General features: G+C 46.1%; 1 protein-coding gene across 8 annotated transcripts; it reads left to right on the plus strand.

Annotated features, from left to right (window-relative positions):
• The first annotated feature begins 9771 nt into the window (after positions 1-9771).
• VOPP1 (VOPP1 WW domain binding protein) lies at positions 9772-112926 on the plus strand. 8 transcript variants are annotated; one of them, XR_010113522.1, is made up of 6 exons: positions 9772-10608; positions 26692-26751; positions 62260-62318; positions 86385-86462; positions 90844-90981; positions 91197-91310. XR_010113522.1 is itself a non-coding variant. In XM_063608910.1 (6 exons), the coding sequence occupies exons 1-6, from the start codon at positions 10555-10557 to the stop codon at positions 110675-110677; spliced, it is 579 nt and encodes a 192-aa protein (XP_063464980.1). In that variant the 5' UTR covers positions 10346-10554; the 3' UTR covers positions 110678-112926. The 8 variants fall into 8 exon arrangements, 5 of the variants coding, with proteins under 5 accessions (XP_055149084.1, XP_063464980.1, XP_055149081.1 ...); XR_010113521.1 differs by having other exon boundaries at positions 90844-90965; positions 91080-91310; XM_063608910.1 differs by lacking the exons at positions 90844-90981; positions 91197-91310 and adding exons at positions 91662-91798; positions 110487-112926 and having other exon boundaries at positions 10346-10608.
• Positions 112927-130880: the final 17954 nt, after the last annotated feature.

The following is a 130880-nucleotide window of genomic DNA, read 5'->3' on the forward strand; positions in this document are numbered from 1 at the left end:
TCCGCCATTGCTGAGGCTTGAGTAGGTAAATAAAGCATCCGGGAAGCTCAAACGGGGTGGAGCACACCGCAGCTCAAGGAGGCCTGCCTGCCTCTGTAGACTCCACCTCTGGGGGCAGGGCATAGCTGAACAAAAGGCAGCAGAAACTTCTGCAGACTTAAACGTCCCTGTCTGACAGCTTTGAAGAGAGTAGTGGTTCTCCCAGCATGGAGTTTGAGATCTGAGAACGGACAGACTGCCTCCTCATATGGGTCCCTGACCCCCGAGTAGCCTAACTGGGAGACACCTCCCAGTAGCGGCCGACTGACACCTCATACAGCCAGGTGTCCCTCAGAGACGAAGCTTCCAGAGGAAGGATCAGGCAGCAACATTTGCCGTTCTGCAATATTTACTGTTCTGCAGCCTCCGTTGGTGATACCCAGGCAAACAAGGCCTGGAATGGAACTCTAGCAAACTCCAACAGACCTGCAGCTGAGGGTCCTGACTGTTAGAAGGAAAACTAACAAACAGAAAGGACATCCACACCAAAACCCCATCTGTACGTCACCATCACCAAAGACCAAAGGTAGATAAAACCACAAAGATGGGGAGAAACCAGAGCAGAAAAGCTGAAATTCTAAAAATCAGAGCGCCTCTCCTCCTCCAAAGGAACGCAGCTCCTTGCCAGCAACGGACAAAGCTGGACGGAGAATGACTTAGACGAGTTGAGAGAAGAAGGCTTCAGGTGATCAGTAATAACAAACTTCTCCAAGCTAAAGGAGGATGTTCGGACCCATCGCAAAGAAGCTCAAAACCTTGAAAAAAGATTAGACAAATGGTTAATTAGAATAAACAGTGTAGAGAAGTCCTTAAATGACCTGACGGAGCTGAAAACCATGGCACGAGAACTATGTGACACATGCACAAGCTTCAGTAGCTGATTTGATCAAGTGGAAGAAAGGGTATCAGTGATTGAAGATCAAATGAATGAAATGAGAAGAGAAGTTTAGAGAAGAAAGAGTAAAAAGAAATGAATAAAGCCTCCAAGAAAAATGGGACTATGTGAAAAGACCAAATTTATGTCTGATTGGGTGTACCTGAAAGTGACGGGGAGAATGGAACCAAGTTGGAGAACACTCTGCAGGATATTATCCAGGAGAATTTCCCCAACCTAGCGAGGCAGGCCAACCTTCAAATTCAGGAAATACAGAGAACACCACAAAGATACTCCTCGAGAGGAGCAACTCCAAGACACATAAGTCAGATTCACCAAAGTTGAAATGAAGGAAAAAATATTAAGGGCAGCCAGAGAGAAAGGTCAGGTTACCCACAAAGGAAAGCCCATCAGACTAACAGAGGATCTCTCTGCAGAAACCCTCTAAGCCAGAAGAGAGTGGGGGCCGATATTCAACATTCTTAAAGAAAAGAATTTTCAACCCAGAATTTCATATCCAGCCAAACTAAGTTTCATAAGTGAAGGAGAAATAAAATCCTTTACAGACAAACAAATGCTGAGAGATTTTGTCACTACGAGGCCTGCCTTACAAGAGCTCCTGAAGGAAGCACTAAACATAGAAAGGAACAACCAGTACCAGCCCCTGCAAAAACATGCCAAATTGTAAAGACCATCAATGCTAGGAAGAAACTGCATCAACTAATGAGCAAAATAACCAGCTAACATCATAATGACAGGATCTAATTCACACATAACAATATTAACCTTAAATGTAAATGGGCTAAATGCTCCAATTAAAAGATGCAGACTGGCAAATTGGATGAAGAGTCAAGACCCATCCGTGTGCTATATTCAGGAGACCCATCTCACGTGCAGAGACACACATAGGCTCAAAATAAAGGGATGGAGGAAGATCTACCAAGCAAATGGAAAACAAAAAAAAGCAGGGGTTGCAATACTAGTCTCTGATGAAACAGACTTTAAACCAACAAAGATCTAAAGAGACAAAGAAGGCCATTACATAATGGTAAAGGGATCAATTCAACAAGAAGAGCTAACTATCCTAAATATATATGCACCCAATACAGGAGCACCCAGATTTATAAAGCAAGTCCTTAGAGACTACAAAGAGACTTAGACTCCCACACAATAATAATGGGAGACTTTAACACCCCACTGTCACCATTAGACAGATAACAAGACAGAAAGTTAACAAGGATATCCAGGAATTGAACTCAGCTCTGCACCAACCAGACCTAATAGACATCTACAGAACTCTCCACCCCAAATCAACAGAATATACATTCTTCTCAGCACCACATCACACTTATTCCAAAATTGACCACATAATTGGGAGTAAAGCACTCCTCAGCAAATGTAAAAGAACAGAAATTATAACAAACTGTCTCTCAGACCACAGTACAATCAAACTAGAACTCAGGATTAAGAAACTCACTCAAAACCGCTCAGCTACATGGAAACTGAACAACCTGCTCCTGAGTGACTACTGGGTACTGGGTACATAACGAAATGAACGCAGAAATAAAGATGTTATTTGAAACCAATGAGAAAAAAGAAACAACATACCAGAATCTCTGGGACACATTTAAACAGTGTGTAGAAGGAAATCTATAGCACTAACTGCCCACAAAAGAAAGCAGGAAAGATCTAAAATTGACACCCTAACATCACAATTAAAAGAAGAGAGAAGCAAGAGGAAACACATTCAAAAGCTAGCAGAAGGCAAGAAATAACTAAGATCAGAGCAGAACTGAAGGAGATAGAGACACAAAAAACCCTTCAAAAAATCAATGAATCCAACAGCTGGTTTTTTGAAAAGATCAACAAAATTGATAGACCACTAGCAAGACTAATAAAGAAGAAAAGAGAGAAGAATCAAATACATGAATCAAATACATGCAATAAAAAATGATAAAGGCGATATCATCACCGATCCCACAGAAATACAAACTACCATCAGAGAATACTATAAACACCTCTATGCAAATAAACTAGAAAATCTAGAAGAAATGGATACATTCCTGGACACATACACCCTCCCAAGACTATACCCAAGAAGAAGTTGAATCCCTGAATAGACCAATAACGGATTCTGAAATTGAGGCAATAATTAATAGCCTACCAACCGAAAAAAGTCCAGGACGAGATGGATTCACAGCCAAATTCTACCAGAGGTATAAAGAGTTGCTGGTACCATTCCTTCTGAAACTATTCAAATCAACAGAAAAAGAGGGAATCCTCCCTAATTCATTTTATGAGGCCAGCATCATACTGATACCAAAGCCTGGCAGAGACACAACAGAAAAAGAGAATTTTAGACCAATATCCCTGATGAACATTGATGCAAAAATCCTCAATAAAATACTGGCAAACCGAATCCAGCAGCACATCAAAAAGCTTATCCACCACAGTCAATTTGGCTTCATCCCTGGGATGCAAGCCTGATTCAACATACACAAATCAAGAAACATAATCCATCATATAAACAGAACCAAAGACAAAAACCACATGATTATCTCAATAGATGCAGAAAAGGCCTTTGACAAAATTCAACAGCCCTTCATGCTAAAAACTCTCAATAAACTAGGTATTGATGGGATGTATCTCAAAATAATAAGCTCTATTTATGACAAACCCACAGCCAGTGTCATACTGAATGGGCAAAAACTGGAAGCATTCCCTTTGAAAACTGGCACAAGACAGGGATGCCCTCTCTCACCACTCCTATTCAACATAGTATTGGAAGTTCTGGCCAGGGCAATCAGGCAAGAGAAAGAAATAAAGGGTATTCAATTAGGAAAAGAAGAAGTCAAATTGTCCTTGTTTTCAGATGACATGACTGTATATTTAGAAAACCCCACTGTCTCAGCCCAAAATCTCCTTAAGCTGATAAGCAACTTCAGCAAAGTCTCAGGATAAAAAATCAATGTGCAAAAATCACAAGCATTCCTATACACCAATAACAGACAGAGAGACAAATCATGAGTGAACTCCCATTCACAATTGCTTCAGAGAATAAAATACCTAGGAATCCAATTTACAAGGGATGTGAAGGACCTCTTCAAGGAGAACTACAAACCACTGCTCAATGAAATAAAACAGGACACAAACAAATGGAAGAACATTCTATGCTCATGGATAGGAAGAATCAATATCGTGAAAATGGCCATACTACCCAAGGTAATTTATAGGTTCAATGCCATCCCCATCAAGCTACCAACGACTCTTTTCATAGAATTGGAAAAAACTACTTTAAAGTTCATATGGAACCAAAAAAGAGCCCACATTGCCAAGACAACCCTAAGCCAAAAGAACAAAGCTGGAGGCATCATGCTACCTGACTTCAAATTATACTACAAGGCTCCAGTAATCAAAACAGCTTGATACTAGTGCCAAAACAGAGATATAGACCAATGGAATAGAACAGAGCCCTCGGAAATAATACCACACATCTACAACTATCTGATCTTTGACAAACCTGACAAAAACAAGAAATGGGGAAAGGATTCGCATTTAATAAATGGCTAGCCATATGTAGAAAGCTGAAACTGGATCCCTTCCTTACACCTTATACAAAAATTAATTCAAGATGGATTAAAGACTTAAACGTAAGACCTAAAACCATAAAAACCCTAGAAGAAAACCTAAGCAATACCATTCAGGCCATAGGCATGGGCAAGGACTTCATGACTAAAACACCAAAAGCAATGACAACAAAAGCCGAAATTGACAAATGGGATCTAATTAAACTAAAGAGCTTCTGCACAGCCAAAGAAACTACCATCAGAGTGAACAGGCAACCTACAGAATGGGAGAGAATTTTTACAATCTACCCATCTGACAAAGGGCTAATATCCAGAATCTACAAAGGACTTAAACAAATTTACAAGAAAAAATCAAACAACCCCATCAAAAAGTGGGCAAAGGATATGAGCAGACACTTCTCAAAAGAAGACATTTATGCAGCCAAGAGACACAAGAAAAAATGCTCATCATCACTGGCCATCAGAGAAATGCAAATCAGAACCACAATGAGATACCATCTCACACCAGTTAGAATGGCCATCATTAAAAAGTCAGGAAACAACAGGTGCTGGAGAGAATGCGGAGAAATAGGAATGCTTTTACACTGTTGGTGGGACTGTAAACTAGTTAAACCATTGTAGAAGACAGTGTGGCAATTCCTCAAGGATCTAGAACTAGAAAAACCATTTCACTCAGCCATCCCATTACTGGGCATATACCCAAAGGATTATAAATCATGCTGCTATAAAGACACATGCACACATATGTTTCTTGCAGCACTATTCACAATAGCAAAGACTTGGAACCAAACCAAATGTCCATCAATGACAGACTGGATTAAGAAAATGTGGCACATATACACCATGGAATACTATGCAGCCATTAAAAAGGATGAGTTCACGTCCTTTGTAGGGACATGGATGAAGCTGGAAACCATCATTCTTAGCAAACTATCGCAAGGACAGAAAACCAAATGTTCTCACTCATAGGTGGAAATTGAACAATGAGAACACTTGGACACAGGAAGGGGAACATCACACACCGGGGCCTGTCGTGGGGTGGGGGGAGTGGGGAGGGATAGCATTAGGAGATATACCTAATGTAAATGACGATTTAACGGGCGCAGCACACCAACATGGCACATGTATACATATATAACAAACCTGCACATTGTGCATATGTACCCTAGAACTTAAAGTATAATAATAATAAATAAAACAAAAACAAAAACTGAAGTCAAATTAAATTTAAATGAGTTTAATTGAGCAATGAACAATTTGTGAATCAGGCGGCCTTCTGACGCAGGGTAGGCCCAGAGACTCCAGCGCAGCCACATGGTGGAAGATTTATGGATAGAAAAAGGAAAGTGATCTACAGAAAACAGAAGTGAGGTACAGAAACTGCTGGATTGGCTGCAACTCAGCGTTTGCCTTATTTGAACACAGTTTGAACACTTGGCTACATTTGATTGGCCAAAACTTGTTGATTGGCACAAGTGTAGGCTATCATTTGTTTCCACCTCCACTTGTTATAGTTCACCATGAACAGAAAAATCTTTCGGTTGAACTTAAACATGTAGGAACTTTAGGCTAAACTTGATTTAACACAACAAGTCACCTCATCCCTTGCCTGGAATCTAAATGGAGAAATAGCCACTTAAACAACTATGATATAGAGTGCTGAATCCAGACACTAGGGAGTCTAAGTGTAAATCAGAAATAAAATTCTAAGACTCCAACTAACTGAATGGATCCCTCCTCTCAGCCAAGGGAATCCCAAAGGAAACCTAAAAAACTAGTTCAGGCAATGATGGGACAGCAGGTGGGACAAGCCTCATCTTAACCCAGACACGACTTTCTGTTATTTCCAGGTCTTTAGATAATAATTTAACTTTTTCAACCAATTGCCAAACAGAAAATCTTTGAAAATATCTATGTCCTGGAAGGCCCCCTAATCCCCAGTTCAAGTTTTCCTGCCTTTCCAGACCAAACCAATGTACACCTTACATGTATTGATTGATGTCTGCCTGTAACTTCTGTCCTCCTAAAATGTATAAAATCAAGTTGCAACCCGACTACCTTAGGCACATGTTCTCAGGACCTCTTGAGACTGTGACTTGGGCTTTGGCCACTCATATTTACCTCAGAATAAATCTCTTCAAATATTTTACAAAAGTTGACTCTTTTCTGTTGGCACAAGGACCACACTGACACAAGAATAAAACAGGGTGATCACAGGAGAATAAAAAATTCCAGGGAGCAGTTTCACATGACTAGAGGCTATGTTAAGACCCTGAAAAACGAAGGTGTTGACCAAGCTGGCTAAGACTGACTAGATCCAACATAGCACTGGGTTTGACCCAGGTTTCACCTAGGACTTCATTATACACTCATTAACATACTAAATCACACACTCACCAGTGCCATAACAGTTCCAAGAACACCCATATTTGGTGTACAAATGGGTTGCATCACAGTTCCAAGAACTCTCCACCTTTTCCCAGAAATTTTCATGAATATTCCACCTCTTGATTAAAGAAACCCATAAAGGTAGTAGCCCCAAACTCCATTTGCACAACTCTCTCTTGAGTATGCCAGCAATTGCTTTCTTGAGTGCTTTTTGCTTTGCCATAAATCATACTTTCACTATTTTTGACTCATCCTTGAATTCCTTCTTGCGATGGTGTCAAGAGCCTGGACACCGGCTGAAGTCAAGATTCCCCTGGCATTTGGGGGACCTCCCCTAGCCCACTGGTATCAACATCACATCCATCTCCTCACTGCTTTTCCAGCCTCTGCCCTTCCCTCCACCCTTCCCAACCCTGCCCTAGTCTGTTTTCTACACAGCACTAGGGCTGATGCTTTGAAGGCTTAAGCCAGATTACGTGACTTTTCAGCTCAAATTCCTCAAATGACAGCCCATTTCTTTCAGAACTAAATCCAAGATCCTTATAATGGGCTACAAATCTGAGCATCTATTTCTTCTTTGAATTCAGGTTCTACCCCTGATAAGGGAGCATAGAGCTCCAGCCTCACCGATCCTGTCAGGAAATTCCTCAGGCCCGTTTTTCCTGCCTCAAAGCTTTGATTAATAGTCTTGCTTTGCCCCCTTTCCTACCTTTGGGTCTCTGCTCCTGGCAATTTGCCATAGCGGCCTGGCCTGGCCCTCCTATTTTTTTTTTTTTTTTTTTTTTTTGAGATGGAGTTTAGCTCTTGTTGCCCAGGCTGGAGTGCAATGGTGGGATCTCGGCTCACCAAACCCTCTGCCTCCCAGGTTCAAACGATTCTCCTGCCTCAGCCTCCCGAGTAGCTGGAATTACAGGCATGCACTACCATGCCCGGCTAATTTTGTATTTTCAGTAGAGACAGGGTTTCTCCATGTTGGTCAGGCTGGTCTCGAACTCCCGACCTCAGGTGATCTGCCCACCTCGGCTTCCCAAAGTACTGGGATTACAGGCATGAGCCACTGCATCTGGCCGACCCTTGTATTTTTAATTACACTCAGTCTTACCTTCCAAATGCTTCACTTAATTTGTTTTTCTTTCTGGCACTTATATACATACTTATTTATTTATTTATTCTATTCTCTGTTACCCCTCACTAGATTGAAATCTGCATGACAGCAGCCACTCTGCCTTTTATGCCACTGCTTTGTCTATTTTATTCAGGGCTGTATCCGAAATGTCCAGAATAGAGCCTGACCCAAAACAGATGTACATAAATATTTATTGGATAAATAAAATACATGTTCATCATTCATGTAGACTCCACAGTTTTGCAGGGAAGCTACAGGTCAAGCCCAGTCTCTCTCTTATTTGTTTCCTTTGCCAACACACATGCCCCAGGCTCTGGGTCCTTACTCCTCAGGGGCAGCTGAGTAGACCAGGACATGTCCAGTCCTGCCCCAAACAACTCATCAAGAACTTTCTTCTAACCCCAAGTCACACTCTAACCACTGTTCTAGTGAATGCAGCTTTATCTTGTAACTTTTTCAGTGGTATCTGATGCCCTTATAATTTGTGCTCAAGGAAACAGCCTGGCTGGTTAGCCTACACCCCATCCTCCAACCATGCCAAGCAACTACCACATCATTCAGGACCAAACAGAGAGCACACAGGAGAGGTATCAGACTGAGGTGAAAGCAGAGTCACAGTTCTAATTTTATACTTGGAAAAAAATTTGCACAAATTACAGGAAGTCGAGCTCAGCAAAACAATCTTCTAGGCAGAGATAGAGATGCAGGAGGGAGGTTATGTCAGACACTAGTAGGTTGCTCACAATGCAACAGAACCACAATTTGCACACGAATACATCGTGGACACATGTCAAAGTTCCATTTTAACCCATTAATGATGGAAACAGTGGGATGACAAAGGTGCTTCAAAGGCGAATGCAGGCAACTGACCTACACACACAGTCAAAAGCGGGGAGAAAAGAGAAAGGAAATGCTGGGAATGAAGTGGCTCAATCAGATAGGAAGCTGGTTATGATTCTCACCTTAAGCAGGGGTCATTTGTCTTATACACACACACACGTTTTAATGGAGACAGGGTCTTTCTATGTTGCCCAGGCTGGGGTTGGCAAACTCCTGGGCTCAAGTAATTCTCACACCTCAGCTTCCCAGACTGCTGGGATGATAGGCATGAGCCACCCTGCCTGGCCCATTTGCATTTTTACAGGACGAGATCACTTCTATCCCCACTGGAAAAACATTTGTCTTGCTAACACACAACAACCTTTCAGCTTAGTTTTCTACAAGTTAACTTTTCCATTAGAAAGAGTTGTAAAATGTCCTCATTGTAAATAGTAAATCAAAATTACTAGAGTTCAATGGCGTTTGGCAGTCTTATCAGACAGGTGCCTTAGCATGACTGAAGGCCATAGGCATTGTTTCTGTCTTACTTGCAAGTTCTGGCTCTGACAGGTATAGTCAGGTGGTGCATGCTCTATGTTAATCAAATGAGGCTTTGAAAGCTGGGAAAGAGTAGGGGACTTGCCTCGGGTGACATCTGTTTGTGTGACCCCCTCCTTCCACTTCCTGTGCTGCGCAGTTCATGTCCTTTATGCCCCTCTGTGATGCACCCACCTCCTGGTCTCCGCACTCAGCATTCTGCATCAGGTGGTTTAAGTGACTCTCCCTCCCTCTAGGCTATGGGAGCAGTTTTCTTGTCCTCCTCTCGGCCTCCAACTCAGGATCTGGTACATCTTACAAGTTTAATAGTGTTTGTTGAATAACCTCATGAAGAAGGTGGGATCTGAGCTGTGTTGTGAAAAAATAGTGTCTGCGAGGACATGGAGGTGGGGTCAGCGGAGGCGAGGACAGCGCGAGCTCTGCAGTTTTCTGCTGCGGGAGGGTGGCCTGCAAGGCGGGGCGGTTGCGGTCAAGTTCAAGTAGGGTCAGCGCAGGAGGACACTGGCATAAAAAATAGCCACATCCAAGGGAGCAGTGAGGTGTGGGGACCATCTATTTCGGTGGGCCTTCCCACTCCCAGGCCGGCCTTCCCAACACGCGTGGGTGTGGGGGCACTGCCCCAGCTGCGCGCAGGAACAGCGGGGAGAGCCAGGAGCGCAGCGGCTTCGGGATGCCACACTGAGCAGTGGGTTCGTCTGCGGCCACCTCTCAGGGAACAAGCTTCGCCCCGCGGAGACTCTGCTTCTTTTAAAAGCCTTCCTGGGTGTAGTCAAGGGCGACAGGACGACCTCCCTCGGGAAGGGAGAGCCTGGCATTCCCCCTCCCATTTGTCAGGCGGTGCAGCGCCTCCTCCCGCCCGGGGCGCGCGCACCTCAGCGTCGCGGGCCTTGCGCCCAGCAGCCGCGCCCCAGGCCAGGCCTAGGGTTCCGGGAGCCCGCGGGCGCGCGCCCGGCCGGGCGTGTCGGGAGCGAGCGGCGGCCGGGGGCGGAGCGCGGCGAGGGCTGCGCGGCGCGCCCCGGCTCCCGCCCGCTCCCAGCCGGCCCCCCAGCCCTCGCCGGGACGGCTCCCGGCTCCAGTCTGCCAGCCCGCCCCGCGCCGGGGCCGAGTCAAGAACCGCGCCTGCGACCCGGCGTCCGGGCGCGCTGGAGAGGACGCGAGGAGCCATGAGGCGCCAGCCTGCGAAGGTGGCGGCGCTGCTGCTCTGGCTGCTCTTGGAGGTAGGGGCCGGGGACCGGGCGCTGCCGGAGGCGCGGCGCCCACCATGCTGGCGGCTGGGGGCGAGCAGTTCCGAGGCGCCCCGGAGGACCTTGCCTGAGAGCGCAGACGGTGGAGCGACGGGGAGCCACAGCCCTGCGCGCCTCCCGGAGCTGGGAAGTGCGGGACCCTGGTGACGCGGAGGCTCCCGCCCCGGTCCGCGCCTTCCGTCGTTTCTTCGGTTTTCGCACCCCGCCCCCACCCTGCGGGTGAGCGCGTTTCCCGCGCCGGCCGCCTCCGTTAGCTCGGGGTGACCTTTGTGCACCGTCCGCCCCCTCTCGCCGCCGCGGAGGGCCGAGGATCGGATGGACCCCGGGATGGGCGGCGGTGGTCCTCGGGCGCGGCGCAGGCGCGGAGAGCCCGGGGCGCCGGGCAGTTCGGGGTTAGGAAAGGATGGGTGCCGAGCCGGGGTGAGGGGAGCGTGCGGAGGGGACTGTGGGGAAGTGTCGCGGGAGTGCTGGGAGTTGTGGAGGTGAGCAGCGGGAAGAGGCGTTCCCGCGTGTGAAAATGAAGTGCAGCCTTTAGGTGCGGGGAGGAAATTCCGCGGAGAGCCTGGCTGGGTCGGGGTGCGGAGCCGAAGCCGGCGGGGAACTTGTTGAGCGGCTCCCGGGTGCGAGCGCCCGTGACCGCAGCCCTGGCGGGGACCGCGGCTGCTCCTGGCTGTGAAATTGCATCCTCGGATGGGGCCACCTACTTCTCACTAAAGCAGGTTCCTTAAAATGCGAACTAAAGGAATTCTGGGGTGTCCAGTCTGAATCAGGGCTTGTTCAACTTTCTCCTTAGCTTCATTATTCTGAAGGAAATTTGCATTAAATTAATAAAGTCAAAGTAAATAGGTAATGAGTCCCATGCCTCTGTTTTAGGAAGTTGTGAAACTGTCTTCCTTAATAGAGATTGGTGCTGGAAATTACTAGTTTGTCTTCGCCCTTTATTGAACAGTAATTATTACAAAATGTTGGAGGAAAAGTGTTTTCCTGAAAGGAAGGCTGGTGGACAAATTTCTCCTTGCTCCAGGCTCCGCCATAGCCGAGACTTCCTGTTTCTGTTCAGAAATATCCCCCTAGCTTGGTATTTAATGTGTTTGTGGAGTGCCTCTGCTTGCATTCTTTCCATTTATTCAGAATTTTAGAACCTTAGGAATCACATTCTCTGAGTGACTCACCATAGAGAACAAAGAAGTGAATCAGAGACCACTAATTGCATGAAAACAGATGTGTGTGTACCTTAATGTGTGTACCTATACTTGCAATCTTTTTTATTTTTGTTTATTTCTTCAGTTTTGAGATGGAGTCGCATTCTGTGGCCCAGGCTTGAGTGCTATGGCGCGATCTTGGCTCACTGCAACCTCTGCCTCCTGGGTTCAAGCTATTCTCCTGCTTCAGCCTCCCCCAGTAGGAGGGACTACAGGCGCCCACCACCATGCCCGGCTAATTTTTGTATTTTTAGTAGAGACGGGGTTTCGTCATGTTGGTCAGGCTGGTCTCGAACTCCTCACCTCAGGTGATCCGCCCGCCTCGGCCTCCCAAAGTGCTAGGATTACAGGGTGAGCCACCGCGCCTGGCCCTGCAATCTTTTTTTTTTTTTTTTTTTTGAGACGGAGTCTCGTTCTGTCGCCCAGGCTGGACTGCAGTGGCGCAATCTCGGCTCACTGCAAGCTCCGCCTCCCGGGTTCCCGCCATTCTCCTGCCTCAGCCTCTCCGAGTAGCTGGGACTACAGGCGCCCGCCACCACGCCCGGCTAATTTTTTGTATTTTTACTAGAGACGGGGTTTCACCGTGGTCTCGATCTCCTGACCTCGTGATCCACCCACCTCGGCCTCCCAAAGTGCTGGGATTACAAGCGTGAGCCACCGCGCCCGGCCCTGCAATCTTTTTTAATCGGCACTTGATGAAATTATTTAGGGTTTCTTTCATTCTAGTTTGTGCCACCCATGTCTCCCAAGCCTTCTGTCTGAGTGGTTCTGTGCCCTATATGTAGCCTAGGCGGCCTCAATGACTCCATTCTTTCCAAAATAGCTGTTTCGTTGCACAGGAATGTATCCTCTTAATAGGAGTTCAGATCATGTCTGCAAAGTTGAAACTACCTTAAAGGCAGAAGTGTGATATAAAACTGAAACCTAAATGCCTAAGATGATACTTTCACAGTCAAATATTAGATGATTGTTTCAGAGGGGACAGTGTGATGTCACCCACTTTGACATGATGATTATGCTAAGTACCACCACTTTGTGCTGGAGAGGCGTCTCTCTGAGGAGTTAAGGAGATTTCTTCATCATTTATCCATGCAATTTTATGTATGAGATTTATATTTGAGATTTTTTTCATCTCCGTTGGGGTGCTCTGATAAATACCTGTGATGCTTCTGAAGTCCTGAATCACATACATGGATGTGCAGTCGCAGGTGTGGAGCACGTGCCGTGGCAAATGGCTCTCTTCAGGTTGAGTGCATAAAAGCAACCCAAGGAGCTATTTGGTGGCTTCTGGCTTCTGACTGCCGGCTGCAACCTGGGACATTTGTCTTTGTTTCTTTGTTCTGCCTGAGCTGGTTTCAGTGTATAAATTTGCCACGTGGTTGATCATGAACCACCTGAAATTAAGGGGTGGCCTTGTTCCCACCCCCAGCACCCTGGCCCTATCCAGCACCATCCAGAATCTCACGTGCACAGGGGTTTCTGTGTTAGTGAGAGGTCCTTGAGTAGGAAGGGCATTCCAAAGACTGTTTTGAGAAGGGCTTTCCTCCCCTGCCTCACCATCCCTTTATAGAAATTTACTTACCTGTTAGACATAGAACTGCATATTTATGTTTGCTTAGCAAACATTCATAGAGTGCCCCAGGGTAACTGCCAGGCACTGTTCTATAAATGTTACATGTTATCTCATTAATCCTGCTAGCAATTACTTTTATATTCATTTTTGTTTCAAATAGGAAGTGAACACTTAACACTGCTGTTAAGTGTGAGGGCTTAAGATGCTAACCCGGGCAGGCTGGTTCCAGTGTGTACCCCGCCTCGATGCTCTGCTTCCTCTGTCGTCTGCGCACACAGGAACATGTTAGGAATTTGCATGCTCTACATCCCGGGGGCAGTGGTGGCCCTGGAAAGTGTATTCCCCTTGGAAACTCAGTCACCCTTCCTTAGAAAGACCATGTGATTTAGCCTACAAACGGTGACATTTTGAAGAGTGAAATCGGATGTTGTTAAGAGCTGTGCCTGGACAGTGGGCATCACCAGGACTCTCCTGAGAAACCCTGGTTGTGTTGCCCTCGTGAAGCCCAGGTAGGGCTTCAGGGAGGAACCAGCAGCAGCTGACAGCACCATCCCTCTCCTAGGGAGGCTTCTTGGAAGCTCATTACTGGACTGACCTTTCTTTTCTATCAACTCAGAGTTTCCTGTGAATTACATGCACAGCCAGTGAGGGCCCTGATTTTATCTCCCTCTCCCCTGTTGCTCTGTGCCAGCTGGTTATGATCCAGGGACCCAGGCCACGAATGTGGCAGATTCTCAAGGGTGGCTAAGAGTAGGGAACCTCAGAGGCCTTTTTGGTTCATAAAATGCTAAGGTTCTATGCTTCTGTTCCGCCAGCTGGCTGAAGTGAGGTCCTGCAAACAATCCTTACAGGAAGAGTGAAAGTACTAAGCTGTCTCCTAGTAGCCCTGCTGAAGTTATTCCCAGTGGCCTTCACACAGTAACTCCTTAGAAACTAAAAGGAAAAAAAAAGGTTTTAAAACTGACTACACTTCAGTTGAATCCCGAGAGTAATGAGGCCCTGAGCATATGCACCTCACCGGGGCTTTTTGTTGTGTGCATTGTTTTCTAGATACTGTCACTGCATTCTCTTTCTAGAGGTTTGGTTGTTGACACTTTTGAAATCTACTTAGTATTTGTTTGAAGGGCTCTGTTCTTATTGAAGTGAGCCCAGAAATGTATAGTATGCTATTTAGTGTAAAATTCACCAATACCAGTGCCTCTACTTCCAAGGAGATAGACTGATTTTAGTTAAGGGACTGCTCTCATCTTTCTGATCTTTCCCAGGAACCAAGAGCTGGAAACGCTTAAGCCACGTTGCCTTGTGCTTCAATGCTGTTGGGCAAAAGAACAGTTCTTCTTGGACTAGAAAAAGGAACGGTTGTCAGGCCGGGCGTGGTGGCTCATGCCTGTAATCCCAGCACTTTGGGAGGCCGAGGCGGGCGGATCACGAGGTCAGGAGATCGAGACCATCTGGCTAACACGGTGAAACCCCGTCTCTACTAAAAATACGAAAAATTAGCCGGGCGTGGTGGCGGGCGCCTGTAGTCCCAGCTACTCGGGAGGCTGAGGCAGGAGAATGGCATGAACCCGGGAGGCAGAGCTTGCGGTGAGCCCAGATTGCGCCACTGCACTCCAGCCTGGGCGACAGAGTGAGACTCCATCTCAAAAAAAAAAAAAAAAGGAACAAAAGGAACAGTTGTCTCATAGAGAGAGTTGCAAAGTGGACATTATCTTTGAACTAGGGAAAAATAATAAGATTACTGAGTGTTTTTCTGAAGTTCTGTGTATTTTGATGCCTGGGAGTCTGGAAATTAGAACCGAGTTATGTTTAAGAGTGTTTTTTGTCTCTTGCCAAATGTCTTTTGTGCCCTGGAATTCCAACAAATGTGGCAGTCCCTGGCTGCCAGTTTCCTGAAATAAACCTTTCAGCCCACCCACTCTTAGAATTTTTAGAAACCAAGCAACATGCAATTTGAATGAAAAAGAATCCTGCAGGCAGTTTGCTGTCTCTGGAAACTCCACAGGAGGCCAGGTGGTCATGGGTGAGAAGTGGCAGCAATAAATGAACCGGCTGGCAAGAGCTCTGCTCTGAAGTGGGGAAAGCCTGGGTCCAGGTGTCTGAGGAGGCCTGTGGGCATTGGGCCCAGACCTGGGGCTTTCCTTGGTTTTTGCTTTCTCTTACTTTGGGCACAGCTATAAAGGCTAACGGGGGGTAAATGACTTAGAAATACATGGCAAGGATAGGATTAGGCTAGTGCTCACTTGATTAGCTCTGCAGGGCAAGGACATTTCCTCGAACTCACTCTATCATGTCCTCTTGATGAAGCTTCTCAGATGTCACCTTCTCAGTGAGGTCTGTCTTGACCACCCTATTTAAAATCTCTTCTCAGTTCTTTCCCTAGTCTACCTTACTCTGACCAATATCCTTCTTTTCCCATAGCTATCTTTAAAATATGACAGAATTTACTTTCTACCATGTAAGCAATTTAGGGGCAAAGGTTTTGCTCCGATTTATTGATTGACATATCCTTGGTTGCTGGAACCATGCCTGGCATAGAGCAGGGACTCGATGGAGACTTGAATGAGTAAAGCGGTCAGTGGTAAGAGCCCTGTGGGCAGGAGCTGAGTAGATCAGCAGTGGGAAAAGAAGAGGCAGTTGGTCAGGGGCTGGAGGGCAGCAGAGCACCTCTAGTGATGGAAACCCACTGTGTCTTAAGACAAAGTATCAATTTTTGGGGCAACTTCAGTTGTTAAAGTTTTCTGTGATATTGAGGGGAAATGACAGTATTTTCAGCCTGGTCCTAGGTCTGCACTCATGGGCTTTTCAGAAATATCACAATGACAGGCCCTCAGTCTTCTAACACAACTGTGTGGTCCCATTTTGTGTGTGTGTTCTCACCTTCTGTTGTTTCAAAACATGGTTTTAAATCATCTCACCGTCCTTATAGCTGCAGTTTGAAAATTTTGGACTGGATAGTGACGAGGATGTTCTCAATATCTGAAAATGATTGGTCCTAGAAAAAGGCCACTTAGCCATTAATCCATGTGAATCAGGGATCAACATTTCCTAGTCAAAGTGGAAAAAAAGTTTGGTTGGGACTTTATTTTGAAAAAACAAATATCAAATTGTAAACATAAAAGTAATTTCATCCTGAGTACTCATTTTATTTTATTTTGAATCTATTTATTTATTTAGAGACATGGTCTCTCTCTGTCGCCCAGGCTGGAGTGCAGTGGCACGATCTCGGCTCACTGCAACCTCTGCCTTTTGGGTTCAAGTGATTCTCCTGCCTCAACCTCCTGAGTAGCTGGGATTACAGGTACACGCCACCACAGCCCAGCTAATTTTTGTATTTTTTTTTCTTTAGTAGAGACGGGGTTTCATCATATTGGTCGGGCTCTGAGTACTCATTTTAGAATGATGAGTCCATTTTGGGGGGACAGTGTAATTTTCCTGACAAAATTCTATAATGCACATAGGACAGTCTTCACTTGATGTTGGACTTCAGTGACATGATCATAGTGAAAGTTTTTTCCCTAGAATTAGTTGCACTAGTCTGGAAACTCCCACCACCCCCACCTCCAGCTTCTCTTTGTCGTTTTTATTCATCTCATTCTCCTTTGGCCACCTTTTGGTTCATATTAAATGGCTTGACTGCCAGATCTTTTGTCACTTTCATTGGCTTCATGAGCTGCTGCACCTTTGTGAGGTCTGCAGGGCCTGTTTGCTGTCTGTGTGTGGTATTTGGGTTGCACTCTCCTGTGATCTTGGGATCAGAGATTGGTTTTGGAGCTGCCAGTGTTAAGTGGGCTGGGGTGAATCCAGTGTTTCTTGTGGTTTGTCCTGAAACCTTTGGTTCCTCTCCAGATCCTCCCCATTGGTACTTATTGAACAATAGGAAGCTCTGTTCTGTGGGTGTGGTCTGACTGGCAGCATCAAAACCTTTGGCCCTTGTCATTAAGCAGATAAAATTATACTAGTGCGTCCTCCCACCTCCACCCCTGCAGCCAGGAGATTCACCCTGAGTTTGCAGTGAGACCGAAATCTTTTTAACATGTGCTGCTGCTAACCCACCACACCTCACAATAGTTGTAGAGCTGTTTATTATTTTTTAAAAACCTAAATTGAGGACTTTAGATTGTTTCCAATTTCACAGTAATCATTCATCTCATCTACTTAAGCCTGTCAACATCTGTCTGAACACTATTTTTTAAAATCCAGTGTCCCGTATTGTTTTGTACCCTGGACCAATTTGATTATACTCCTGTTGGTTTTATCCAACTGATTAACAAACATGTTGAATAGAGCAGAGTCAAATACAGAGATTCTGGGCGGAGATGGATGACTGAGATTTTGACTTGGAGAGTAAGGATATCCTTAATTTTAAAAAGTCAGAGTTTAATTTTAAATGCTGGTTTTGAAGTGTTTGATGATCTGTCCTTGGTGAAAAGAGATCCAACAAATGAGAGTCTAGAATGCGGGAGCAGGGTGTCTAAATGCGAAGGTGATCTGCATTCAGATACTGTGGAGCAGTAGAGAAGAGGCCTTGCAGAAGGCCATCAGATTCGATAATTGGCAAACAGTGACCTTCCCTTGTCAGGGTTAAAGAATAGAATGGTCAATGAAGACAGGGAGGCAGTGACTAATACATATATATATAAAATTTCAGGAAGTACAGCTATATACTTCAAAACTGTCAACAAGAGAACAATGTCCTCAGACCAGAACAAAGAGATATTATCCTGTAAATCAGGTTTGAAATTGATCAATTGCTTGCTTCAAGCATAGGGCATATCTGGTGGTCGTTAGGAGTCACGTTTGGATGGTGCCATGACTGTGTATTACAGAATCTCAACTCTATCTGAGTTGCCTGGGAGTCTTTGAGTAAACCTAAGCTCCTACTGACATTCACCTGTAAAGAGAAATCCCTCAGTGTTGCTGGAGGCCCTTTGGAAGATTCCCTACTTGGTCTGGAACTTGTGGCCCAGGGTGGATTGACAGAGTATTTATATTGTCAGTCATTCCCAAGCAAGTTTCCTGTGCCCAGGTGGCTGCACACCTGCGGACAGGAGGGAGGGTTTCCTTATCCTGTCGATTAAAAAGTGGGCTTGCTTGTTATTATCTGTGACTAGATTAAGAAGAAACTTTGTCATAAGCATCCATAACAAGGGAAAGCAAGATTGTGATTATGATCATAGTTGGCTCTTAATTTCTGCCCTAGGTAAGATAAAAAAAGGGTCCATAGCCATCTCTTTTGCTAGGATGGTTGAGCAGCTACTCAGGTGACAGCTTGACTTTTAATACTGGGAGGAAAGATGAGTGAAACTCTTTAGTTCTTTAGTTGGCCTCATTCTCTTGGTGTTTTGTGATCTGAGTGTCATCAAGGGCCAAAACATGGCATTATGGAGAGGGTGGGGACAGATCCTAAACCGTTATGGGGAGTGGGGAGGAGAGAGAGAGAGAGCGCGAGCGAACGAGAGAGAGAGGGAGAGAGAGAGAGAGAGAAAGAGTGTGTTGATGAGATTATTGTTGAAGAAGGTACTAGTTCCTAGTTCCTCCTCCTTCCCTTTAGTTGGAGAGCAAAGAAGCCAGGCCTGCGGTGAGTGAAGCTGTGAAGCCAGGTTCCTATAGCCTAAGGGCAACTGTGTAAAACAACATGGGGTTCCCTTAGATTAAATCTCTGCAACCTCTGTTCTTCTCTGCTGCCCTGAAGATAAATTCCAAACACTGTTTTTCCACCTTAGAATTTCTTCAGGAATTCTCCTTTCTTTCCTTTTTATTTCTTTCCTCCCAAATTGAGCAGCTTTCTCTAGCTCAAAGGTTGTCAAAATTTTGGCTCTTATACTCTTTTAGGGAATTTTCAAAAACTATATACCCTCTCACATAATTTTAAGTGGAACATACAGGTTAAGCGACCCTAATCTGAAAATCCAAAATCCTGAGTGTTGCAAAATCTGGAACTTTTTGAGTGCCAATGTGATGTTACAGGTGGAAAATTTCACACCTGACCTTGTGTGACAGATCACAGCCAAAACATTGTTTCATGCACACAATTATTAAAAATATTGTATAAAATTACCTTCAGGCTATATGTGTAAGATATATATGAACATAAATGAATTTCATCTTTAGGCTTGGGTCCCATCCCCAAGATACTTCACTGTGTATATGCAAATGTTCCAAAATCCAAAGAGATGCAAAATCCCAAACACTTCTGGTCCCAGGCATCTCAGGTAAGGGATACTAAACCTGTGTGATCTTGTTTATCATAGATTTTAAATGGTTACAATAGATTTAATTTCTCATGTATTGTAAACATTGTTAAAAATTAAACTATAATGTCACTTTTAATGTATTCAGTGGAATCTAAATACCATTAGCAATTTGAAACTGATTTTTTTTGAAAATATGCAAATAATCTCTAATGGTTGCAAATATAGCATTCCTTTTTTGAATTTCTACTTTATAGAATTTTCTTCTAATAAAATATATTTATGCTTGAAAGTCTAGTTTTGATCTGTCGTTTTTTGTAACAAAATCTGTATCCAAATTAATTTTTAAAACATTTCCTCAGATATACCTCCAAAAAATTTAAAAATGACTAATTGATTTATCATCTTTATTGCACATTTGATTGACACTATACATGTATTACCAATTGAATATTATTAAACATAAACGGTAAAATTTGCTGGAAATAAATTTCTGAGTGAGATGGACGAGGATATTTTAAGTTAGGGCATGTATAACTGATGGAAATGGAAAAAGTTTCATGTTGAACTTCCGAGTGATGTGCCCAAACCACATAGTAATCTACAATTAGGTCATCTTTCAATTTAATTGAAAGCAAAGAATTTGAAACCAGTCGAGATGCAAGGCATGCGTTGACAAAAACTCTCCCCTTGACCAAACTTTGGTTAGGATCCTCTGAGCCCTCCTCTCACTAGGCCTCCACCTTGCCCTCTGTGTCTGTCCTCAATGGAGCTCAGTTTCAGCAAGAGTCCTGCCAAGTCATCCCCTCACTTTTAATATCTGATCACCTCAGGCTGTCTTCAGCAAGAATTCCTCCTTACTTCTACCCATCATGCCTCTCCTCTTAGCAATTTTGTATCCATTGACCCCCTCACTCTGCTCCTTGGCTGTGAATTCACACTCATTTTGGTTGTATTTGGAGTTGAGGTCAGTCTCTCTTCTCTGTTGTGATAGATTGACCCCTATTGCAACAGTCTTGAATAAAGCCTTACCATTTTTGACAAGTGTCAGAACAATTTCTCTTTAACAGTGTCACTACCAGTATTTTCAGTGGCCTTAGATTGGTACTTAAGAGAGTTTTTAGTTCTGGACCAGCACATCCCAGTAAGACTAGAAATGGGAAGGAGGTGTGCCTTTCTTTGTAAAGGGAGAGAAGGGTGACTGTAAACGGGGAATTAGCACTGTCACTTGACCAGCATCTGGACCAGGGCCTGTGTCTCAGGCAGTCAGCTTTAGGAAAGCAGACCCATGGAGGTTGAAGGTTTGGAATTTGAGTCCTTTAGCAGTATGGAGGAGCGCCCTTGGAAAGCTTTCAATATCTACAGAGACTTCCTTGCCATTCTCAGCTTTGGCTGTACGTTAGAATGAGGTAGGGAGTTTTGAACAATTACCTACACCTGGAGCCTAGTCATCCTTATTTTTTAACGGATGCACATTGCTTCTGATGCACAGATGAGGATCAGAAGTCTTCATCCAGTCCAGCAGACTGAACCGACTGCTGTGGGTCCTGAAGGCACCATACTTTCACTTGCTGTTTTCCCATCCCTTTGACTGTGCCGTTTCAACTCCCACCATACTTGAAGACCCTCAGGTGGTGTCATAGAGGGCTACTGTCATTGTCCACTTAGGTATGAGTTAATCCCCGACTTGGGCAAGCTACTCCCTGGGCAAGCTACTCCCACGTGCTCTGAGCTCAGATACTGTAATTGCCTGTTTTTTTTTGTTTGTTTGTTTTTTTGGGGGGGGGGGTCTGTGAATTCCTTTTTTTTTTTTTTTTTTTCCAGACAAAGTTTTGCTCTGTCACCCAGGCTGGAGTGCAGTGGTGCGATCTTGGCTCACTGCAACCCCCACCTCACCCTCTCCTGCCTCGGCCTCCCGAGTAGCTGGAACTACAGGTGCCTGCCAGCACGCCCGCTTAATTTTTGTATTTTTAGTAGAGACGGGGTTTCACCATATTGGCCAGGCTGGTCTTGAACTCCTAACCTTGTGATCCGCCCGCCTTGGCCTCCCAGAGTGCTGGGACTACAGGTATGAGACACCGTGCCCGGCCTGGTCTGTAAATTCTTTAGGCCTTAAGCTCCTAGAGGACCTGTCTGTTCCAGAAGTGTTTGGCATAGTGAGGGGGATGGGCTTGGGAGCTTGAGTGTAGAGGTTAGCCTTCGGAAGGGGAGTGGGGATGTGAGGAAGGAGATGAGGAGGTCATCAAGAGGGAAGGTGCACATAGACTTGAAATTCAGTGGGGAAAGGTTGGCGACCCGGGTGGGATGTCAGGAACTTTGCGTTGAAGTAAGCCACAGAGGTAAGCTGGGAAGGACCTGGGCCTCCAGGTCATGGTGAAGGTCGCACAGCGGTTGTGGTGAGGGTCCTGGGAAGCTGTGCATGTGCATCTCAGAGCATCCATGGTCGGGGTGCAGAGTGAGCATTTCGGGCAGTCCTGGATACAGCCAGCTGCCCTGACTGGCCCCCTAGCAGCATGGAAGCAGTGAGGTAGAAAGGTGGCTGCCAGACTGGGGATTGATACGGGATGGCAGTGCATCATGAGTGAGAGGATTTTGGGGAATTATTGTTATGATGGCTATGTTAGGGTCATTTCTTGAGTGTGTAAAATTAGAAGAGGGTTGATAGATTGGAAAATGAACAAGGCGTATTGGTAAAAAAGTAGGGGTTGACGTGGGAGTGAGGTGAGTGTATGGGACAGGTGCAGAGAAGGGAGAGTGAGGCTGCTGGCCTGCTAGAGAAGAACTTGCTGTGACTGTGTTCATTACCTGTTGTTGCTGTAACAAGTGACTACAAACTTGGTGGCTTAAACCAATCCAGATTTATTATCCTCCCTCTCTGGAGGTCAGAAGTCCTAAATGGCTCTCAGTGGGCTCAATTCAAGAATGTCAGCAGGCCCATGTTTCTTCTGGAGGCTCCGGGGAGGATTCGTTTCCTGGCCTGTCCCAGCATCTAGGGACTGCCTGTGTTTCTTGGCTGGTGGTCCCTTCCTCCCCTTCAAAGCCAGTGATTCTGCATCTTCTAATTTCTCTCATGCTTCTCTCTCTGTCACTGTAAAGACTCTTGAGATTACATTGGGCCCACCTGAATTACCCAGCATAATCTCCTCATTGTAAGATCCTTAACTTAATCATGTCTGCAAAGCCCCTTTTGCCACCTAAGGTGACATTCCTGGTTCTGTGGATTAGGACGATGACATCTTTGTGGGCAGGAGGTGGCATTACTTTTGCTTGCCACAAGGTTGAAAAAAAATTGCTTAAAATGGATATTTTAGTGAAATCACTGTTGTAAAGGTTTTTTTGTTTGCGTTTATTGTTTGAGACAGAGTCTCACTCTTGCCCAGGCCGGAGTGCAGTGGCATGATCTCGGCTCACTACAACCTCTGCCTCCTAGGTTCAAGCGATTCTCCCGCCTCAGCCTCCCAAGTAGCTGGGACTACAGGCATGCACCACCATCCCCAGCTAATTTTTGTATTTTTAGTGGAGACGGGGTTTCACCATGTTGGCCAGGCTGGTCTGAAACTCCTGACCTCAGGTGATCGGCCCGCCGTGGCCTCGCGCAGTGCTGGGATTACAGGCGTGAGACACTGCGCCTGGCCAGTAAAGGTTTTTATACTCCATTGCCACGTTCTGAGGTTCTTCTGTGGGGCTGACATGGGCAGTGGAGTGAGTCAGAACTTGCCGGTTCCACTGCATGTGCCCTGGGTTGGGATGGAGTCATTAACATAGGTTGTAGGTCTGTTTTATGCTTTGAGTTCTTGGTAGAATGACACAGGAAAAATATATGTTGGCTTTATTAATAGCTGGTCACCCCAGTGGAAGCTGAGATTCACTTCTGACTTTCTGAATTGCATGAGAAGTTAAATCGCAGATAGGGAGAAGGCTTTCTCTCATAATGAGAGCCTTGGACAAATTGAGATCGCAGGTTACTAGATACAATTGATGCTTTTATCACTTTCTGGCAGAAAAGGAGGTGGACTTCAAAATCACGACATCTGGGCCCTGGTCAGCTGAGCCAGGCATTAGAGTCCTTCCACTGTGGTGGCCTGTTGGTCGGCCCAATGGCACGGTCAGCTCTGGGGGCAGCGGCTGCTCTTAGGGGCTTGCTAACGGGCAGTGCTCACGTTCCTCCATAAGATGGGAACAGTAGGCATCCGAATTAGGGGTCTCTGGTCCCTTTCTGAGTGTCAGCATGACCTAGTGATGTATTCAGAGAAGCTGCCAAGAGTGGAAGTGGGTTTATTTAGTGATGATTGTCACCACTAGAATCAGTACCTTTTTAAACTCCACCCTGTTTATCTGAATTCAGTTGTGTGGATGGTTCTTGTTTTGATGGATGGCTCAGGATCCCATTGAAGCCATCAGTCCAGAGGATGAGGGACCAGACTAAAAACCCTTACTATCCACTGGATACTTAGTGACTTATATATAGCTAAGTTGTTTGCAAAGCTTTGGGCACAAATAAAATTAATACAATTAGGTCTTCAGAAGGAAATGCAGGATGGTATTAAACTTTTCAGTGAGGCTATCTTGTTGCTAACCTTGAACACTGACCTTTCCTTTGCTTTCTTCTTTGGTTTTTAGCAACTCTGCATTATTATTGCCGAAGAGGTCTCAGAACACTAAAATAGCTCTTTGTCAGTCAACTTTACTAATGTTAATGATGCCAGGGTTTGGTGTTCACACTGTAGCCATGCTGTGTTTGAGGCTGTATGTAGTCTGAAGTTTTTACTCTGTCTTTTGGGTCTTTGTCTGCAAGGAGCCTGGGGTGGGACATGGATGGATGGGTGGGTGGATCTGGGAGGTGAAGAGACTTTACCGCACCTGACACAGCACAATAGCCTCTGGACAGGGATGCCTGGGCTCTCTGGAGGCTGAGCAGAGATGGTTGGAATTGGCATTAGCAGGGTGTCTCTGGGGTGGCAGTGTCCTCTCCCTGATTAAAGCATCATCTGTCACCCCTGCAGGTGTGCACACCTGAACAGGTTAGCAGGTGAGAAACACATTATTTGTATGAGTTTTCATTTAGTTGTCTAATGGAAGTTTAAAGAACATATTAAAAATATGAAGGATATTCTTTTTCTTAAAATTCATTCTTTTGTATTTAATTTTTTTGACATACAACAACCTGCACATAATTAATGTATACAGCTTGATGAGTTTGGAGATAAGTATGCACCCGTGAAACTACCTCCACAATTTGTGCCATAAGCCTCTAAAAGTTTCCTCCTGCTGTCTGGTTATTATTATTATTATTGTGTGTCATAAGGTCTACCCCTTAGCAGATTTCTAAGTACACGGTAGAGTAGTGTTAACTGCAGGACCTCTGTGGCACAGCAGCCCTCTGGGACTCACTGATTTGCATAACTGAAACTTTGTACTTTTTGACAAATACCTAATTTCCCCTCCTCCAAACCCTACGCAATGCCATTCCACCCTCTGTTGAAGGGTTTTCTTGTCTGTCTCTACTTACAACGCCTCACAGAGTACTTACTAAACCGTATATTGATTAGAACGTCTTTGGCCCTCAGTGATAGGAAACCCAAGTCAAGTAGTACAGACTTGGAGGAAGTTCATTATCTGGCATGGTTAGGCGTCCTCCTGTTGGAGGCCCCGGCCCTGGGTTGTTCAGAGGCTCTACACAGCCTCCCATTTGCTCCACCCTCCATTCTGCCATTCTCTGGGGTCGGTCCTGCCCTTGTGGTCATGTGTAGGTTGCAGCAGCTCCTCACAAAATGCAAATCAGTCAGCATCCAGCATGTCTTTCTTATGTATGTGTTTTGTTCTGTCGTGGCTGGGCAGTGTTACTTGGCCCCTTCCTTTTCCCATCCCCATAGTATTCCAATATTTTCTAATGGGGCACTCATTTTAGGTGGGGTTGGTGTTAGATGGGTCCTGAAGAATCGGAATTTTCAGATTGGAAGTCAAGCCAGCGATTGAAATATAAACAGACGTAGGAGCCTTCTTGCTAGCATATGGGTTTTTTTAAAGTCCTTTTTTTTTTTTTTTTGAAACATCTTATGTTTATTTTTTTTAAACTTTCCAACCTTATTTTATTTCTCCAGATGATGGTGGCAATGTGATAACCAGCACTTAGCAGGTGCTTGCTGTGTGGCAGCATTGTTTTAAGTAAGCACATGGTGTTTCATCTGTGCAGCCTTCCCACCCCTGCCCCAGGCTCCGTGCTGCCCTCCTGTCCATTTTGCAGATGAGTGGACTGTGGCTAAGGAGACTGGGGTTTTCTCAAGATTTTCTGTAGTCGGACCTAGCATTCAAACCTCAGCAGATTGACTTGCCAACCTAAAATAACGAAAGGGGTCAGAATATGATTTAAAGAGCATTTAAATAAGTGCAAAGTGTAAGGTAGGCCACCCAGAAACACCAACTCTGAAGAAATGGAATCAGTTTTCCGAAGTAGGAAGTGAAGGCTTCATTTATGTGGGCTGAGACAGTGGAGTTTTTAGCAGGATTACATTATTCATACAAGGTTGGTGTGTATGTTATAGCAATTTGATTGGCTGTAGGTGGTGTTTCTTTTTGGGGAGGGGATATTTAACATTTTCTTAACAGAGGGTGTAATAGTCCTGGGTTTTCTTTCATCTGGTCTAAGCGAAGCAGGGCAATGAAGGGGGGGTTAATCTACAACAAGGGTCATTAATTCAGAGGGCAGGAGGCTTTTGACCCTGACATGGTTTCTCTTTAGTCAATGTACAGAGCAAGAAAAAGAAGAAAATGAGTTATCTATAATCTGAGAAACATAAATTGTAACCATAGGTGACTCAGATCACACTCACATTTCTCTCAAAGCTTGAAGTGTTTTGGGGGGTTCCAACAGCTTTTAGGTTTATTTGTTTTCACAGACTTCAGAGTATGTTCTTAAAGGCCCCAATGTGTAAAGTTTATATAATCGTAGCATTTTCCTCTTTGAGGTTCCATCATGGCCTGTCCCGGAGGGAGTTCCTGTTGCTGGTTCATGTTATGCATTTTGGTTATTAAGAGACTGAGAAACTCCATCATGTTATCCTAAGTAATGTGTCTTTATTATAAATAGGATGTGGAAATTTGGAAGATGAGAATTTTTGGCCCATGGAATCCAGAAGCGGATGAACAGGTTTGTGAACTGGAGGGTGGCTTAGGAAGGAACTGGCAAGGCTCACTGTGGCCTTGAGACCTGGTGGAATGAGTCAGGGTCATTGTCCTGCTGGGCTGAGCCCCTGCCTCTCCCACCTCCTCCTGCCTTGCTAGGTAGCCTGCACACTCGCCCAGTCCTTTGTGGCAGGCTGGGCTCAGAAGGTCTCAGAGGAAGCTCAGCAGGTGGCTGGGAGAGAGCAGAGGCTGCCCTTAGGGGCACTAGGTGAGCACAGCAGCTTTCTGCTTCATACATTGAGTGCTTGGGGCCCCGCATAGGTAAGCAGCAGAGGGGCTTCCAGCACACACTCATGTTCTCATTATCATATACAGGTTATTAGAGAGGGGAAATCTACGGGGAAACATCTTAGAACACATGGAAAAGAAAACAAGTGAATTTTGATGATAGCTATTGGGGTTATTCATTCGTTTATATTTATTTGCTTTGTGCTGTGTTCATCAGCACAGCTCACCGAAGGGAGTCCAGCATAAGCAGTCTATATGATACTGCAGTCCCCGAAAGGTTTTTGTAAGCAGGAACTATGTGAGCAAAATTTAGTTTATTGTTTCAAAATTCTCATAAAGAATTATGTTCCCAGCAGAGCCTCCTGCTGTGTCAGTGGTAATTGATGACTACTGCCGTTTTCAACAATAATGAGGTGTGTGCTAGCGAAATGAAGAGGAGCCCATGCCTGAGGAGCTCTTGATACTTAGGAAAAGGAGAACGGCTGCTTAGAACAATACCCTGGACCCAAATGGCATGACCACTAAGAGCTGGATCTTACCTGGCACCTAAAATGTGCTGGGCAGTGTCCTAGTGGTTACCCCCACTGTGTCCCTCATGGTAGCCCTGGAAGCTACATGTTGCCGCTCATTTTACAGATGCACAAAGTGAGGTTGAGAAGTTAAGGGATTTAGCAAAGGTCATCTGTGCAGTGAAAAGAGGCAGTAGTTGTTCTTTCCAGCTTTCACATGTGAGGAAACAGTAGTGCTAAAGGTGAGCAATTGTCATGCAGTCTGCTTCCCTGGGGCCAGCGATTGAGCTGGGGGTGGTCGGGAGGGCAAGCTGTCCATGCAGAGCACCCTCCCTCTCCTGTCCCTTCCCCCTTCAGGCTTTGGTCCCTGTCCTGTGCTTTGCTTCCGTCTCTTGTTTTCCCTCCACTACTTCTCCAAGTTCTACAGGCAGATTGGAAATTTATTTTAAGACTGGTTCCTTTTTAAAAAGTATATTTATCTATGTAACTTAAGTTTCTGATGGATTTTTCTTTTGGCCTAGAGGCATGATTCAGTGTAGTGGTTTAATTTGTAAACAGCACCTTTCATCTGATTTTCTTCTTCGTGAGATGCGGCAAAAAGCAGCCACCTCGGAAGCTTTCCTTCTCCATTTCCAGACCCTCATCTCAGCCTCAGATGCTGATGTCTCCTGCGCTTGGGTGAGGTCTTCCTCCTCTCCTCATTCTGTGAAAAATCCTGGGGAATCTCATCTATATCTAAATCTTCAATGACAGTTGTTTATGTGAATGTCTCCAAAATCTATATTTCTGGTCCAAGAATTCCCTGCTGAGCTCCAGCCCCTGTCGACCCAGTTGTCTAACAGAGACGTCCTCCAGGGTGGCCCGGAGGCCTCAGACAGTGTATCTGAAGCAGAGCTCGCCCTTTCCCCAAAGCTCCGCCATTGGTTCTATGTCAGTCCATGGCACCGCCTCCCATCCAGGACAGTGCTCCAGAAACCCCACCATCCCTACATCCTCGGCAACCCAAGTTCTGCGATTTTTTACTCAAAGTTTCTAGAATGTGCCAGGCCCCGTTTTCTCTATTCCTGACTCAGTCCAGGCCATTTTCCTCGTGTACAGTCCTTGGGATGTTTCTTCTCCATTCTGCCCATGTGAACTTTTGAAAACTTTGTCTGATCTGTTACTTTTCTTCTTGAAATCCACTAATGGTACCCTATTGGCCTATGGGAAAAATTCCAGCCACCCTCAAGTTAGTTCCCAGTGCTCTTCAGTGCCCTGTGAGATCCTGGATGGAACGAGATTGAGCTGCCCTCTGCCAACCTTGGCAACTCCACAGCCCTTGCCAGGACCAGGTGCTGTATTAGATAAGGAGGCAGCAGGCATCACACATGTGTAACCTTGTTTCATTTTAGGATTGACCAGCTACTTGGAAAGTTTTAGAGCCTATCTCTCGATAAGAGATAAAACTCTTACTGGCATACCTCTCTGTCTCTCTTCTTTACCAGTAATCACAATTTTGGATAAGCTTTTGCATTTTGGCAACCATGAAGGATGGTAAGTAAAGAGGTCTAATATTGTAAGTCTTGAGCGGGGCAGGTAGCAGCTACAGTTGCCACGATGGATCCCTCCAGGACATGCCTTCCTCAGCGTGGTCTTTGTAAATGTTGTCCCCTGAGTTGTGCAGTGCAAGCCTGTGCGGCTGAACAGGAGAGACTTGGGAGCAGCCCTGCTGTGCGGCTGCAGTCTGAAAGGAAATGACGCCTGTTTGCTAGGCCTGGGAAGAGGGTGAGTGTGTGTGTGTGTGTGTGTGTGTGTGTGTGTGTGTGTGTAGAGTGCAGGGGAAGGGAGCACAGAGATATCAGGGGAACCAGGGCTTGAGGACAGAGCTGGGATGTGTCTGGGATGTGTCTGGGATGTGATGGAAGGAAGCAGTCGTGGTGTGTGTGTGGTAGGGGTGGGGTGGGGTTGCAGGGATTGAGGTCAGGGAGTGGGGGCTTCTGGAAGGGTTGAGAAAAGTATTTACTTTTGACCCCTAATTTGTATCATTGGTTTCGTTAAGGGGTATATTTAAACCAAAACCAGAAATGTTAGGCCTAGATCTATAATCTAAATACTATTTTATGGTAAATGAATTGGAGCTTACAGCCAAGCCTAGTGACCTTTGGGTCTGTATCATGGGAAAACAGCCCGTTGCTCCCCAGGCTAGTCTTTTTATTTTCCTCACTCTGGGAAGCAGTCCCCTTAAAGAGGTTTTTACTGGTGACTCCTCCCAAGTACTGCAAAAGTAGAAATGAAAATGTATCCCCAATAAAATCCTGTTAGGTGTTGGAACTAAAATATGAATCTAAAATATAAAAATAGCCTGTATAACAGACGAACTGCAGCTCCTTTCCAACAATGCCTCCTGCTAGGGCAACACATATATTGGAAATGAGATTATGAGATATAATTAACTTGTCTGCCTATACTGTTACTCTTTGAATGTTTCCAAGTTTATTTTAGGAAGATTGACAGTCATAATTATATTGTCAAGCATTTGTCATTTTTGCTGTAGCAATAACACTGAAACCCAGACAAAAAGCTCCCACCTGACTTTGATTGGAATGGTGCAGCAGACAGATTTCGGTTGCATGTCTGTTCCTAAAGCGACTTAGCATTTGTCAGCAATTTGCAGCTAGCAGCATGTATAATTTTTTCTTTGGGTTCAGGAGTTTAGTCTAGGAGGAAATCCTGTCGTGTTGCCATAGTGCTCTGTCACCTTTCTGGGTTGAGCATGGCTGAGTGACTCAGCCCATGGGAGGTCTCCCAGGAGAACAGGCTCCACTTGCTGCCTCTCTGCGTGAACTCTGTGTGCCGGCAACCTGGCGACCAGACTCCTGCCTTCGGAGGGGCTGGGGCTCCAGGACCTGAGTGCCCTCCACTGTTGGAAGGCAGTGTCATGTGGTAGGAAAAGGGCAACTTTGGAGCCACACAGACCTGGTTCCAGCACTTTCTTTTGAGGCATCAATCACTTAGTGTTTTCCTAGACTTCATTTGTCACCCTGGGAAAATCATGCTTGTGTTGCTGGGCATGTGTAAGCATGGAGATCCATCCTGTGTGAGTGTGTAGGTCTGAAAAATAATGGGTAGCTGGCATCCTTAATATGTGTCATCTGCTTTCTGATAGAGGCAGCCGTTTGATTTAAGACAGAAATGGGAAACTATTTCCCACCCCATTCCTATGAAGAGAACAGCATTTTGCGATAGTCTGAGCTTCTTGGGAGGAGAGGCATTTTGTACGGAGGTTTTAAAATCAGCTAAATTACCTTCTTTCTGTCATCGCTATTTCTAAATCCAAAAGGTGCTTATATTTGTCCATCTTACCCAGTCCCTCAGTGGACTGCCTTGCCCATGCAGTGCATGTTAATAACTAGCAGAGGCACAGACCTTGACCCTTGTAGGCCCACCGCTTCCTTTTCCACAGGGTCACTGGTCCCTGACCTGGCTAACCTGGCTCCCAGGGCTTTCCCTCCACCTCCACACCTTGTCAACAGCTTTTTTTTTTTGGACACAGTCTCTTGTTGCCCAGGCTGCAGGCTCACTGCAACCTCTGCCTCCTGGGTTCAAGCAATTCTCATGCCTCAGACCTCCAAGTAGCTGCGACTGTAGGCATGCGCCACCATGCGTGGCTGATTTTTGTATTTTTAGTAGAGATGGGGATTCACCATGTTGGTCAGGCTGGTCTCAAACTGCTGACCTCAAGTGATCTACCCGCCTGGGCCTCCCAAAGTGCTGAGATTACAGGCGTGAGCCACCCCGCCCAGCCTTCAACATGTATTTTGTATTTGATAATTTCCTCCTTCAGATTTTTTCTGCTTTCCCTCCCACTGCATGTAAGATGAAAGAGAGGCCCTCTTCCTCCACCTCAGCCCTGACCATGTTGAACCCTTCCCCACTTGGAGTTTCTTTCCCTTTTTCCTAAGGGAAGGGGGAAAAACAAGGTGACCTATTCCATTTCTAGAAATGGAATAACTAGACCAGAGCTTATTGACAGATTTCCTGAGGGAAAGAAACACCAAGTGTTTGTGCATTTAATTCTTTGCGTCTGATGGGAGAATTGACTTTCGAGGCATGCTTTGGGGAGCACTCAGAACCTGATTTTGAAGGGAAAGCATTTTGTGCTGTTTCAGCCCTGCCGGACGTATTTGCCAGCACAGGTGTACGGTGCGCACGTGGGGTTCTGGTGCTCCACGTCCTAACATTCCAGGACATTACTTTGATGTCAGTGAAAACTTCCATTGACTCTAGGAGTGATGAAACAGCAGCAAGCATGGCAAATAGGTTTATTTCACATGAAGCCTTGCTCGTCTTCTTGGTAGCGACAGCCCGGAGTGCCTTGCTGTAGAGAAGTCTGGAAGAATGCCATGGCTGATGAGGGAAGTTATGTCTGCGGGATGGTAGGGCTCATGGTTTGTTGTTTTCTCTGCATAACAGGGAGATAATTTGCCAACCCATCCGGAGCACTCAGTGTCTTCATGCTGTCATGTGCCCCTTTGCCTGTAACCATGCCCTTCCCTCTGCTCGGGCTGTCCTCACTGTGTGTCTCTCAGTTCTCATTTTAGATACAGCCTTCTCCAGGAAGCCTGCCCTGATTCCTTCAAGCCAATGTAGTCTCTGACTCTAAAATTTCATTGCTTTATTATGAAAATAAGCCTAATGCATTCTAATTGTGGAATAATTGGAAAGTAGAAAAATATACAGACACGAAAATAGGTCATGTTTTCCTTCCAGCCATTTTCTGCACAGTTTTCATACACTGGTCGTTAACATATACTCAATCGTGCATCCTTCTGTCAGGAACACTTCCATTCCATTAACAATTACCCATCAGCCTGTTAGCGGCTGTATGATACTTCGCAGTAGGGCTAATGATGGACTCGTGAGTGCTCCTGACGTTGAATATTTAACTTGTTCCCGTTTTTGTATATTGTAAGAATGCTGAAATGAACATCTTTGTACATTTTGGACTTTTTTAAAGGATGGATTTCTAGAAATGGAATGACTAGACCAGAGCTTACTGACAGATTTAAAGACATCTGATATATATTTCCAGACTGCAAACTTTCAGAAAGCTTTTTTCAAACCAAATTTATATTCCCTCCAGCAGTGTACAAGACCATGGGGTTAAATATTCTATCATTGCTTCTTAGGGCAAAAATAAGTGTTGCCTGTGTTACAAGGTTTGGATCTTCGCCCTTATTTATGTACACTTATGTACATTTGTTTACAATCTGTGTTGGCAGATTTTCTCTCCAGAGGGTGGCACCTGCCACACTGCGGCACCTAGTGGCTGCTGTTGGGCTGGTGTCGCACCTTCGGCTTTTGTGGCGGCTTTATTCCTATGCTAGGAAGTGGATTCTGCCAGGAGTCCTTGGACTGATGCAGTGAAGGAAATGCTGTTCCCTCTCCCAGGCGCTGGTGCTTCCAGGGCCCTCCCTTGTTCTGGGGAGTAGTGCCTGTGCACGGCTGTGCAGTCCCCTTGGCCCAGCCCATGGTGGCACTCAGGCTGTCATGCTGAGGAGAGGCCTGGCTCATGATGTGGATGACCAGGGACTGTTGGTTTTCCTGGTCAGGGTAAGCAGTCTCTGCGGTGACCATGATGGGGATGGGGGTGGGAAAAAGTCTTTTCCCAAGCAAGATTTGAGAGCACCGCTCATGGGGGAGAGGAGCAATGGCATTTTAATATGTGGGATTTTTGTAAGGGGGATTTCTTGCAGAATGTGTGCATACTCTCTTGTCTGGAAAGAAGGAGGTGTTCTTTGTCTAAGTGGATGTGTGCCTAGAGCATACTGTGTGGGGAAAGGAAGTAGATGAGCTTCTGCTCCTTGCAGATGCTTCCTCCGCTTGTTTCTGTTCCCAGGGTAACTGCCCAGGGCTCAAGGTACATGGCTGGTCGCACTGCAGAGTGTCCGCCAGTGTGTCCTGCTCCTGCTGGCCACCTGCAGCAGACGGCTGAATGTGGAGCAGAGCCTCTTTTTTGACAGTGGAGAAAGGGAAAAGGTCTCTGTAGAAGATTGAGGTCTGGTTCAGTCCCAGTCGCAGAAGCAGTGTTTCAGGTTCACTTGGTTCTTCAGCTTTTGTCCAGACTCCAGACTGGCTACGGATTTGGGGATCTTAGGAGAAATTAATCCATGGGCCTGTGCATGTGCCATCAGTCTGCCTAGTCCAAGGGAGTCTGTATGCCTGATCGTGAGGGCCACTTGCCCTGAGAGAAGGGCAGATTATTGGGAAGCTTAGACCCCTTGTTCATCTTTTTGCCCCGTGACTGTCTATGGAAATTGCCCTTGGATGCTTTCAGTGTTTTGGAGTGGTTTATGATAAACTGGTCTTATCTCCCCTGTCAACCTTTAGGTAATTTAGGCGCATTTGGAGTACCTGGTCTTTAGCTGCCTGGATTGCCCCTTGTCTGTTGGCAAACCTCTTGGAAGTGGTGTTTTCACTGCTAGCCCTACCTGTTTTTCTCCTGTGTTTAAATCTCCCAACTTCCATGCCTCATAGGTGGGTCTGCCCTCAGGCTCCGTGCCTCCAGATGGCCAGTCTCACTGTGGTCACCCTGGGTTCTTCCTAGATATAAATGATGATAAAACAATATCCCCCCAGGGTTGTGGATTTTGTTGGGTTTGGGAAATGCTGGGATCTCATGATCCTGCAATGCCTGTTATAGAAGCCAGTTGCTTGCCAGTTTTCTTTCATCTTTCATCTACTTATAATCTACAGAGCAAGAGTGCTGGTGATTATGGACTATATTTCCCAGATTTCTGAATGTAGTCTTGGGCCAAGAGGAATGTGGTAAACCCAAGCACAAGGCTAATAAAAGTAAAGATGGTTAGAGTCCATTAGAAAGTGTGCACGAAAGAGAGCTTTGTATTCCCCAGTAGCAGGCGTCTTCACCCACACCCATGCATCTTGCTGGATGGCCTGCACAGAGCAGACAGCATGTTTGGGAGTGTGGGACTCAATCTGAATGCTAAGTAAGTAGTAGGTTTGCCTCTCATGGAACGAATGCAGGTCCCTGTAAGTGAGGACAGATACGCGTCCCAGCTCTAATGTGAGAAAACGGAGGCAAGCCAGGGATCCCCCGGGGTATCCCCGAGTCCTGAGGGGCAGAGGGCGGAGCCTCTGAGGACCAGGCGGTCAGCAGCTGCTCTTCTCAAATTAGTCATTGCGGTGTGCTGGGAGGAGGAGAAGACGCAGGCAGCATAAACCTGGCAGATATTCCTGGAGCCTGCATTTTACTTGACATGTTTAGGGGTTGGGGGTTAAAGGCAACCTTTTAATTGATAAATAATTGAAAACATTATGTGTGAAATTTAATGCAAATATATAATGGAGTAGAATACAACATGTGTAAACGAAGTAGAATGTAAGGGCGTGAACTTCTAAGGTAAAGCTTGGGGTGTCAAAGAAATTTTGCATCCCACTGAGTGTCATTTAAGACCACATCTCCATTCACCTGGCTCCCATTCCCAGAATCTGCGGTCACGGTCTTAGGTGACTGTCAGGGGTATTTTGGTGGAAATTTTTAGAAAGCCCTTGGAGGGGAATCAAACAGGTGACTGAAACTGCTGGTGTGCTTTTAAGAGAAGTTGGAAGAAGAGACATTCTCTGTGCAGAGGGTGGTAAATGCACATGCCTGCAGGCTCAGGGCACAGCCTGCCAAGCCACATCTACTAGGGAGTGATGGGAAGTGTGGTAAAATGGAAAAGATCTTGCCATGTGAAAGGTATGGCAGGGAAGAGGGAACCAGGCACCACTCAGGTCTAGCTGATTGTTAATGAGTCTTTGGATTTTTCAGGAAAAATTGAATATCTAGATTTTGTGTAAAGTTTCTTTATCTCAAAGCTATCATGGGCCAAACAAAACATGTCTATTGGTAGCTAGTAGGAGACGATCATTCCCAACTCGACTGGTTTGTCAGTCAAGTAAAGGGTTGCATGATGGGCATACTTAGTTCCGTGCTCCAGAGCTCTCTGTAAAGGTGTATTCCTGTTGTTTCTTAAGTTTACATGAGATTCTGTAACTCCCAAAAAGTTGGCAAGGTTTATGTACATACGCAGAGGCTTATGTTTAAATTAAAGATTCCTGTACTTACGTGTCACTGTTAATTAGCCCAAATTTCACTCCCAGCCTTGGTGTGTGTATGGCATCAACCTTAGAAAGCCTTGGAGCCCACCTTGCCTGCCACTCTTCCTATTCATTTTGCCCTAGGGGGAAGGTAGCCTCAGTCCTGTTGGGGTCCTGTTATCTGTGGAACCCCTGGAGCCTCTTTGTCCCCCGTCCCCAGCCTCAGAGCGGGGACAGGGTTGGATCTGGATGTTAGCTGGCATTAGGTGAGAACAGTGGAATCAAGACCCAACCCACCACTCCCTCCTACAGCTCTGTCGGCTTCTCCCAAGTCTTAACAGCTGACCTGGGGCTGCTAAAATCCAGGTCAAAGGGATTACAAATTGCATGGCTGCCTTCTGCCAGTCTGGGCGGTTGGCAGAATGTGCGTCGAGAGAGCTGTGTTGCTGAGTCATCTCTGCTCTGGCTCACTCATCAGTGAAATGAAGGCTGTCCTTCTCCATGTTCAGGGGCACTGGGGACAAGGCCTGTAGCTCCCATTTGTGGAGGTGCTTCCTGTTGGTTTTAGGATGCAGACCTGATCCCGTGGCTTAGCCTCCCAGGGTCTGCATGGCCTGAGCTCTCGGCCTGCTGGCCTCTGCTCCATCGCCCCTCCCTTTGGGCTCTGTGCTTCAAAGCTGGGGCCTTAATTCAGGGGTGGTGGTGGTGGTGCTGGTATCACTTATTTCTTAGCGGGGGAGCACAATATATTTGTATATTTTTTAAATCAACTTTTAAGTTTGGAATAAGTTTAGATTTATAGAAAATTTGCAAAGCACATTTGCAAAGCAAATATAGAGTTGCTGTATCACCCAGTTTCCACTAATTTAACAGCTTACATTGCCATGCTGCATTTGCCTAAAAAGGAAACCAACATTGGTATATTGCTATTAATTAAAATTGCTTTATTTGGATCTCTCCAGTTTTTCCATTTATGTCCCTTTTTCTGTTGGGAGATTCAGTCCATCATGGCGTATTGATTTAGGCTTATTTCAGTTTTGCCAAAACTTCTTGCATTCTGCCACCTCACGTTCCATAGAGCACATAATCCCACCTTTCCCTTAAGTGTTCTCTTTGTACAACTATTCTCAACTTAGTGAGCTACCTGGGAATTATATCTTCATTCATGGGCCAGATCCTGTCTACATCTCCCTTGGCTGTCTTGTAACTCAGGAGATGGCACCACCTCTGCCCTGCTCATGACTGAGTCCTTGGCTTCTAGCACAGGCCAGAGCTGTGGAGTGCTTAGTGAGTATCTGTGAGCTGATTGAACAGCTGGGCTCAGTAAATCCTTCCTTTTTTTCACTTTTTCTTTTCTTTTATTTTTTTAAATTGAGACAGGGTCTCATTCTGTCACCCAGACTGGAGTGCAATGGTACAATCACAGCTCACCGCAGCCTTGACCTCTCAGGCTCAGGTGGTCTTCCCACCTCAGCCTCCTGAATAGCTGGTATTACAGGCATGTGCCACCACGCTTTTTTTTTTTTTTTTTTTTTTTTTTTTTTTTTTTTTTGTAGAGTTGGGGTCTTGCTGTGTTGCCCGGGCTGGTCTCAAACTCCTGGGCTCAAGGGATCCACCTACCTCAGCCTCCCAGAGTGCTGGTGTGAGCCGCTGCACCCAGCCAAATCATTCCTTTTTAAACACAAGAGCTGCAGCTCTCCACAAATGACAGATCTGTGAGCTTCCATGGGGCTTGCCAGACAGGGAGCATTAGGCACAGAGCACGAGCAGGTGGTGTTCAGCTCAGTGGATCCCTCTTGAGTCCTGGTGGATGTGTAACCAGTGTGGCCCACAAGCTGTGATTCCAACTGCAGTCACGCCTGTGTTATTTTTCTAGTCATACTGGAGTGTAGTCATACCTGTGTTTATCCTAAGGTGAATTCAGCCGTGCATACTGGGCCAGAAAGAGGAGGGAGAGAGCAGGCTTCTTCCCTGCTGGCTGCCCCTCTGAGTGCTTCCCTTCTGCCACGGGTCAGTTGTGTGCTGCTTTGCCTGGGGCTGGTGGGATCCTGACATCGAGACAGGCCTCCCAGGGGAGAGCAGCACGTTCTTGGACCTCACAGTACTGGGAGCTTGCTTCAGTGACCCAGTGGGATGCACCTCCTGATGAAAGAGTTCTCTTCTCCTAGCGTGGTCTCACCTGTGCCCCTTTGAAGAAATAGTGATCACAGGGAACACTGACCATAAGTGACTTTTCCTGTATTCAACAAGTTTATTTCATTTTTAAATAAAGTAATATATGCATATTAATGGAAAGTTTAATGTCAGAGCTTAACACAGTCTTCCCCATGCCCCGCTGTTGTGGTCTGCTTCTCAGAAGAACTACTTTCAACTCTTATTTAGCTGATTCTTTTACTATTTGCCTCCAAATTTTAAAATAATACACATACCTTCTAGCTCTTGATTTAACAGTGCTAGACATTATTTAATCTCTCTTCCTCTATCCTCTCAGTATATCTGTTTATATCAGTACCTATTACAAGAAAGTAAAATGTATATAAAATATCTGGTTAAATCCACATTTAGTATCATTATTATGACTACGTTTTGCTGACTGTTGAGCTATGTAGAACACTAAAATTGCGCTTTTATTGGACAACTTTTTTTATTTTTCTTGAGTTCAAAATGGCCTCGTGGTTTCATTAGCTTAGTTTATTTCAGATGTTTGCTTGAGTTCCACGGTCTCCACCAACTCTGCGGAAGCCTTCAACAATACTTTCCAGAGTTAAATGTTAGATTACATTCGTCAGTTTCAGTTTCCCCCTGATGAGGTCCTCCCTGAAACCCCCACTCTTCCACGCCGGTTGGATATGTGTTCTTTTTGGGAAGACCCAAAAAGAAGTTTTCAGCACATTCCAGTATCAGAAAGACTGTTTTCTTCTTAAGAAACACTATCTTTTCTCACAAGTTGTTTTCATCCGATGGACACCGTGATGTTGTGACTAACAGCGTTCCCCGTTCTGCCTTGGCCTTCAGGAGCCTGAAGCTAAGTGTGGGGCCATCTCCTTCCCCCACCAGCCCCTACTGCCCCAAACCATGAAAACCATGCCATTGTGTGCATTTATTTTGTTCCAATTTCATCATATTTTCTTCTTCTTGTGTCGCTTTTGGTCAGCTAAAATCTTTTAAGAAGGTGTTTTACAGATTAACACAGAAGCATGCTGGGCCACACATTTACAGCCAGTTGATTTTTGACAAAGGGGCTGAGAACATCCATTGGGGAAAGGACATTATCTCTTCAATAAATGGTGCTGGGAAAACTGTATATCCATATGCAGAAGAATGAAAGTAGACTTCTGTCTCTCGCCATGTACAAAAATCAACTCAAAATCAAACAAAGACTTAAATGTAAGACCTGGAACTGTGAAAGTATTATACTAAAATAAAACTTTGGGGAAATGCTTCAGGACATTGTTTTGGGCAAAGATTTCTTGAGTAAGAAAAGCACAGGCAACCAAAGCAAAAATTAACAAATACGATTACATCAAGCTAAAAAGTTTCTGCACAGCAAAGAAAACAATCAACAAAGTGAAAAGACAACCCACAGAATGAGAGAAAATATTTGTAGGCTATTCATCTGACATGGGATTAATAACCAGAATATATAAAGAGCTCAAACAACTCAACAGCAAAAAACCAAATAATCTGATTTAAAAATGGGTAAATTATTTGAATAGACATTTCTCAAAAAAAAAACCATATAAATGGCCGACAGGTATATGAAAAAATACTCAACACCGCTAATCATTAGGGAAATGCAAATCAAAACCATGAGATAGCACCTCATCTTAGTTAAAATGGCTATTATCAAAAAGACTGAAAATAAATGTTGGTGAGGATATGGCGAAAGGGGACCTCTCAAACACTGGTGGTGGGAATGTAAGTTAGTACTATGGAGAGCAGTATGGAGGCTCTTCAGAAAACTAAGAATATGGAACTACCTTATGATCTAGCAATCTCATTGCCAGGAATTTTAAATGGACAAAGGATTTGGACGCATATTTCTCCAAGGAAGGACATGAGCATATTGAAGAGATATTTGTACTCCCATGTTTGTTACAGCACTGTTAATAGCCAAGATAAGGAATCCACCTAAGTGCCCATCAGTGGACAAATGGATAAGGAAAATGTGGTTTTATATACACAATGGAATATTATAAAGCCATAATAAAGAATGAAATCCTAGTCTGGGCGCAGTGGCTCACGCCTGTAATCCCAGCACTTTGGGAGGCCGAGGCAGGCGGATCACGAGGTCAGGAGATAGAGACCATCCTGGCTAACACGGTGAAACGAAACCCTGTCTCTACTAAAAATACAAAAAATTAGCCGGGCGTGGTGGCGGGTGCCTGTAGTCCCAGCTACTTGGGAGGCTGAAGCAGGAGAATGGTGTGAACCCGGGAGGCGGAGCTTGCAGTGAGCCAAGATCATGCCACTGCACTCCAGCCTGTACGACAGAGCAAGACTCTGTCTCAAAAAAAAAAGAAGAATGAAATCCTGCTAGTTGCAGTAATATGGATCAACATGGAGAACATTAAGTGAAATAAGCCAGGCACGGAAAAACAAATATTGCCTGTTCCTGTATTTTTTTTTTTTTTTCTTGGAGATGGAGTCTCGCTCTGTCTCCCAGGCTGGAGTACAATGGCACGATCTCGGCTCACTGCAACCTCTGCCTCTAGGGTTCAAGTGATTCTCTTGCCTAAAGCTTCCCAAGTAGCTGGGATTATAGGCATGCACCACCACGACCGGCTAACTTTGTATTTTTAGTAGAGACGGGCCTTCACCATGTTGGCCAGGCTGGTCTTGAACTCCTGACCTCAAGTGATCTGCCCGCCTCGGCCTCCCAAAGTGCTGGGATCACAGGCATGAGCCACCATGCCAGCCTGCCTGTTCTTAATCATATGTGGGAGCTAAAATATTTGATCTCATGAAGGTAATGAAAAGAAGAGTGGTTACCAGAGGCTGGAAAGGGTAGTGGGGAGACGGGGATGGAGAGGGGTTAATTGATGGGCATGAAATACAGTTAGAAGGAATAAGACGTGGTGTTCGGTAGCACAGTAGAGCAACTGTAGTTAACAAAAATTAATTATATATCTCAAAATAGCTGGAAGAGAAAATTTGGAATGTTCCCAACACAGGAAGTGATAAATATTTGAGGTGGTAGATATTTCTGTTACTCTGATTTGATCATTACACATTGTATGCTTGTATCAAAATGTCATGTGTAGCCCATAAATATGTACAACTATTAGGAATCCATACAAATTTGTTAAAAAAAAAATACATTCTGGATTTGTCTTATGTTTTTAAACAGCTTTGTTGAGATGTCATTCACATGCTATCATCTCACCCATCTATACTGTATGATTTAATTTTTGATACAGTCACAGGGTTTTTCATCCATCATCACAATCCAATTTTGGAATATTTTATTCCTCCTAGAAGAAACCTTGTACCTTTAGCAGTCACTCCTGATTCCGGCCCACCCTACCCAAGCCCTGAGCAACCATTAATCTACTCTCTGTCTCTGTAAATTTACTCTTTCTGGACATGTCATATAAATGGAATCATATAACACGTGGTCCCTTAGGACGAGCTTCTCTTGTGTTATAGCATGAATCAGTACTTCATTTTCATTGCTAAATAACCGGATACACCACATTTGTTTATCCATTCAGCAGTTGATGGACATTTGGATTGTCTCCACTTTTTGGCTATTGTGAATAATGCTGCTGTGAACATTTGTGTACAGGTCTTTGTGGGCATATGTTTTCATTTCTCGGATAAATATCTACAAGTGGAATTGCTAGGTTATGTGACGACTGTTTAGCCTTTTGAGGAACTGCTAGACTGATTTTCAAAGCTGCTGCACCATTCTGTTCCCAACAGCAATGTATGAGAGGTCAAATGTTCCACATTTTCGCCAATACTTGTTATTGTCTGTCTTTATTATAGTCATATTAGTGGGTGTGAAGTGGTATTTCACAGTGATTTTTACTTGTAATTCCCTAATGACTAATGTTGTTGAGCTTCTTTTCATTTGTTTATTGGCTATTTGCATTATCTTCCTTGGAGAAATGTGTATCCAAATCCTTAGCCCGTTTAAAAAATAACATGTTTATTAAGATAGAATTTAAATATCATATAATTCATCCACTTAAAGTGTACAATTCTGAGGTTTTTCATATATTCACAGAGTTATGCAAGTATTGCCACAATCAAGAATATTTTCATCACCTCACAAAGAAACCCTGTACCCACTAGCAGTCACTCCTTTGCCCATTTTTAATGGCTTCTGTTTTTGATATTGAGCGGTAAGACTTTAAATACGTTCCTTATCAGCTAGATAATGGGCAAGTACTTTTTTTCCCATTTCTGCGGGTTGTCGTTTTACTTTCTTTATGGTATTGCTTGCAGCCCAAGAATTTTAAGTTTCAATGTAGTCCACTTTATGTATTTTTTTCTCATTATTTTTGCTTTTGGTGTTGTTTTTTTCCTTGTATTTTAAAATGGTATTAATTTATGTAAGCCTTCTCAGACCCTTTTTGAGATCTAAGCCAGATATAAAAATAAACAATGCTGTAAAATGGTGGCATCGACTCTGTCTCAGTGTTGTCTTGGCGGTGAATTCAATAGTAAATTCCGTGCGTTGAGGCCGCAGCGGAGGTGAAGACCTGACACTTGGGGAAGCAGCCTGCAGGTGAGTGCTCTGTGAGGGCAGCGTCCGTGGTGTCTGGAGGAGCCCTGAGTCCATACACATGGAACTTATGCTCCACGTGTGTACTCGGCTGGGCACCAGGTGGAGGTCAGCCCTTGAAGCTGCTGAGAACAGAAGCACAGCAATGTTGGTGAAGGCCAGAGGTCTAAACAGGCAGCCTCCCTGAGGGCACGTGGGGTCTCCTCAGCAGTCTGGGGCAATCAAACACAAGGACGGAATGGGAGTTCATTTATTTTTATTTATTTATTTATTTATTTTTGAGACGGAGTCTCACACTCTGTCGCCAGGCTGGAGTGCAGTGGCGCGATCTCGGCTCACTGCAACATCCGCCTCCAGGGTTAAAGCTAATCTGCTGTCTCAGTCTCCCGGGTAGCTGGGACTACAGGCACGCACCACCACGCCCAGCTAATTTTTGTATTTTTAGCAGAGACAGGGTTTCACCATGTTGGCCAGGATGGTTTCGATCTCTTGACCTCGTGATCCACCCTCCTCGGCCTCCCAAAGTGCTGGGATTACAGGCGTGAGCCACCGCGCCTGGCTGGGAGTTCGTTTATTTTATGAGCTAAACAGACATGTGTTACCTAGCCAGGGAAGTTCGCCAACATTTATACCATCATTTCCGTGAGAAAATGAGCCCTAAATTTTAAACCATCCCTAAGTTGGGGATTATCTGTCTTAATTCATGAGTGTTCTTCTTGCTGTTTCCTTATTTGGGAGGCTGTGTGTGTGTGTGTGTGTGTGTGCAACACTCATGTTATGCGCTCGTTTGTTGTGTTGTGTGTATGACAAATATGCATGTATGTGTGTATATATAACATGTTTATCCATTGAGTCCTGGTTCCTGTCCATATAGTTGGTTCAGCAACCACTTACTGAGCCTGCCTGTGGCCACCTCTGTCCCAGGTCCATGCAGGAAGGCAGTCTCCCTTCAGCACGCCACCTCCAGAGGGACTCAACTCCATCTGTGTCAGGGGCTGTTGAGCTCACAGCGGGGCTGATGATCCAGTTGTGAATTACTCACATGCTTTGTTTCCTTCCCCTTCAGCCTCACATGTGGCCCTTTAACAGCTCATTAGTTTTGTTTTAAGGACAGGTAGGGAGAGAGGAATGGGGAGAAGCTGAATTCAGTTTGGTTGAATCTTTGAAGTAAAGGGGTGAATACCAACTGGAATGGAATTCTTAAGTCATCTGGGGATTTCATGTGTTGATCTTGTTCCTTATTCTCACAGATAATTGATTTGGTGGTTTTAAGTTTTTAAATACAATGAATACACGTACTTTTTTTTTTTTGGTGGGGGGGGCATTGAGTTTTGCTCCTGTCGCCGAGGCTGGAGTGCAATGGTGTGATCTTAGCTCGCTGCAACCTCCTCCGCCTCCCGGGTTCAAGCGATTCTCCTGCCTCAGCCTCCCGAGTAGCTGGGATTACAGACTTGTGCCACCATGCTCGGCTAATTTTTGTATTTTTAGTGGAGGAGAGGGTTTCACCATGTTGGCCAGGCTGGTCTTGAACTCCTGACCTCAGGTGATCTGCCCACTTCGGCCTCCCAAAGTGCTGGGATTACAGGTGTGAGCCATCACAGCCGGCACCCTGCCCCTCCCTTTTTTTTTTTTTTTTTTTAAAGGAATGAAACAAAAAGGAATGAAACCTTTCCTTCCCCAATACCTTCTCAACCCTAGACCCTCTACAGAGAAAGAGGCATACCTGTCTGATAAGTTTCTTGTGCAACTCTTTTTTTTTTTTTTAAGATTGTATACTCAAATATTTGGTTAAAAGTACACAGATGGGATCATATTATAGACAGTGTTCTGCATCTTGTTTCTCCTTTTTTTTTAAGAAATGTTGCTTGGAGATGTTTCCTCATCAGCAGCTCAAACCCACAGCCTTCCCCTTGGAGTTACAAAGCGTTCCTTTATAGGAATGGCCATGACTCATTTTAATCCGCCCTCTCTTGATGAACAGCTAAGTAGTTTGTAGCTGTTTTTGTCATTACACACAATGCTCAGGGAAACTTTTGGGCTCTGTCTTCTGTACTCTTGCAAGTTTGTATAGATGAATTATTATGTTTGTCATTAAACCATGTAAAGCAGTTTACAGTGATCCTCAGCTGGACTGTGGAATCCTCGGTCTTTGGACCATAGGGTTGTTCTTTTTGTGTGGTTTGTGTAGCCTGGCAGGAAGGGCTTATGTTTAGATTTTGAGAGGGTATTTGAGCATCAAGTTAGCAAAGAACGAAACATTGTTCATTTCAAGAATAAGTCTGAATAACATGTTGGATTTATTCTTTGCAGCTTCATAATGCTTTGCAGACTGGAAGGATTGTGGCTACATCTTTACCTGGACCTAGAGAAGGACCAGAGAGTGTAGCTCAGTTGGAGAAGAGAGTTCCCAAGTGCGGACTGCATAAGGCGTAGTGTTTGCAAATCGCTACTCAGGGTGGTTTGTGGCAAAATAGACTGACTTTGCAACACTTCATGTTCCAGAAACACTTATGCAATGAGAGCGGTCTCTAGAGGGGATCAGCAGGAAAAGTTTTCCACCACTTCAGCTGGTGAAAGAGGTGTCTTGAAGTCCTAAGGTGGGAGAGGCAGAGGGCAGCTTAGTGTGGTCGGGCCAGGCTGGAGGCAATGTTTGGGTCTGGGTGTGTGAGCCGAATGGGGGTTCCTGGGGCCTTCTCGCTGGCTGGTCGAGAGGAATCGCAGGAGGGCAGCAGACAGCCCAGATTCACGCTGGCCTCCATCTCTGCCTGGTGGGGCCACTTGACACTTAGTAAGTGGTTTGGGGGAGAATGAACTTTTGTGGGCAGTTCCCCCTTTCATGGGTTTGGAGTAGTGGAAGTTGGAGGGGAAGTGGGGGCTGTGGGAAGTGCATGCTTCTTGGTGGCCTGGGCCTGGGGGCCGGACCTGCTTTTCACACTGTCACAAACGCTGGCTTCTTGAATCCTTGTAGCGTCCTCCATGGTAGATGTTCTCACCACTCAACAGAGGATACTGCAGCGTCTGCGGGTGCCAGAGCTTTATGTATGTGTGCTCCGTATTGGAAGGCTGTGTGTGACCCAGCAGTGACAGGACCGTGGGCGACTGGCTGGAGAGGAGGTGCGCTGCCTGCATCCTTCCACCTTGCAGAACTCGAAGGACAGGCTCACACGCTCAGGTGCTTGCTCGGCTGGTGGTTCAGTTTACTGTGAAGCCTGGCCCAGAGTTTGGGCTTCAGTTCTGGGAAAGAAGAGCATAGTGGGCAGTCATGTGTTACCTCCAGAAGGCTGGAGCACGAAGTCAGTGGTCTGACTTGTCGGCCTCTGCTTGCTCCAGAGCCAGCGGTGGGGGTAGAGTGCCAGCTGAGGTGTGTGAGAGACGTCAGTGAGATTCCTGCTTGGCTTCCCAGATGTTGCTGCACGCCGTGGGTGTTCGGGGTTCAAAATATGTGTCTTCAGCCGAAGGAAGTGAACGCAGGCCTGGTTGGGACAGGGCAGGGTCAGTGCTGCTGTGACGGAGGGGCAGAGCCTTCCACGCAGGCACAGTCCAGGGTCAGGGAATTAGACAGGTCAGGTCGAGAGATCTTGGACTCACCATCTGCATTGCCTTTCTCGTCAGAAAATGTCCGGCCCCTCCTCAAAGCCCCTTCCTTAATCCTTTCAGCCTCTCAGACATGACTTGAAGTCTCAGGTTTTGTGGCCAGGCAGGCCCCACCTTCCCCTGGTGGTGCCTCAAGAGCTCTGCATTTCATGCGGTCTGGCTGCCATTCTGTTCACTGTCTCTTGCATTTGTGGGCACTTATATTGAATGCCCTATTGAGTGAGGCTGGGTGCCTACCTCAACCAGACTGGGTACGGTGTGCCCTTCCGTGTGGCAGATGCCCTGCCTGAGCCAGGATCAGCACGCTGCCCCTGTCGTCACGCTCCATGCCTGGGCCAGTGCTCCTTGGTGTGAACACGAGTTGTTTTTATATCAGTGTCATTGTTCAGTCCCGCCGCATGCCATGTGCTCTGCCCTCCTTCTCTCCTGTCTTCCTCTTGGAAAATGTTTTGAGAGACACAATGAAGTTCTCTTTGTCTCCATCAGCATATTGTGCTCCTAAGTTCTCTATCCTCACGGTGGTAAATCTTGCCTGAGTTTGTTTTTTTGTTTGAGACGGAGTGTTGTTCTCACCCAGGCTGCAGTGCAGTGGTGCGATCTCGGCTCACTGCAACCTCTGCCTCCAGGGTTCAAGCAATTCCCCTGCCTCAGCCTCCTGAGTAGCTGGGACTACAGGCGCCTGCCACCACACCCGGCTAATTTTTGTATTTTTAGTAGAGACGGGGTTTCACCATGTTGGCCAGGTTGGTCTTAGACTCCTGACCTCAGGTGATCCGCCTGCCTTGGCCTCCCAAAGTGCTGGGATTACAGGCGTGAGCCACCACGCCCGGCCTTGCCTAAGTTTTAATCAGCCTATGTAGCCTGGCAGTCAGGGCCAGTCTCCACACTTCAGGATGTATAGTCAAATCCAAGTACAACTTTTGAGCAGGCAGAGGAGGAAGTGGATATATGAGCGTTTCCACCAAAGGTTTCCTGAACACTTGGCCTGGGTCAGACGCTGGGGCCAACAGGGTGGCCGAGGCAGGGCCCGTACTCCTCAGGAGCTCCTGAAGACCCAACCCTGCAGGAGGAGCCAGGGCTGAGTGCATGATCCTTGCTTGGCACAGAGTGTGGGTCAGGTGTAGGAAAGAGTCGGTCGTCATCAGGGAAAGAACATGGTCTTTGGAGATAGTCTCAGACCTACCGTAGGTTGGTATCTGCCTGCCCAGCCTCTGCACAGAGGGACAGTGCCCCTGACTGCATCCTGGGATGGCAGACACAGTGCTGAGCATGTCTGCTGGCTGAGGGCAGCCCGCTCCTTCCCATGGTCTCATTAGGACCAAATAAGTTCACGGAAGGGAAGATTCCTTGTAACCTGAAGTGCTGAGAGTTAAATTTAATCAGAGCCCCAAGGGGAAAACTAACAACTCACCTTCTGGAAGTCTCAAAAATTTTCATCCAGGTGACACTGAGGCTGAGGCTCCGTTGGTGGAAACTGTGAAGAAGTGTGTTCCAGATGGAAGTGAATAGACCTAGGGTTCTCTAGAGGTGCACGGATGGAAATGGCTGCGGGGCAGGGGACTGGGAGGAGTGGCAGAGACAGGAAGAGCTGATGGCATGGGGGGCGGCCAGGCCAGAAGGACACTCCCTGGGGTCTGTACTTCACCCTCAGTGAGGCAGCAGGGTTTGCAGGGGGAGCCTGTCCCAGTGCCCTCTGAGCTCACTGAGCTTTGCCCTGATCAGTCAGCCCCACTCTTTTTGCTTGTTTGTGTAATGAAGCCCACTGAAGATAAAATTGCATTCAGAAGAAAGGAACTTGTGACCTCAAGGGGAAGCAAAGAGAAACCCACAGTGAATGGGGAGCTCCTGGAGATTTTCTAGCAGGGGTTGGTGCGCTGTGTGCCCTCCTTTCCTATTCTCTTTGACAGAGCCCTGCCCTGCGTAACCCCCTGAGCTTTGTCAAGGCTACTGAGAGGTTTAGGGGCAGGTGCAGTGTCAGGAGTCCCCCAGCCAGGCCCTGGCACTAGAGGCCGTGCGGCCAGGCTTGGATGTGGCAGTGGTCTTGGGGCAGGTGCTGCAGGCTCTACCACTCTTCAACTGTGTCTTCCTGTTCTCCTCTTCTCCCATCAGCAAGCTCACCCCCTGGCTTTTGATGCCAGCAATGCTGGCCTCCTTGATGGCCATGGCAGGAATGTCCTGGGGAGAGACAAGGCTTGACCACGTGGATGGAGTGGGAAGACAGGAGCCACTGGGGACAGCATGTGGCTGGGGTGAGCTAGTGGGCGGTGATACTTTCCCCAAAGTCCAGAGCACTGGGTGGGAGCAGCGCTCAGCTCTAGAGATGTCTGGTGTGAGGTTCTTCTGGGCACCTGGCAGAGATCCCAGGTGGCAACTGGCAGAGGGTCCCCAGCTCAGAGTGGGCCCTGCATGGCGTTTTATGCTGGTGTTCTTTTGTGGGCAGGACACCTGCAAGAGGGCTACAGCTGGAGAAATGGGTGGGGAGGAGTGGCTGTTGACAGCTCCCTGGGCCCAGAGAGAATTGAGTCAGAATTGGGGAAATTGCAGAGCAAGCTCAAAAGCAGAAACCCAGTTGGGGTAAAGTACTGAGCCAGGGCTCTAAATGACTAATGCAGAAATGATGTTAAGTTTACCTCCAATCAGGGTGAAACTTTGGGCAGTCCCCACTCCCTGCACGCAGCTGCCCTCCAGGGGAAGTGAGAATTGGCCCAAGCCGCAGGTGACCATGACAGGACCTTGCACTGGCTGAGACCTGAGGGTTTAGGAAATTATATGAGAAATGAAGCAAGAGATGATTATCTTTTGACAGCCAAGTCCCCCAATGGAATTTAGATATTTGAACTAGGCCTAAGGAATGTCTGTCTATTAAGTGTTTGTAGAAATTTCTGTCATCTGCTTGCACTTGCTGTTTTACTCTGCTACCATTCTTTTCTCTCTCCATCTCATTAAAGAAAAAAAAAAAACTACATGAAATGATTTCCTTCACGGATTTTAACAAGCCAGGACACAGTGACAGCTATTAGAAATTATAGCTGACAGGGCTGGGAGACAGCTATACAGTTTGCTGGTAACCTTGCACAAATGAGTTGTTTTGGGTGGAAAAGCTGTTGCTTGTTTACAACACTGAGGCAGAGTTGTTGCTTTTGGACCTGAGTTTTGCCATCCTCCTTCCTGTGGGTGTTTTCACTCATCTACCTCCCTACCCACTCACCACACACTGGGTACGAGAAAAGGTAAGAAGAAAAGACTGGGAGGATCAGAGGATATGAAGGTCAGTATCCAGACAACATCATCGAAGTTCACCCCATCACTATGTTGATGACTGAGGAGGGAAAACCAGGTAGGGATTTAGGATTAACCTGAGTGCCGTTCTACATTCAGCCTCCCTTGCTAGTCTCCCTGATGGGGACTTTCCTTTGGTGGGTAGTATGAGGGGTTCTTTGAGTTAGCAGGGTCCCTCCCATCTGAAGAAGCTGAGGCTCAGGGGAGTTTCCAGGCAGCGAGACCCTAGGTCCGGAAGGGTGGTCTTGGGGTCAGTCAAGTCATTCCCTGATGTGGTATCCCAAATAGCTGCTTCCTCTTTCATGGTTAAAAGCAGATGGCAGACAGAACAGTCAACCACGGTCATCTCTGAGGCTGACTCAGAGCAGGCAGGTTTTTTTTTTTTTTTTCTTGGCACAGGGAAATCTAAATGAGGGAAGAAATATTTATAAGTGATGGCTCTGGGAGCTGCTTGTGGGTGGACAGTGGTGCCCTTCCTGAGTGGGGAAGGCAGGGGCATCTCTGCTGCTGTCCTTGGGCACTGCCTTTGAAGAGCACCACACTGCCCCTTGCATGCACCTACAGACAACACTGAGTGACCGGCCTCCATCCTCACTGGTCTGACCTGGAGGCAGCTGACTGAACCAGCTTTTAGGAGGCACTCATGTGAGTTTGTGTTAGACAGAAATGATTGAGTTGATTGGGTTCAGGAGAGAGACAGAACTGGCATCAAAATCACCTTCCTGGCACATGTGTTCTCAGTCCTCCTGGTTTTAGCTTAGGCCTCCACACCACCAGAGACTCCCTGAAGATTTTCTAATACACAGATGCTGCTTTGGGGCAACACGTGGAACTGACTCTCTTTCTCCCCAAATTTGCTGTAACAGCTTAGTCCCTTAACATTTATAATAAATCAGTTCATGACAAGAAATAGAAAGTCTCCTAAGCACAAGAAATCGCTTTCTGAGTGCAGGTTAGATATTACCAGATTTAATGAAAATGCATATTACCAGAATTGAGGGGGTGTGAAATTTGGTAGTAGTGAAAAGGAATGAGAGGAGTACACATGGCAGTGCTTCCCAGTACCTTCCTGGGAAGAGAATGCTGACAGGGTGTGCCAGAAGCCATGAAAACTTCCATGGAAAGGGGAGGAGGCTCCCTCAGATTGCTTTGAGCTATATTTTTCCACACCAGGGTATCATTTCCAAGCTGGTGGTTGTAACTAGTGTAGTTTCTAAACTTCTGTTTTTTGTTTGTTTTTCTGATTCATTTTGGATCACAGGTTCCATATTCTTACTCTCCATAGAGACACAAAAGTAGGTTGTAGAGAATGTTAACTGCATCTTTAGGTTGAGCTTTACTTGACCATGATTCTCAAGAATAAACCGACACAGCACACAATGTAACGACTTAGCAGGAGGCTCCTAGAATAGTGGGCATGTGCCAGGTGGTTCGTATGCACTGTTTCGTGTAAACCTCAAGGCAAGACAGAAATACCTCTTTCCATTCTGTAGACAAAGAACCAAGCTTAGAGACCTTCGGTGACCTGACCATGGTTGGGTCACTGTTCAGGCACAGAAGCAGGCATGCGGCAGGTGCTGTGTGTGTTTATTCTAGTAAGTCACATTGTCTTTAAATGCGGGTGACACCATCATTTATTCAGCCTTTAGTCAGACTTTAGTCACATCTCAGCTTTTCAATTTCTTGTGCTCTTTACAGTTAGAATCTAGACTTACAGAAATATATGTCATCAGAGAATCCAACACACTTTTCTTCTAAAATAGAAGTCAAATAGGTAGGGTAGTGCGCAACCTGAGTGCAAAGATCCTTATGCATTTTTTGGCATTTTGCTCTTGAAGCTGCTTCACTTATTAATCTTTCTGGGCATTTCTGTCTGCAAAAGGTAAGAAGTTGATATTTTCTCTTAAGTGTGGTGGTTGAGTTTTGGATCTGCTGGCCAAGATTTAGGCCCAACTGGAGGAGAGTAGTCTTTTGGTACATATCTCAGTTATTTCATTTTGGGGGCATAGTAGTTGGACACAACAAGCCTGTTATTCTTCTCAGACATGTATGAGATCATCAAAGCCGGGTGCCCAAATCATAGATTAGGAGATGGCAGAGCTGATCTGTAGACTTTTTTTCATAATGTTACTCTTGCACTCTGCAATTACATCAAAAAAAGATGACTTGTTTTCTGGGTGCTGTGGCTCATGCCTGTAATCCTAGCACTTTGGGAGGCTGAGGCGGGCGGATCCCCTGAGGTCAGAAGTTCGAGACCAGCCTGGCCAACGGTGCAACCCTATCTCTACTAAAAATACAAAAAAAATTAGTTGGGTGTGGTGGCGTGTGCCTGTAATCTCAGCTACTTGGGAGGCTGGGGCAAGAGAATCACTTGAACCCAGGAGGCAGAGGTTGCAGTGAGCCAAGATTGCACTACTGCACTCCAGCATGGGCGACACAGTGAGACTCCCTCTCAAAAAAAAAAAAAAAAAAAAAAAAAAAAAAAAAAAAAAAAAAAAAAAAAAAATCTGGATTAGGCCTTTAAGGAGAGCATTCAAAGGTTTGGTCCTGTTCATTGCTTTTTTTGGAATTGAGCCCATAACAAAGGTTTATCATATTCATTTATTGCCAGCAGATAACAGTAGCACTGATATTTCCATCTGTTATCGCTGCTTTCAGGCCATTCTAATGAAGTCTCCCACTCATCAGTTTTTTGAATGAATGATGTTTTGTGGCATTTGGAAAATTTGTCACATGAACCCTTTTGACTGCAGGCCTTATATTCGTTTTATATAGTTATGTGCCTAAAATGGCTAACACGGTGAAACCCCGTCTCTACTTAAAATACAAAAAATTAGCCGGGCGTGGTGGCAGGCACCTGTAGTCCCAGCTGCTCGGGAGGCTGAGGCAGGAGAATGGCGCAAACCCGGGAGGCGGAGCTTGCAGTGAGCCGAGATTGCGTCACTGCACTCCAGCCTGGGCGACAGAGCAAGACTCCGTCTCAAAAGAAAAAAAAAAAAAAATGGAACCTCTAAGTATTTTTGGCAGCTAAAAAGTGATTTCTGAGAGTGAAAGGATGCTTCATAGTTTGCACCCTGGTGGGCTTTGGGCTCCTTGACTTTGCTCCTTTCCTTTCTCTTGTGGTTTGTTCCTGGTGGGCTGGGCATGCTGATTGCAGAGACAGTTTCCTTAGCAAAGCTGCTGGGCACACTTGTGTTTGATTTCTGCTCCTGGAGATGTAGTAATTGACAGTGTTGAGAGTTGAGGAATGCTGAAAGGTAGAATTCCTAATAACTCATAAAAGGTTATTTTGGGAGCATGGAGATAGGGTCTTTCACGTGGATTCAGTCATTTTAGTTTTCTTCTATACAGCAAAATAATGCCTACAATAAATCTTGTTCCAGTTCCATGCACACGATGTGACAGACATTCCAAAGGGTGGATCGTGGATTATGATGACACAGAAAACTGCAGCTTCTAGACATTGCCACAGAAAGCACACAGACTTTGGAAACCAACAGACCTGAAGTCAAATGCCGACTTTCAGCTTGCTCTTGTGTCACCTTTGCAAGTCAGTTCACCTCTTTGAGACCTTAGTTTGCTCTTTTGTAAACCACCTAACTCTCAGGGTTGTTACAATGTTAAGTGAGATTTCACATGAAAAGCACCTAGTGGATCACAGGCATTCCATGTATGGCAGCTACGGTTTTTTGCCTTCTGATTGAGCTGGAATGAAGAGTTTCTACATCATTGGTCATTAGGGAAATTCCAATTAAAATCACGATGAGATACCAGTACAGTACCAGATGGCTAATATCAAAAAACAGATAATAAGTGTTAGTGACGATGTGGAGAGACTGGAGCCCTCTTACATTGTTGGTGGGAATGTAAAGTAGTGCAGCTGCCTTGGAAAATAGTTTGACAGTCTCTCAACAAGTTATGTAAGGAGTTACTGTGTGACCTGGAAGTTCCACTCCAGGTCTTGGAGTGGAATGTACGTACCCATTCCGCTTTTCTTGGTATGTACCCAAGAAATTAAGATATCTGTCCATGCAAGGACCTGTGTGCAAATGGATATAGCAGCATTATTGATAACAGCCAAAATGCAGTATCAACCCAGATGTCCATGGGCTGGTGAATGGATAAACAAAGTGTGGTGTCTTCATAGAGTGGAATATTGTTCAACACTAGAAAGGAATGAATTGCTGATATATGCAGCAACATACAATTCAGACATGAGACTGTAAGTTGTATGATTTTCTTTAATTGAACCGTATAGCAAAGGCAAGACTATGGATAAAGATAGAAAGCAGATCAGTATTGCGTAGGGGCTGGGGTAGGAGTTGGAATTGACTGCAGAACAACATGAGGGAACTCTCTGAACTGAAGGAAAGGTTCTGAAGCTGGATTGGGGTGTTGGAGGCACAGCTGTACACATTTCCTAAAACTCATCAAACTATATCTTGAAAATGGGTGATTTTATAATGTATAAACTAAACCTAAGTAAATTGAGCTAGAACTTGGATCACCTGATCCAAGTATCATAAATTGTGATTTATATTGATACGTATGTTTTAAAAGACAGCATAGTTTTCAGAACGCTTTTGTTCAGCGGGCATGAGTAGGAGCTCTTGGATGCACATGTGTGTTGGGTCTTGCAGCGAATCCAGTCCTTTGCACTCATTGAGGACCCTTTTTTTTTTTTTTTTTTGAGACGGAATCTCGCTCTGTCACCCAGGATGGAGTGCAGTGGCGCCATCTCAGCTCACTGCAACCTCCGCCTCCCAGGTTCAAGCGATTCTCCTGCCTCAGCCTCCCAAGTAGCTGAGACTACAGGCGAGCGCCACCACGCCCATTTTTAGTAGAGATGGGGTTTCACTGTGTTAGCCAGGATGGTCTCCATCTCCTGATCTTGTGATCCGCCAGCCTTGGCCTCCCAAAGTGCTGGGATTACAGGCATGAGCCACTGCGCCCGGCCCATTGAGGACTCTTATGTGTCCCTTGTCTCTTGCCACAACAGCCTCTATCATCAGAATTGAAGGCTTCAGTAGAGAGATATTTTAAAAAGAAATCACACCATCCAAATATAACACTGTGAATTTAGGCTTATGCTGTTACATTCTTTCTCCTATGAATATGTTTATTTTTACATTGTTGAAATTAAATATATATAATGTGTTTTAAATTAACTATATGAAATAAACATTTTCCATGACAAACCTTCTATGAATACAGCTTTAATTGCTGACTCTGTGTTTGAGTATACCCTTTCTAGCCTTGTATATTATTTCACAAACTTTATCTATTAGTTTTTATTTCATTCCTAGCTGGAGAATGTTCTTTCTTGTTAACAATTATATTTTCTTATTTTAAATATTTTTCTTTTTTTTTTTTTTGAGACAGAGCTTGCTGTGTTGCCCAGGCCGGAGTGCAATAGTGCGATCTCAGCTCACTGCAACCTCCACCTCCCGGGTTCAAGTGATTTTTCCTGCCTCAGCCTCCCGAGTAGCTGGGATTACAGGCATGCGCCACCATGCCCAGCTAATTTTTGTATTTTTAGTACAGATGGGGTTTTACCATGTTGACCAGGCTGATTTAAATATCTTTTCATATCCAGTTTTCACTTCTTTTTTGGGTACTAAGTGGTCTGCATTTTAAAGTAAAATTTAATAGAGATTTAAAAATAAAATGTACAAGTTCCATACAGGAAACTTGGAGACCGACTAACAAAATGTATAGTGGAAAACAATCATCTCTAGTACCAGCTAAAACATAATTAGTTGTCAGTGTTTTGGTACATGGCTTTCCATATTATTTTCTGTTTCCTATAATGTATAACAAAAAATACAATTCTAGATGTACTATTTTATTGACCTTTTTTTCTTAGCAAAATATTCCTCATTATGTTTGTCTACATTCAGATAGTAAATACCTACAAATACATCTTTTGGATGTCTTATAATTTTGTTAGCAAAACCCATTTTGAAAGTGTTGGTTATTTCTAGTTTTTTAAATAACATTTGTTCTCAATTGTTTAAACTTGCTGAAATTACGTACATTTTAAAGATTTTTGATACATATTGAAAAATTGTCTTCTTGAGGCATTTTATTTTCCCAACAATTATGTGATTTTTTTTTCCCTTATGCTCTTGTCTACAAAGGGTACTATGGGATTTTTTTATTACCAATTTGATGGGTTAAAAACCATACTATTGTAATTTATATTTGGTTATTAATGAATATTGTCTCTTAAAATAGGTTTATTGGCCTTTTGTGTTTCTTTGAAAAATTCTCATATGTATCACTTTTATTATTTTTCCTGTTGGAATTTTTCTTTTTCTCATTGAATCATGTAAAGTCTTTATTGATAAAGATATCAGCCCTATTATATTTGGATAGTTTCCTCTGCTTCTACCTTTTAAGTTTGGTTACTGATTAATTGTCACCTGCTGGGGATGAGGCTTTTTACCTACTGGAATGAGGGGCTGTGAGGAAGTCTTCTTCCCTGTCCTTCTGTTGAACACGAAAGCAGGTAAAGCAGACCAGCTATTCGGAGTCTAGGAGAGTTGACAGAATTTCCCCTGGGATCTGTGGTTGGGATTCGTTTAAGGTTTACAGCCTGCATCCCCGGATCTCATCTCTGATCGTTATTTGCTGGCTGTGTATGAATTTCAGGTGTGGTTTCTTCTATAAGACGGGGATCTTTTATTTCTGTTATTTTCTTAAGAGTTTATCTGCTTTCTTCCCTCTAAGAAATGGTGCTTGTGAGAAGCCTCATACTCTCATCTCTAAAAAATCAAGGTTTCTTGGAGATAAGACATTCCTGAGAAACAAAATGTCCATAAACCTGGGGATTAAGTAATTAGCATTTAGGCAACTGATTGAAATTCCAGTACAGGAATTTAAAGCATGATCGGTCCTATTTATTAATTGAAATTCAGAGACCTTAAGATAATTGCCTGTCATTCCCTGCATAGATTTTCTCTCTGCATTGAGCAGGCTACCCCCTGCCCTCTGCTTCTGTCCCTGGTCCTGAGCATCAAGCCTGCCAGCACCCGCGAGGCTCCCTTTGTTCTCAGCCTGTGCGGAGTGTAACGAGCTCACTCTAATTGGGCTCAAGCTGAAAGCAGCTGGGATCTCATTGCCTGTGTGTCAAGTTCTGCTTTTGATGAATGCAGAAGCAGTGTGAGGCACAGCAGGGGGCCCCTCCCTTTTGAAAAAGATGGAGTCCTTGGGCTGATCTTCTTTGGGGCCGTCCCGCCATCCTGAAGCAAACCCTGGACTTCTGGCCTGGGACAGACTGTTGGCCAAAGCTGTTGCCGTGATAAGTAACATAAGGATCCTTACTTTCCAGAGGTCAGTGAGACAAGTCCTGTCAGTGAGCTGCTGGTTTGCAAGTTTGTCTGCTATTTATCTAAAGATCTCACCTTATCCCCTGAACTTAACAAAAGTAGAACAGGTGGAATTTAGGTAAAATCCATGTTGTTTTGGATCCTTGACCCTGCTGTCCACTCCCTCATGTCCCAGAGTCACAAGCTTCAGTTCCTGCCAAGTCAGCTGTGTCTGCCTGTGGTGCGGCTCTGTTTTAGCCTGGGATAGAAAAGGGAGAAGTACTCATCATCAGTGTTGTCCTGCGTCCTTCCTCACTCAGCGCACATGGAGGAGTAATTTATGTCACTCTGAGGATTACTAGTGGAGATCAGCAAGGTTTATTCTCTGGGGCTTATTTAGATCCTGCCTAAATAGGGATAACTATATTTGGGATGGCTTAACTACATCTATAGATACCTTAGTCCTTGAACCACGGGCGTCCAGAGTCCTCCTTGAGCAGAGACATCTTTCAGGCCTCTCCAGTGTGAACTGTTGATCCCCTCAAGGGAGTTGCTCCTGAAGGTTTTTTCCTCGTGAGCCCACACCCTCTGCTGTGTTCATAGTTTGTAAGTTGTATGTTACTGTTTTCATGAGCTCTTCAAGACGCATGTGGCTCTGCGTATTGTCTCTGCTCTGCACACGGAGGGAATATCCCACAGGTGCTCATGCAGGGCTGCTGTTTTCCCAGAGCCCAGGACAGCATCCTGAAAACTGAGGATGCCTGCTAGGTAACAGAAAGCAGGTGACCTCTCCTCACACACATAATTTCTGTTTCCAGAGATGGTTGATCCTTAAGAAATCATGGTATCTTCATAAAATGTGGGTAGACTGACTTTTCAGAGTGGGCATAAAACCTGGAAATTCACTTTTTTCCCCCTTAGTTTCCATACATTTTAAGGTTTTTTTTTTTTAGAGAGGTTTGTTCCTTTTAGGGAGATTTTGGAAAACTAAATACTGTACACATGTAAGGCATTACATATTTAAAACCTTTGTTCTCGAGAGGTTTGGTAGCATTGCTTCTGCTTAGATGATAGAGTACCACGTAAGATGAGCCTCGGAAGTTGTTTGTTCCAGAGAAGACACAATTAGGGACAGAGGTGCTAGCTGGTGTGGGATCAGGAAACGATGCCCTAGTCTGGCCAGGCATTTTGATACAATCCCAGTTTCTTCATAAAGTAGGGAAGAGAGCCCATACTCCTTTTTTTTTTTTTTTTTTTTTTGGAGACGGGGAGTCTCACTCTGTCACCCAGGCTGGAGTTCAGTGGCGCGATCTTGGCTCACTGTAAGCTCCGCCTCCTGGGTTCACGCCATTCTCCTGCCTCAGTCTCCCGAGTAGCTGGGACTACAGGCGCCCGCCACCACGCCAGGCTAATTTTTTTGTACTTTTAGTACAGACGGGTTTCACCGTGTTAGCCAGGATGGTCTCGATCTCCTGACTCGTGATCCACCCTCCTCAGCCTCCCAAAGTGCTGGGATTACAGGCTTGAGCCACCGCGCCCGGCCGAGAGTCCGTACTCTTAAAAACGAGGAGACTGAGACCCAGACTGGCTGGCAGTGTGGCTGGCAGGTTGCAGTCAGGGTCAGAACCCAGAGCTCTGGTTCTTTGGCTCCTCCTTTCCCTGTGGGTTCCCTTTTGCTCGTCGACTCTGGTGCTTCCATGTGACCCAGCACAGGGCCTTCTTTCTGCCTCCTCCTGCTTGCTTGTGAGGCCACATCTGCCTGCCTGCTGGTGATTGGGAGTACTCTCAAGATCCCTCTTATTTGTCCCTGGCAAACTCCCCTTTGACCACAGCTCCAGCTGTCTGGCTTTGTCCTGAGTCCTGGTGCTGGTGCTGGATTTGGAGTTTGGACTTGGTAGGCAGAGACTGCCTTTCTCATCAGACTTCAACTTGGCAGCACCCGGCTCTCAACCCTGGGCTCCTCGGGCAGGCGTGTGCCTCTCCACCTCCTGGTCTCCATTCCCATCACAAGGCTGTGTCCTCCTGGATTGGGCAAGCTGACTCTGACACCTGGTGTTCAGTTAGCAAGCATTTATTGAAGGAAAGCCTCAACAACAACAATTATCAGGACTTCTGCGTCCTCATTTTGGCGTTTTTCAGTTGAATAATGAGACCTGTGACTTTGCTTTCTTCATATTATCTGGCTGTCAAATGGAATCATGCCATGGATTAACTGTAGTGAGATAGTATATGTGTGTATTATTACGATGTTGGCATTCCTCAGGAGAAAGCTGCTACAAAAGTCTAGCTACCAAAAACAGTGAAGCAGTTTCCAGAATATTAGCAAATTTCAAACACACTAATTTCAGCAGCAACAAAATGGAACTACACTTTAATGCAAGGTAACTCTGTTTAAAGGTGCTTTCTGTTTCAAGAAATGTAGCCTCAATATTTTCTTAAGAATAGTTTTTGTAAAGGAACAAACTGGGGTTAAACTTTTCAAAATATGATTTATTTGGTAGCTTAGTGAGAAATGATAAAAGGTTATTAGCAAGTAACTGAGCAAGAGTAACCAACAAGTAGGCAGCTCTGAAGTTAGGGAATATCCCAGAAAAATGCGGGAAGAAGAGTAGGATGGAAATGGTGCCCTTCACCCGGGAAGGCCCCAGGAAGGGCCCCCAGAAGAGTGAGTGTCTGTGCGAGTCTCCTGTGAGCACTGACCTCACAGGCATCTACCCTGCTTAGTTGCCCCTGGCCTAAAGGGGACATGTGTGATCATGTCACGATAGTCTTTTATAAATCTTTTCAGTCTGAGAAGTGGTTTTAAAAAATACTTTCTCCTTTATTATCTGAAAAAACATTTCAAAAGTCAAACTACATAAAAAGATATTCTCAGAAGAATTTCGCTCTTGTCCCTGTCTTTTCCATTCCACCCCACCCACCCTCGACAGGTAAGCATTTTCATTAGCTTTTACAGAGACAAATCTCTAAATTTAAAACATTTTGTTCAGGAAGTGAGCATTGCAGTCTGGGCCGTATACTGGGTGGTCTTCAGTATGTGTGAAGAATAAAGAGAAGTTTGGAAGTTTTATAAAAAGGAGAAATGTAAGGGATTGTTTTGAAAGAGAGTTGTTCACTGGCACTAAGTAAAGTTTTGGGGAGCTGGCAAGCTCTCCTTGGTGTGCATGCTCTCATTGGTGTGCGAGCTCTCCTTGGTGTGCGAGCTCTCCTTGGTGTGCGAGCTCTCCTTGGTGTGCGAGCTCTCCTTGGTGTGCGAGCTCTCATTGGTGTGCGAGCTCTCCTTGGTGTGCGAGCTCTCCTTGGTGTGCGAGCTCTCATTGGTGTGTGATGGGGCTGGGTAAGCTAGTCTGAGAGTCAAGGCAGGCGGTTTCAGCAGCCAGGCTTGCCGAGAATGACCTGAGTGCTTTGCCGCTCTGGCCCCGACTCTGTTAGTTGGTTATGACAAGAATGACCCAGTTCTTACGATCAATTTTCACATACTCTGTCCTTCCTGTGATTTTTTTTGAAAAAAAAAAAAAAAAAAAATGTATTGGTATATAATAATTGTATTTATTTATGGGATACATGTGATGCTTTGCAAACTATGATTCTTTTTGTGGAAAGCAGGCCAAATGTACACGTTTCCTTTTGCATCCAGGATGGCATACTGGACATACGTTTTTGTTTTTGCCTATGCTTTTTCACTAACACCGTATCTTGGGGATCATCTCACACCAGTTTTCAGAGGCCTTTGTTCTTGCTGGAGGTGAGCAGAGTGGGTTCCTCAGGGGAGCTCTCATGAGTCCAGAAGACACTGTGCTGGGGGCCCTCTGTTTTGCCACCACAAAGAAGCTGTGTGACCCAGAAGAAGACACCCACCAAGGGCCCTGGTTTCTTAATTTGTAAAGTGGTATTCCTCATATACTTGTATCCCAGAGACAGTGTGCATTCAGAAGTGTGGCATTATTTTGTCTGATTGGAAGAAAAAGTCCTTTCTGAAATGCAATGCATTAGTGATGGAGATGTGCTGCCAGAGTATCAAGTGGCTGCTTTGGATCTGGGAACGCTTTAGACCAAGAGGAATCGCAGTAAAGGCCGCTGTGGAGGCCAGAGCCTGTCCTTATTTCCAGTGCCAGCCTGTGCGCCTGGCTCTCGCTGCATGGCTGTGGCCTGTCTCTGCGGAGCAGCCCTGGAGCAGCCAGGCCTCAGGCAGGTGGGGGGCTTCAGGCTTGAGTTCTGATGTTCCCTGGCCTCACTTCTTGATTGTGTGGAACTTAAGTGTCAGGTTCCAGGAATGTTTGGTTGTCAGTGGCGGTGATGGAGAACAAGGGAGACCCGTTTAAAGTGACACATGGAAGGCAGACCTGGTTTCTCTGTTTATCACAGAAGACTCTAGTGAAATGAATTATAATTTGGGGCAGAGACCTGAAATTGCTCTTCTGTGCCAAAATAAATTGATTTCGTCAGCAGTCTGAGCTTCATTTCTTAAACTGGACAGGAGCTAACCTAGTCTAAATAAAACTCATTTTCTGTTAATAAAACTAGGTCACTCCAGGCTGCCTGAGTATGCTTTTGAGTGTCTTAAAGCACATTCTCCAAAATCCAGGGGTTCATGTCATTTTCATAACCCATCGAATGTCGCTGGCGTGACATTGGCACTCACCTCTCCCATGGCATGCCACTGTAGATGTGGGGCCTGTCTCTAACTCCATTCCAGCTGCAGGGCAATCGTGGCAGGAGGGCATTGCTGTACACCTGCTGGGGCTGCGGACAGGCTAAGAGGGAGCTGATCCAGCCACCCTCCCACCGGAGGAGGGGCTTTGGGCAGGACGGCCCTGCCTCGCCCAAAGAAAGCTTTGTTTGCCGTGCCTTTGCCAGTGTTCCTGCTGCTGGGAGCTTTGCACCATAATGTTTTGAAGGTTATTTACACATGGGGGCCAATAAACTAGATCATGGAGGTAGGAAGTTGTGAATGTAAAACAAAAATGACAGCACAAATGGAATAATTTTAGAAAAGCCTTGTTCAGCTAGGAAGAGCAGCTCTGCATAGAGAGCTCCCTGAGCAGTGGGGATGCTGGCCTGCCTCACTTGCTGGAGGTTTGTGAGAGCCTCCAGGTGGCATCTGGCCCCTGCTCTGATGCCTGTGCGCACTCACCCGCCCTGCCCTGCCCTGCCCTGCCCTGTGGGGCTGGGCCCTGCCTCCAGGATGTTAGGAGCTGGACTTACCTGGAAAGCCCAAGAGGGGCTCCCATTGTCTTTCCTTGTTCCTTTCTCTTCCTGCACGTGAGAGGGCAACGAGTGAACCGTGACTCGCAGCATCTTGCAGACGTAGGTCGGAATGCGGCTTTAGCATATTCTGAAATATACAGCTCTAGAAATGCTAAATCTATTGGAGAGGTCTTTCTAAAACAAATTGGGGGGCAGTGGCAATCTTTGCAGTGCTTTATTTCTAGCATTCTTATGTAATCTGAAGTATCATACCAAGTACATTTTAAACAGTGGATTGTCTTTAATAAAATGCTGACACACAGTGTATATAGAGATATGAAAGGCTACGAAAAATAGAAAAATAGATGTTTTAAAGAAATAGTCATGAGAAAGGGGGCGGCTCTCCCTGTAATGCATTGTCTGCCCTGATATCCCAGCTTTTCATGGGTTAAGCTGTGTCTTCTCATCCTTCTTTGCTGCCTTTGTGAGAGCTTCTCAACAACATGCAGATTCCTGAGTACTGACAGACTTTTTCTTGCTTCTATTTGCAGTGCACAGAAGCCAAAAAGCATTGCTGGTATTTTGAAGGACTCTATCCAACCTATTATATGTAAGTATTTGCACCTTTCTGTGGTTTCATTCTGTGGCCATACCTTTCTCTAGGAATTGTCTTGCTAAAGTTCTGGGTGTGGAATGGGGAAAGCCCGGCGTGGCCCAGCCTCTGCTGCGGTGCCAGGCTTGCCTCGCTGGGGGATGAGCAGGTGACCTCACCGTGGTGTCTGGCCCACTCAGACCAGTTACGCCGAGGACAGCCTGAAATCCTGTGCCTTGTTCTGTGATGCAGGTGAGCTCACGTGAGGGTTTAAAGGGGACGAGATGTCTGTGGAAGGCAAATGTTATGTTGGCTTATACACATTTTCCTAGGCAAAGAGAGCAAGGATCATAGGAGCAGACTTATGGCCTTGAGCAGGACAAGAAACAGTCCTCAGCGGAGCCACTGTGACAGTGTGTGTGTGTCTGTGCATATGTGTAGGAAATCACAATGGTCACCTGTCTCTGAGGCCTCCTCGCCAGAGAGCTGCTGTCACAGCCTCTCGTGGCTCTTGGCTCAGAATGGGTCATAATCCTTCCGGTGCCCCCTCAGTGTCTGCCAGTCTTTCTGTAATGAGGGCATTGCTGCATTTTCTTCCTGTCGTTTTCGTGTGTTTGTAATATCTGCTGTGGGAGCCACCAGCCCTGTGAAGCCACCTGCTTCGGTGGCCACATTAACTCTCCAGGTTATCAGTCACTGTTTTTGATTCTGTTTTGAAGCTCCTTAGGTATTGAGTTGAATGCCCTAACCAAATTTTCCCAAAAGCTCTATTATTTTTAGTATTGAATTTTGTGAAACCTGAGATTCTTCAGGCATATATATTGTAGTCTAGCAGAAACACTATATATTCTAGCATATAGGGTAATTGGATAGGAGATATATAATAATAGGAAAAAGAGGTATTTTTTTAATCTGCCAGAACATACATTTTTCTTACCTGTCATTATTATTATTATTATTATTATTTGAGATGGAGTCCTGCTGTGTCACCAGGCTGGAGTGCAGTGGCGCAATCTCGGCTCACTGCAGTCCCTGCCTCCTGAGTTCAAGCAATTCTCGTGCCTCAACCTCCCTAGTAGCTGAGATTACAGGCGTGTGCCACCATGCCCAGCGAATTTTTCTATTTCTAGTAGAGACGGGGTTTCACCATGTTGGCCAGGCTGGTCTCGAACTCCTGTCCTCAAGCAATCTGCCCGCCTTGGCTTCCCAAAGTGCTGGGATTAGAGGCGTGAGTCACCTCGCCCAGCCTCTTACCTGTCATTCTTGAGGAGCCCAGTGTAGGAGGGAAGGGCTGTGTATCTGTGAGTGGGGGTAAAGCACGCGGAAGCTGGCCATGTTCGTCATCTTGGTTTCATACTGACAAGCAGGAGTCAGTGTGCCCCATGGTGTGGGGGCCCTGGAAGGAAGCCTCTGCAGCTGCAGACAGACCCCACTTGGAAAATAAAGCAGCAGCATAAGGACTTGGGCTGTAATTACAGAGTTGTCAGGTTGAAGAGAAGTGGTTGTGGGATAACAGGAAGAGAAAATATTTTGGTTCTTCTCAGCGTAATGAATTTTCATCAGTACGCCTTATTTCCTTGTTCAGCTTCTTGCGCAAATGTGGACCTTTTGCCTCCTCCTGTATGCTCTTCCTTAAAAACCTATTTCTCCAATTGTTTTATAGATCAGTTTTATCAGAGCTTGGGCGTCAGAGGTCATTGCTGTTCTTGTATTGACTTGTTCATTTGTTCTTTATTCATTCACTTGTTCCCTGCATATTTTGAAAGTGTTTTGCATTGCATTGAACTGGAGACAGGGAATACAAAGACAAGCCCTGCTTTTGTCACTCAGGCCTGTGGCCCAGTTTCCTTTTACGCTTTTTTCTTCCAATGGTGGGGAAAAGGATCCAGAGCTCCCTAGGTGCACTGTCCAGAAAAATGGAAAAGTGAAGTCACTGTGAGAACATGAAGTTCAGCATGAGAGTAACAGCAGGTCACAGTTATTAAGTACTTACTCCAGGCCCCGGCATTGACCTGTGCCCTGTATGTGAATTAAGGTCTTCTGATCTCATGATGCCAGGAAACCCCAGCCCCACCCACTAGTCTTCTCTGTTCTGCCTCTGGTCTTTCTGTTTCTCCCCTCTGTTCCCAGTGTCCTCACCCGAATCCGCATCTGCGAATGTCCCTCTGAACCATTGCCGAAACTTTCTAGCTAGTCTCCTTTCAGCCTCTTCTCCCGTCCAGTTCTCACGTCTTTGTAAATTTCTGTGTCACTTTTTTGCTTAAAACCATCAGGAACAATGTCCTTTTAACAATAAACTTTCAAGAGAGCGTCTGGCTTTATCTTCCTTCTTTATTGTGAGTCTCATGAGGGCAACAAGTTATAAATACTTGGTTTCCCAACAAGGCATAGGATAGTGCCTGGCACACAGCAGCCATCCTTGATGTTGAGTGGATGCATTTTCTTGCAGTTCCCACCATGCAGTCAGCAGCGCCAACCCATGTAGGGGACCTTTGATCATTCCCCAGTTCTCTGAGCCTCTTCTGACTCAGTTCCCTGTCCCCATAAGAGTTTGTTCCTCCCCTGCTGTTTTGGCTGTGAGAGAGTGCTGACAACAGCAGCAAACTGCACCACCCGGCGAGTGCTTCAGGATGGGGCCATGGCCTGTGCATTCCATAACCCTGCTGCCTGGCCCAGTGTGTGGCACCTGATGTTTGTAATCATGTTCGTGCAGAGTTCACATATTTGCTCTGTTACTTTTTTATTTAATTGAGGTGAAATTCAAAGAACAGAATTAACTGTTTTAAAGTGACCCGTGCAGTAGCATGAAGCACTTTCTCTGCGTGTGCGGTCCCCACCTCTGTCTAGCACCAGCCTTCCCATCCCTCCACTCTGTTGTTTACCAGCTCTGTGACATTGTCAGCTGTTTCCTCTGTAAGATGTGACTGCGAATTCTGACCTGCCAGGTTTGAGGCACAGGGCTTGCACACGGCCAGTGCAGAAGTCCCATAAGAACATAACCTACCCAAGGCCAGCTCACCTCTCTGTTACATATGCTCATGAGATTAGTGCTACAGACTCAGTGTGCCACTTCCCTGCACATGCGAGGGACGACAGTGTCCTGACACAGCGGTGAACCCAGTGTGGTGCCAAGGAGAAAGTTGGTTTTTTGGGGCCAACCAGCACACATGGGGTGGCTTGTCCAATACCCTCACCGGTCCAGATATTTAATACTCAAAAACTGTCTTCTCCAAAGCTGTCTTCTCCACTGTCCATCAAGTTGGGGTCATCAAGCATTTTTCTTAAAGGAGAATGAGTAGAAATTGCTTAGCTCTATTCTACTCCATCCAATCTTGCTCAAGGAGAGGTCTGCTACAAGCAAGAGACGGTAGCTACACCCCCACTGGAAGTGCTTGACCTGCAGGAGGCACAGCTGCCTTAGAGTTAACCTTGAGGGGTACGTTATTGTTGATCACTGAAGCCCACTGTGGTTTCTGCTGCCTTGGTGGAGAAGGCAGTGCAGGTACAGGAGACTCACATCCAGCCCATGCTCGCCCTGCTGCTGGGGGCCTCAGGCGGTGGGGAGGCAGGGGAGGCTGGCGGGCTGCCATTGCACACTGCTGTCGGCCGGGCCTCTGGACACATGGCCGGTGTGCAGGGTGCTGTCCCGGGGATGGTGACGGCTGCACTTCATTCATTCCATCCACAGGTGTCTGTGGAGGGCCCACGACATGTCAGTTGTGGTGCGTTGTGGTGTGCAGGACAGGGAAGGTACCTATGCCTCATGCAGCAGTGGTATAGTCATGTGAGAGTGACTAGTCATTTCTGAAGCATCTTCAACATCACATTAAAAAAAAAAAACTTAAATTAGGCTGGGCACGGTGGCTCATGCCTGTAATCCCAGCACTCTGGGAGGCCGAGTCAGGCTGATCTCCTGAGCTCAGGAGTTCGAGACCACCCTGGGCAACATGGTGAAACCCCGTCTCTACTAAAAAAAAAAAAAAAAAAAAAAAATATTAGCTGGACATGGTAGCACAAGCCTGTAGTCCCAGCTACTCGGGAGGCTGAGGCATGAGAATCGCTTGAGCTCCAGAGGCAGAGGTTGCAGTGAGCCACACCACTGTACTCCAGCTTGGGCTACACAGTGAGACTCCGTCTCAAAAATATATATATATAATGGATCTCATCTAAAAAGTACATTTCTGGTATATTCTACGTTTCATTTCACCTGGGTAAAGTGCTGAGATTCTCCAAAATAGATATTCCTTACAAATAGTTGACTCAAGGTGGCGTCCTATTTTGTTAGAGGTTGTTTTTTTTTTTTCCTTCTCCTGCAGAAAATATATTTCAAACAACACCTCTGTTTTGTGAATGTAACTCACCATGTGGAATGCATTGAGGAGGGAACATCTAGGTTGCAAACTTGTTGTAGAGATTTTACTCCTGTATTTGATAATCTGATTTCATTTTGTCTCACCGGAAATCCCAGGTGGCAGCCGCCTTCTCCCCACTCTGCTTGTCCCTGCATTTCATTCCAGCGTGCCAGTCAGTAAGCTAACAGAGACTGATCTCTTTTAATGAAATGTAGGCTTTCTATTGTAGCTACCTAGATATACAAAATTACTCTCACCTGTTCTGATTTCTTTGTGCTAAATGATCTCTCTCTTTCTACCCTGTCCCTGCATCAAGATTTATTTCATTTCCTTAATTTGATATTTTTCCATTGTTGGTCTGGAAGACTGTGTATTACATGTATAAACAAGATATTCTTATTTTTGAAGAAAAAGACCCTTTGGTATCTGAACAGAAAAGCAACACATTCCTGTTCCCTCCAATAATGTTTCTTTCCCCCTTCACTTCCCTTCACTACCTGCCTTTCCTGTTGCAAGCTGCCCTTCCAAGAGCTCTGATCAAAATGTGCCTTTCTGTGCTTTGGTTCAGGGCTTACTAGGTGTCTAGTAACGTGTGGTTTAAAAATAGCAAGTGGCTGTGTGGCCTCAGCAGCTCCCACCCCTTGACTTGCATTCTCTCCTCAAGTCAAGCTTCTGCTTGGGCCTCGCTCCCTCAGCTCCTTTGCCAGCACGGCCTGAAACAGGGGCCACCGTGTGAGCTTCCTGGAGCCCAGGGATGAGAAGATAAAGGTAGGAACTGACCGAGGAGCATGTTTTGTAGGATCCAAAGCAGCAAACAGCACACTTCCCTGTCAGTCCAGAAATTGCTGCCGACTAAGGTGGCGTTTGTCAGAGAAGAGCCTAGATGCAGGCCCACATCTGGGAACTCAGTCCAATGTCCAGGTGTCTGCAGGGAGCACTGAATCCTCATCAGGTGACAGGGAGCTCCTGCCTGTCACAGAGTCTGTGCATGCTGCTCCTGTGGCACAGAGGGGAAGTGGAGTGGTAAGGGAGGAGGTAGCTCCAGGTGCTATTCAGCCTGCGGCTTCAGTTTTCTTAAAAAAGGTGTGGTCGTGGTGCCTGCTGCACTGGGTTGCTGTGCAGTATAAATACTACTGTGCATGTGAAATACAGAGTAAGGACTCAGTCACTATTTGGGATGCCTGTATTCTCCCTAATATTTGCAATTTCATTTGGCACATTTTAACACTGAGCTTGGAGAAGACTGGGGGTTCTGTGCCCAGAGGTGGCTGATGGTTCTGCTGATTTTATCTGGGGACCTCTGCCCCAGGGGACAAACTCACCTCGCTGCCAGTCATGCTCTTGGGGACGCTGTGGGAGGCGGCCTTTCCCAGCCCGTCTTTGATATCTGCCAGAGGTTACCTGGGCCTTCCTCGGTGCCTGAATGGACACCACCACCTCTTTGTAGGTAGTGGGAGGCCTCTTGGGTCAGGAGCAGTGACTGTAAGAAACATCACCATCTCCACTGAGATTTCCAGCCCAGGTGCTCCTCAGCCCCCTAGAGGCCACCCGGCTTACAGCCACCACCCCTGAGAGGACTTGGGTGCACGGAAGAGCAGAGAGAGGGCGGTGGCTTGGGAGGCAGCAGCAGGCTGGAGGTGACAAGGCGTGCCTGTATGCCAGGGTGTGGACAGAGACCTCGGGAGGCTCATCCACAGCTGACAGAGGTGCAAGTTTGTCACACAGGGTCCGGGGCTTATCCAGCAGGAGGCAGAGCCCATTCCAGCAGCACTGCACGGCCCCAGCTCACTACAAGGACAGCTGAGACTGCCCACTTCTTTGCATCTACCTTTGCAGCAGGACAGAGCAGAGGACAGCTCCAAGTTGTCCCAGACTAGCTGAGACACAGAGTCTGCCAGATACACAGCCTGGGAATGCAATGGCTGACATTTGTGGAGTGCTTGCCTAAGCACTCTGCGGTGTTATCTCCAGAGAGCTGGGGATGAGGGTCTCTCTCTGCGGCCCATACCCCTCTTTGGTGCATGGGTACCATGTTCCTTCACTGGACTTACTGTTGCTGAAACAAAACATCTGTGTGTCTTCTCCCTAGACTGGGAGCCTGTCTTGCTGATTTTTATACCTTCTGTGCCCTTCAGGGTCTGGCCCATAGAAGGCACTCAGTATACCTTTAGTAATGGAGACAAATGGTGGCCTAAGGAGGGTTGGAGACAGAAGGAGTGATTCTGAAAGCATTCTTTGGGGATGGAAAATATTTAAGGGGCTGGAGTTCAAGAGATCGTCTCTAGATCTGCTGTGCCATCAGGTTGCTGTGTGATCTTGGGCAAATGTCCAACTTCTCTGGGCCCCAGATCACCTTCAAGGTCTCATCCCGCTTATTCCACAACACCGTGGCTGGCTGCTCGGGATAATTTAGGGCCTAGAGAATAAAAGATGAATGGCTGAGCAGGCATGTGTGTTGTAGCAGAGACAAGCGACAAATGGGAGATGGATTTTAGCTCATTAAGGGTCCAGCCTGCTTGCCAAGTACAAAGCGACCACCTCATCTCTCCTTCCAAGCCAGTGAGTCTTTTTTCTTCTGCAGGTCTTGGTACTGACATGATGGTGTGAGAAAGGGCACTGCTCCCAGTCAGGCGCTGGGGTGGATCTGGGAGCCTGGCTTCACTGGACCAGATCTTATGGTTCCTTAGACATATCAGGTGCTTTCTGACAGTTACCCAGACTTCAGATGATGACTGTTTCATGTGACTTTAATAAGCCAGAGAGAGAGCTGGCTATTTAGATGTGCAAATTTCTTGTTACTGTGAATTGAAATGAATCTCTGTCCCCCAGAAAATTGAGGGTGGGTTAGAAATGGTTGAGTATTCTTGACACCAATGATTTAAAAGTGAAAATAGCCCTGTGGCTCTTTGAAGAGCTGGGAAGAGGAAAAGATTTGGCCCCAAAGGTGGTTCTTTACTTACCTCCATTCTCAGAATGCCAGGAAACCCTAAGACCATCCTCATCTAGTTTTACTGACATGGCAGCTGACACCAGGAGATGCTAAGTCTCCTTGGGCCTGCAGCATCTTTAGAGGTCTTTTGCATGACTAGGTCACATCTCTGGCTGCCACATGGATGGGGCAGAGCTGCAGGGCATTTGGGTTCTGGGTGTTCTGTTTGCTCACTTATTTTAGTTTTTCCTTCAGATCTAGGTACCATTGAAGGAAAGAATGTGGGGAAGCTTCTTGGAAGTCAACTCCACTGAGACGATAGGGAATTCACACACTGCCAAGCTCAAAGGAGAGCATGGAAGGGAAAAAATGGATGGCTGCATGTTGTCAAACTGCTGGATAAGGGGAAGATAGGATCCATGAAACAGAATTAAGGAATACGATCATCAGTGTCATGTCTTACTGAGTACCTGTAATTTCCAGAGCACCACTAAAGTGGGAGGGAGCCAGTGTGTAGGGATGATGGGAAGTTAGCGATGAGGGAGGCAGGGCCTGTCCTGGAGGAGCCCAGGGTCCAGGGTTTATCCAGCAGGAAGCAGAGCCCATTCCTGCCAGCACTATGGATTTTGACCAGGCTGCTTTCAGGCCCTATTCCCAAGTCTCCTGTTGGAGCGTGAAGCTTCTTTTTAAAGTGCTTACATTACCCTGTGTTGTTGGCTGCCTCTGGGTTCATTTCTCTACTGTGAATAATTAATGCTGTGAGTGGATGAAGTGCTGTTCACAGGTGTCAAATCAAGATCCAGAGACAAGGTTGGCAGAGCCAGCACCGCTGGGCCCCTTTACCTGCCTGCTAGGGGTGCAGATGCCAGAGTCAGTCCCAGGCTCCCTGGACACAAGGTCACCTCTCACCAGCAGGCACCCTTTATGGCTCTGCGGACAGACTCTGAGCCTGATGGGGAGGCCCCTCTGTGCAGAAGTCAGCTGGACTCTTTCACTGAGCTTTCCTCCCGCAGCACTGGGGCCTTCCAGGATGCATGGAAGAGGGCATTGGGGGCGGGGGCACTTCCCTGGCTGAGTGCTCCATAAGCCTACTGCAGACCCTCACTATTCTGCCATCAGGAGATGGAGCACAGCCTTCGGGTTGCAGCCTGGAGGGGGCAGATATTGAAGAGCAGAATTTCTTTTCTCTCAGTTCTTGTTGGATTTAGCAATGAAGATTCCTGGTGTAAGTTGAAGACACCTTCTCTATAACAGGGAGAAATTTTCACTGGTGATCTTCTGCTTAAGAACTTTGGACCCCTAAAATGTGACCTTGATTTATTTTTCTTTTCTTTTTTTTGAAACGGAATCTCTTTTTTTTTTTTTTTTTTTTGAGATGGAGTCTAGCTCTGTCGCCCAGGCTGGAGTGCAGTGGTGTGATCTCGGCTCACTGCAAGCTCTGCCTCCCGGTTTCACGCCATTCTCCTGCCTCAGCCTCCCAAGTAGCTGGGACTACAGGCGCCTGCCACCACGCCTGGCTAATTTTTTGTATTTTTAGTAGAGACAGGGTTTCACCGTGTTAGCTAGGATGGTCTCGATCTCCTGACCTCGTGATCCGCCCGCCTCGGTCTCCCAAAGTGCTGGGATTACAGGCGTGAGCCACAGCGCCCGGAATCTCACTCTTGCCCAGGCTGGAATGCAGTGGCACGATCTCGGCTCACTGCAACCTCCGCCTTCCAGGTCCAGGCGATTCTCCTGTCTCAGCCTCTTGGGTAGCTGGGATTACAGGCACGTGCCATGACACCTAGCTAATTTTTGTATTTTTAGTAGAGATGGGGCTTCACCATGTTGGCCAGGCTGGTCTTGAACTGACCTCAAGTGATCCGCCTGCCTCGGCCTTCCAAAGTACTACAATTACAGGTGTGAACCACTGCACCCAGCTGAACTTGATTGCTTTTGACTATACATTGTGAATATGCTTCTAAATCAGTATACAAAGCCCCTCATGCTTTTTGATAGTAGCAGAGTATTTCCTGGGGATGCCTCATCATTCATTTATACAGGTAGTGCCTATATTTAGGAGTTTTTGTTTTGTTTAACTATTGAAGGTTCTCAGTTCCTTGTCTGTAGTTCTTGTAAACCCAGAAAATCTGAGACGGGTGTCAGTTAATTTAGAAAGTTTATTTTACTAAGGTTGAAGATGTGCACCCGTGTCACAACCCCAGGAAGTCCTGACAACACGTGCCCAAGGCAGTTGGGGCACCGCTTGGTTTTATGTATTTTAGGCAGACATGAGATATCATCAATATGTGTAAGAAGTACATTGGTTCATCCAGAAAGGCAGGGACAACTGGAAGCAGGGAGAGGGCTTCCAGGTCACAGGTAGGTGAGGGACAAGGGGTTGCATTCTTTTGAGTTTCTGATAAGCCTTTCCAAAGGAGGCAATCAGAATATGCATCTATCTCAGTGAGCAGAGGATGACTTTGAATGGAATGGGAGGCAGGTTTGCCCTGAGGAGTTTCAGCTTCAATTTTCCTTTTAGCTTAGTGCTTTGGGGATTCAAGATATTTTTCTTTCACATTCTAAAATTTTAAGCTGTGCTCATAAACAAATTTTTAATAATTCACTTGGTAGCAAGAACATACTTGAGCAGACATGAGGCTATTTATAGTCTTTAAAAATTCCATTTGGTATGATGTTTCATATATTTTAATGCTGGCTGTATTATATGGGGTGAATTTGCAGAAATTGAATTGCTGAATCAAAGCTTATTCTTATTTTATATTCTGCTAAATACTGTCCTACTGCTCTCCCTGAGGGTCATCATGATAATAGGCTATCATTGCCTGGGAGCACCTGTTTCAAACTGTCCCCACCAGTACTGTGTTAACATTTTAATCAGTGTCCTTTGTATGCTTTGAGTTCATATTGTTTCCATCTTTGCTGATTTCCCTTTCTGCTGCAACATCTGTTCTGTTTAAGTCAAAACCTTCACAAGGTTCCAAAACCAAGGTGGATACCTGGGCTATGCATAGAGGAATGAGATGGGGTTGCTCTCAAGCTCATGTCTGGTGTAGAAGACAGAGGCCTCTAACAGTTAACCACAATATTGCACATGGTGAGAACTGTAGAAATGGGGGTCCTGCCAAGGGAGGAGCAGGACAGATCGGGGAGGGCAGGGGATGGTGTTGGGAGAGACCTCACAGGGCTGATCTTTGAAGCGGGGCGGAGCAGTCAGACTATGGGAGGAGTGCAGGCATGGGAGCATGAAGGTGCAGGGTGCAGTGGGGACCATGGGGCTGGAGTCCAGGGTGCCTGGTGGATGGCAGGAGATGAGATGGGAAAAGGAGGGAGAAGCCTAGCAAGAAGAGTCTCAAATGCCGTCTGAGGGGCTGAGACTCCCTCCTGCATGCAGCGTTGTGGCAGGCCAGGTCTCACCAACACAGGCCTCCATAACAAGTGTTTCAGTACCGAGTGGTTAAGTTAAATATTAAAAGCTTAAAAAAAAAAAAAAAAAGCCAGTGTCCTTATATAAAGGCTGGGATGTAACAAAAGCCCACCATGAGTTTTGCCTAGGCCTTTCCTGGGCCTTGAAGCATGACAAAATAATGAAGGAATTCTTAACATGACCCATTTAGGATTAAATAAGTTTTATTTGGTGTCTGAAGAAACTCCCCAGGCCTCCACAAACAAGTTTATTGCGGGTCTGAATGAACTCCCCAAACCTCTGTGATTTAGTAGGAGACAAGATAAGGGTAATCACCCCAGCACCTGGACCCATTTAGATTAAGTGAATTTACTGAGGCTGCAGAAGAAGGTCTTGAGGACTCAGACATTAGTTATAATTTAAAAGAAGTTAATCACTTATGTCTTTAGATGAATGCACACTTACAGGTAGACATATAGCTTAGAAGGTATATAAGCTCTGGAAAACTTTGTAATTTTGAGTTGGTCTGGCCGTAATTTCCAGGCCTTCTACCAGTAACTGGTTGCAGAAATAAAAATTCTCTTCCTCCCCAGTTCATCTGCATCTCATTATTGGGCCACAAGAAATAGCAGCCTGACCCTTATTTTGGTCTAGGAACAGTATGACGACACGGTCCTCTGGTCTACAGGGGAGGAGGTTGTGGTTGTAGTAAAGGCAAGACAGAGTCTGACTCCTGTGGAAATAGGGCAGAGGAACAGGCGGTGGGCATGAAAAGCATCTCACAGAAGAGTCAATATAGAGGTAAAGGGAGTCAAATAAATCAGAGGTTTCTGGTTGGGAAGACAGAGAGAGACCATGAAAAGAATAGGTTCCGGGAAAGATTCAGTGGAAGACTGAGTAGAGAATGTCATACATGCATGTGGAGTTTGGAGTTCTTGCAGAATACCCAGGAAATGGAGCCAGTGAGGAATTCACTTTTGCAGCAGAAGTGGAAGAGGGCAGGATGTAGTCCAGAGCTGCAATGTAGACTTAAGAGTTCTGAGCATTTGCTTATAACAGCTAACCAGCTGCTATAGTGTGAATATGTGTGTCCTTACAAAATTCCTGTGTTGGAACCTAACACCCAATGTATTAAGAGGTGGGGCCTCTGGGGAAGTGACTTAAGTCATGAGGGCTCTGTCCTCGTGAATGGGATTACAAAAGAGGTTGCAGGGAGCTCCCCTGCCCTCTTTTGCCCTGTGAGGACACAGCAGCAAGACATTTATGAAGCAGGGAGCCCTGACTAGATACCGAATCTGCTGGGCCTTGATCCTGGGCATCCCAGCCTCCAGAACTATGAGCAATCAATTTCTGTTGTTTATAAATTACCCAAGCTGTGGCATTTTGTTATAACAGCCTGAATGGACTAAGACCAACTCAAGTAAAAATAGAGCTGAGAAAATAAGCCAGGTGTGAACCTCAGTGTAGGTTTCCAGATTTTTTAGGTACTAGAATCTTATCTCCCTTCCTGATCTCATTGCCAAACTCAGCTCATTACTTTAGTATTTATCATGCCTGTGTGATTTCAATGATAGGAAATTTATTATAAAATTAAAATTGATAATAAATTTGAGACAGGGTCTTGCTCTTCACCCAGGCTGGAACACAGTGGTGCAGTACTAGCTCACTGCAGCCTCAAACCCCTTGACTCAAGCGATCCTCTCACCTCAGCCTCTGAGTCGCTTGGACTATAGGCATGTGCTACCATGTCTGGCTAATTTTAAAGATTTTTTTATAGAGACAGGATCTTACTATGAGCTCATAGGCAGACTTCTGAGCTCATATGCAGACTTCTGTTTTTCACTTTAGTATGGAAAATGAAAAACACCTTCCAGAGAAGGTGGTTTCTGGTAATAACTGTATTTCTGAAAGAGACATATTGCCAGAATTTATTTTTTTAACCTTATATTTAGTCAACCAGAAACTAGGAGGATTGTTTTTCAGGATAGGATTGAATAGAACTAATTTTAAATGATCAGCAGTTTACTGAAAGGAGAGAGAGGGAAAACCTCCACCCCAGAAACACAAAGGTGGAGTTTCAGAAACTCTGGGCCAGGTGCAGTGGCTCACACCTGTAATCCCAACACTTTTGGGCCAAAGCAAGAAGATCACCATGGCCAGGAGTTGGAGACCAGCCTGGGCAACATAGTGAAACCTCATCTGTACAAAAAATTTTTTAAATTAGCTGGGCGTGGTGGTGTGCCCCTGTAGTTTTATTTTTATTTATTTATTATTATTTTCTTTTGAGACGGAGTCTCGCTCTGTCACCCAGACTGGAGTGCAGTGGCGCAATCTCGGCTCACTGCAAGCTCTGCCTCCCGGGTTCACGCCATTCTCCTGCCTCAGCCTCTCCGAGTAGCTGGGACTACAGGCGCCCGCCACCACGCCCGACTAATTTTTTGTATTTTTAGTAGAGACGGGGTTTCACTGTGGTCTCGATCTCCTGAACTGGTGATCCGCCCGCCTCGGCCTCCCAAAGTGCTGGGATTACAAGCGTGAGCCACCGCGCCCGGCCACCCCTGTAGTTTTAGCTACTTGGGAGGCTGATGTGAAGGGATCACTTAAGCCAAGGAATTTGAGGCTGCAGTGAACTATGATTGCATCGTTGCACTCCAGCCTGGGTGACACAGTGAGACCTTGTGTCAAAACAAACAAACAGAACAAAAAACTCCGTAGTTACCAAAGTTCAGCAGTAATTTAAGAGCTTCTTGGCCCATCTTACCTCACCTCTTCACTTTAACTCTGGGTGCATCTGGGCTCCAAGGCAGCAGCTACTCAAGGGTTAAAATGGCAAGGAAATGAGCACTTTCTACCCCATTTGGTCTGCTAATATTAGTGATTTTAGTAAGCATTTGTAATGCTTTCTCCTGTGGTAGAAATACAAGTAAAATTTCCCTAGGTAAATCCTGTATGCCACCCTGAATGCAACTAGTTTGGGTTTATACAAGTCAGAGAAGGTATTTTCTGGTGATAACTGTGTCTCTGAAGGAATGATTGATAGGGCAGCCATCTTCCCACCCTCAACGTCTCAGGCTCAGGCCTCGTCAAAGCAGTGATGGCCCCCTCCTTAGAACCCAGAGATGTTTGATTTCGCCTTGGGATGTGTTGACCAAATCAAAGTTGAAACATCATCAAAATGGGACCATACCTCTCAACACACAGGCACCTCCCTACCCATCAGGGAAACCTTGTCAGGCCAGGAGGACAATTCTGACATCATGTGGATTACCAACTGAGGTTGACAGGAAAGAACCATGAGTTCATAGTCAGGTCTGTGAAGTTTTTGACTTGAAAGCAAGACAGATAAAATGGTCTAAAATCTTGTGTTTGGAAAGATGAAAGTTCTATTAAAAATGTTGTTTTCTCGCAGATGTACAATATTACAAGTAATCGGGTTATGCCTAGACTTTCATTGTGGTGGTATCTTGGGTGTTTGCATATGACCAAACTCATCAGATTGTACACAGCTCTTTGTATGTCAAGTATACATCAGTAAAGCTGTTAAAACAAAATACACCTGCTCAGAAAAGCCAGAACAACACCCCCCACCCACCAGCTCACCCACCACATGTTCCTTCGCAGCACCAAGAAAAGAGTCACAGGCAAGAGGGCTCCAGATTTAGGTCCTTGGTTCTCAGCCCTGCCGTGTACTGAAATCTCCTGAGGAGTGTGTCCCAGCCAGCAGGCATGGGTGTTTTTAAAGCTGCTGGACAGTTCTGGCGTGAGCCCGTGCTGAGAGCCACTGCTTTCCACAGCTCCTCACAGGTGTGTCTTGAGGCTGCTGGAGTTCTGCCCGAGCCACCTCCTTCTGGTTTGAGTTTTATCCACATGTATGGGCTGGGACTTCTGCTGCCTCATTCAAATGAGAGAGCTTTCCTGGGGTAGGATGGACTCCTAAAGGCAAAGCCAGGATATGACCCAGGAGGTTATGCCATATTAAGGCTGGAAATGCATAAGTGTATTAAGTAATGCTATAAAGAAGCTTGTGGGACCAGGCACAGTGGCTCAAAGTGCTTGTGATCCCAGCAGTTTGAGAGGCTGAGGCGGGTGGATCACCTGAGTTTCGGAGTTCGAGACCAGCCTGACCAACATTGGTAAACCCTGTCTCTACTAAAAATACAAAAATTAGCCAGGCATGGTGGCGCATGCCTGTAATCCCAGCTACTTGGGAGGCTGAGGCAGGAGAATCGCTTGAACCTGGGAGGCGGAGGTTGCAGTGAACCAAGATCGCACCATTGAACTTCAGCCTGGGCAATAAGAGCGAAGCTCCATCTCAAAAAAAAAAGAAGCTTGTGGCTGGGTGCAGTGGCTCATGCATGTAATCCCAGCACTTTGGGAGGCGGAGACAGGCGGATCACCTGAGGTCAGGAGTTTGAGACCAGCCTGGCTAACATGGCGAAACCCCGTCTCTACCAAAAATATAAAAAATTAGCTGGGCGTGGGGGCACACACCTGTAATCCCAGCTTTTCGGGAGACTGAGGCAGGAAAATCACTTGAACCCAAGAGGTGGAGGTTGCAGTGAGCCGAGATCGTGCCACTGCACTCCAGTCTGGGTCACAGGAGCAAAACTCCGTCTTAAAAAATGGTGATGAATAATACATTTTTGCGTAATAGACTTATCATTGGGAGAGATGAGTGTGAGGCAGTGATGTCATCTGAAAGGGAAGCGAGCTTGCAAGAGTTAGTGGGAGAATGTCCTGATTATCACAGATGACTTGTCTAGGAGGGAAGAGGCAGGAATGCCCAGGGCACCACTGTGCCCAGAGACAGCCCACCAGGCTGAGATTTTAGAGGGACCTGGGCGAGAGATGGGAGGTGGGCTTGTCAGGGCAGTCGCCAGAGCAGTGGGGACGTCTTGAAGGTGTCAGGAAATTATTAAAAGGGTGTTTTGTGCTCGATTGAAATTAATTTGGGTTTGCTTCTCTAAGGTCCCATTGGGTTGGTCTTTTATGGGACTGTGAGACCGGGACATCAGTGATCTGACACCATGTCCTGGTTTCATAGAGATGTTTGATAGCATCTCTGCTGAGATCAGTAATGAATAGTCCAGTTAGGTGGATTTGTAACTTATAATAGCTGTATTTATAAAATTATGATTAGTAAAATCTCAACATAGAAGGAACGTCTCTAATGGAATTCACCATGACTTCATCATCACTTTAGCATTGATTTGAATGAAAATAGGGAAGGCTTTCCATGTTGATCATATGTACAAGTTCCTTCCCTCCCTCCCTCCCTTCCTTCCTTTCTTCCTTTTTTCCTTCCTTCCCCCTCTCTCTTTCTAAATTAAGGTACAATTCACCTACCATAAAATGCACGTGCCCATTTTTTTAATCCCGATGCTGAAACTGATATGCTCCGTCTGAGTAGAGAGCATCTGGGTAAGTTGGGCTGAGCTCATGGGCTTTCACCTTTGCGTCTTCCCACCTCACCCTCCTTTTCTGTGCACTCCTAGAGTCCTTGCAGCTAAGCCAGGACTCACTTCGTGGTGCAACCTTCTTTCTTTCCCTTTGGTTTTCTTTCTGCAGGCAGACTTGCTGGACTTTGGGAAGGTCTCAGGTTTTGGATTTCAGCTTCAGGGCATGGAAAGATTCCTCTTCATTTTCAGGCTCCAGACTTGTCTCTCCCTGACCCGACTGGATTATTGGACGTGGCCATTCTAAGTCATGTGTGTGATCGTCACAGAGAGGAGGAGCAGAGTTGGTTGGGTAGCCTTCAGCAGTCCTGGGTCCCAGCAAAACTTGGCTCATATCCTTCATGTCAGTGACAGAAAACTGGAAGGAATAGTGAATGCCTTGAGTGACAGAATGAGGATCCAAAGGCTCTTGACAGGATAAAAGTAATGGGCCAGATTGCATAAGTTTACCCTTTTTATGGATAAGCATAAGGTCCTATATTTGGGTCCCAGACTGTACTGCATCCATACAGCATGGGAAGACAGAACTTATGGAGAAGAACTTGGAAGTTTTGATGGAAGGTTTATTAGGATTTGGCTGTGTCACAGTTGTTAAAAAGGTTAATCCTGCCTGAAGCTCCAGTAAGTGTGGAAATGAGAGTAAACTGGGATTCTTCCTAATAAAGAGAAACCATAATTTTGCCCAAGCTATGCATTGTTTCCTGGAGAAGAGAAGGCTTGGGAAAATATGGGAGTCCCTTTGGACATTGGAAAGAAAGACTGGCTGTGTGAGTCATGAATCAGCCTAGCGGGGCCTGCCTTGGATTCAGCACAAGGAACAGTGCCCATGGTCATGGAAGGCACTTGCCCTGGGGCCTTGCCGCAGAGTGGCAGCGTCTGCCTGGGCAGGTTGGAGGGGAAAGTCAGTCACTGAATGGTCGGGTGGATTCCTTGATCCAGGTGAGGCACAGAGCTCTGCAGTCCTTACAAGGAAATTTGCTGGGGCACTGGGTGGCTAAGGACCGAGCCCTCCTCTGCTTGCCCAGAGGCTCGCGTATCCTTTGGAGTTTTCTACTGAAACTTTATAGGGCTCTGTGTTTAGTTTCTCTGGAAAGTCCAATTTCTCATAGGTAGCTAATCAAAGGCCAGTGATAAGCCTAAATGTAGTTCTTGCTTCTAACTCGGGAAGCCTCCTTCAAGTATGTGCTGCAGGCTCAGCTCTGTGGAGAATGCAGGTGATAATGAGTAGTGTGAAAAGCAGGGTTAGCTGGCAGGGGCAGTGTGATTGAGGAGAACAGACTAGCTGTCAAATTGAGAGACTGGGACTGGATGGGAGAAAGGAGCTGTTGCACCAGCAAGTGCTTAGTGAAGAGAAAGTTTTGCTGAGGGTTAATCCTGCAGGCAGGAGAAAGGATTGGATTCTCGAACTCCCCAAAAAAGTTACAATCCCCACCAACTCTATCTCCAGACCCGCACCCTGAATATTTTGCTCAGACTTTAGCTGCTCCACCAGATGCAGAGATGATTTTCTATAAATCCTTTTAAATACAGTTACCGCTAAAGTGGTGCTTAAGTTCAGGCTGCCGTAACAGCAATACCAGAGGTTGTGGGGCTTAAACAATGTGTGTTTATTTCTAAGAGCTCTGGAGGCTAGAAGTCCAAGATCAAGGTGCCGTCAGCTCTGGTGTCTGGTGAGGGCTCTGTCAGTGGTTCGTAGGCAGTGTCTTGTTCCATCCTCACGTGGTGGGGAGCGGAGCAAGCAGCAAGCCCTCTTCGTGGCTCTTCTTACAGAGACCCCAACCCTGTCACGAGGGCTTCACCTTGGTAACCGGATCACCTTCCAAAAGCCCTACCTTTTAACACCATCCCGTTGCGGGGTAGCCTTTCAACACACCAGTCTGGGGGAGACACTTTCCATCCATAGCAACAACACATGGAAAGGTTTACAGACTGACTTTTGGCTTTTTTCTTTTTTACATAGAAAGATTTTGTGACTTTACTAACACTGAACATTCCTTGACCTAGTATGTTATCCTTTCCTACTCTTGAGATTTATGTAACCCAAAGGCTAAGAATTAAATGTGTCCAGTGGCCATACCCTCTTTCCTCCTGTGCAGGACTAAGCATAACACATGCTTCCTTCTTAGGCTCCAAAAACTCCCACAGCGACCACCTGTTGTTTGCATTTTTTTGTTGCTCTGACACCTGTCTAAATCGTGGCCCGTAGACTCTCAGACATACATTTCCTTTTACATGACGAATCTCAGGGACTGCAGGTCCTATCATTGACTAGGGGAGAGAAGCCAGACACCCTGATTTTTATCTCTGTAATATACCTAATTACCTGTCAGCAGCTGCTCAGAGTGGACTACCCATTCTCTGACCTCAGCAGAAATCTATATTTGTATCCAGGGGTACAGTAAGGAATACTGTAGGCAGTAAGTCCAGGGGCCCATGTCTGCTGCTATATGTGATCTTTTCATTCTTTTGAAGTATCATGTGTATTTCAGAGTCTCAGGACTATAATTAGATATGCTGTGGAGCGGATTTAGTTAAGAGTAATGTTTCTTCCTTTCTATGGCAAGTCTGACAGTTTATACATCTGGCACACAGAGAAGAACGAGATGAAAAACCCTTGCTGTTTTCTCCATCCTGATCTGTTCTGCAAAGGTGTAGTCTTGCGACGTCCTTGGGAGCAGCATTACCATTCTGAGGCTTAGGGCAGTAGGAGTATTTGACTTGATGCATCCATGATAGGCATCTTCAGTGTGCTCAACTGCCTGGTAATGTTTACTACTTTAATTAAGCTCAGTGTTGCAGTGAATGTCTCTTTGTAATTGTAGCTCTTTGGAACGTCAGCAGGTGTGTGTGCTTAGGGCCCCAATTTACCAGCAGCTTCAAAAGGAAGAAAGCAGCAGAGAGAAAAGGGGTAACAGTGTCAGCACCTGGGTAATTGTGTGCTCCTTCGAGTAGCTGGGGCCTGCCAGCATCCACAATGGGAGCCGGGCCAGGGCCACAGATGAGCCTCAAGAATACAGAGAGTGAATGGGTCTTCAGCTCATGGAAGGGGCATAAAGGGTTCCTGTGTTTTGAGAGAAGAAAGAGATAATCCACACTTACTGGAGCTTCAGGCAGGATTAACCTTTTTAACAACTGTGACACAGCCAAATCCTAATAAACTTTCCATCAAAACTTCCAAGTTCTTCTACAGCGTCCTTTTGACGGCGTGTATTTGCTGCTGGTGTTCCAAATTTGGATTCTGAAAAGTGAGCTAGAGCACATAGATGTTGTATCTTGCCAACAAAGAGGAACTTGTAATCCGTTATACTCCAAATATTCTAGGACGGATATGTTCTCAGGCTGAGGGGTGTATGTGTGTTAATTCTGGACGAGGGCTCTACATATGTCTGAAAGCTGGTAAGTCTGCTCTCTCCAGCATGGGAAATAGAATGCCATAGGGCTTAGGTTTCCAGGCAGCAAATGCTTCCTTACAAGTGTAAAGCTGAAAGGGAAGCATTTTAGCAAATTCAGCTCACGAAAAATGATTCAGTCACTAAATTTATTACTGTATACCTGTTTTCCTCTTTTATATCAAGTCATGGCTGCCAGCATTGGAGGGACCCAAGTATTAATACCTCTTAAGCATTGGCTATGCTCGGAGCTGGAGCACGGACTATATGAGCTGTTACAGTCGGGAGTAAAACCCGAGAGGGAGAGACACAGGAGCATCATGGTGGCAGAGGGTGGCGGAGCAATGGGAGGGAACTAGCAGGAGCTCAGAGGATCATGGCCAGTTCCCCCTAAGCTGCAGGTGTCTGTCGTCTCTGTTCCGCACCACCCTCCGTCCCCTCCCTCACCATCAGCACGTGCAGAGGAGGCTGTTCGTGGCTAGGCAGTGAGCTGAGTGTCCAGTTTGAGAGGGTCTTCATGAGAGTTGTATCTTCTAGAATTTGATCCCTTGAGGACAATATATAGTAGAATTAGGCATAAAAATGGCAAGAGCCATTTGACTAAAGCCAGTGCCACCTAGACAGAAGACAAGGACCGAAAGACCTTAGCCCAGCACTGTTAACAGCAGAAAGTGACCTTACAGTCAGGGAGACCTGAACCTGAGGGCCACCCAGAATCTCCCATGAGGATGAATGGAGCCAGTCCTGGACACACCAGAAGCTTGAGCCTGTCTAGTTTTAACTTGGGGCTTCCCTGGCCGCAGCTATGAAGAAGTGTGCCTTATGTCACAGCGTGGCACACATAGATTTTTGTGCATGTGTGTGGATGTCTGCTGAAAACAGCTAATGTTGTGGGGGCATCCGCCATTCACTACAAATCGACGCCGTCCTTTCACCTGATATCGCATCTTACTTTATTATTTGTCTCTATGATTAAGTTATCTGCTAACTGTAGCGCATTGCTGACATCAAATGATACAGGCTTTTCCGGAAGTCTTTCTGGTCAATACGCAGTTCCAAGCTGAACAAAGAACGTGCAAGCACTATTAAAGAGTGGTTGCTGAGTTCCTGTCTGTGGGTCCTGTCTCAGGGACCTCCTGTCATTTGCCCAAAGGGTCTGTTTTTTTTCACATAGTCTCTGTTACCATGGTCTTTGAAATTTCTACGGCAGGTTATAAAAGCAGGGCCAAAGAACAATAGGAAAATCAAGTGGGGATAGAGAAGGTGACCCTTTGGTGGTGAAAGGCTCCATGTTACTGGAGAGGCAGCATCTGTGCAAAATGCTTTCCTTTAATGCTGGCCAAGTCCACTCTTCGCTTCTGCAGACAGTGACCTGAGCTGGAGGTGCAACATCTCTGATGTCTTGCTTCTAAGCTTATGTCAAACATGGCACTAATAATACTTTATCTTGTATGTGGATGTTTTGAAAATTAACAAGACTTTTGTGAAGCACTTAGCCTGGTGTAAGGTAAGAAGTGCTCATAACTTGTAAGCTGTGTTCTTCTTGACTCTGTGGCTGTGTAGTAAATCACGATAAACGTAGCAGACTGAAACAGCACCCCCTTAATACTGCACAGCTCTGTAGATCTCAAGTCTGGGAAAGCACATTTGGGTTCTGGGCTCAGGGCCACCTCACGAGACTGAGATTAAGCAGTGGGCTGGACTGCATTCTCACCTGGAGCTTGGAGTCCTCCGAATTGATTTGGGTTGTTGGCAGAATTCAGTTTCTTGTGGTTGTAGGATTGAGGTCCTGCTGGGATTGCTCTTGGTGCCTGCAGACCACACTCAGTCCTGGCCACATGGCCCTCTCACGTGGCTGCTATTAATACTATTTCAAAGCCAGCAGGAGAATCTCCAGTCTGCAAGGGCAGAGACTTAGATAACACACCATCTCATTGAATGTTCTGTGATTGCGAGAGCGGCCATCCAGTATTCACAGGGTCCTGCCCACTGAAGAGGAGGGGATTATGCAGGGTGTGTTCTCTGAGGGGTGCAATTCTTTGGGCCATGGTTGCATTCTGCCTTCCACACTCCCAAACTCACCATGAACCTCACTGGAGTACTGAGGACGCCTGTCTTTGCACACTTGTGAGAGGAAACGGTCCCACCTCTTTTAGTTTACAGTTAATTGGCTGAACTCCATCCACCCTAAAAGCAAGAAGTCCTTCCTCTCCCTCGACTGCTGCCTTCTCTTCCACACACACAGGCACACACACATTGATCAACCAACACCAGTGAGATTCTAGGGGAAGGCCTAGGAGAATTGCAGAACGTACTGTTTGTGCAGGGCTCTGGCCTGCAGAAACAGCCAGACCAGGTGTCTCACTCCCCCTCACACCCTGTGCTCCTGCACTCATCTCCAGCATGCAGCCGTGGAACCAGGGGCACCAGCATTCCCCCCATCCCGAGCGCTGAGACCCCGTGCCAGCTTCCCTCATTGGCAGACTGGATTCCTGCGTGCTGTCTGTTCAGACGTCACCTCCTGCACACATCCTCCCTGAGCACCCTGCTTCCTTGTGCTCTCAACCTGTCAGTGCCGGCTGCATTTTTCACCACGGAAGAACTTATTACTGTCTATCACAGTTTATGTTTTCTTGTTTACTATTTTCTCCCCCTTCTAGAGAGAAAGCTCCTCCCCAGCAGGGGTTTCCTCTGGGTTTTCCCTGCTCCACCCTCAGGAAAGCACAGAGCAGGCTCCTAGTAGCCCCTTGGTGGATGCATGGAGTGTCAGGAGTGCAAGTGGCACGATCTTGGCTCACTACAACCTCTGCCTCCTGAGTTCAAGCAGTTCTTCTGCCTCAGCTCCCTGAGTAGCCGGGACTACAGGTGCACACACTATGCCCAGCTAATTTTTGTATTTTTAGTAGAGACAGGGTTTCACCATGTTGGCCAGGCTGGTCTCAAACTCCTGACCTCAAGTGGTCCACCCGCCTCGGCCTCCCAAAGTGCTGAGATTACAGGTGTGAGCCACTGCACCCAGCCAGGACCAGCAGCATTCTTGAGCACTCATTTAGGTAACTCTCAGTGGGAGCCAATGGGAGCATTTCATGGAAATCACAACACTTTGGGTACTGGGTAGGAATTCATGTTCATGGGCCAGGGGAAGACTGTACATGAATGCTGCCATATTGTCTGTGGAATGGCGTGGGGGTAGAGTGGGGAGGGAGTGTCTCTCAGCCCAGTTTGTCCTTGAAACAATAGAGGATTTAGCTGCCGTTGGGTGCGGGGCGTTTACAGAGAGGCAGCACCACCTCCAGGAGCTTTGGGCCTACCGGGTGCACAACCAGGGAAGAGCAGCTTTGGAGCTTGGGTCTGCTGAGTTCCAGGCTCACTTCGCATCTTAACTAGTTTTCTACACATACTTCTACATAAAACAAGCCTGTTTGTACTGCAGTCATCTACACATTCAGTGTCCAAGACCTTAGACTGAATTGTATATTTCTCCCAGGTACTTTTTTTTTTTAAAGGAAAAAAACTGGCAGGAACCTAGATCACAATTAGGTAATGGTTTAATATTGTAGAGAAGTGGCCCTCCCCACATCCCTGCCAATCCATTGCCGCTTGGGCTCGAAACGCTCTAGTGAAAACTTCTCTGTAAAATGGAAGGGTTTGCGCTTTCATGGCATCTTCTCTCTTCAAGGAGGACATGGAGTTGGGGCAGGGCAGGGATGTCGAGGGCACCAAGTGCCTCACCTGAGACCTGAGCAAGGGCCCATGCTCAGGCGGCTCTCTGGAACAGCTTCTGAGCACACCCCCGAGAGCTGTGCCCTGCCAGGGGCCTGGAAACCTGAGACATGTTGGGGGATGAGGGGAGGGAGGCAGCGTGAGCAGTAATAGTGCCATCAGTACTTTATATGGTGATAAAGGCCTTAAAACTTAAATGAACAGTAATAGTGCCATCAGCACTTTATATGGTGATAAAGGCCTTAAAACTTAAATCAGTGCTGTGCAGGGCCCCTGCGGTTCCACCCATTTTGCTGGTGGAGAAACTGAGACTCACCAGAAGTCCCCACAACTAGTAAGTGGCAGGACCAGGACCACACCTGCAATTTATCTAACTCCACAGCCTCTGCTTTTAGACTCAGTGGATGTGGTGGCATATTTCCATCTTTTCCCCATAGTCGGGGACTGAAGACAGCAGAGATGAGCACCACATGGGTGCTGGGCTCCTGTGGAGCCTCCTCTCAGCAGCATTCCTGGTAGGCTTAATGTCTGTCTTTGGTTGTGCCACCTGCCAGAAGGAATCCATTGGATTTGGCACACAGGATGCTTGTTAAATGCAGGGCTTTGCATCACACTGACTGTGCCCACCTCAGCACCTTGCTTTGGGCCACAGGCTGATGTCATTCTGCTCTGCTGGTTCTGTGAAATGCAGTGGAAGCAATTCTGTCCTTTTTGCTCTTACTGATTTCTTCCTTCAAGAATGATTACATTGAAGCCCAGCCTGGGCTGCATGGCTGGTCCGGTGGCTGCTTCCAATTCAGTGCTGACCAGCCTGTGCCTCTCTCCACAGATGCCGCTCCTACGAGGACTGCTGTGGCTCCAGGTGCTGTGTGCGGGCCCTCTCTATACAGAGGCTGTGGTACTTCTGGTAGGTCACAACTCCTCCTTGTTCCCCACCCCGAGAGCTCTGCCCCAACTTCAGTGTTGTCACAGCCTTGGGTGCGACACCTTCACTTGGGTGGTGGCCTCAAGGACAGCCTTGGTCAGGAAAATGGGTATATTTGGGTTGGCTTCATGACCAGCAGTTGTGGGAAGCCTGTTTTTGTTTTGACGGATTTTGGAGTGGGAAGAAGAGCTCTGCTTCTGGTAAGGTGGCTGGACAAGAGCCTCATCCTTCAGCAGCTCCTCGACCAGTTTCTGAAATGGAGCCAAGGCTGATTGTCTTGAAGAATCAGAAAATCACCCAACCGAGACTGGCAGGCGATCAGGTTTTCATTGCCTGGACTCTTCCTCATCCATCTTGTGTTGGCTGACTCTTCGCTTTCAAGATAGGCAGCCTGCACCCATGTGCCTCCTCCAGCTCCTCTGGGGCGCATACAGAGCAGTCCAAAGTCTGCTCCTTGAGCAGGAACTGGTTTGATACCTGCAGCATCCTGGAAGGGTGGGAGCGCATTCCATGGTGGGAGCCTCCTGTGGGCTGGAGCCTCAGGACGCCTGCTGGAGTGCCCCGAGCATCTGTTAGACTCTGGAGATGACAGGTATTGCTTCAGATGAGAGGGTGGCAGAGCACGTGTGGGAAAGGATTTATAAACCAAAGCAGCATTTCTTGTACCTGCCTGCTCCTCTTCTCCCATGCAGTGGTGATGCCCTTCAGTAAACTTCAAAAAAGTTTAGAGTTTGCTCTCTGCATGATGCAAGCTTTTTTATGATGTTAAGATTTTGACTTTACTGACCTTTTGAGGCTTAAGACCTTACTGAGCATGTGACAGCAGCCACCTGAATTTTTGTGCGGTTTTATCTTTCTCCCTTAACACCTGTGCCCAGGGTTTGATTAGGGAAGCCTATAGGGAGTGGGGACTCCACGTGTTAGGTGACCAGGATGTTCTTTAATAGTGATGCCTTCTTTCATCATCACCTCACCACCTCCTTGGCCTCGCCTGACCTTACAGCTGCTGGCCAGGCCTCCCTTAGGACCAGCCCGGTAAGCGCCACCTAGGTGTACCCCCCTAACAAGGGAACTGGTGTCAAGTCCCCACACTGCAGAGGTGCCATTGCCTAAAACTCTGTAACAGAAGAAGAATTGTTGTAGCCTAAGACTGTTCAAAAGTTAATGGCTCTATGTGCATCTCCAGATGGAGGGGGCCAGTACCAGAGACGGGGGAGGGCCCAGTGTCGGGGGCAAGGCCCAGCTTCAGGGCAGGCCTTGCCTCCGGAGTCTCCTCCCGGGACCTTGGGGTGGAAGGAGGCGGACTCTCTGGAGTGTGAAACCCTGAACTGTGAACAGGCTTGTAAGGATGTTGGGTTGGTCTAAAGCACTAGATAAATGATGATGAGGGCGTGAGAATGCTTGTAAAAAATGAAAAAGCTTGTCAGTGTTCAGGCATTGTATGATTAAAAAAAAGAGAAGTTTGAGAAAGTCCAGCTGAACTGTTAGGGCCTGGCAGCTTCTGTGGGGCTGCCCAGAAGCTGTAGCTGCACTGGCAGCCAGGTGCTTCCTAGCTGCTGGCCAGGGTCACCTAGTCAGAGGCAGGGCACCTTGGTGAGGCAGCACACGACGACTTGGTGGGCCCCATTTGGAGAAGCTCCCACAAGTCCCATTGCACAAGGTCAGGCTATTGCAAGATCTGAGTGCCAGATGCCAGAAGATGGGGCTGAGTCATTAACGTTGAGATTCCGACACAGAGTTCTGAGCTGACGATGTAGCCAGGGAGCACCTGGGAGTGTGAGCTTACAGTGCCTCACCCGAAATACAAAGGGCACCTGGGTTCCACCCCATGCATTTTCTCTCTCAATCTACATTGGGTCTGACATGCATCAGGCATTGTGCTGGGGTTTTATGGAGAGGGCTTTAGGCAGGCAGACTCCTGAAGAAGATGATGTCTAAGCAGATAATGAGGTGTGGATACTTTCAAGCCACAGCACAGAACTTCTAAAGCCAGAAAAGTTGGAGAAAGCTACAAAGCTTTTGACTGGGTCTTCAGAGAGGGCGTTTGGGGCAGAGGGACAGCACCTTGCAGGGCCGGAGCGTAAGAAGAGTGGATGTGTTAAAAGGTGATGGGAAGCTTCTGTGGTGAGGATGGGCATTTGGTGGACAGGAGGGGGGCAGGATGGGAGGGAGGGGCTGCTCTGCCGCCTGGGCCCCACAACGTTTGAAGGTGTCTCCTGACCATAAAACAAAGGTTTTGAAGGAGAATGCCTTCAGAGTTCCGCCAACTCTAAGATCTTGAGGATCTTTTCACCAAGGAGGTCTGGATGGAATCATCAAGAGTAGAGAAGGTGGACCGATGGCACCCTTGAGTGGACTCAAAGCACAATGGGCCCGAGTGAGAACTGGCCTAGGTGGCACTGCGGGTGAGTCCACAGCAGGGTCCCATGCGGAGTCCTGAGTGGGGTCTGGGCAGGGCTTGCACAGTAGCTGCACCGGTCCTTGGGACTGCAGAATTGAGAACTGCTACACTCGGGGCTGGGGGGTCGGGGGAGGAATCAAAAAACAAATTGGATTAAAGTAACCAGGTAACTTCTAATGTTAAAGAAAAGGCACAAACTTTCCTCTCTTAATCCCTTTGAAAGCTTCCAAAACCTGTTGAGCAACCAAAGAGGACATCTAGGGAACAGCCAGCCCGTACCCCCAGCACTGGAAGAACTGCCTTTCTTACTACTACTCCTTTCTCCCAGCCAACACCCTGCTTCGTCTCTTTCCTTGTTTTTAGAAGCGCTTTCTCCTGCCCCTTTGTTAGTTTCTCTCTTTTAAAATAAGTTCTTGGCCTAGCACAGTGGTGCACTTTGGGAGGCCAAGGTGGGAGGATCACTGAAGCCAGGAATTTGAGATCACTGGGCAACATAGTGAGACCCTGTCTCTACCACAAATTATTTTAAATAAACTTTTAAAATAAACATAAATGAACAGAATAAGTTATCAGACTACGATTTCAGTAAGGGATGAGGTGGATCCCGTGTAACTCCATTCCAGCCTCGCCTTATGCTTGCTCACCATTAGTCTTAGGTGGGAGCTGCAATGTCACTTCCTTTTGTCTAGAAAAACAAAATGTTCTTACTACTGTTGGCAGTGGAACCAACATTTTAGCTTATTTTTTAGACAAGACTAAGATCCCAGGTGCCTTCTGCATTTTTCAATCCAAGGAGCCTGGTCTCTTGGAAGTGGCGAGTGGCTCTGAGACAGTAAACCCTGTACGCATCCAGCCTCTCTGTGCTTTGTATATTTCTACCCAGATACTAGCAGCAGGACTCAGTGCTGAGTGTAAGACTGCCACCGAGCCCACCTGAGGGAAATCGGTTTTAGGAGAGAAAGCCGTTCCCTTTGGGAACTTAGCGAGTATTCTTGATGCCGAGCACATTAACCCTTACATTGCCACACTCTTGAACGGTTTGGGTCTCCTGGCTCCCCATGGCTGCTTTTTCTGCCCGTCATGGGTACTGAGCCCCCAGGCCTCCTGCTCCAAGCTTCTCCAGCCCCAGTACCTGCGCTGTGTTCTTTCCACCCAGAATGCCACTTCTTCCCCTTCAGCTTGTCTCTTCTCGTTCTTCAGAGCCCAGCCCAGCTGTCACTAAAAGAAATGCAGTGTTCCCAGTCTTACTTACCACCACAGATACCCTTGTTCAAACCTCTCGGTGCACTGAATTATGCACTTAAAAATGATTAAAATACTAAATTATGTATATTTTACTCACACACACACACACACAGAATTCTTCTTGCATCACTCATTTTTTCTTTTTTAGCACTTACCAGGTTGTAGATAAATAGTTGTATAGGTTGGTATCTGTCTCCTTCCTCTGTAAGCTCAGTGTTGGCCTGGGCGGGGAGGCCCTCACCTGTCTACTCACTGCCGTGATCAGTGTGGTGACAGGGCATAGCAGGCACCTGCAGATGACGTGCTGAATGAATAATGAATTAGATGGCAGATGACAAAGGCCGCAGTTTCCATGTTTCCTGAGTCATTCCTGTCTCGTGCCTCTGGCTTTTCTCCCTGCTCAGCCTCCCAGGGTTATCCAGTAAATACTTTTGGACTGGCTGAAGGCCTTGATATCACATTAATATTCTCAAAGGCTTTATCGTACGCTCTTAAGCTTCTTTTATATGTGGACCGGTGCCACTGACTGCGACCCGCTCTGCTGCATGCCCATCCTCACAGGGCAGCAGGTGCCCTCACCGTGTGGTTGTCTGCATGGCTTCTGGACAGTTCCATGGGTCCCCTCATAATTTCAGTTGAGAGATGGGCAAGAGTTTGCCAGTTTGCCAGTTTTGTCTATTACTAGTTCTTCTCAAAGTGACTCTCCTCTTTTCCTAGAAACAAAAAGTATAGTGCAAATGAGGAATGGAAGGAAGCCATTCATGTGTTCATTCTGCAGTCATTTACTGAATGCTGATGAAGTGATAGTCAATGAGAATTCACAGATGGGTTGGACAAAGGTCCTACCCTTAAAGCGTTCAGCTCTGCTTCTGTTATCGTTTGTATTTTATTTCTATTGATAGATTGTATTTCTCTTGATTCTATTTTTATTGATTGTATTTCTGTTCCCGTAGTTTCTCTGTAATTAAGGTGTGCTCCAGGAAGGGTACTTCTGTTTCCTTGTGGGTGTTGATGTGATAATGGAGACATGGTATGGAGGATAAATGTGCTCTGCCTTGGTGCTTTGACAGTGAAGAATGGAAAACAGAGACAGACAGCAAGGCCAAGGCTGGAGCGGCCATGGCGTTCAGACAGGATTTAGACGGCATCTCCTGTTCTAACCAAAATGTCGAGCTGAGTTCAGAGCCATGTCGAGCTGAGGTCAGAGCCGTGGACAGGGAAGTGACTGCATGAGCTTTTTTTTTTTTTTTACGGTGCTTTTCAGTGTGGGTGGCCTCACCAGGGGCTGTCCCAGAGGCCACAGGTCAAGCATCTACTTGTTGCTGTCCACTAGAGGAATGTCCCTGGGTAAAATGAGCCCAAGAGGACCAAGTCTGAGGTGCGAGCCTCATGGCTCTGCCCTTGCCTTCTGATCCGTGCATTCGGGAGTCATTGGTCCTGGACCCCCGAGGAGTGCGTGAGGCCTTTGAGCTGTAGGGCCAAGCCCTCAGGGCCCCCACCTGTGAGCACCACCCTCATGTCTGTACTCTCCTCAGGTTCCTTCTGATGATGGGCGTGCTCTTCTGCTGCGGAGCCGGCTTCTTCATCCGGAGGCGCATGTACCCCCCGCCGCTGATCGAGGAGCCAGCCTTCAATGTGTCCTACACCAGGCAACCCCCAAATCCTGGCCCAGGTCAGCCAGCCCTGTCCGTGTCTCTCCTCCCCTCAGTGTGTGTCCTCTGCCAACATTTATAAAGGGTACTGCTGCAGAATGTGCCAGAAGAGAGAGAGCTCCGGTGTGTTATTCATTCTTTTAGTTCTGATGACCAGCTCCATTGTGCATTTGTGCAGATAACAAATGTAAGGTATGTCGCATGCCTGTCACCTCATATTCTTACAGTTATCAGTGTGCCACATATGCACGTGATGTGATGCAGTTTGTATAAGCGTATTATTTGCTCTCTGCCCTTTTCCTTAAACATTATTTCACATATAAATTTCTGTGTAGGAGCGATAATACCCCTGCCATTTTTAATGCTTCTGGACTAGATGCTAATTATGTTACTAAATGGTAATTTGCTTAGATATTTTTTTATTGCTGATAATTTGTTTTGTTTTCTCATGTTTTGTCTTTTATTCATGCATTCAACAAGTATTCATTGTGCAGTTACTAGTATTCCAAATACTTACAAAGACCGTAGCAATAGACGTTGTTGTACAGGTCACATGTAGTCTGTTTAGTGCATATCACCCATTTTGACATCCCAGGGTCAAAATGAATTAGCTGTTTCTTAATTCTTGTAAAACATTGCCTTAGCCATCTAAAACTCCTACATACTGTGGTGGGTAGTGTGGACTTCCTTAGGACACAGGCCAGGGAGCTCTCTGATGACAGCGGAGAGCCAAGGGTCCTGGAGGGCTGGGCTGGCTCCGCTAATCAGAGCGCCGGTCTTCTGGCCAGGTGTAGAGTGAGGCTGGGCAGAGGGGTGTTGCTGGTGTCTGCGTCGCCCTGCTCCCAGCCACAGTTTCCACCTGGGAGCCTGGGGATGGGACTCTCTATTGAGTGCACACTGTGGATAGGTGGTCAGTTCTAGGAGCAGTGGTTGCCTTCGCTTTTACAAAGTTTCAGTTAAGAAAAATGAGTAAGTCCTAGAGATCTATTGTACAGCATAGGACCTACAGTTAATACAACTGTAATGTATAATTAAAATTTTGCTAAGAGGGTAGGTCTTATGTTAATATATGTTCTTATCACACAAAAATAACAAGAAGAGCAGAGAAAACTTTTGTAGGTAATAGGGATGTTTATGGAATAGAGTGTGGCGATGGTTTTCTGGATGTGCCCCTGTCTTTAAACTCATCAGGTTGTAGGTCTTAAACATGCACAGCTTTTTGCCTGTCAATCAGACCTCAATAAAGTGGTTTTTAAATAGGAGAGAAGTGGAGGGATTGAATGTAAAAGGAGAAAATTACCTTCTCTCTTTTGTTTTCCTGAGAACAGGCTGTTATCAAGATGCTAAGTCGTTTGCATATTTGTTCTTTTACAGCTTTTTTCCACCAGATACTCCGCAGGGTTTTCCTTTCAGGAAGAATTTTTTTTATTTTAAAAAATGTTGCTCAGAAAAATAGAAATATATATTTCCACAGCAGTTCACTGGGAGCTGTGCCTTAAACTTTCAGGCAGGTTAGTACCATTTTGAATCCGTAAGTGGATTTTAGCCTTTGATATTTGGAAATATTTGAATCCTTTTCAGATTTGTGCTGCATCATAGGATAAAATGCAAAATTTCTGTTAAAATGAGAGATGAAAGCCGCCACTCACTGGGTCTCATCTGGATCAGTCAGAGAGGTTTTAGTACAGGGAGAAGCAGCCCCTGCCCCACTTGGCATGGGAGGCCCCACTGCCCCCAGTGCAGGAGGCCACATGTCCCTGGTCCGTGGTCCTGGCCGAGCTCAGAGTCTACCATTCATGTGAACTGGGGCTCTTGTGGTGAGTAGGTGAGGTGCTGAGACTGTGCCTGCAGCTGCATAATTCTTTTGAACCCTGGCATGCCAGAGTTTCGAGAAGAGAATGCATCCCTATGTGCACTCCTTTCTGGCCCCATCCCTCTGTTCTGCACAGCCCTGCACCCCACCTACCCCCGCTCCATCTGTCTGGGAGAATCCCCAGCAACCAGGCCATTAGATCTGCCACATCCCTTATCTCACCCTGGAGCAGTGCCTGCTGGCCACTGGTCTCCGCCAGCTCCTCCGTCTTCCACTTGGCTATCAGAAGGGTCTTAAAAAACGAAAAACAGAAGCACATTGGTCGTGCTATTTTTCTGCAGCAGGATCTCTGCCAGCTCACCTGGCTCACAGTGTAAGTCCACAGTCCCTAGCTGAGGACCGAGGACGCATTCACAGCTTCCTCACACCCATCCCCGTTCCTCTGTGTCCAGTTTGAGCGTCCTCCTCTCTCTAGTCCCGCATTGCACTGAGGCCTGCACACGCCCTCCTTCTGCCTGGAAAATGCCTTCCTCCAAGGTGCCGTTCTGTGTTGTGCCCATAGTGAAGTTGTCATGTTTACACTGGGCTCCCCATGGGGCTGTGTACAGGACTCATGGTCTCAGGCACCAAGTAGATGCCTGGCCCTCATCCTCAGGCTGGGTGAACTGCGGGAGCTCCCAGGTTTGCAGCCTGGTAAACCAGGGTCGGGATACATCACAACCACAGTCACAGCCTGGAGCGCAGACCTGCATGAATTGCTGTCTTGGCCCATATTTACTGCACACCTGCTGAGGCGCCTGCAGCAGCTCAAAACACTGCACAGCCTGGACACCTGCCCTCAGTCACCGCTGCATGCACAGCTCCAGCACCCGTGTGGGCTTTCGCGCAAACACCTCTATAGTGACTGACCATCATGAGTGCGAGGGAGAGAAAGTTGAGGATGCTAGGAAACCATGTAAGTAGGAGACTCCATCTGGTGCACAACTGCAGGAAGGCTTCCCACGGAAGAGCCATTTGGATTAAGAATAAGTAAGCCCCCAGCTCTCTACAGCGAGTGGCTGCTGGTCCCAGCGCATCTTCTCTGACCAAAATGTAGACTTGGTTTGCCATCCCTTTTTCATTTTATACTTCTTGCAGGCCTGCAGCGGTGTGGCAGATCCCAGGATATCCAGACTGTCATATGAAAGTAGGCTCCCAGGGCTCCCGGTAGTATACAGTTTCCATCATTTCCCTGTCAGGTCCAGGGCTGGATCATTTGTTAACAGTGCTGAGCTTGGGAGGAATTCAGCTGTTTCCTAGACAGAGTAATAGTGAACACAAGAATGGGGTCTGCAGGGTCCTGCCTGCTGTTGGTCTGGACACCCACCTCCCCTGAGGGTGGCTTCACCCTGCTGCAGCTGTCTACTCAGATCCCAGACTATCTGCGGCGTGGGCCCTGGGAGCGTGGGGACTGACAGGAGGGCCACAGAGTTTGGCAGTCCAGGGAGAGAGAGGAGCCGAGGGATCCCAATGTCCCATGTGGTCCACAGGGTAAATGTCATGCCCGAGGCTGTCCGGGCAGTGCCAAGGTGTGCAGGCATCTGCACAAAGCAGGGTGGGTGTTAGTGAATTTTCGGCAGAGCCCCATTTTTCCTCTGCTGGTCTGAGAGGGGAAGTGGGTTCAGGCGTGGTATACCTGTTAATGAAGATGAAAAAGCAGAGGGATTTAGAGGACCCAGACTCATCCACTGGGGCAGGGGAGGGTAGTGGCTCATATCCTGGGGTGTAGGGGGGCTCGCATGGCGCTCTTGCTGGGACCAGCATCACTGATGAGCATGGGAAAGCAGAGAATCTGTGCGTTGCAAAGAGGCTCCTGGTCGGGGAGGGGAGGAAATTGGCAGCATTGTGGTCCTGGGGGTTGGTGTGGGTTGGGGCAGGACTCTGAACGTGGTGGAAAGGGGCTGGCAAAGTCAGCATGAGGCTGAGGTTCAGAGGTGGCTCTCCAGGCCAGCCCAGGAACCAGGACCCAAAGGCTGCAGCTGCTGGCCGAAGGGCTCTGGGCCTGGCCGGGTTGTGCAGAGGCTGGAAAATGGGAGGAGTGTGGAGTAGCTGTGGTTTGAGGAAGAGGCCCTGGTCAGGGAGTTAAGAGGCCTGAGGTCTGTGAGACCCAGGGTAGGCCACGGTCCCTTCTAAACCTCAGCACCTTAACTGCAAAATGAAACAGTGTGCAGAAAAGCACTCCTCATTCTGTGTAATCTATGCATATAGTGTCAGCCAAGATGCAGCAGCAGCAGAAAGAGCTCCCTAAATGTCCAACCCCAAATCCTTCCCCATCAGGGTGCTGGCAGGGTCCCACCAATATGTTTTCCTGGGTAGAGAGGAAAAAATTGTCTTCATTCATTTATTCACTCACTCTGAAAACATGAGCTAACTAGCTCCAGCCACTATGTTCACACAGGTGGAGGGTGTGGGTGAGAATCCTCCCTGCTCTTTAGGAACTGTAGAACGGTGGAGAAAATGTAAAACCTAGGCTGAGGCAGCACTGTAGGCCTGGGGGAAGGAAGGGCTGGCTGGCTGGCTGGCTGGCTGGCTGGCAGGAGGTGGCCTCGGCTGAGTGTGGAGCCCCTGTGATTGAATGTGGCAAGGGGATGGTTAAGGGAGTTCCAAAGAAAACGATGATTGAACTATGGTCCATCTTCTTTGTGGAATATTATGTGGCCACTGAAGTTCATAGTCAAGATCAAGACAATTTGCTGGTACGGCAAGACCATCAAGGTGCAGTTAGGGAAGAGAGCATTGGATAATGTTTTTTGTGAAATGGTCATGAGGCTAACCAGGCCCAGTGACATACACCTGTAGTCCCAGCCAGTCAGGATGCTGAAGTGAGAGGATGGTTTGAGGCCAAGATCTCAAGACTGTCGTGTACTATGATTATGCCTGTGAATAGCCACTGTCCTCCAGCCTGGGCAACATAGCTTGACCCTGCCTCTAAAAAATGGTCATGAGTTCAACTATGGAATCCCACAGATGCATAGAGAGAGATTGCAGAGGACAGTCAATAATGAAATCTGTGGTGTTAATGTGATTCAAGTTTTCTTTAAGAATGATTTCCTTTAATGTGACTGAGTTTTCCCATCCACAGATAGTTTTCTTCCTTTCCAGCAGCCATTTGTGGTGAGTTCGTTTATGGGTTTCTGACTGTTCATTCTCATGTCTCAATCCTATAATAAGTCTGTCAGCCTGCAGTGACTAAATGACACCAACTGCAAGAAAATGGAAATAGTAGGGAGGGTGTTTTGACAGTTTAATTACCCTCAAGTCATAGCCCAAGCACAAACGGGGCTGCTTCGGTCGTGAGGACATCTGGCTTCAGAACTGGTGGAATGAGGGTCGTTCTTTTCCAGCGCGACGGTGCTTTTGACGTGCGGGGATGATGATGGGACAGCCTTGCAGGCCACCTCTCCCCGGTCTCCAGCCCCTGGGGCTCTGGCGTTTCCATTCTGGGTTTTTTCCTGAAGAAACAGCAGGGCAGATGGACCCAGGGTGTGTGGCTGTGGGGGGTTTGTAAGGGTCTGTTGCATTGCAGGGTCTCACACTCATTGCCTACCCTGTGCTGCCCTGGGCAGCCACCTTCAGGATAGAGATTTTTGAGTTTATGGTTTTGCTGAAAGAAATTAACTGGAAATACTTTTTTGTTTACAAATCACAAATGCCAATCTATTCATACATTCTCATAGCTACCAGAATATTCCTTACCTGTTCATCCCTGATGGCAGAAGGAAACTGGTTGATCAGGGTCAGGGTGAGGGGGTGGGGGTGTGGGAACTGTCTTACTTGGTGACACCCAGGAATTGAGATGGCCTCCCAATATGGCGGGCCGCCTCACCAGCAGGAATGTGTTTCCACAAAGTTCTCCAGCTCTGTCTATCTGACATTCTGTCTCTGTCTCCGTTATTCTTACTCAGCACTTCTCTTTCCAGCCCCTGTGCTGCCCCTCCCCTCCCTGTGACCGCTGCCTCGCTATTACGGTTTGCACAGCCCAGTTTGCATAAAGTGGATACATCTAGAATGTTCTGCCATACAAAAGTGGCAGCTGTTTTTTTTATCCATGTGAAAGCATTTAATGTCCTTAGCCACTATAAATAATGACAGGTAACACACTTTGCACAGACTGTATTTCAAAAAGAAATTTTTACAGCCTGCCCTGTTGGTAGGCAATTCCTGTTGTTACATTACTCACAACAAAGCTTGCACATCTGTGATCTTTGATCAGTGGGAACAGAAACTTACAGCAGATTTAAGTCCCTTGCCCACTGTCCTCTGCTTCGCCAGCGATGGGGCTGAGATGGAGCCCGAGCCCCTGGCCCGTCCTGGTCCACTCATGGGTGCCTGCATCTGGAGGGGCACACTGCACATACCAAGGGTCTCCCTCACATTTGCTCACTCGGGCTCTGGGTCCAACAGGCCCCCCCTCCCCCCCCACCTCACTGGCTGCATTCCTCTCCCCGTGGGAAGCAGAGCCTCCTTCAGATCCCTTGGCTCCCAAGTCTATCATTGCACTTTTCTCCCTAAATGTATTAATATTTGAAATGGCTGCTTCCGGCCCTTCCGAGGGGCGGATGAGGGAAAATGTGGGCCAAACAAGACCGGAGGCCCCTTGTTGCAGTGAGGCCTGCAGCCGCACGTGAGGTCCCTGTGCCTACACATCCCACCTGCCATCTGTCACTAAGTGCTCTGTGAACGTACTGTGTGTGCGTCCCGTGTGCGGACGCCCTGTGTGGGCCCTGTGTGGCGGCACAGTGCAGCCACAGGACAGCCGGGGTGATGAGGCAGCTGTCCCTGCCCTGCAGCTCTGGGATGAGGACAGGGCGACAGTGACTTCCGACCTCCTCTCATAGAAAAATGTGGGTGCTGCACCACCCAAAGTGAAAGGCTGAATTTGGAAGTCCCTTTTATCATACACATTCAGATTGCCTGTGGAAATTCAGCAAAAATATGACATGTATTTCCATTCTATCTGCCTTTTACCTTCTCAACCTTAAATCAACTTTCAGTTCTCTGTCATGTTTTCTCACTTTTTTAGAAGACTTCTAATGACTTGGGAAAATACTTCTAAAGGATGTGAAGTGGTGTTTTTCTGTCTGCCGTTTGTTGAGTATCAGTATTTTCAGCCTTGGTTCTCTGTGGTGGAGAAGCTGGCAGGTGGGGAGGTGGGCTGGCTGCTTAGATGAGGCCTGCACATGTGATGATGATTACTGAAAACAAAGCGAGGAGCTTAATTGGGCATGTGGCCATGGGGATTTGTTATTAATTACCTTTGATCTAACTTAGGCAAAAAGGGGAGAAAAAAATTATAGGGTCACAGAATCCCAGGGCTAATCCTAAACAAACAAACAAAAAGAAGCCCTGCACAGTTTTAAAATGTTTCCAGTAATTATGCTTCTGGGAGCGGTGCTGGTTTTGTTGTGCTGAGACTGCCTCTTGTGCTGTGGGCTGACGTGGGCTTGTGCTGTTGACAGCAGGAGAAAGTGCGTACTAGATTCATGTCCCGGGGCTGCCCTCACAAAGTACTACACAGACTGGTGGCTTAAAACAGCAGGAATGCGTCTTCCCCCAGTTCTAGAGGCCAGAAGTCGGCGTGTCAGTAGGGTGGGTTGCTTCGGGAGACTCTGAGGGAGTATGAACGCATACTTGTTCACAGTATTCTAAACATCTTTTACAGTAAGCATTGTCTTTGTAGTTATTTCTCTCTCCATTCTATTTCTGGGGTGCCTTTTCTCTCTCTTTTTTGTTGATCAGTTTTGCTACATGTTCATTGTATTATTTCAAAGAGAAAATGTCAAAAGAATCTCAAGGCTGGATGGGATTCTCAAGGGCACCCATCCCAAGCTCACCCCGTGTGAATAATCTCCTTACTCCACACCCAGCTGGCCGGCACAGAGAACACTCCACTGAGGACATGGTGCTGTCCTCAGCAGCTCCAGCCTGCACTGCTGCTCACCCCCACCCCCCAGCGACCGTAGGTTGGAGAAGTGCGTGATGAGGTCACAAAGGAAAGCGCCTGTGCTTCTCCAGGTTCAATGAAGAAAGACTGGAGCAGGGGTGGAAGGAGGCTCACGAGGATGAATCTCCACAAAGTCAAGTCTGATGTGTTTGACAGCTCCTGGGATGTCTCTACAGTAGCTCCTCTTGAAATCTAAAGCAACATGTCCACATTCTAAACCACTGTCAAAGATAGTAATAAAAGTTAAAAAGTAGGGGGAGGGCAGGGAAACAGACTAGATAAGAAACAGCAAGGAAACAAAAACAAAACATGACAGAGGAAGATCATCCACAGTCTATATGGCAGTGAAGAGGAATGTGCTAACACTCCTCTGTAAGAAGAAAAAGACGACTGGGTGCGGTGGCTCACGCTGGTAATCCCAGCACTTTGGGGAGGCTGAGGCAGGCGGATCACCTGAGGTCAGGAGTTTGAGACCAGCCTGACCAATATGATGAAACCCTGTCTCTACTAAAAATACAAAAATTAGCCAGGCATGGTGGCATGCGCCTCTAATCCCAGCTACTCGGGAGGCTGAGACAGGAGAATTGCTTGAACCCAGGAGGCGGAGGTTGCAGTGATCTGATAGCGCCATTGCACTCCAACCTAGGCAACGAGCGAAATTCCATCTCAAAAAAAAAAAAAAAGGAAGAAAAGAAAAAAGGACCAACATGTTGCGTTAAAATCAATATCCAAGTATATTCTGCTTTAATGAGAGAGGCTAAAGAGCATGACATGGGAAAGTAACAGGAATTCACCAGGAGGGATTAGCAAAGAAGGGGCGGGGCCAAAGGTGACTTGAGAGCCGCATAGGAGAACTTTTGGAGAGAATCATAAACCTAAGCAAAGGAACCCGAGAGAGAGCTGTAAGAGGCACTGCCCCACTTGGCCAGGATGGGGCATTGGGGTGGTGAGGACAGAGCAGGGATGGGGTCCTTCCTGGGCCCAGAGCTCATGGAACTTACTGAAGGGTTGAGTGAAGGGAGGGACCTACCTTTCATGACTCAGATTCCCCCTCTGTAACGAGGGATGGTAATCATAACATGTTATCAGGATCCATAGACACTTATCAAGTGCCTCGCACCTGCTACTCAAATTACAGCCTGAAGACATGCATGGTCCCTGGAGCCTGTTCTCCCTCACCCCAGCGCCACCCAGAGCCGCTGAGTCAGGGTCTGTATTTCAGCAAGGTGAATGATGAAATAGGTGATGCAGGATGCCCCCTGCACTGAGAAGCGCTATAGGTTTGATGAAGACACAAGCATTGAAGGATGGGCTGTGCTGGCCACAGTCATGTAAATTCAGCATTAAGAATAGCGTGAGCACCTGTGAACTCTGCAGAGCCGGAGTGAAAATGAGTGCTCGTCTCTTGAAATAACATGACTGCTTTTACTCTAATTTCTGGCAGATGCTTGAGGATCTGCTCTGTGGGATGCACTGGAATTCTCTTTATTAACACAGTTATTTTTGCTTTTGTTTAAAAAAAATCAGCAGCAGCAAGCAAAACCGTTGTCTTCACTCAACTTCTGATTTATACAGCTAGGAAAGAAAAAGTGAAAACTTAGAGTGGGGGTTTCATTTTCTACTTAATCTTGCTCACTAAGTTTGTCTATGCCTTTTCTTGTGGGACATTAGGGCCTCAATGTCTTAAAGCAATGTTCACATGCATCTCAGCTGTGTTTCAAGTGTATGGTCTCTGTAAACCCTAACAGGTCGGCCTGAAGGCTGGGTGCCTAATAACCACATGTGTTTAACTCCCTTCCTCCTCTCGGCCAGACGCGGTGGCTCACGCCTGTAATCCCAGCACTTTGGGAGGCCGAGCCAGGCAGATGATGAGGTCAGGAGATTGAGACTGCCGTGACTAACACGGTGAAACCCCATCTCTACTAAAAAAAAAAAAAAAAAAAATTAGCCAGGCGTGGTGGCGGGTGCCTGTAGTCCCAGCGACTCGGGAGGCTGAGGCAGGAGAATGGCATGAACCCAGGAGGCGGAGCTTGCAGTGAGCCGAGATAGCACCACTGCACTCCAGCCTGAGTGAAAGAGCGAGACTCCGTCTCAAAAAAAAAAAAAAACAACCAAAAAACCTCCCTTCTTCCTTTCTTCCCCAAAAGGCAGTAGCAGGAGGTTCTTTTTTGTAATGGATAATGTATGTACCTCAAGAGGAAATGTACAGTGTATACAATGAAAGAAGAAATATACAGTCTGCAGTCCAATTCCCTTCCTCCCGCTTATCAGTTTTTTTGTGTATTCTTTGAGAAATATTCCATAGATTTACTAATATATGCATGTGAAAAGGAAGTCCTTTTAATACTGATAAAAATCACCTTTTATAAAAGGTGAAGATATAATAGTCATGTCTTAAATTAATTTTCAAAGTATGTAAAACAAAAATGTAAAAATATGACAGAGTGATGGAAACTGTACGAGTGTCAATGCATTGCTATTAATCTGATCAAAATATAAAAATAAATGGAACATTTGAAAGAAGCACTTAGATTTCACTACTAAGGTGTCTGAATACGTTTATAGAAGTAGAAGCTGCATACCTCCGGATACTAGGGGCTTTGTTTCAAACTTCGTGCCTCTCTGGCAGTTTTGGGAAAGTTGCTTAGTTCTCTGAGCCTCAAGCCCCTGAAGCTGGGATCCTAAGAGTACTTCCTTCGTGTCCCCTGCTGAGCACAGGGCTGGAGAGTCAGCACTCACTGAGGGGCAGTAGTTACTACTCCCAGTAGGACACCTGCAGTTTGCAGATGTCTGTAAATGAACAAATGCATGCTCTGCACCCACTTGGAAATGAAAGGCTAGTCCCATAAATTATGTATTGAGTCAAAAAGGTGGGAGTGGAGGACCCTGCAGTGCTGGTTCTTTCCTCCGCCCTCTTTCCAGGCCCCACCTCTGTTCTTCCAGGGCTCCAGCCAGGAGCCTTGGGGCCAGTTGGCCTTTCCTTGGGGCCAGGTGGCACCACCCTGGCTGCCACCACCCTTTATTCAGACTCTGATGAGAGCCTCCCTGGTGGTTCTCTTGCTGCCCCTTGCTTCCAGCAAGGCAGCCAGAGTCACAACAGGAGCCAGGGCTTGTGCTCCCAACACTCCCATGGGCCCACTGTGCCACAGAAGCACTTTGAGAGGCCAAGGAGACCCTCTCCTCTCTCAGCACCCCTCCTGGCTGCCCAGCGGGCTCTGACCTCTCCTGTGGCCCCTCCTGGCTCACTCCCCTGCAGCTACTCACTGGCCTGTGGCTTGTCCTGAGACCCTCCAGGTAGCCATTCCTTTGCCTGAAAGGCTGTTTCTCCGTGGACACGCCCAGGTACACGGCACGTTCCTCCAGTACCTGCTGCCTGCCCCTTCTGCCCAACAGTTCCATTTCCTTGAGGTCCTTCACCTCCTCATGAGGCCTGCAGACACAAGGAAAAATGGCACTGCCCTTCCCCCTCCCCTTTTGGCTTTTCTTTTTTCAATTTTCCTGCTTTATTTTCATCTTTAGCACTTATCACCAACTAACCTATTTTTCTTACCTTGCTCATCGTCTATCTAAACTGCAAGTAACATGAGAACTGAGATTTTCTGTTTTTGTCATTGTTACATCCTCAGTGCCCAGAACAGTGCTGGCACTCAGTGAGAATTCAGTCTTTGTTGAATACACAAATGGACATAGGCGCCAATGAAATGAATGCAACAGTATATGCAGTACATGTTCAGCCAATTTTTAGAGGCATTAATAGATTCATAGCTTTATTCTGTTAAAAGTTTATGAAAAAGCAAATGAACTGAGCTCTCCTCAAAAGAGGCTCAGAAATTAAGTCACAGAAATGTATAAAGAGTGGGTAAAATTAAGCCTGGGAAGTAGAGATGGGAGAAATTATAAATAAAATACAGATTAATTGTAAAAATCAGAAAAATATAATTATAAATCTAAAAGTTAGCAGTTGATAAAAAGCAATAGAGCAAATTACATTGCTTGTTCCCCTCCTGATAAATCTAATCAATAAAGGAGAAGAACACAAAAATAAAAGCATAAATTAAAACACTACAGATTCAAAGGAGTTGAAAATCACAAGGAAGTATTCATGAATTGGAAAATCTGGTAAGATGGCAAAGTGTACGATACCAAAGTGCGTAAAGACATTGAAAATTTCGATAACTCAAAAAGCAAGCAAGAGCTTGAAGACATTTTCAAAGAATCGTCTCCCAGAATGTCTTTAAATTCATATGGCTTTTTTGAAACTTTTAAGAAACAATTCATTTTAATGAATGTATCAATTACTGCAAATCATAGGAATGCTACGTATCCATGTTGTAAAGTTAGTATAACTTGGGAACAAACACCAAAATAAAATTATATTGAATCATATTTAGGAAACTGAATTAAGCAATGTGTCAAAATAGTAAACCGTCATAACCAACCATGATCTTCCTAACAAAAGATGGTTTTATTTTAGGCACGCAATTAACGTTGTAAGTTATATCAAAAAGCAATGATTGTCTCAGTAGGTGCTGAAGAGGCTGTCAGTACAATTTGATAAATATACCTTATCAAAACTCTCTCAAAACTAGCAATGTAAGGCCTTTCATTAATATAATAAAGACCTCATGTAAATTCCTGGGTTCCAGGCTCAAGCCTTCCACTGCGTGCTCCATGTTACCAGCTATGCCTTTTGAACGGGAAATGTTGCATAAATAATTGTTGAATATGCACTTTAGATTCTTTGCTAACATCACATTTAGTGAAACTATAAAAGAATTCTCCTGAAAATTGGATTGCTTAGTAGCATAACTGATATTTAATAATATTTAATATTGCTCTGAAAATGAAAATATTCAACCATCAGGAAGGAGAAACAAAACTATTACTATTTGTAAACAGTTTATCAGTACTTACCTAAAAATCCTGGAGAATGAGCTCAGAAATATTTTTAAGAGTTGAGACAGCTGAGCAAAATGAACAGATACAACCTCAAACTAAAGCAAACTAGAAAGCTCAGAGGACACAGAAATGCCAGTACTGAGCTGGCAACACCTCTATTGTTTGTGAAAATGTTCTCTGGAAGAGGTAGTTCAAGGCTTTTGGCTACAAGTAACACATACCCCAATTCAGCCAGCTTCAAAAATAAGAAAGAATTGTCTCTTATGATAGAAAGTCACATAGAGGAAGGGCCATGGTTTAACTGCATGGCTTAGCAGCATCCTCGGGCTGGTCTCCTTCCATGGGTCCCTGCTGCCCCCCTCAGCTCCTCCCCCTCCAGCTCTCCTTCCTGGCTGAGAGAGGTCTGCCTGGGTCCTCACGGATGCAACAGTGTCCACTGGGAGGAGAGTCCCTTGAGCACATTGTGTAATTTATTTGGACTTCTGCTTTTGAATCTGTAAAATTGAAATAGTGTGTATCTCATAGCATTCCTCTGTGGCTAGAATGACAGGCTGTATGTGAGATACATGGATCTGTGAGGAAAATGCACTTAGCATGTCATAGGACCCTGAGGTCCTGGTTCTCTTCCACGCTTCCTGCACTGAGAGGTACTTGGTCAGAGGCAGGCAATCTGAATGCTCTCCCCAACATCCGATCAGTTCTGATTTATCTTAGTCTTTCATTTTCCCTCACCCATTTTTTTTTCTCTCCCTTTCAGTTTGCAAACCATTCTCTTTGGGAGAGAATACCATTTAAGGTAGTTTCTTTTGCTATTTTTTTTATTTCGTAATCTTCTTTATTCTCTGTGCACATGCAAAGCCCCCTTTTTTGGCTAGAGTCATTGCTTCAAGCTGCAGCTCCCTTGGGCTTTGTTTTCCTGACTTCATTCTGTATTTGCTCCTGGTAATAACCTCATTTTATAATTTTGCTCTTTAGTCACAGAGCTTCATTTGGGACACTCACATTTTTGTTCTCACCATGCTTATTTGTGATTAAGGAGTTGAGGTTATGACTTTAAGGTGCTTTCAATTCCAGAGCCATGTGCCATAGAATCATCTGTGGTTTGTGGGAACGTCTTTGCCGTGATCTCTCTGAAGTCTGTGGGCACATTCCAGGCCCTGCTGGTCTTGTGTCCGCAGGCTTCCTGCAGAGAATGAAGTGTCCTTGCTTTCTCTTTCCTAAATGCGTCTCTGCCTCTGTGAGAACTGGGTCCACCTTCTCTTGGTTGCTCTTCTTTGTGGGAGCCTGAATGGTAAGCATGGCCAGCATCCTGTGAGGAGTTGTTGTAGCCAAATGAGCAGAAGCTGAGCAGCTGTCTGGGTGGGCGCGGCCTCTACGTGCTGCTTCCCCGGCCACGCTCCCTCCACCTGGCCAGGGTCCCTCAGCTACTCACATGAGGCTCCGGTGTCCGGCCCCGCTGCCCTTTAACCTCAACTACAGCCTCTCCAGTGTGGTCACCAATTTTTTCACCTAAGAGTTCATATTCTTGACAAGTACACAGTTTATTCATCTTCTATCCGTTCTCTTTTATATTCCAAATACCTCTCCATCTCCATTTTCAAATATTTCAATCCCATCCCACCAATTCCTGGCAGGATCCATCACTGTGGCTATGAACACGAAGATACCAATTAGATTGGATGCAAGTGCTGGCGTTTCTGGTTCTGCAGCGTGAGTGGCCACATTGCAAACATAGCCTGGCTGCCTCTAATCTACAAAGACCACACTCCCGCCCCTCCCTCACCTGCAGCGGGGGTTGGGGTCCTCCCCTCCACAGGAGCCATGGGCTTGGCACAGGCTTGCTGAGTGGGGCAGCCAGTCACTCCTGTCATATCAGAAACAGGTGTGTCTCAGGAAACCCATGCACACCCACCACAGTCTGGCAGCGCCAAAGTCCAGATCCAAGTTGCCACTCGTCCCCCCCTCAGTCACTCCTCCCATGTATTTATGGAACGTCTGCCACATGCAAGGTGCCATTCTGGGCTCTCAGGGCACCAGGATGAGTGATGCTCTGTTCCTCGTGTTCAGAAGGCTCAAGATCATACCGTACTAGGCAATTGCTGCATACTCACGGACATGCCTTGTTCTGGGTACCAGAGGACAGGGGTGCCTGCTCAGCTGGGAAGGCAGTGACAGGCAGCAAGAGGAGGCTGCCTGGTGATTCTGAGCTGAGACTAAAAGATACATGGGAATTAGCCAGACCAGAGGCTGGGAGGAGCCTGGCATGAGGTGGTCAAAGGCATTCCAGGAGACACGGTCTGGGCGGTGAAAACCTGGGATATGTTATCTAGTGAGGGCCCAGGGAGGGCAGACCGGATCCAGGCAGTGTGGTTACTGCTGGAGATGAAGAATAGGGCAGGCGGTGAGACACAAGGCTCTGAAGTGGGCAGGAGCCCCTCATAGCAGGCGCTGTCCCTCTGGAGAGCTCACCGTCCCATGAGTGATTGGTGGGAAGGAGTGTAGGGCCAAGCCTGCCACAGCTTGGGTGGCAGGAATGAGCTCTGCCCGTGCTGCCCTGTGTTGAGGCTCCTGCCCATGGCTGGAGGAGTAGCTGGGCCAGAGGGGACAGAGCAGGGAAGCCAGGGCATGGCTGGAGAGGAGGAGAGGTGAGACCAGAGACCCACGTGCCCTGGGTTGGGAGGGGCTGACTAAAATGATGTGGGGATCCTGGTGGAGCTGGAATGCTGTCAGGAGTCAGGCCCTGGGCCCCTGGCCTCTGTCCCCTGTCCCTCCTGGGCCACATACTGTCAGCCACCTCTCCCTCTCCCTGCATTTCCACCCCTCCTTCTGTGGCCTGCCAGACTCTTGCATCCCCAGGAAAGATTGGCCCAGCCCCCACGACACGCCACTGGCCAGTCAGCTGGGCTAGAGAGGTGGCAGGTCCTGCTAAGAATACAGGCTGCCTGGCCAGCCTCCTGGCACCCGCAGGGCTAGGCCAGCTCACTGAGAAGGAGTGATTGTCAATTAACATCACAGCGTGTCCTCCAAGTCTTTGCTGAGCCTGGAGCTCCCTTTCAAACCATGCCAAGACTCCCAGTGAGGAGGAAATGATGGCGTTCAGGTAAAACGACTCCAGCATTGTCCAGAGACAGATGACATGCCAAGGGTGTGAGTGCAGTCCGGCTGGGAGGCTGGCTGTGGCGGCCCTTAATTCTTAGACGGCGCACCACACAGGAGCCCGTGATGCCCCCAGTCTCCTGTGGCTCTCCCATCCCACCCTTGCCTGAACTTCTTCCCCCACTTCACCATCCTGTTTCAAGAGACGCCTGTCATCATAGGAAGAGTCTGACTTTCTGGTTCACTACTGGGTTCAAGTCGTGGTGCTGCTATAGCGGTAGTGTGACCTTGGTGAGGCACGCACTCTTGCAGAGCCCCTGTTTTCCCACCCACTCCCCATCCCATGCCGTTCCCCACCGTACACATACGGCACAGGCTGGCCTGATGGACACTGGCGACGTGAGGGGCAGCCATGGTTTTACTCACCTCTCCTTACCCTTTCTACTGCATCTTCTGGAGAAAGTCTTCCTGCAACCCCAGCCTCTTCCTAGAATGTTTTGTGTATTTTCTTTAACCGAACCATCAACCACAAACCAGAACTGAAGGGCTCCTCCCAGGGCACACCCCGTGTAGGGAAGGGAGGGATGGTGGAGTCCTCTTGCTCCTGGCTGTCACCTCTGTGCAGATTGTCCCCACCACATCAAATCCTGCACCAGTGGGCCTGTCACTTCTTGTCACTATTTTGGCTCCCATCTATGACCGTCACGCACTGCTCCCTTTGTCCTTGAGGCTTTTGGTCAGTTCTCCTGTTGCCCTTTCCCACATCCCTGTCAGCAAATGAATCATCTGGACCTGCTTCGCCTGGCAGTGGAGGCTGCTGGCCATGTTCACCTGCCCCTCTGCCAAACCCATGGTGGCCGAGTCCCTTGCTGTGCTTTTCAGGGCCACACCTCACATGGCTCTGCCCACTCGGCCCACTCTCTGGGGTGCCTTCCTGTGCACCAGCTCCCAGCTAGTGGGCTCCAAGTGCTTTACCAGAGGCCCTTACCCTCACCGAGCTGTGTTTTCCCTGAAAGTTCTCTCTGTCCTGTGTGTCTGTCCCCACCCCTTCCCATATGCGCAAGTGTTTCCATCCTTACAAAGGCACCTTCCCTTGCCCTGCGTGCCTTCCAACTGCCACCCACCCCCTCCTACAGTCTTCATCCCCACCCTGGACTGTTTCTGCCTGCTGCAGCAGGGACCTGTGTCTACCATGGTGTGAAACTGCAGAGAAAGAGCACGGGAACCCCGAAGCCATAGTCACTGGAAATGTGCCATGCTTATTTCAAGCTGTCTTCAGCTGGGGAGAGAACATCACTTCTTCCTGAAAATTCTTCACCCCTTGCTGCCCTGGCTCCTGGCACACCACCTCCTGCCACATCTTCCCATTGCCTATGCGTCCTTCTCATCAGCCTTAGACACTTCATGCTCCTCTCCTGGCCTCAGTGCTGCTCCTTCCTGCAGCCTTCTCCTGGGCACGCCCACGTTTCCACCACCACCGTCCCACGGGAGGCTCCAGCTCCAGAGCTGCCTCCGCCCTCTCCAGTCCAACAGGGACATTTTCATCTGTGCTGCCCTTGTCCTGGTGCTGCTGTAGCAGTAGTGTGGCCTTGGTAAGGCACTAATTCTTGCAGTGCCCCTGTTCTCCTGTATTGCCCTGCCTGTTGGGGGGCCCTTATTGAGACCAGAACCTGGGGCCTTTTCTTCTCAGCCCTTGTCTCCCCCGCTGTACGCTCCCCATCAAGTCAATCCCAGGCCAGTCATTGCCGACAGCCCTCAGCGCCTCATTCTCTCTTCTCCATTTTTTCTCTAATATTCAGAAGCCTTCATCATGTCTTGTCTAGACGATTGCAATGCCCTCTTTTTAAAAATCCTTGGTTTTTTAATTGTATAACATATAGCAGGATCCAGATCTAAATAAAACATAATCTCTGCCCTTGGGAAACTCACGGTAATGGCAGTAGGTCGACTTCTAAATAGAACACACCCAAGGCAGTGGGCAAGATGCATCAGAGCAGCGCAGTTGGCATCTGTGGGACCACACGGCATCTCAGGTGGCGTCTGTGGGACGGCACAGCCTACACAATATTCACACAGGGGTAGCTTCTTTGACACTTGAGTGTCTCCCTGAGCTAAATGAAGCCTCACTTCAAATACACCTGAGTCCTGTCACAAAATCAGCTATACCCAGGGAACACCCAACACTTTCACGGTTTTGCCTGATTCTTTATTTACATATGCATAATTCTGTAGTGTTAATCTGCATGATCACAGTAACCAGACTGAAAACAGCATCTCAGAGTGAGGGCTAGATTTGGGGTCGGGTATCCAGCCTGTGCCCTCCCGTCACCTTCCGTGGTGCCCCCATGCCCTGCTCCTCAGCTTGTCACTAGGAAGTCAGCCTGTGGCTCCGCTCCTGACCCGTGGAGTGTCGATCAGCTGCAGCCCGGCTATGTGTGCCCAGGTGCACGGCGTCCTTGCCTGTGAGTAACTCCCACCCTGAGGACACGCTAGCCCGGCAGGGAGAATGGACCTTACTTCAGAAATGGTCACCAGCCAATGGCGTGCCCAGAGGGGTTGTGGAGCTGCTGCGATAATGCCAGCCTGAGTCGCGGAGCCTGGGTGGTCTTTGCAGCTCTTCCCATAGTTCACCACAGACGGCCTTACCTTACTGTGGCCCAGTTTCCTGCACCCTAATGTGTGAACTGGTAACGTGGAGTGTAGTCCAGTAGAATCAAAGCCCCGAAAGGGCAGGGACCTGCCCGTTGTGTTGCTTGTCACCACAGCCCAGGTGCCCCCTTACCGGGCATGTTGGGTCCTTCATACACTGTCGCTGAGTGAACAGCGGGGCGTGGTCTGCTGGCCCTGCAGCCTGCACATACTCAGGGTGTGATGGGGCTTTCCCTTCTGTGCTCACCTATGTTCGTCTGTCTTTCAGGAGCCCAGCAGCTGGGGCCGCCCTATTACACCGACCCAGGAGGACCCGGGATGAACCCTGTCGGGAATTCCATGGCAATGGCTTTCCAGGTCCCACCCAACTCACCCCAGGGGAGTGTGGCCTGCCCTCCCCCTCCAGCCTACTGCAACACGCCTCCGCCCCCGTACGAACAGGTAGTGAAGGCCAAGTAGCGGGGTGCCCACGTGCAAGAGGAGAGACAGGAGAGGGCCTTTCCCTGGCCTTTCTGTCGCCGTTGATGTTCACTTCCAGGAATGGTCTCATGGGCCACTAAGGGCAGTTCCTCTGATATCCTCACAGCAAGCACAGCTCTCTTTCAGGCTTTCCATAGAGGACAATATATGAACTCACACTGTGTCTCCTCTGTTGCTTCTGTTTCTGACGCAGTCTGTGCTCTCAGCTGGTAGTATGGTGATAGTCCCCAAGGGCTGACGTCCTTACGGTGGCGTAAGCAGATCTACAGGAGAGAGACTGAGAGGAAGAAGGCAGTGCTGGAGGTGCAGGTGGCATGTAGAGGGGCCGGGCCGAGCATCCCAGGCAAGCATCCTTCTGCCAGGTATTAATAGGAAGCCCCATGCTGGGCGGCTCAGCCGATGAAGCAGCAGCCGACTGAGCTGAGCCCAGCACGTCGTCTGCTCCAGCCTGTCCTCTTGTCAGCCTTCCTCTTCCAAAAGCTGTTGGAGAGACATTCAGGAGAGAGCAAGCCCCTTGTCATGTTTCTGTCTCTGTTCATATCCTAAAGATAGACTTCTCCTGCACCGCCAGGGAAGGGTAGTGCGTGCAGCTCTCACCGCAGAATGGGGCCTAGAATCAGGCTCGCCTTGGAGGCCTGACAGTGATCTGACGTCCACTAAGCAAATTTATTTAAATTCATGGGAAATCACTTCCTGCCCCAAAGTGAGACATTGCATTTTGTGAGCTCTTGGTCTGATTTGGAGAAATTACTGTTAGCCGTTTTTTTGGTGTGTTTATGGAAGTGTATGTAGAGCGTCCTGCCCTTTGAAATCAGACTGGGCATGTGTCTTCCCTGGACATCACCGCCTCTCCAGGGCATTCTCAGGCCCGGGGGTCTCCTTCCCTCAGGCAGCTCCAGTGGTGGGTTCTGAAGGGTGCTTTCAAAGCAGGGGGCACATCTGGCTGGGAAGTCACATGGACCCTTCCAGGGAGAGAGACCAGCTGAGGCGTCTCTCTCTGAGGTTGTGTTGGGTCTAAGCGGGCGTGTGCTGGGCTCCAAGGAGGAGGAGCTTGCTGGGAAAAGACAGGAGAAGTACTGACTCAACTGCACTGACCATGTTGTCATAATTAGAATAAAGAAGAAGTGGTTGGAAATGCACATTCCTGGGTAGGAATCACAGCTCACCCCAGGATCTCACAGGTAGTCTCCTGAGTAGTTGACGGCTAGCGGGGAGCTAGTTCCACCGCGTAGTTATAGTGTTGATGTGTGAACGCTGACTTGTCCTGTGTGCTAAGAGCTACGCAGCTTAGCTGAGGCGCCTAGATTACTAGATGTGCTGTATCACGGGGAATGAGGTGGGGGTGCTTATTTTTTAATGAACTAATCAGAGCCTCTTGAGAAATTGTTACTCATTGAACTGGAGCATCAAGACATCTCATGGAAGTGGATACAGTGATTTGGTGTCCGTGCTTTTCACTCTGAGGACGTTGAATCGGAGAACCTCCTGGGGAATTTTGTGGGAAACACTTGGGAACAAAACAGACACTCTGGGAATGCAGTTGCAAGCACAGATGCTGCCACCAATGTCTCTCACCACCCTGGTGTGACTGCTGACTGCTAGCGTGGTACCTCCCATGCTGCAGGCCTCCATCTAAATGAGACAACAAAGCACAATGTTCACTGTTTACAACCAAGACAACTGCGTGGGTCCAAACACTCCTTCCTCCAGGTCATTTGTTCTGCATTTTTAATGTCGGTTTCTCCCTTTATTTTTTGTAATGAAAAAGCACACTAAGCTGCCCCTGGAACCGGGTGCAGCTGAATAGGCACCCAAAGGTCCATGACTAAATTTCGTTTGTCTTTTTGATAGCAAATTTTGTTAAGAGACAGTGATGGCTAGGGCTCAACAATTTTGTATTCCCATGTTTGTGTGAGACAGATTTTGTTTTCCCTTGAACTTGGTTAGAATTGTGCTGCTGTGAACGCTGGTCCTGCATATGGAAGTCCCACTTCGGTGACATATCCTGGCCATTCTTGTTTCCATTGTGTGGATGGTGGGTTGTGCCCACTTCCTGGAGTGAGACAGCTCCTGGCGTGTGGAATTCCCGGGGCGTCCGTGGTTCAGAGTAAACTTGAAGCAGATCTGTGCATGCTTTTCCTCTGCAACAATTGGCTAATTTCTCTTTTTTGTTCTCTTTTGATAGGATCCTGTTTCCTATGTGTGCAAAATAAAAGTAAATTTGGGCATGTGCTTTGATTGTTTTGTGGCGGAGTGGGTAAGAGGGTGGAGATGAAGTTTCTAATGAGGAAGGGTGTACAGCAGATCCTTGGTTCAGTGGGGTGGGGTGGGTGGAGGATGCATCTGGTCTCGGGAACCAGAAACTAGATGTTATTTGAGAATGTAAGATACAAGCTATGGAGACAATTGTCCCCGGTGGGTAGGAAGACAGAAGCATCGCTAAAGTAATGTATTGTTGATATTGTTAGTTAACCTTGAGCTAGGGCTGTTTTTCACAGGTTGGGGGAGCCTTCATTTTAAAACACAGCTCTGCTTGGTCAGAAATAACACTTCACTCACAGATGCTACTGAAGGGTGTAGCTGCTACAGTTAAACTGCATTTTAATTATTTATTTTTTATTTTATTTTATGTTTTAGAGATGGGGTCTCACTGCGTTTCCCAGGCTGGTCTCAAACTATTGGCCTCAAGCAATTCTCTTACCCCAGCCTCACAAGCTGTATTTTAGATGTATCACTAATTGACATAATGTTTGCAAAGAAGCATTTTCTTTTTTTTTGTTTTTTTTTTTGAGACGGAGTCTCGCTCTGTCACCCAGGCTGGAGTGCAATGGCGCAATCTCGGCTCACTGCAAGCTCCGCCTCCCGGGTTCACGCCATTCTCCTGCCTCAGCCTCCGAGTAGCTGGGACTACAGGCGCCCGCCACCACGCCCGGCTAATTTTTTTTTTTTTTTTTTGTATTTTTAGTAGAGACGGGGTTTCACCGTGGTCTCGATCTCCTGACCTCGTGATCCGCCCGCCTCCGCCTCCCAAAGTGCTGGGATTACAAGCGTGAGCCACCGCGCCCGGCCGCATTTTCTATTTTGTTTCCTTTTTGTTTTTTAGAGACAGGGTCTTGTTCTGTCACCCAGCCTGGCATGCAGTGGTTCAATCATAGCTCACTGCAGCCTCGAATGTCTAGGCTCAAGCGATCCTCCCACTTCCCGAAGCCGTGGGATTACAGGCATGAGCTACAGTGCTTGGTTGATTTTTGCCTTCTTTAAAGCACGAGTCCTAGAGCATGGTCCCTCCCCTAAAAGTCTGTAGAGCATTTGGGGATCACAATTGTGTCCATCCCTGGGAGACTGGCAGTGCACACCAGTATACTGAACAGTCTGAGAAGCATCTTAATGCTGTTTAATCCAGCACTCCCCCAAATTAGTAGGCCATACAGTTCTTTTCCTTGTAGCAGGCAGTGCTGGCAGTAAGCATTCCACTTCTGCCCACCCCATATTTGAGGACGGCTGCCCTGAAAGGCAGGACAAAGAAAGGGCAGCAGTGCTCCCGGCTCTCTTATTCTGCATCCTTGCAGCTGGGCCTTTTATCAAAGTGCTGTTCTTAGGCAGGGCGCCGACAAGTCCACTGACTGCTTGGCACTGTGTGTGGTTTTTGAAAGTCTGTTTGATTTTTTTTAATATATTTTGCATGTGTTTTCACCTTTAAAAGGCAGCTGCAAATGACCCATTTTTATGATAAAACTAACTCAGAGTACAGGTGTAGCCCCACTGATGTAAACAGCTTATGAGGCTTTGAGGTTTTAGATGACAGTCATCTAAAACACCAACTTCTCAAATACATCAGCTTCAGGCCTGGGCTGAGCCTGAGGAGCCTCCTAGGAAGTTAGAGATTTTTGAGCTCAAAGGGCTCAGGAGAGGCCCAGTAGTTTTCATGCTTCATTAACCTGAAGACTTCCCGACAATCGTCCAGGGGTTCCTCAAATGCTCGACTACAAAATAAAATGTTATTTGACCACTTCTAGGCATTTTGTCCTGAAAAATTTAAAGCATACAGAAAAGCTGAAAAAAGATTACTGTGAACACTCATAAACCCACTAGCTAGATTCTACAACTATTTATACTATAAAAACTAGTGTACTTTAAAAGAAAAAAACTAGTGTACTTTAAAAGAAAAAACTAGTGTACCTTTTCTGACACTTTATATACTGTGTTTTAAAGCATTGATAGTCACTTTGATCCCAGAATAAGGTAAAAATTAGTTTATCCTCAAATACTGTGACCTGCCTCTCCGTTTTCATTGATCCTAAGCACAGTTCTAGTCAAATCCTTCAAACACTGAGGTCTGACCTGCCCATTTTAGCAGGAAAACATTATCTTCCCTCCTGTCCCATGGTACCCTGGGGCTTCACTCCGCCCTTAGGCCACAGACCTATCTCCACATTGGTGTCATTGACAGCCACTCCTGTGGGGTCCCATGCAGGCTTACCTGCAGCTGCAGCTGACGTGGCACCGCCCAGGCACTTCCAGAGGGGTTCCATCCTGGGCCACCTGCTGGGCCCATCCTCCAGCCCATCCCGTAGTTGCAATCCAGTCGCTCATCCAGACAAACCTTCAGGTCCCTCTGAGGTGTGTCTGCTACAGTAACCATGACCATTGATCCATCTCATGAGTTTCCAGACCATTGCACCTCCACTGGGAAGGGCCAGGCCTCAGCCTTTCCTTGGAAGCTCCTTGGTGCCTCTGCAATTTGCCTACCTCCTCTTGGGACAGCCAGCACTGCCACCATGGGCCACTTACAGGGGAAGAAGGGAGCTGTGGACTCCAAAGGCCCCATCACGTTCTCTTCTCCTCCTCAGGGCCTTCTCTTTTTTTCTTTCTTTCTTTCTTTCTTTTTTTTTTTTTTCTGAGACGCAGTCTCGCTCTGTCGCCAGGCTGGAGTGCAGTGGTGCAATCTCGGCTCACTGCAACCTCCTCCTCCTGGGTTCAAGGGATTCTCCTGCCTCAGCCTCCCGAGTAGCTGGGACTACAGGCACATGCCACCACACTCAGCTAATTTTTGTATTTTTAGTAGAGACGTAGTTTCACTGCGTTGGCCAGGATGGTCTTGATCTCTTGACCTCGTGATGCACCCGCCTCGGCATCCCAGAATTCTGGGATTACAGGCGTGAGCCACTGCCCCCGGCCAGGGCCTTTTCTCCTATTAAAAAATGTTGTAGTTACTCTTCAGCACTTAAGTACGTATTCTGTAAAAGAAAATACCAGTTTAGCTTGTTTTATATACTGGAATCCTGTCATCAATTTTACCTGATAGAAGGGGATATATTACAGGAACAGGTTTGATGGATACTAATCTCATCCATGACCCTTGTCATGTGGACAGAAAGTAAACCAGAAGAGGCTGAGCAGCTCACCTGGCATCACAGCCACCTATGGGAAGGGAGACCCCACCTGGCCAGCTTCCCCCAGTAAAATGGAAGCAGAGGTCATTTACAAGACAAATATCATGACTTGAGATGCAAACTGAATGCTCACTTTTATCTGTCCTTCCCAAATGTCGTTGAACTTCAGAAAATCTGTAACAGGCCAAAAAAGTGCAAGAACAAAAATGTTGAGTAATTTTCGAAATAGGAGAAGGGAGGTGGGTTGACTGATGAGGAAGGAGATCTGAGGAGATAGAAATTGAACTGTACATAGAAGGTGGCTGGGGAGGGTGGAGCTGTTTCTCAGAGAGGCTCCGCATTGAGGCCGGCAGGTACAGAGAGCAGAGGGGCTGTGGAAAGGACCAGGGAGATTGACCAATGGCCATTGCAAGAATAGCTGTGCCAGGGACCAGAGGTCTCCTGCCTGACTCCCTCCTGCCCCTCACCCCATGTGCACAGAGCAGCTGGCTGCAGGAATTAATGGCCCAGAGCTCGTTTTCTCACAAAGGGAGTGCTTTACATCAGGGGTTCCCAACCCTCAGGCTGCAGATTGGTACTGGTCTGTGGCCTGTTAGGAACTGGGTCGTACAGCAGGAGGTGAGTGGCAAGCAAGCATTACCACCTGAGCTCTGTCTCCTGTCTGATCAGCAGTGGCATTAGATTCCCATAGGAATGTGAGCCCTATTGTGAACTGTGCAGGAGAGGTCTAGGTTGCATGCTCCTGATGATCTGAGGTGGAAGTTTCATTCTGAAATCATCCCCACCACCCCCTGGTCCGTGGAAAAATTGTCTTCTACAAAACCAGTCCCTGGTGCCAAAAAGGCTGGGACCACTGCTTTACATGGTAAGGCTCCTGGCATGGGTGAGGCGGGCTGTTGGCATCACTATCCAATTTTAGGTGTTTTGAACATTTTCTAATTTATCAATTAAAATGTTCATAGTTGGGCCAGGTACAGTGGCTCACACTTGTAATCCCAGCACTTTCGGAGGCTGAGGCAGGAGGATCACTTGAACCCAAGAGTTTGAGACCAGCCTGGGCAACACAGTGACATCCCATCTCTTTTTTAAAAAATTAAATTTAAAAAATAAGATGTTCATAGTCTGGGGCTCCTATGGCTTTCCCACAGCCCCTGGATCTCAATCCAAGGTCATTCACCACAATCCCCATCCCACCTTGGAAAATTTCCCTGGCACTAGAGGAAAGAAACTCAGCTTCTGGTTTCCCCCTCAGTCCCCGAGCCTCCGCCCACATTGTGGCTCTGCGTCCTTTTCTAGAGGATCTGCGTGCTATTTAAAATGCTTTGTCATAAAGCAGAACTCTTCCCTCCTTTCTGTCACTGTAGGAGGGGAGAGGAGTCCCTCCATTTTGACTCTAAAGTTTTCTCCTGACTTGCACTACACCAGCCTTTCTACCCAATCGCCCAAGCATTTCTCAGCTAAAGTGATCCTTAGTAGTTTGAATTCTTGTCACAATCTGTTCAGGCTGCTATAACAAAATACCATAGGCTGGGTGGTTTATAAACAAAGGAAATTTATTTCTTAGAGTTCTGGAGGCCGTTTGGAAGTCCAAGGTCAGGAATGCAGTAGCTTTGGTGTCTGGTGAGTGTCTGCTTTGTGGTTCGTAGATGGCTGTCTTCTTGCTGCACAGTCACTTGGCAGAAGGGGTGAGGGAATCTCTCTGGGGCCACTAATCCCATTCATGAGGGCTTCCTCCCCCTCATGACTTCATTTCCCAAAGGGCCCACCTTCAAACACCATCGGATTGGGGATTCAATTTCAACATAAGACATTTGGGGGGACACAGACATTCAGTCCATAGTGGTTCTCAGTGCCTAACATTCTTTGAATGCCAAGAATGAGAGCACAGAGTAGATGTGAGAGAGTCCCTGTGGACCTAACTGTCCATTGCTGGTGTCATGGAAAGACTGTGGGCTCTGAAGATGGACAGTCTTGCTCAAGTCCTGAGTCTACTAATTACTGGCTTTGTGTCTTCCAGCAAATGATTTAATCTCCAGTCTCAGTTTCCTCAACTCTAAAATGGAGATTATACTACCTATTGTTTATACCAAGCTTGCACATAGTGGATAATCAGCAAATATTAAAAATCCTCTGCTCTCTCTCATTCCACAATTCCTTGAGAAGTTGAAGCACAGTGGGAGAAGAAATGAGCTCCCACCCAAGCTTTTACTCATCTGTGAGGAGTCTAGGTCTGTAGTATCGTCAGAGGAGTGTAAAAGGAGGAATTTTCTTGAGACATTCTCCATGTAGTCTCCATCTTTCAGACTATGATCATGTAAAGGAAGCCAAGAGTTTTCACATACACCATCACCACTCCACACATCACCTACCGTTCTCCTTGTCTTGAAAGGTTGATGTGTGTTGCCCAGTGGATGTTGAGCCAATCAGAGCTAGAAGGAGAAACCTTAGGCAACCACCTCTTTTTTCCCTCACTACTTATATGGGATGAGATCTGCGAGCATCCCAGAACAAACCTCGAAGTGTAAACAATTATTTTGTACATCCAGAGAGAAGAGTTTCAAGATAGCTGACTAGAGACACCTGGCACTTCTGCACAAAGAAGGACCAAAACTGAACAATCACATAACAAGTGGAGCTTCTAAGAGAACAATGGAATTCATCAGAGAAGTGACAGGGAACATCTGAGGCTTGGAAGGAGAGGGAAGCAAAGCAGCTGGCCCAGCTGCGATCAGCTCGGAGCCAGGAGAAACCCCCCAGTGCAGAGAGAAGGTAAGCAAGAGATCTTCAGCAGTCTACATTGCCACTGCTGACTCTTACAGTCCTAGCCACAGGAGAGCCCCTCAGCCCTTGTGGGCCCTGAGACTAGTCTAAGGAGCATCCTCAAGTCCTCCAGTGCCATTAGTCCAGAGAAGAACTTCACTCTGGGTCCCCCACACACCCCTAGACCAAGGCACCTGCAGCATGGCACTATTTTGAGAGTCCAGCCTCCACCAGACTACATCCTTCCCTGGGACTCAACAGCCCTTGTATCTCCACTTCCCAAGGCTGCAGCATCACAACACTGGCTGGACCCAGCAGTATAGCCAGATTCCCAGGACTCTGACTCATACAGTATTCTATACCGCAGGGAATCAGTGGTGCTGTGCACTGGGGAGGCAGTCACCAGAACACAGGGAACGAATTCATGCTCCCCAAAGCCTGAGAGCCACCTGGGTTGGGCCACTGCCGTTGACAGCAACCCCATCCCCCAACTTCCAGCAGCAGGGCCACTGTGCACCTGCACATACCTTCAAGGGACCTGGGAACTGGTTTGCCAGGCACCATCCTGGAAACTGAAAACAGGTCTGCTGCACCTGTCACCACCACTGGCACCCAAGCATGCCATAAAGGGGACCTGAGGATCAACCTGCCCTGCCCACCACAGCTGGCAAGTGCATGCACCATCAGGTAGGCCACCTGCCCACCACCTCTGCCCACACTAATGCATGTTGTTAAGGTGACCATGGGATCAGCCCATTCCACCTGCCACTTCTAGTGGCTGCATGTGCCATCGTGGGTTCTGATGACAGGCCTGCCCCCTACTCTGCCACTGCTGCTGGTACCCAGACATACCATCTGAGGGCCTGGGGATCAACCTGTTCAACCCACCACAGCCTGTGCCTGTGTGTACCCTTGAGAGAGCTGAGGATGGGTCTATACTGCCCAGTGTTATCCCTGCCAGTTGCCATGTACGTTGTCTGGGGCCTGGTGATCAATCCACTCCACCTGCTGCCATTAGCATCTGCACATGCCTCTGCTGGTCTGAGAAGAGACCTGCCCAGTCTGCCGGAGTTTGCACATTTTTTCCAGGCATCTGGGGATTGACCAGCCCTGCCTGCTGTAGCCTGCATCTATGTGCACTATTGTGGGGCCTAAGGGCAGGCCCACCCTGGCTGACACAGCCCCTATCCATGACCACATGCAATGTCCAGGGTCCTGGGGATCAATCCACCCCACCCACTGAGCAGGTCATGCACACTGCTGTGGAGCGGGGGTTGGGGAGGAAGATCAGCAGGCTTGACCCACAACTACCACCACTGGGGCCCAAAGACTGCCCCACCTGGCATCCCCATCCCCAGCAAAGCCTCGCCACAGCCTCCACAAACAACCACAGCCCAATCCACTGAGGAACTCACAGATACCACTGACACTGATTATAGCTGAAGAAACATGGAAACTAAACTATGCCCCCACCCAAAATAAAAGCCAAAGCATCCTACCCAACCAATACTATAGATACATCTATCAGGAAAAGTCTTTTCCTATGAAAGCCAATCCATAAAATTGAAAGAAGAGACAGTTACACCAGATGCACAAGTGTGAGTGTAAGGATACAAGAAACATGAAAAAGCAAGGAAACAGAATGCCTCTGAAGGAACACGATAATTCTCTAGGAACAGGTTTGAATGAAAAAGCAATACATGAAATGCCCAAAAAAGAATTTTAAGTAATGTTATTAAACAAGTTCAATGAGATACAAGAGAACATAGAACAAAAACTGCAGAATACATTCTTCTTGTCAGCACATGGAACATTCTCCAGGATAGGCCATATGTTTGGCCACAAAATAAATCTCAACAAGTTTTAAAATTAAGATAATATCAAGTACCTTTTCAGACTACAATGGAATAAAACTAGAAATAAATAATAATACAGATGATCTGATTAAGAAATTCAACATAGATATCATAAAAAAGAACCAAACAGAAATCCTGGGACTGAAGGGTTCAATGAATGAAGTTAAAAATATAATCAAGAGTTTCAACAATAGACTAGACCAAGCAGGAGAAAGAATTTCTGAATTTGAAGACAGGTCTTTTGAATTAACCCAGTCCAATACCCCCAAAAAAGAAGATCAAGAACAAAGAACAAAAGAGAAAGAGAGCCTATGAGACAACATAAATGAAATTTGAATATTGGGTGTTCTAGAAGAAAAAGAGATGGGCAAAGGCATAGTAAACCTATTTAATGAAATAATAGCTGAAAACTTCCTACATTTTGGAAGAGATCTAGACATCCAGATACAGGAAGCTTAAAGATACCCAAATAGATTGAACCCGAAAAAGTCTTCCCCAAGGTATATTATCACTTGAGGAACATTTCAGCTTATAACTGTCAAAAGCCAGACAAAAAAAGAATTCTAAAATCAACAAGAGAAAAGCGTCAAATCACATATAAGGGAACTCCCATCAAACTAATAGTTTTCTCAGCAGAAACCTTACAGGCCAGGAGAGAATGTGATAATACATTAAAAGTGCTAAAGGAAAAAGAAAACTGTCACCCAAGAACACTATACTCGGCAAAGTTGTCCTTCAAAAATGAAAGAGTAATAAAGTCTTTCCCAGCCAAGCAAAAACTGAGGGCATTCATCACCACTATACCAGCCCTACAAGAAATGCTTAACATGTTCTACATCTGAAAACAAAGGGATGATATTTTCATCATGAAAACATGAAACTCACTGGTGGAGCAGATACAAATGAGAAAAAGAAAGGAATCAAATGTTACCACTACAGAAAACCACCAAACCACAATGATAACCAATAAGAGAGGAAGAAATGAACAAAGGATGCACAAAACAAGTAGAAAACAATTAACAAAATGGCAAGAATAAGTCCTCACCTATCAGTAATAACCTTGAATGGGAACTGATTACATTTCCCACTTGAAAGATACAGACTAGCTGGGCCGGGCACAGTGGCTCACATCTATAATCCCAGCACTTTGGGAGGCTGAGGTGAGTGGATCACCAGGTCAGGAGTTCAAGACCAGCCTGGCCAACATGGTGAAACCCTGTCTGCACTAAAAATACAAAAATTAGCTGGGCATGGTGGCACGTGCCTGTAATCCCAGCTACTCAGGAGGCTAAGGCAGGAGAATTGCTTGAACCGGGACCCAGGAGGCGGAGGTGGCAGTGAGCCGAGATCGCGCCACTGCACTCCAGCCTGGGCTACGGAGTGAGACTCCATCTCAAGAAAAAAAAACAAAGTTATAGACTAGCTGAGTCCATTTTTTTTTAATTTCCATAGGTTATTGGTGAACAGGTGATGTTTGGTTACATTATTAAGTTCTTTATTGGTGATTTGTGAGATTTTGATGCACACATCACCCAAGCAGAATACAGTGCACCCTATTTGTAGTCTTTTATCCCTCACCTCCTTCCCACCTTTTCCCCCAGAGTCCCCAAAGTCCATTGTGTCATTCTTATGCCTTTCATCCTCACAGCTTAGCTCCCGCTTATGAGTGAGAACATATGGTGTTTGGTTTTCCATTCCTGAGTTACTTCACTTAGAAGTAAGTCTCCAATCTCATCCAGGTCACTGCAAATGCCGTCAGTTCATTCCTTTTTATGGCTGAGTAGTATTCCATCATATATATAATATATAATATATATAAAACACACACATATAATATATGTATATATAAAACACAGTTTCTTTATCCACTCGTTGATTGATGGGCATTTGGGTTGGTGCCACTGAATTCATTTTTCAAAATAACCCAACTATATGGTGCCAACAAGAAACTCACTTCACTTGTAAAGACACATACAGACTGAAAGTGAAGGATGGAAAAAGATATTCCACACATTTCACACAAATGGAAACCAAAAGTGAGCAGGAATAGCTATAGTTATATCTGATAAAACAGACTTTAAGTCAAAAACTATAAAAAGAAAAAAAGGTCATTATATATGACAAATGGATCAATTCAGCAAGGGGATATATTAGATTGGTACAAAAGTAATTGTAGTTTTTGACATTAAAAGCAAGAACTGCAATTACTTTTACACCAACCTATAACAATGCTTGATATACATGTACCCCACACTCGAGCACCCAGCTATATAAGGCAAATATTACATCTATAGGGAGAGATAGACTTCAATACAATAATAGCTGGGGACTTCAACAGTCTACTCCCAGCATTTAACAGATCACCTAGACAGAAGAATCAACGAAGAAACATTGGATTTTAACTGGATTTTAGTAAGAACAGAAAATAAATAAACTGGACTTTAAATCAAATTTGACTTAACATTTACAAAACATTTTATTTTATCCAAAAGCTGCAGAATACACATTCTTCTCATCAGCACATGGAACAGTCTCCAGGATAGGCCATATGTTAGGCCGCAAAATAAATCTCAACACATTTTAAAATTAAGATCAAATCAAGCATCTTTTTAAACTACAATGGAATAAAACTAGAAATGACAAGAGGAGCTTTGGAAACTGTACAAATACATGGAAATTAAACAATATACTCCTGAATGACCACTGGGTCGATTAAGATATTGAGAGGACATTTTTAAAAATACGTTTAAACAAATGAAAATAGGAATGCAACATACCCACACCTATGGGATACAGAAAAGAAGTGCTAAAATGGAAGTCCATAGCACTAAATGCCTACATCACAAAAGCAGAAATATTTTAAATAAACAGCCTAGTGATACACCTCAAGGAACTAGAAAACCAATGACAAACCAAACCCAAAATTAGTAGAAGGAAAAGTATAGTAAATATCTGAACAAAAACAAAATAGAGACTAAAAAACAATACAAAGGATCAATGAGACAAAAAGTGCGTTTTTTTAAAAAAAAAAAAGATACACAAAATTGATAAACCTCCTAGCTAGACTAACCATGAAAAAAGGGAGAAGACTCAAATAAAATCAGAAATGAAAAATAAGACATTATAACTGATACCACAGAAACACAAAGGATCATCAGGGATTACTATGAACAACTATATGCCAACAAAATGGAAAACCTAGAGGAAATGGGTAAATTCCTGGACACATACAACCTTCCAAGATTGAACCTGGAAGAAATAGAAAACCTGAACAGACCAATAACTGGTAATGAGATTGAATCAGTAGTAAGTCTCCCAACAAAGAGAAGCCCAGTAGTGGATGACTTTATTACTGAACCCTACCAAACTTAGAGAGAAAAACTAACACCAATTCTTCACAAACTGTTTAAAAAACAGTTGAAGAGGAGGGAATTTTTCCTAACTCATTCTACAAGGCCAGCACAACCCTGACACCAAAACCAGAGAAGGACACAACAAAAAAGAAAGCTACAGGCCAATATCCCTGATGAACACAGGCATAAAAATCATCAACAAAATGCTAGCAAGCTGAATTCAACAATACACCAAAAAGATAATATACTATGATCAAGTGTGATTTACCCAAAGATGCAAGGATGGTTCACATGCAAATCAATAAATGTGATAGATGACATCAATAGAATGAAGGAAGAAACTATATGATTATCTCAATAGATGCAGAAAATTGTTTGATAAATTCAATATGCCTTCCTGATAAAAAAAACTCTCAACAAATTAGACATACAAGGAACATACCTCAACATAATAAAGGCCATATATGACAGATTCACAGCTGACATCATACTAAATGGGGAAAAGCTGAAAGACCTTCTTCTAAAAACTGGAACCAGAACAGGATGACCACTTTCACCACTCTTATTCAACATAGCACTAGAAGTTCTAGCCAGAGCAATCAGGCAAGAGAAATAAATAAAAGGCATCTAAATTGGAAAAGAGTAAGTCAAATTGTCTCTTTCTGTAGATAGCATGATCTTATATATAGAACAACCTAAAGACTTTACCAAGAAAAACCCTTACAACTGATAAATTCAGTAAAATTTCAGAATATAGTATTAGTAGTATTTTGATGCATCAATGATGAAAAAGCTGAAAAATCAAGAAGACAATCCCATTTACAATAATTAAAAGATAAAACACCTCGGATCTAACCAAAAAGGTGAAAGGTCTCTACAAGGGAAACTACAAAACACTAATGAAAGAAATAAACAAATGGAAAGGCACTCCATGTGCATGAATCAGAAGAATTAATATCATGAAAATGACCATACTACCCAAAGTAAACTTGATTCAAAGCAATCTCTATCAAAATACTATTGTCATTTGTCACAGAAATTGAAAACAAAAATACCAAAGTTCATATGAAATCAAAAAAGAATCAGAATAGCCAAAGCAACCCTGAGCAAAAAAGAAAAAGCTGGAAGCATCACACTACTTAACTTCAAAACATTACAGGGCTATGGTAACCCAAAGAGCATAGTATTGGTATAAACAGACACACAGACCAATGGAACGGAATGGAAAACCGAGAAATAAATCCATATATTTACCACCAACTGATTTTCACCAAAGGTGCCAAGAATATATATCGGGGAAAGGATAACCCTCTTCAATAAAGGGTACTGAGAAAACTGAATATTCATCTGCAGAATAATGGAACTAGACCCCTAATGTCTCATCGTATACAAAAATTAAAATGATTAAAGGCCTAAATATAAGACCTGAAATTATGAAACTACTGGAAGAAACCACAGGGGAAATGTTTCAGGACATAGGTCAGGGCAAAAATTTTGTGGCTAAGATCTCAAAAATAAAAATAGACAAATGGGACTATATTAAGCTAAAAAGATTCTGCAAAACAAAGGAAACAGTCAACAGAGTGAAGAGACAATCTGTAGAACAGAGGAAAATATGTGCAAACTGTTTATCCAACAAGGGACTAATATTCAGAATATACAAGGAACTCAACAGCAAAAAAAAAAAAAAATCCCTGTTAAAAAGTAGGCAAAGGACATGAAGAGACATTTCTCAAAAGAAGACATACAAATGGCCAAGTATATTAAAAAATGTTTAACATCACTAGCCATCAGGGAAATGCATATCAAAACCACAGTGAGATATCACCTTACCCCAATTAGAATGACTATTATTAAAAAGACCAAAAAAAAAAATGCTGGCAAGAATATGGAGAAAAGGGAACTCTTACACACTGTTGGTGGGTATATAAATCACTACAGTCATTATGAAAAACAGTATAGAGGTTTCTCAAAAAAACTGAAAGTAGAACTACCATATGATCCAGCCAGCCCCACTACTGGGTATTTACCCAAAAGACAGCAAATCGGTATATCACAGGGACACTTGACCTCCATGTTTACCGAAGCACTATTCACAATAGCCAACATATGGAATCATGTAAGTGTCTATCAATGAATGAATGAAGAAAGAAAATGAGACATACTTATACAATGGAATACTGTTTCGCTATTAAAAAAATGAAATTCCATCATTTGCAGCAACATTAAAAAATGAAATTCCAGGCCGGGCGCGGTGGCTCACGCTTGTAATCCCAGCACTTTGGGAGGCCGAGGCAGGCGGATCACGAGGTCAGGAGATCGAGACCATGGTGAAACCCCGTCTCTACTAAAAATACAAAAAATTAGCTGGGCGTGGTGGCGGGCACCTGTAGTCCCAGCTACTCGGAGAGGCTGAGGCAGAATGGCATGAACCCGGGAGGCGGAGCTTGCAGTGAGCCGAGATTGCACCACTGCACTCCAGCCTGTGTGACAGAGGGAGACTCCGTCTCAAAAAAAAAAAAAAAAATGAAATTCCATCATTTGCAGCAACATGGGTTGGAACTCAAGGTCATTATGTTAAGTGAAATAAGCCAGGAAAACAAATATCACATGTTCTCAGCAATATATGGGAGCTAAAAAAGGTGATCTCATGCAAGTAGAAGGAAGATTGATAATTACCAGAGGCTGGGAAATTGCAGGGGTTGGGGCGACAGGGTGTCAGGGAGAGAGGTTGGTTAATGGGTACAAAGTTACAGCTCGAAAGAAGGAATAATTTATATTGTTAACAGCACAGTAGGGTGACTATAGTTAATAATATATTTTATAATAGCTAGAAGAGAATATTTATTTATTATTATACTTTAAGTTCTGGAGTACATGTGCAGAACTTGCAGGTTTGTTACATAGGTATACACGTGCCGTGGTGGTTTGCTGTACCCATCAACCCATCATCTACATTAGGTGTTTCTCCTAATGCCGTCCCTCCCCTAGCCCCCCACCCCCCGACAGGTCGTGGTGTGTGATGTTCCCCTCCCTGTGTCCATGTGTTCTCATTGTTCAACTCCCACTTATGAGTGAGAACATGCAGTGTTTGGTTTTCTGTTCTTGTGTTAGTTTGCTGAGAATGATGGTTTCCAGCTTTATCCAAGTGCCTGCAAAGGACATGAACTCATCCTTTTTTTATGGCTGCATAGTATGACATGGTGTATATGTGCCACATTTTCTTTATCCAGTCTATCATTGATGGGCATTTGGGTTGGTTCCAAGTCTTTGCCATTGTGAACAGTGCTGCAATAAACATAGGTGTGCATGAGTCTTTATAGTAGAATAATTTATAATCCTTTGGATATATACCCAGTAATGGGATTGCTGGGTCAAATGGTATTTCTAGTTCTAGATCCTTGTGGAATCACCACACTGTCTTCCACAATGGTTGAACTAATTTACACTTCCACCAACAGTGTAAAAGCATTCCTATTTCTCCACATCCTCTCAAGCATCTGTTGTTTCCTGACTTTTTAATGATCACCATTCTAACTGGCATGAGATGGTTTCTCAATGTGGTTTTGATTTGCATTTCTCTAATGACCAGTGATGATGAGCTTTTTTTCATATGTTTGTTGGCTGCATAAATGTCTTCTTTTGAGAAGTGTCTGTTCATATCCTTTGCCCACTTTTTAATGGGGTTGTTTTTTTCTTGTAAATTTGTTTAAGTTCTTTGTAGATTCTGGATATTAGCCCTTTGTCAGATGCATAGATTGTAAAAATTTTCTCCCGTTCTGTAGGTTGCCTGTTCACTGTGATGATAGTTTCTTTTGCTGTGCAGAAGCTCTTTAGTTTAATTAGATCCCATTTGTCAATTTTGGCTTTTGTTGCCATTGCTTTTGGAGTTTGAGTCATAAAGTCTTTGCCCATGCCTATGTCCTGAATGGTATTGCCTAGGTTTTATTCTAGGGTTTTTATGGTTTTAGGTCTTACGTTTAAGTATTTAATCCATCTTGAGTTAATTGTTGTGTAAGGTGTAAGGAAAGGACCCAGTTTCAGCATATGGCTAGCCAGTTTTCCCAACACCATTTATTAAATAGGGAATCCTTTCCCCATTGCTTATTTTTGTCAGGTTTGTGAAAGATCAGATGGTTGTAGATGTGTGGTGTTATTTCTGAGGCCTTTGTTCTGTTCCATTTGTCTACATATCTGTTTTGGTACCAGTACCATGCTGTTTTTGTTACTGTAGCCTTGTAGTATAGTTTGAAGTCAGGTAGCATGATGCCTCCACCTTTTTTCATTTTGCTTAGGAATGTCTTGGCTATGTGGGCTCTTTTTTGGTTCCATATGAAATTTAAAGTAGTTTTTTCCAATTCTGTGAAGAAAGGCAATGGTAGCTTGATAGGGACTGCATTGAATCTATAAATTACTTTGGGCAGTATGGATTTTCACAATACTTATTCTTCCTATCCATGAGCATGGAATGTTTTTCCATTTGTTTGTGTCCTCTCTTATTTCCTTGAGCAGTGGTTTGTAGTTCTCCTTGAAGAGATCCTTCACTTCCCTTGTAAGTTGTATTCCTAGGTATTTTATTCTCTTTGTAGCAATTGTGAATGGGAGTTCACTCATGATTTGGCTCTCTGTTTGTCTGTATTGGTGTATAGGAATGCTTGTGATTTTTGCACATTGCTTTTGTATCCTGAGACTTTGCTGAAGTTGTTTATCAGCTTAAGGAGATTTTGGGCTGAGACAATGGGGTTTTCTAAATATACAGTCATGCTGTCTGCAAGCAGAGACAATTTACTTCCTCTTTTCCTAACTGAATACCCTTTATTTCTTTATTTCTTTCTCTTGCCTGATTGCCTTGGCCAGAACTTCCAATACTATGTTGAATAGGAATGGTGAGAGAGGGCATCCTTGTCTTGTGCTGGTTTTCAAGGGAAATGCTTCCAGCTTTTGCCCATTCAGTATGATATTGGCTGTGGGTTTGTCATAAATAGCTCTTATTATTTTGAGATATGTTCCATCAATACCTAGTTTATTGAGAGTTTTTATCATGAAGGGCTATTGAATTTTGTCAAAGACCTTTTCTGCATCTATTGAGATAATCATGTGGTTTTTGTCATTGGTTCTCTTTATGTAATGTGTTATGCTTATTGTTTTGTGTATGTTGAACCAGCCTTGCATCCCAGGGATGAAGCCAGCTTGATCATGGTGCATAAGCTTTTTGATGTGCTCCTGGATTCGGTTGGCCAGTATTTTATTGAGAATTTTCACATTGATGTTCATCAGGGATATTGGTCTGAAATTTTCTTTTTTTGTTGTGTCTCTGCCAGGTTTTGGTATCAGGATGATGCTGGCTTCATAAAATGAGTTAGGGAGGATTCCCTCTTTTTCTATTGTTTGGAATAGTTTCAGAAGGAATGTTACCAGCTCCTGTTTGTACTTCTGGTAGAATTCGGCTGTGAATCTCTCTGGTCCTGGACTCTTATCAGTTGGTAGGCTATTAATTGCTGCCTCAGTTTCAGAACTTGTTATAGGTCTATTCAGGGATTTGAACTCTTTCTGGTTTAGTCTTGGGAGGGTGTATATGTCCAGAAATTTGTCCATTTAGAAGAGAAAATTTTTAATGTTCCTAGCACAAGAGAAAGATAAATGACTGAGAGATATCCTAAATACCCTGGTTCGATCATTACACCTTGCATAATTGTCTCAAAATATGGCATATACCCCATAAATGCATATAATTGTTACGTGTCTATTAACAAAATTTTAAAAATAAGGACTGGATGTGGGTGATGAATAAATGAGGATTTGGTATACTATTTTCTCTACTTCTTATGTTCAAAATATTTTATAATAAGTTAAAATGAATAATAAAATAACGAAAAAAGATCTCAAAAACCACTATATTTTGTACATTCGTATTACAGGCACACTTTATTTTATTGTACTTCGCTTTATTGCTCTTTGTAGGTATTGAGTTTTTTACATATTGAAGGTTTGTGACAACCCTCTATCAAGGAAGTCTATCAGTGCCATTTTTTCCAACAGCATGTGCTCACTTTTTATCTCTATGTCTCAATTTGGTAATTCACACAATATTTCAGACTTTTTCATTAATAAACAACTGTTATGGTGATCTGTGATCAGTGATCTTTGATGTTACTGTTGTACTATAGGGTGCCAATAACTATGCCTATACAAGATGGTGTACATAATCAATAAATGTGTGTTTTGACTGCCTTGCCCTCCATTCCCTCATCTCTTTCCCACTCTATTCCCTGACACACAACAAACAATAATGAAATTAGGCCAGTTAGTAACCCTACAATGGCCTATAAGTGTTCAAGTGAAAGGAAGAGTTGTATGTCACTCATTTTAAATCAAAAGCTAGAAATGAGTAAGTTTAGTGAGGAAGGCATGCCAAAAGCTGAAACAGGCTGAAAGCTAGGCCTCTTGCACCGAGTAGCCAACTTGTGAATGCAAAGGAGAAGTTCTTGAAGGAAATTAAAAGCGCTATTCCAGTGACACACAATGCTGATATAGTCTTCAATTCTATGGAGGCTGAAAGAGGTGAGGAAACTGCAGAAAAAAAGTTTGAAGCTAGCAGAGGTTGGTTTATGTGGTTTAAGAAAAGAAGTCATCTCCATAGCTTGGAAGTACAGGGTGCAGCAGAAAGTGCTGATGTAGAAGCTGCAGCAAGTAATCCAGAAGATCTAGCTGAGACCACTGAGGAGGGTGGCTACACTTGACAACAGAGCTTGCATGTAGACAAAACAGGCTTCTACTGGAAGAAGATGCCATCTAGGACTTTATAGCTTGAGAGGAGAAG

Source organism: Symphalangus syndactylus, chromosome 9 (assembly GCF_028878055.3).
Source record: "Symphalangus syndactylus isolate Jambi chromosome 9, NHGRI_mSymSyn1-v2.1_pri, whole genome shotgun sequence".
NCBI lineage: Eukaryota > Metazoa > Chordata > Mammalia > Primates > Hylobatidae > Symphalangus > Symphalangus syndactylus.

What these genes read in the sequence shown, in the direction of transcription:
- VOPP1 (XM_063608910.1), top strand. Translation starts at nt 10,555, where the DNA reads ATGAGGCGCCAGCCTGCGAAGGTGGCGGCGCTGCTGCTCTGGCTGCTC. An exon ending in ATCCAGAAGCGGATGAACAG is followed by an intron (nt 26,752 to 62,259) that starts GTTTGTGAACTG and finishes TTCTATTTGCAG; the next exon opens with TGCACAGAAGCCAAAAAGCA. An exon ending in ACCCCCAAATCCTGGCCCAG is followed by an intron (nt 91,799 to 110,486) that starts GTCAGCCAGCCC and finishes TCTGTCTTTCAG; the next exon opens with GAGCCCAGCAGCTGGGGCCG.